The sequence below is a fragment of the Dromaius novaehollandiae genome, chromosome 2 (assembly GCF_036370855.1).
Source record: "Dromaius novaehollandiae isolate bDroNov1 chromosome 2, bDroNov1.hap1, whole genome shotgun sequence".
NCBI classification, from domain to species: domain Eukaryota; kingdom Metazoa; phylum Chordata; class Aves; order Casuariiformes; family Dromaiidae; genus Dromaius; species Dromaius novaehollandiae.
In genome coordinates, this window is record NC_088099.1 from 125177048 (window position 1) to 125321226 (window position 144179).

The 144179-nt window shown below is 40.7% G+C and overlaps 2 protein-coding genes and 1 long non-coding RNA gene across 4 annotated transcripts; 1 reads left to right on the forward strand and 2 right to left on the reverse strand.

The window, feature by feature from the left end:
* Positions 1 to 2073: 2073 nt before the first annotated feature.
* LOC112983512 (uncharacterized) lies at positions 2074 to 10320 on the reverse strand. Of its 2 annotated transcripts, none has more exons than XR_010387933.1 (4): positions 10093 to 10320; positions 9201 to 9292; positions 8137 to 8244; positions 2074 to 7909 (listed from the first exon to the last, which is right to left on the reverse strand). It is a non-coding gene; the product is annotated as an uncharacterized LOC112983512 (long non-coding RNA). The 2 variants fall into 2 exon arrangements; XR_010387934.1 differs by having other exon boundaries at positions 8132 to 8244.
* Positions 10321 to 10464: 144 nt separating this feature from the next.
* On the forward strand, positions 10465 to 14022 carry HEY1 (hes related family bHLH transcription factor with YRPW motif 1). The gene is made up of 5 exons (XM_026100704.2): positions 10465 to 10848; positions 10945 to 11020; positions 11098 to 11181; positions 11312 to 11393; positions 12188 to 14022. The coding sequence occupies exons 1-5, from the start codon at positions 10595 to 10597 to the stop codon at positions 12766 to 12768; spliced, it is 1077 nt and encodes a 358-aa protein (XP_025956489.2). The 5' UTR covers positions 10465 to 10594; the 3' UTR covers positions 12769 to 14022.
* A 25189-nt stretch (positions 14023 to 39211) lies between these two features.
* On the reverse strand, positions 39212 to 80200 carry STMN2 (stathmin 2). The gene is made up of 5 exons (XM_026100701.2): positions 80046 to 80200; positions 53581 to 53676; positions 52755 to 52927; positions 42939 to 43130; positions 39212 to 40305 (listed from the first exon to the last, which is right to left on the reverse strand). Exons 1-5 carry the CDS (start codon positions 80062 to 80064, stop codon positions 40246 to 40248), a joined length of 540 nt encoding a protein of 179 aa, XP_025956486.1. The 5' UTR covers positions 80065 to 80200; the 3' UTR covers positions 39212 to 40245.
* Between the last annotated feature and the right edge of the window lie 63979 nt (positions 80201 to 144179).

A 144179-nucleotide genomic window follows, 5' to 3' on the forward strand; every position in this document is an offset into this window, starting at 1 on the left:
TACTCTAAGAGCCTTCCAAACCCTTAAGAGAGGCAAAGTTTGCCATGAGAGCTAATATCTTTTACTAGACCAGGTGATATAGCTGGGAGAGTGGATAACCTGGGCGCACAAACCTTAGTTCTAAAAATACTGACTGTCCCTGCAAATCCTGCCCCTTGCATTTACTTGGACCATCAGGTCTAAAACAGGACCGTTGCTATTACTACCTTTAAAGAGGGAAATAATTTATCCTTCCCACTGGGGAAACATTTTGATCCTTGAAAGAGGCTCTTTTTACATGGATTTCCTTTGGTAACCAAGTTTAGGCAACCATCTCACTTATCTGGCTGCCTGTTTATCTGTCTGTTGATCAGTCTCTTCCCTGCACAATAATTTCCAAACCTGCTGGTCAACACCCAGCACATTTGACACATGGCAGACTCAAAGAAATTAAATTCCTACAGGTTTTCTAAAAACTCAATGAATGCATAGGAAGAGGGACTTAGCCTTCCCCACACCCACTGGCCATGCCCGATCAGTCAAGCTGGCCAGCATGCCCAAACCTCTGTGCTAGATGCAGCATGCTCTGTGAGCACAGATGTTGGGCCAGTATAAGGATGTGGAATATAACTCCATAGGAAACAAGATTTGATTATTTCTGCCATCTGTAGAGAAGCATCAGTCCATAACTTTTTGTGTGTAACTGTGTATGCTGTACCAGTACACTCACATAAAGAAAGTTGAAACGAGGTCGTTCACTTAATTTGTAGTTCCAAAAGTGGTGGAGGTCTTCAGTGGAACATTTCACAACTACTGTGACCAATGCACCCAGAAGCCTCTCTTTTTGCTGGAATTGCATTGTCCCACTGCAATGGCTGTTGTACGCAACCTTGGCCACGAAGTCTGAGTTAAGCTCCCTCAGGCAGCTAAACCAGTCTCAAATAGGCTTTGCATATCATGACAGAAATCATGAACTGCTCTCCATATTCACTGAGAAAACAGGAAAAAGAACAGAGGGCTTTCAAATGACTCACTGATGGGCTGGGTTTTTTTTGTCCTTGCTGGAGCTTTTTCATTTCTAAATATAAATAATGAGTTGCGAGAACTAAAAAATCATTAACTAGATTAAGTCCTGATGAAGCTTTGTAATTGTTACAGAGCCAGTAATGCACGAAGTTGGTTTGCTAGATTATTTTTCCTTCGGTTCAGGTTACTTGTGCAAAGATGTTGGTGGTCCTAACAAATCCTTAAAAGATATCTGAACACTGCACTCACCACTCCCTGCACTGCAATTTCGCCTGATTAGAAATCTCTCTGGGAGGTCAGTAGTTGGAAGAGTTTGTGATTTGTATTATAAGAGATATAAATAATAATAAATTACAATGTTTAATGCCAGTGGAAGACCACAGGTGCAAAAACCTGCAGACTGTGTAGACTGTTAGTGCCACATTTCTACATCAAAGCCTAGTTTTCCCTTCAGTAACATTGTACCTATTCCCAAGGAGAGGAACGCTTTCCACCAGGAAGAGGAAAGTCTGACATTGCTCAGGACTATTTACTTGTCCTGGTTGTCAAAGATATAAACACAGGGCCAAGTCAAAGCTCATTGAATGGAAATACTGAACGCAAAGATGCACATGATAATGCCCTCAATATTTCCGTAGAATGACTTCCCCACTGGCCGACTGTTTCCTCAGTAAAATAGCTGGTCACGCAGGATGGCTTTGTGGATCTTTCCTGCACTAGCACTTTTCAACGTTCAGAGAGGGTTACCCTGACTCCAAGGCAAGCTGTGCTTTGTGACCCACCAGGGAACCAGAAGAGCTTGCTGGTCGGTGGAGGACTGCACAGTCAGCTACTAGACCGCATCTCTTGCTTCTTTCTAGCTCCTTATCTCACTGAAAGTTAATTTCAAATATTGTCCCAATATTATTTCCCTACCAAAACAATTAGAGCTACCATATGACTGTGAAGTGCTTGCAAATGGCAAAAGTGGTCATGAACAGAAAGCAGGGTGTGCATGACAGTATGAAAAGTGTTGGACCCCATCTCTGAAGCCTTGGAAAGTGTTTCTGTTGGGGGGGGGGGGGGGAAAGCAACCAGTTCTTTTCTGTTGCAGGAAAATTGCCTAGCCTAGCTGGCTTATTAGCCAGCCTGTATCTTCTATAATTCAATATATTTTCCTGTAGCCTGATCTGAGGAGGATGTCATGGGATGGATAACCCAGAAAGGGGGCTCAGCCTTTAAGAAAGAACAGAGTTGGGGGGTGACAACATCCAAGTGTTAACGTGGCACTCAAAGAGATGCCCATTCAAGCTGAACTGACTCAGGGAGGAGTGTTTCACTGTTTCCAAAACCCAGGACAGTTTTTTTCCCCACAGAAAGGACAGAAAAACCCCAAACCAAATAGAGTTAAACTATTTCAACTCTCCTCCCATCCCAACTTAAAAAAACAAAAATGAACAAACAGACAAAAAAACCCAAAGTGTAGAAATACAGGAATTTCCAATAATATGGAAATTTTGATTTTTACCTAGCTGTAATCCCACAGTGATGGGTCAGATTGATAGGCATTACTTTGGGCTTTTCCTTAGGCATCGGTGGAGCTGCGTAGGGAAGCATAGACTGTATTTACTTGCCCTGAGCCTGAATACAATTATTGTCAGCAAACTCTGCTCTCATGAGCTTGTGACTGTTGAGAGGGAAGTAAACGTAGTCTTACACCTTTTCCTGCCTCTGGGTAAGCACCTGGCATTCCCTTTTTCATATGATAGGTTAGGACCTGAATCCCTCCGAGCACGCCTCTGTCTTTGCGGCGCCTGACAGCTATGATAACGCAGGCCCTCCAGCAAGATCGCCCTCAGCAGAAATGAGAAGGGCCCCAACTACGATTTGCCCTAAATGGGGTCATCGATGGCAGGATCCTCCCCTTGGCTGGGGCGCAGCCAGGGCGAGTAACGGGATAAGCCCCGTCCTTCTTTCCTCAGCATGTGAAATCAGAGAATACGGAGGGTCACTCCAGACCAGTGGGACAGGGACTATTAAATGCAAGAGAAGCGTCACCTCGGCTTGCTCGGGGCCTGAGCGAGAGGGCTTGGCATCAGCGAGGGATCCAGCCTGGTGCCTCTATGGGCTGCAGGCGGCAGGTATGATTTGAAGATGGTTTCATGTGCTCAGCACTTGAAAAGCACCCAGGGCTATGGATAAGGCGGTTAAGCTGGAGATCTAAATTAAACAGACCTGAGTCTAAAATCTGATGCATCCACAGGTACTCAGTCCTGCTGTGCGACTTGGCCTTGCTGCCTGACGCTTGCTCTAATAAGCAAATGCCATGACTCGGGTACTTATCTCTCTCTCTCTCTCTCTTTCGCTCTCATTTTGTTCCGCAAGCCATGGCATGAGCTTGCTTTAGCCTTGCCATAAGAAAATGACTCACTTCCTAAGGGCAGGCTAAAATAACCTGAGGATTTTTAAAAATGCTGGTTTTTTATCTTCTTAGACACAATAGAAAGACATTGGGGATTTCTCGGGATAAAAAAGAAAAAAGTTTGTAAAACACAGCTGGGATCTTATTTCCAGCGCTATTTTCTATGACTCTTGTTTCCTTTCAGAAGACAAAATCTGTGCCTCTCCCGTGGCTTGCGCTTGACAATCGGCACTTCTTCTCTCTTCCCTGAGCGGGTAAAGCGGGGTGGGAGGGAGAGGGCCGAAAGTGAAGCGAAGAATTGTTCAGATTGCCCAGATCCCTCCAGGAAGTGATCTTTCTGCTTTTACTCCAGACACACGCCTCCCAGCTAGCCAGCAGCTCTAACTAATTAGCACACGTGATGGGAATAGGAAACAAAGTCACAAACAATAGTAGCGTGGGAACGCAGTGTAAACTGCAATTACATAGACTCCCCCTCCGCCTCCTCTCCTCCTGCCCCCCCCACTCTGGCCTGCTCCAAATAAATAAATAAATAAATAAATAAGAGCGAGCCGTGGACAATGCAGCAGATAAGCGTGGGAGGCAGCGCAAACCATGCTGGGCAAGAGGTGAAGATCAGTGTTTGCTGGCCGAGTAACAGCCAGCTATTATTTTCATTCCATACTTCAAGTATATTGATGCTGCTTCTTTCCCTTTTGTTCAGCGTTGGGGCACAACAGAAAAATGTGTTTGGGGAATTTCAGCACTTGCCAGGTCATGGGGGAGGTCACTCCACTTTTGTTGGGAGAGAGGCAGAAGAAGAAAGAGGGCAATCAAATATCCTCCTTGAGAAAGCTTACAAGCACATGTCTCATGCTGTCAGGGAGTTAGGCTCCAGTGTGACACTTCCAGCTTCTCGTCTTTGTGCCAAGCTGAATATATTTGGTATACGTTATATATGTGAGAAGTGGTCACCACTTCCCCTGCAGACCACAGCTTTAAGACATATTATAAGGGGGCTATTGTGTGGGATTAAACACATTTGTTGTGGTTTAAGCATTAAGAGTGTGTGACTGTTTGCACTTGCTTTAGAGCGCTGTTATTAATACTTACTATCGAGGTGTTCATACGGAGGTCATCATCACAGTCTCTCCGTGCTTAGGTGGTTATGTATTGAGAGCCATGTGCTAGTGATTTGGTTGTGTTACAAGTAAACACAAGGAACTTTTATCACAGCTACATCAATATGAATCAAAAGGAACGCCTCGGTATGCATGGGAAGTTACTATTATAGCTGTTCTGGAATGCTGCTGTGATAGCTTCTGTTCCAGTATAACTGAGATTTTCTGGAATATTTAATCTTTCAGATATAAAATATATAATCTTTCAGATGGGTGCTATTTTGGAAAAAAAAAAGTATTTTTCCTGGAATAATTTTTCTTCTTTAAAAGCAGATGAAGTGAAGGTCACTTTGAGAACAGTGGGTCTGCACAGGGAACCAGTTTGGCACAGCTATGCTGGCCAGCTCTCTGGAGTGTGCAAGTCTTGACTTTTCTGAAATCTGTAGGAATGCTGCAGTTTTAAAGTACTGTGAGCAAGACTGAAATAAGGCATCTCACATGAAAATACCCTCACTCTCAGTGCAGGTCATTGCTATTTTGTGACTGCATTTTGGTGGCACCTTTAAAATGAGCTTTAACCTCAGAATCAATTCATTTATGATCCCTCATGTTTGATTAAAAACCCTCAGAACAGATGCTGATGTACATTTAGATCATTTGAGAAATAAAAGTTTCCTAAACAAAAAACAGGCTCAGTATCTAACTTTGTCTGGTAAAATCAGGCTGGCACTTCTGTTCTGTTGTTTATTTTTATCCTGGTATTCCATAACGTAATGGAAGAGACAACTGATGATGGGATTTGATTTTGATACCTTCCCTGGAGGAGAGAGCTTAGTGCTCTCGGCAGCAATGTTCAAATACTCTGCCTGTATGGGATAACCTCTCACGTCTAAATCAGTCGGGCTTAGTCTTTAATTTTTCTAAAGTAGGGTTATTTTGCCAGGATCTCCAAATTAAAACCTCTAACAAAGTCCTGACTGCTGTGGCAATTAAAAATTCCTGGCACTTTTTCACTCTGGTCACACATCCTAAAGTTCCCCTCACAGCTCATTACTCTGTGTGTGGGGGCGATCGTCGCTTCCTCTAACTCGTCACATCATCTAACTTTTGCCTCAGCGGTGGCTGAGCTGTGTAGGAGACAGGTGTCTAGCAAATGCTGCAGCAAAAATGTGCAATACAAATTATCATCTAAGAGAAACTAAAGAGATGCTTTGCCAGGAGTCAATATGCTCAATATGCCAGATAGGTTGTGCGTGCAAAGGTCATCAAAGCTTACAGTAGCTAGTAGCTTCAAAAGCAATGAAGTTATTACTTTCATTTGCTTTATCCCAAACTGTATTTCTCAACAGCTACAGGATATGTTAAACTTACATTTTTATTTCTGCTTAATGAAATTTAGTTCTAGGAAACTTGCTGACAAAAATGGTTATGTTTCTATTTGCAAGATTGACTAAAGGTTGCCAAAAAGGCAAGTTTTGCCCTTTGAAGAGCAGAAATTTAAATAATAGTTTGCACGATGGAACAGAAAGTCTGAGAGCTGCTTTCCATCCTATTATTCCTTGCAAGAATGAAGGGCACACACATTTTTCTCAAAGCTGTATCTTACTGACAAAGGGAACTCTAAGTAGGCCTGGAACTGTAAACTCTTTGGAGCAGGGACTTCCTCTCCACATGCCACTATACAAAAGGAAGCATATTTGGAACACTACTCTTAGAATATTAATGTTGCAAGATTGCACAGGAAAAATAGCCAGTCAGGTTGTTCCCTGATGGGCTGCTGTCTGCTCTGTTACAACAGAGAACAAGAGCAAGTTTCTGGTAATATTATTGCTCTGTCCAGCTATGGGAAAAGTACTGTACAAACAGAAGAAAGTTGTTCTCGCAAACTGCAGAAGACTTGGCTGAAAAAGTCAGCAATAAGAGAAAGAAAGAAGATGATTTTATTCTGAGATATCAGATGGAAACTGTACTGCATGACATTGAAGAATAAACACAGGGATAAATGAACCACTAAACTACAGTGAAATTTTCACCTTGGTGGGGTGGTGTCTGTAGGTGATACATATCTGAGGCTATTGCCCCCTTTATAATTTGGCAATCTTATAGAGGCTGTCCTGCCACTAACATATTGAGCTGAATTTGTTGTGCAATTTTACACCCAGGATACACTCTTACACACAAAGACATTATGCCATTTTCCTATAATTAAGAGCACAGGTGGCTGCAAATCAAATCATTATTTTCTTCACAACGCCACCCCAGTTTGACCCACTTTTGTATCTACTGTGAGACAGCTGTTAATTAATATGACCTTGACTGATTCCTCCCATGCGATCTTGGCCTCACCCAGTGCACAGGGTAGACTGTGCTTTGGGAATGGAAGAAGGGGTGTCTAGGCAAAGAAGTTGCTGTCTGTAGGAGCCTTGACTGAGAGGAAGGCTTGCATAGAAAGAGAAAAAAGGGTTGGATTGACTGGAAGGGAAACCAGCCCTGGGAAAATGGGATAAAGTAGCCAGTCTGCCTGTTTGCACCTCGATCAGAGGGCTGGTTGAATGAAAGGCAGCCTTGCCCATCAGCAACTTGAATGCTGCGTTCACAGAGTAGCCTTTACTACTCCTATCCTAGGTCTGGATTTGGAGATGAGCTGGAGCCTGATAGGGTACACACATTAAGGCTACATGCATTATTCAGGACCATCCAGAAGAGAAAACTCTCTGCACTGCTGCTGTAATATGCTGACAGTGCTAGTCTTGCTTATTTATAGCTATAAACAAATTTGCAAAAAATGAAACCTGAAACCTGTGCTGCAGCAGAAGCAATTGAGGATTTCTGCTTACGGTAAGGACTTTCATGCAAAACTTCTCCCTCTCCTTGGTCACCTTGGAGACAGAAATGCCCTAACGACCTGGAAATCACTATAGATGCACTTCTCCAAACCTAACTCTGAACTGGGTATGTGGACCTCTGAGATGTACACGTGTGAATTTCCGTGTCCAAATCCTGAGAAAACATCTTTACATTCAATAGCGATAGTGACAGATCATGCAAAAATCCTAAAAGCTCTTCTGTTGTTTCCACTAACTTCTCAAGCACTTCCATGTGATCTGTGATAAACAGTTTTGAGCTGCCAGCAGTACCAACAGTCAACATACTCAGCATGAAGCCAGTAAAGAAAAAGACAAGATCTGGAGCAGTAACTTCTTGCAGAACTGATGCTGTAGCTTGATAAATGCTGTGTGTGTCTGGCAGGGGGTATTAAGGTTTGTGACTGGCTGCAGTGTGAGTGCCAGAGCCACTAGTTGAAGTGGGCAAAGTAACCATAGTAACTGTGCGTTTCTGGGACTTGGGATGACAGGTTGACAGGATTACTCTTCAAAGCACTTGCTCCCTTGGGAGAGAAGACCTAAAGGGAGGGGATGGGAGTTAATTTAGTGCACACACCAGAACAAGGGTCAGCCACGGCAGGTCTCCACTGGAGGGAAGCCCACGGCAGCAATAAACAACTCCTTTGCAGTGTTATTTTGACTAGTATCGAAATCGCCTAAGAAGGCGTAAAACAAAGAAGGGGGAGGTGCACACAAAAACGACACCACCCCCTTCTGAGGGACAGTCGTGACCAACAAACCTTACACATTTCTGAAGTCTCTCCTTCGCTGTGACAGCTTCACCCCCATTCTGCCGTTACTGCCTTTAGCACAGGGGTGGCCAGGCGATGACTACTGCGCCTGCCTGCGGCTCCTGTGTGGTGAAAATAGAAATCCTTGAAATCTGATTTGTGCCAGACCTAGAAATGATGGTGGAGGGGGCAAAGGAGGGCAAACATGTGTGTGTTATGGCAGAAAGGGGTGAGGGGTGCAGCTACGGCATCAAGCATTTGGGTAGATGGCGGGGAGTCTGAGGCACCGGCCACAGTGAGGGGTGGGCACAGACCTGGCCAGAAGATGGTTGTACTGCAGTGTGAAATAGAGAGATGTGACTCTGTGTATGGGGTAGGGGGGAAGGCTGTCATCTTCTAAGGTTCATTGCCTTATTGCTATCAAGGTATCAGGGGGATAGGAAACCAAGCTCTTTTTCCAAGCGCCTTGTTCTCGTGCACTGACATTTTAATTTCCTTGGTGTGCCAGAGGTTACTCTCCTGCCTGCCCTTCTGGCAGCTCAGAGGAACGGCTGACCGACACGTGTGACAGGGTTAGCTCTACATGTTGGTAACTTCTGGCTAACAAAACTGCCCCTTTGGGCCACCGTTCACAATTAGGCCAACTTTGAGGATTGGGCCCTGCCCAGTTTCATGGAAAAAGAACAATAATTTAAAGCTGGTTTTGTTCTCTGTTCTTCCTTGTGCTGGATGGGAAGATTGAGGCAACACATTGGCAAACATTTCTTATCTTACTGCGGCAGCTGATAACCAACTGCAATTGCTTACGTGCAGGCCCATCTACACTCTGCCTGCCTCCTTCTGTAAATCATTTTGGGAAGTCAGTGTCCAGAAAAGATCAGAAAGCATTGCTGGAGGCTGTCTGGCCCCTGTAATCAAGGGAGCTCCACATGAGTGGCAGCATCTGACTCCTCCTGGGACCCACAGTGGTCAGACCTCCACTCATGAGCAATGAATGCTTAATGCCAAGTAACTTCTTTTACAACAGTTTTTTTTCTCCCATAGTATGAAAAAGCAGCCTTTGTTATGCCATACACACCTGGATGGGAGAAGTCAGATGTGCGGTCTGCAAGCCAGAAGGCTTAAATGTCACTGCTCCTTCCATTCCGCTCTTGGTCCTGTAAAGGCAAACTGTGCACACAGAGATGTTTTACAACAAAAATATAAAGGCTAGAAAAGTGGATTTAATAGAACTGCTGACACAAGCTTAATTCTAGCCCCGCAGAATGGATGGATGGATTTATGAAAAGTGTACTGCAGGAATAGGCTATTTCTATCGTCTTCAGTTAGCTGCTTGCAGGTAGCTGCAGGACCGTTCCTATCTGCAGCCCATGGCTGCACAACCTTTAGTCTGGTCTTTGTTCCCATTTCCCTTCCCACTAGAGACACTTGGCAAAAATACGGTAACTCCATGAAGCCTGGAGTGACACTGCACAAGCAGCTTTTATCAAAACACAGGGGAGGCTGGAAGCAGCTATTCCGGGGGCTTGAAAGGGGGAAACCTGGTTCATCAGCTCTGACATTGTGCACATCTTAGCTCCCCTCCACCCTGTCCAACTGCGAAACTTGGAAGAATCGACTTGGAAGAGGAGCCTCAGTTGAAGGGCTTCATTTAAAATGAAAATTTAAGTATTAGGAAACCACCTCACAGAGTACGTCCTTATTTCCTCTGTCCTTTTTTGCCTGCACCCCAGCTTGGGAACACCAGCAGGCTGACGAGGGTCTGCGCTGCGGCAGAGGGCAACACGCACACCCGGGTGCAGAACCTCACCGCATGCGGCGACGCAGCACCCACCTGTCCCGCCACCCCCTCTCCCTTGCCAGCACTGGCACAGCAGAGCGCCTTTGCTTTTGGCTTTCTAAAAATTGTCCCCAAACCTCAGAGCTTAAGTCCTAAGGACTTGGCCCCCCGCAGCGCCTCAGCGATCCACCTGCGGGCAGCCCCAGCGCTGGCTGCCCCCCGCAGCGGCTCGGGAAGCACTGTCGCCGCCGCGCTTCGGCCGTGGGGGCCGCCCGGGAAACGCGAGGCCGCCGGAGGCCGCCCACCCGCCGCCGCGGCCGCCGCGGCCGCCGCGCCGCCCCGCGCCGCCCCGCGCCGCCCCTCCCGCACGCGGCCGCCGCGCCGCTCCGCTTTCCCACGGCCGGCAGCGCACGCGCGCGACGCCGCCTCCCCCCCCCGCCCACAGCGCCCTGCTGCCGCCGCGGGGGCGGGGCCGCGCGGGCGGGCGGGCGGCGGCCGTTGGCTGCGGCCGTTGGGGCGGCGGCCAATGGGGGGCGCGGGGGCCGCGCGTGGCGACGCTGGGCGGTGGGTTTGCGCGGCCGCCCCCGGCCCGCCCCGGCCCGCCCTGCCCGGCGCGGCGCGGCGCGGTCCGGCGCAGCGCGGCCCGGCCCTGCCCGCCCCGCGGCGGGTAAGACTGGCGGCGTGGGAACGCCATGGGGGAGACGGGTGTCGGGCGAGGCGCGGGGCGCGCGGCGGCAGCGGCGGCGGCGGCGGCGGCGGCGGCGGCGGCAGCGGCGGCAGCGGGGCGCGCGCTGGGCGCCCTCCTCCCGCGCGCAGCCCGCCGCCTCCCCAACGGCCGCCCGCGGCCCGCCGCCATGAAGCGGGCGCACCCCGAGTATAGCTCGTCGGACAGCGAGGAGCTGGACGAGGCCGTGGAGGTGGAGAAGGAGAGCGCGGACGAGAATGGGTGAGCGCCGGTGGGCGGGAGCCGCGGGGGGCTGCGCGACGGGAGGGGGCGGCCGTGCGGAGTCCGCGGTGACCGGTGCCCCGCTGCTCCCCGCAGGAACCTCAGTTCGGCGCCGGGCTCCATGTCTCCGGCCACCACCTCGCAGATCCTGGCCAGGAAGAGGCGCCGAGGGGTGAGTGCCTGCTCGCCCGCCCGCCCGCGCCCCCCCCCCCGGCCGCTCGCCCCCCTCACCCCCGCTCTCTGCCCTAGATCATCGAGAAGCGCCGCCGGGATCGCATCAACAACAGCCTATCCGAGCTGAGGCGGCTGGTGCCCAGCGCCTTTGAGAAGCAGGTAGGTCCCGGCGACCCCGCCGGCCGCCTGACCCGTGCTCTGGCACGCAGGGTCCACCTCCGCGCCGGCTCGCTCCTAGCTTCGGCGTTTTTGCCCAAAACGTTTCCCGCTTCCCCTTCTCCCCTGCCAGGGATCAGCCAAGCTGGAAAAAGCCGAGATTCTGCAGATGACCGTTGACCATCTGAAAATGCTGCATACGGCAGGAGGGAAAGGTAAACTTTCCTGTCTGACAGCGGAGTTGGTAGCTCCGTGGTGCTGCTGTTGTTCGAGTGCATTGCCTACCGTTCGGTGTGCTGTGTGCTGTGGTAATTTCTAGAGAAAGTGAATGGAATCTGCGGTATCTTTTGTGAGGAATGTAGGACTTTCTCTTACTACAGGAATCTTACAGCCCGAAGCATTTTATAGCATCGGCTCCAGGTTATTCTAGGGGGGAACGATTACAAGTCTCTACTTCGTAATCAGCACAGTGAAGTGACTTGTATTTGGCAGCTAGGAAGACTTGGAAGTTTTTGTTGTTGTTAATAAATGTATACTTATATAACTCTTTGAAAATTCAGAACAAAAAAGGTAGAAAAAATACAGGATGAAATGAGTAGTGAAGAGAATTGGCGAAATGTGCTTTTGTGAAAAAAAAAAGTTGCCTGTGAAAGTGTCCTCTGATAAGTTATGCTTGTATTTCTAATAAATTTCACTGTGCTGTAGTTTTGCCTGCACAGGGGAAACAGGGAAAGAATGAAAGTACTTTCCTTCGGTGGTAGTGTGCAATTTTAGTTTAAAAATGGCAGTCTGTGACTGGTCTTGGGACTTGCAGCATCGCAGCACAGATATAAAAGAAAAGCCTGTTAGACAAAGAAGAGAAAAAGGAACTTGGCAGCTAATGTATGGTTAGCAAAACTAACCACATCCAAGTGAAATATGCTTATAGGGGAGGGTGAAGCAGGCTACATGTAGATAATGACTAGGAAACAGCATCTTAAGACTCCATTCTTTGTTTTTTTTTTCTTAGGTTATTTTGATGCTCATGCTTTGGCAATGGACTATCGGAGTCTAGGGTTTCGAGAGTGCCTGGCTGAAGTAGCTCGATATCTTAGTATTATTGAAGGTCTGGACGCTTCCGATCCTCTGCGAGTTCGACTTGTGTCTCATCTCAATAATTATGCCTCTCAACGGGAAGCAGCAAGTAGTGTGCCTGGCATTGGACACATTCCTTGGGGCAGTGCCTTTGGACATCACTCCCATATATCTCACCCGTTGCTGCTGCCTCAAAACGCGCATGGTAATACCAGTACCACAGCATCTTCCACAGAACCACATCACCAGAGCAGAATTGCTGCACCACGTGCTGAAACTTCCTCACTCAGAGTGCCCCCAAATGGCAGCGTTGGACCAGTGCTCCCTGTGGTCACGTCTACTTCCAAACTGTCTCCTCCTCTTCTCTCCTCCATGGCATCTCTGTCTGCGTTCCCCTTTTCTTTCGGCTCCTTCCATCTGCTGACCCCTAATGTGCTGAGTCCATCCGCACCAACGCAGTCAGCAAGCCTCGGCAAACCATACAGACCTTGGGGGACTGAGATCGGAGCCTTCTAGGGACGAACTGTCTAGTAAGGGTGGGGAGAGCTACAAACCTAGCTGAGCTGGGTTATGCCACACTTAAAATTGAAATTCTTAATAAACTGGGACAAAGGTACAGTTTCACCTTAACAAAATTTGTCTAAAAACTGTCTCTTTGGGTTTTTTGTTTTCTACATTTTTGTATTAGCGTTTTTTAAAAGAAATAGTTGCTGAAGTTGTCCAAAAATGAAATTACAAAAGTAGATGTTAACACTTGTGTTAGATCTATGCCGAGCATTTAAATTACTTTTGTAAACAGTTTGTTTCAAATGTTCCATTTTGCCTCAGTGCATCAGACCGCCTACTACTGTTAGCAGCAGCTTAGCTTAGTTTTTAATTTTTCCAAGACCACTCTTCTCAGCATTAATAAGCTGTGTTTTTGTTAATATTTTGACCTTGAGATGGTCTATAAGGAATTACTATTTTTGTGAACTGTATTTGAGTCTTACATTTCTGAACAAAGCATTGACAAATCAGACTGACCAGCTTTATCTAAGAGCCCAATTTCTATGTCTTCTGTAGTGGTTTGGTATATTTGGTGGTCTTATTCTAGTCCCTAGTGGATGTCTATTCACATCACAGAATCACTGCACTATTTATTCCACCAAAAGGAGTAGTATGAACAAACTCTAGAAGGGGGAGGGTGCAAAAGCCAAATTATGAGTTACAGTGGTAGTGGGTTTAGTTATTGGGGCTGTGATGGGAAACAAATTGTTACCTGCTGTAGTTTTCCGGCCAGAGCCAGAATATGTGTATTCATTTCTTAGGGCCAGATTCTGCCCTGAAGTATAGTGGAGTAATTATTCTATTACACTGTACACTTGGGTAACTGCAGTCAGACTTCCTCTCTGAGCTTCAAATTTTCCCCTGAAACAAATCATGTTTGTATTTAAAATAGCCAATGTAATGATACAGGGGGAACCTGTTCACTGCGTGACCCCGCTGCTTAACAAATATATCTAACCAATTGATTTTTCTATTGCATTTAACTTTTAGGTGCAGTTCAGTGCCACTCCTCATTTTATAAGGGCTCTGCTGCATTCTTCTGTGTGTGTGTGTGTGTGTGTGTGTATGTGCACGTGCATGTACGTGTACATGTATATTTTGGTTGATTTCATGAGAATCTTATCTGAACAGGTTTATTTAGTGAGTTCCACTGGACTGGGTTTGACTGCTCTTGTATTTGTGTTGTGGCTAAATAAAGGAGAAAGAACAAAGTATTTTAAATAACATGTTTGTCTCATATATGTCAGTGGAGAATTCTATACCTCTAGGTACCCTGGGGGATGCTGAAGAATTGCTACTTAGTCTTTCTGTGGACATACATTTAACTTTGTTTTTTTGATTATTATGGTGTACTTAGCTACAATAGCTGGGTACGTAAAGAGGCACTGTGCCTCAGAATAACCATCAATGGAATGAAAATTTAAGATACATTTTGTGTGTTACTTTTATTTGCCTGGCAGCGTGTGGGCAGAGAGTGAAGAGACCAACATTACTGTTAAAGAAGAGGTTGAAGCTGCGCTGCACATGAATATTCTTCTTGCTTTCTCTTAGTATTAAAAAAAGATCTTCTCTACACATGTGGAGTCCTTTTCTGTCTAAGTCATGGAATCTTTATCTTATCTATAGCTCTGCAGTAGAGTTTTGTACTTAACAGTCCAGTTCCTGTCCTATGTGTTAGTGCAGTATCCGCACGAGGTCTCTGATTAATCTTGTATGTGTTACTGAGTAGCATTACTGGCGTCTTGTATATTTTTTTTCTCAAAACAACAACACGACAGGCAGTACATAGATGGAAGGTTTTCTCCCAGAAGCAGTATGAACAGATGTGTCCTACCTACCTCTACCTGCAGAACTTCAGCGATTTGTCCTGGAAGCACCTCACTTCTTTCCTGTGCATTTCAATTTGCAGGGCACTTGTGATGGTAAATGGCACATCTGTGTCTGGATTTAGCTCTGCCAGAATAGCAGAAAAGTGCTTGGCCCTGTGGGAGAAGAGGGCTTTGTTTAAAGAGGGGCGCTTGGGCCAATTAAGGAGTGGCATTGACGGGAGGCTAAGAGAGGGCTAAGCTTTCTCAGAAGGATTGCCTTGAGGATGGAAAGAGTGGGAGGGCATTCCAGTGTGTAACCGTGTTTTACCTTCCAAGGCTGTAGGGGACCAATGCTAGATATGAAATGCAAAATGTTGTGGCAAATGGAAATACCTATGTGTTACTGAGGAGAGATTATAGAGCATAGTATTTCATGTATACACATGAGAGTCTGTGAAATTCAAGATCCAGTTTCTTTTTCACAGTACACATTGTCTCCTATTTAATTATGCTCTGCCCTGTTCCTAATAGGTTTTTGTACCAAATTAACAACTCCCTACCTAGAAGACTGCTATAGTGCATGCAACTATTCTTCGGATCTTTTAATAAATGGCAATGCTTCTCAGCCTTTTAATGGTTATTTCATTGACATTCAAATGACTTTGCCTCTAAATAGCTGGCTCTTTTGTGTAGGGAGACCCCTATAATTATTTCTGTCCCACTGTCCCAATCTTGAATGAACTTCAGAAACAGAGTGCAATAAAAGTTTAGCTACTGGTATTTGTCTCTATATCCACTGTGGTCTCTTCCAATTACCAATGGTAAAAGTATTAAAGGAAAGTACTAATTTTATTAAACTTTTGCGATAAATCCATATCAGTTTCTAGAGACTCAAAATCTACAGATTGTTATGTTGGAAACAGATGAATGAATTCCAGGAACTCACAAAAGCTAAAAATTTAAAAGGAAAAAGCATGTCCCAGGAACTGAAGCACCAGGGTCAAAGTCCAAGGCTATGTTCCTATTTGTGCTGCTAACTTAGTTAATCATGCTTAGCAATCACTTACTCCATAGCAGTTTTGTCAGCTGTGAAAAGAGATGGCAGTACTTGTTCTCCTTTCAGCAGGAGATAGTGGTAGATGAAAAATTTCTATGTTAATGACAAGTGCTGTTGTTTCTCAAAACTATAGTACAGAAAGATTCTGTCATTTTTCTTTCTCGTAAGATGCTAGGCTTCTTAAGATAGACTGAGAAAGGCAGAATAGGCTCGCTTCTCTAGACAACAGATAGCTGCTGAGCCCAAAATACTTACCTGTTTACCCTATTGCAAAAAAGCAATTACAGGAGCACAAGCTTAGCTGGAGAGATGGTGGAGAAGGAAGGAAATGAATGTTTGACTTGATCCCGTGACCCCCAGCTAGCTTCAAACACTTTGGATGAACAAAATAGTTTGGATGTCCATCCAGAAATCCTCAAGCTGAAGATTTGTGTGGGATGTAAGACGATGTAGTATTTCATGTAAGCGAATATTATCTTCCTTTATGGAGGAAGCTGGGTTTGAGTGCAGTTTAAGAAGCTGGTAAATACTGCGTAAAACCGGATACAAACCTTTGGAAATCCAGTCAGTACATTGGCATAAAGGAATAGCTCATGGAACTGACATTTTTTAACTTTTGGAAAAAAGCTGTCAGTAGTTCTTAGGACAGTTTCTATTCAGTGCTCCTGTCTTACACTAGTAGCATGACACAGTTTATTAGGATCACATTAACAAAAAGAAAAAAGTGAATCCTGGCTATTGCTGTCCTCACTCACACACCAGCAAGTGAGTCTCCAGGTGACAGAAGTCTTCCTAGACTATTACTTGGTGGGGGAAGCCAACCAGGTTTTTCCAAGCAACAAACAAGCCTGTGTGAGCATAGATAAACTGAAACCCTTCTTCTTGTTTTATATTGTGTGCCTATTTACAAGCACTTCTTGACAAAAACTCCCAGTTTGGATCGTAACGTGCTCTCTGTACTGAACTGGAAGGGCTTTTGTGCAACAAAAATGATTTTTACAAAGCCCTTTTCTAAGGCCTTAAATGAAAGGCTGCAGAGATGGATTGTGGTACGTGCTAGGTGACTCAGTACATCGAGGTGCTAATATGTGCATGCATCAACCAGTCCACCTGGCCTTGTACAGCACTGTGTGCTTTGCCTTTAACTGAATGCCTCCCTCTCTCTCCACTTGGCCAGCTTATAAATAAAAATTAGAACTGTCTCTTTCTTCTGGAGCCAGAATACGCAGGCATTGACTCATGCTTGCAATATAGTAGCTTGACTGGAGTAATAAATGCTAAAATGCCAGTGCTGGGTAAGACACAGAAATGTGAAGGTGTCTTTTGGGGAGTTTGAAGAGTTCACTTGGTGATTTCTTTTTTTAAGGAAGTTCTTGGCTATTATATATATGGCGCTCTCTTATTCTATCTAGTCCTATGCATTTTTTTTTCTCTAACAAATTCCATTCAGTAATCTATTAATTCATACAGCATGAAAGACTGGAAGAAATTGCCTTGCTTAGAGCCATGCCCAGACCTTCCCAGCATAGCAGAGCTCATAGACAGAGGTTCTCTTCCAGCTGTGTCTTGATCTTCAATGTATCATGTAACACAACCCCTAACGCATTGGGGGCTTCTCTAAGTGCTCAAAACTTGCTTTGCCTACAGAGCCCTGCTGCTTACAGGACTGCTCTGTGTGCAGAGCCTGAACTGCATTACATCGTTTGGCCCTTTTCAGAGCCTTTTACCGAGCTGGAGAAGCCTCCTGGGGAGGAAGCAGGGAAGAGCTGGAGCCAGGCTTCTGGCACATCTGTGCTCATTGGGGCAGCCTCAGTGCCTGCGGACCTCTGCTCATCACTGTCCTCCCTCCGCACTGGAAAGGCCTCCCAGAGCTTTCCAGGTGGCTTGTACTTCTCCAAGGTGAGCTGTAAAATCTAGACACAGGCAATGGGTTAAATTCTGACTGTATATGCATTTCTCTGTTTTGTGCTGTTTCACAGAAAAAAAAGGATGTTGGAGTAGAAATGTTGGAGGAACAGCTCTGGGGAGAGAATGGCAGAGAGCAGGAAGGAAGGCTAATGTGCGGGATCTCAGGAAAGCTGCAGCTCAGAACTGATGAATGAAGAGTTGCATTGTTTGCATTGCCTGTTGCAAAGATAGGGAAATAACTGATGTAAGATGACAAAATAACCTGCACACAAGTAGTTAAAGGGTTCAGAGTGGGGAAGGTAATATTCTTAATAATTATAGCTTTTCTCAATAAACCAGAATCAGATGAGCAACATGCAAAGACTGAGACATATAATTTAAAACCAGCAAGATGCTGAAACAAATGCATGTGTATGTCTTCATCTAATTTGATGGGTCATGTCACTGAGTAGGGAGGAAACGCTGCTTGAAAGGGCTATTGCTGGCTGCAAGAATGCATCACAGCATGATTTGCTGATTGTATTTGCACAATCCAGTCAAACAGTGTAAGGAGGTCAAAGAATTCAAGCATGGCCTGTGCAGGAGAGAGAGCTTGTGGCCCAGCATGATTGAGAATTTCATACATCATGATAACTGATAGGAGTTCCTAAGGACTGGCAGCCATTTCTGTGAATTGCTCAGCCTTTATCAGTAGCTACCACCTAAGTGCTGGGGCAGCTGCTTGGCTTCTGTATTTTGGTGGGGTGCTTTTGGGCTTGTATTAGTCATCTACATAGGTATGAGGTCCCCACTACTGTGAAGTGAATAAGGCAGGCACACGGTCAAAGTAGCTGGTGAAAGCTAGCTGTTTGAGCGAATACGGAGCCAGCTTCTGAGATGAGGAACATCTGGTAGAAAGAACTCAGAACTACTAACTTCAATATTATACATTTACAATTGATAATGCTGATGACAACTTGGGAATACTGCTGCCCATTACCACCAAGCCCGTCTTCTTCAACCAAGAGGTCATTTCAGAGACTGAATTTCAATATCTGAAGATGAAATGAAAATAAATGTCATTTATCATTGCTCGGTGATGGTTATGTAAAAGTTTGTGAATTTGGATAGTAACTTAAAAATGTACCAAAGGGAATCAAAGCATGTGCTGTAGGAACTCTTCTGCATGTTACACAGCAGTCAGAGCTATTTTTTACTTCATAAGGAAAACATCAATTTGATTGAACAATGTTCCCTGTATAATGTAGATGCCTAACTGTCTGTAGATTGCCCCTTTGAATTTCTCTGGGATTCATTGCGTCTTCTGTTAAGAGGAAATTATCAACAACAAGAGGAAATCCTGTACTAGTACTGAATAGTCCTTATTCTAAAGGTACTTCCCTTCTTGTGGGAATTGTATATAATCAGAACAACACTCCATAAAACAGATGAATTATTTTAGAAGGAGACGGGTCAGCCTTTTATTTAAAAGGTCTGACGTTATTGTACATAAGAAAATCAATTGTTAGAGAGAATGACATTCTTCCCCAAGCTGACTATACTTCACAAAGGTGGGGCAAAGTTTAAGGCATTGGCAACAGGAAGCCCAAGCTCCTTAGAGACTTCCATGTTGTCTGGAGCACACAATGACAAAATTACTTTTTTTCTTCCCCAAAGTAACCCTATGCCTAATAATGATTAAACTTTACCCTGCTCAGGACTTGAGTTGGTGAAGATGAGAATGATGTATGCAACTGTGGGCCAGCAGCAAACATGTTCTAAGTGCGGGGCATTGTGTCAGTTTGCAGCGTGCGGTACAGAACTGACAAGCGGACAGACTTGATCTTTTGAAGATGAATCCTTCCCCTACATTAGCCTTCCAAGATCTGCCCCCTTGTACTTCAGTTCCGACCACACAGACCTTCTCCACCACAAAAACCACTATGAGTTAAACAAGCACCAGTCTAAAGCCAGGGACTAAACAGCCATGTGGCCGCAACTGTGTCCTGAGACTGGGGAAAACAAGCACATAAGAGGAGTAATTGTTGGTCTAAAGCTAAACTGTTGTCCTCCCCAACCTGTTAAATCCTTTCCTCTTTCAAAGGAAAGGTTTGAAAATCGCCCTACTCCCCCTGGCCCCAAACAGCCCAACACTGGGAGATGCTATGATGAATCAGGCATTCATGGAAAAAAGTTCAAGGGAGATTTGTTATGCAACTTTAAAAAATCCTTGGGTTGTTGTTTTAGGCAATGTTTGTCCAATTTTTATCTCTTCACTGAGGAGGTAAGAAGGCTGCCTGCTTCTTCATGGTGTTGACAAGGTTTGCAGGACCCTTCGCAGCCCCCTCGGGCCCAACCTCTGTGATTCTGCAAGTTAGCAAACTGAAGCAAACAGCTAACAAAATTTTGCCTCCCTGCAGCAAAGCAACATCCCAGGTTGAAAGCACAGCTTCAGTGACAGAGCTGGCTGAGAGCCACAGGGGCCCAATACCGGGAATTCCCATGGTCTGCCCCCAGGGATAAAGTTCATAGAATGACGCATCAGGTTTCCGGTTAGAAAAATCCCTGCTTTTCTTTTCTCCCCCCCCCCCTTTTTTTTAATACAGCATTAATATCCTCAGAATGTGCTAGCCAGACTGTCTGACTTTATGCATTCTTTATGGAAAAAGGGAGCAGTAATCCAATTCTTCTTTAGCTCTCATTTTGGCTGTATACTCTCTAATGCAAAAAGAAAAAAAAAGTAGTTAAAAATCTCTTTTTATTCACAGTCCCTATGCTAGGAAGTGCAGCCTTCCTTCCTTATTATTTTCACTGCCTTACATGAGATGATAGACACCTAGTCTGTCTCAAACAGTTGCTGAGAAAGCTGTGGTTCAAGCTTTACATAATGAAATACTTTTTATAGTAGAGTTTGTTGTGAAGCAGCCTGTTAAGCTCAGCTATCTGCATTGCATTAACTTTATATCCCAAAACTCCTGTCAGAAAGGAGATTTTTATGTAATTGCATTTGACACACCCCAGTCAAGGTTCCCTTGCCTTTGATAACTCTGTCTGAAGCCTCTGACTGGAAAAGGCTAGAGAAGAGTCTGCCAGGGGCTAGTGTCACCTCAGATTTAATTTTTTAGTGACAGTGTCTGCTCCTCACTCATCTGTACTGGAAGAGCTGTTGCAACAATGCTGCTAAACCTATGGGATAGTGAAGTGAGCGATGATGGAGTTATATCTGTATATATGCAACTTGTACCCAGCATCCACTCCCACTTTGTTACAAGATTGCAAGGGCTGCTAAATGCACTGCATGCTAGGGGAGCGAGAAGGGCATGGGGGAGAAGATGGAATCCTTTTTATTTTCAAACATGACTCTAAAGAGGAGATTTTTAAATTAATAAGCCTCCTTCTCACTATCCCTTAGGGCTCTTCACAGTCTCATCACTATTACATTTGCCCCTCCAAAGTTACGTGATATCTGCAGGAGATGTTGCACTATGTTTTAGGTAGGGAGACGAGACTCAGAAAGTTGAAAATCAAAATAGCTGGTTGAGATGTTTGGATACTTCTTCTCCTTCTTCTTTTTTTTTTCTCCTCAGGACAGTCTTCAGTAGCATTTCCTGGACTTGAAGCATGGCTGCTCTTGACTTTCTGGAAGCCACAGATGACGTGTACTTCTTGAAACTGGATGGAGGTGGTTCTTGTGTCAGAGTGCTAGGCAATAAGGAATACAGAGTGGCCGCTTTAGAAAATCTTTTCCTAGTCTCCCATAGCACTTATGTAAATGGAAGCAGTAAAAGAATCCAGTTCCCACAGCAGCTTTCAGACCCTTAACTGTTAGACTGTATTTCACACTCCAGAGTCTCCTAACACCTTCACATTTTCAGCAACAAAAAGACCCCTTCACTACCCCCTGATGAAAGAAAGCCCATGGTTGGAATGAAACACAGTTCTTAGGCAAAATTAATATTCCCATGAGATGCATTTTTGTGTGTTTGACTTCACAACTTACCACTGTATTTTTAATACAGTCTTTTGTGTATAATTTACTAGGTCTTAAATAAGTTATTTGATAGCACAACGTTCCTTATGATGCCTTAGATCATCACACATATGTTCTCTCAGTAGGGCTGGAGTTTTGGATTTGCCCCTTAGACTCTTTCAACTCAGAGGGATTAATTGGTGATACATGTAGGTTATCTTATGTGGACCAGAGAAGAGTGGGTCTAGTTCTGCCCAGTGTGTTTAGCTTGCTGTCATTAGAGCAATGCAGAGGGGAGAATCTCAAATGCTGTCACAGGCTTTGGAAAGAATTGCACTATAATGATTGCAGACATTTCTGTATTTTCCTCCAACACTCATTGTTTCCCCTCCAGTCTTCTTTCTCCTGGTTGCTCATCCAAGACTACCCTTCTGCTTGCTGGTCCGCTCACAGTTTCTTCGTGTGATGACTCCTGATCTCACAGAATCACTTTGCCAGCCAGTTCTCATTCCCACCTTGATCCAGCGTCAGGCTTCAGCTTCTGTCCCTTAGGTCCTCGGGAGACCTCTGTGTGCCCTCTCAAGCTCCTATTCAAGTCTCCTTGTATTCTTCACAGTATTCTTGTTTTTTTTCTTTCCCTTACCTTGGATTGCCAATTTTCTTGCTTGACAAGTCTTGTTACAACATCTCACTACCTTCTTGTCATAATCTCACTACTTCCCCTCCTCCCTGCTCTAGGTTTTGTCCTATCCATGTCTGAAGCAGATGCTTTCCTCTATAGCTGCTTCATCCCTTGCATCGCAGCAAGCACAAAAAAAAGGACTGTTTACTCCTGTCTCCAGCCTCAGCCCCACTGTGCCAATAGTAGTCATTGTAGGGGAAGTCCTTGTGGTTGTAGCAGCTAAGCCACTAATAAGGGTCAGAACTCAATGAGGTAGGTACTTGCATAGCTTAGTCACAGTAGGACTGAAACCTGTGTGCTGAGTGTGCAGCCATTAGGACTTTTCATTGACTGGGTCTAGCAAATCTGTTCTGAGCATGCACAAACATCCGTTTTCCAAAAGTTTAGGTCTTACTCAAATGTTGTTAGATTTTCATGTGGGCATCCAAAAGATGCCTTCCAACAAAAGATTGTTCTTTCTTAGATTTCATGCCCTGCTGTAAAGTATTTGTTATTAGATAATTTAAAAGAACAAATCACGAGCTTCTCTCTCCTATTTGTTTGTTTGTTTATTTACATGGACAAACCAATGGATATTCCCTAACTTCATTCATTGAAGTATACTTTTCCAGCAAATAAGAAAAAACATTGGTCTTATTGCAGACTTTATCATGAAATTTTTAGCTGGAAATTTTTAGTTTTGCATTTATAAGCAACTGAAAAGTAGGTGTGCAGAAGAGGAACTGTGGAGCAACCCTGACATCTGAAGGTGTTACCAGCTTGCAACGTCACATACTACACTTTGAGATCGAAGAACTGCACAAACAACATATACAGATCAGTTTCCTTTGCAACGGATGTGCACTGCAAACATTCGTTAGCTTTCCCCCCACATATGCCCATAAGATAAGAACGGAAAATAGTGTTTATTATTTGTGGTATGGTAGTCCTTAGAGGTCCATGCATGAGCTAAGAAACCATCTTTAGCAGCTGCAGAGATCAAAATAGCTGAAATATCACCAAACATATATTTACTAGGGGTTATGGAGAACTATGGGAAGAGAACCATGGGCTTCCCTTCCCTACTTAGCACTCCTTAGTGATAAATGTATGTAGATGTACAGAGACGGTTTCTTTAGGTCATCCAAGCTTTAGTGGTATTATCCAGACAAAGGAAGATGTTTGCTATATATACCAATATGTACAGGAATAGAATCTTTTGGAAGCTATCATTTTGCCCAGAAGGTTGTGACATTTTTGCCAGAGAGCTTGTGGAATATTCATCCTTGAAGATATTCAAAACCTAACTGGATGAGCAGGCCCTGAGCAACTTGCTCTAACTTTGAAGTTACATTCAACTTTGAAATTGGCCCTGCTTTGAGCAGGGAGCTGGATGAGGTGACCTCCAGAAGTCCCTTCGGAACTAAATTATTCTCTGACTCTGTCTTACCCCTGTGGAAGACAGTGTCTTCTCTCTTAAAGGGCCTCAGGATCTCATGAACCCAGTGGGACCTGGTGTCTGCACCATCTGTTGAGGGAGCCAGGCCAAGATGAAAGGACCCTGGAGCACAGGGAATGTGAATTGGGAAGGAGGGACATGGGGTTGAGCTGGGCACAACAGGGTGAGGAATGTGTTTGTTTGAGGAGCTGTGTGTGGGTGGTGGCAGGAGAGGCACAGATGAAATCTCTGTTAGGATGGCACAGATGCGTCGGGCTGGGTCATGGGTCGCATAAGGAAGTGTAAGTTGGGATCCCAGTGGGAAATCCTGTAGTAATAAAAATGTGTAGGAGTCTACAGTTAGAGCGTGGCTTTTGGGAGGAGTTAGAGGCATGGAAAGAAACTAGCTGGGACTGTGGAAGGAGGTCAGTGTTAAGGAAAGGTTGGAGTGTACAGGGAGAAGCCGCTCCTTTCAGTCATCCTCATTTGTCAGAAATGTTGTGGTGGTTAGCAGCCCCATGGGACTGATCAGGAGCTTGGACACGAGAGGTAAGATCACCATGGGCTGGGCTGGGCCCTTATTCACTTTGGGGTTGCCTCTTTCCATGAAGTGAATGTAATCACCTGGGTGAAGAAGCTGGCAATAAAAACTCTTACACAGGTGTCCCAGAATCTGAATTGTCACAGCCACAGCCCTGCTTATTGTCTTCCCTAGGCATGAGCAGTACTGCAGCAGATATATATATATACACACACACACACATATATATACACACATATACATATATACACACATTTTTTTTTTCCTGACTAATTGCTTGTATCCCTTCAGTTGCCTCTTCAGTTCTACTGCCTGATACCAGGAACAATCACGAATGTGTAGCACTAAATAAACAATAAACAGTAAATTCAGCAAGGAATCTGTGCCTTAATATAGCTCAGTTGCCTCAAATGACTAATCTGTACATTGCAGTGATGGCAAGAACCTATTCAAGAAATGAACAAGAAGCCCTTATAACCTTGGGAAAGATGTCTTTTCAGGGTGATATCAGAAAAAAATACATGATCTGGGCAAGAGATCTGTCTGAAGAACTTCAGCAAGGAGAGAGGGACTGAATCTCCTTAGAGCAGAAAGGAAAACTCTTCTCTGGAGAACACACAAAAGTATCAGTTATGTCTCCTTTTAGGAGTGTACGGAGAACACATTCCAGACTAGTGTCTCTGGAACAACTTTGTTTTATGCGCAGGCTTTCACAAGACTGGAAGAGGAAGGCTGTGAGGCAGCAGAGCAGCTGCTTTATTCTGTTGAGTGGCCCATGGGAGCAACATACTACCATTTGGGGGGGGGGGGCAGTGTTGGCTTTACAATAACAATGGAGCTGTCTGGGAAACACTTTTATAAAGTTTTATAAAGGATAGAGACAATAGGCTTCTATAGAAATAACTTTTACAACTCTTTTGATTTAATAGAGAATGAGAGTGCTTCTGTTCCAATAAAGAGCCTATCTGTGGCTTTCTGCAGGTTGGAGCACAGTGTGCATGGAGCTGACTCTGTGTGGTTTTCCTTCCTGTCCCTCCAGAGACATCTAAGGCCAACAAATGTGGCTGGGCCCCATTCTAACATGTAGGGCACCAGGGAAGGAGGATTTCATCAAAAAAAGTACAGTGCAGAGGTCTGGCACAGCACTTAATGATTAAGAGTTTCACCCTGCTGCCTTCACAGAGACAAGATTCATGTTGCAGATTCCTGTGTCTTTTCTTCCTGAGACCTGTGGGATCAAGTATTATGTGGTCAAAATTGCAAAATAATCATCTCAGTGCCACTGAATAGGGAGAGATTCACTACAGAAAAAGATCTAGTATCAGAAAATATCCTGTTGTGAGCTGTGGCCTTTAACCGCCTGTAACTGTCATCTCTGTGGACCAAAAACATAACACTCTTGCAAATTCAAGAGTTATGTTTTTGCTCTGTTGAAATAGTCACTATTAAATTGTTATTAAAAATAGTGTTTGGCAGCCCAGTCTGTAAAGTAAAATGCAGTGGACACACTGAATTGACAAAGTCCTGCAGGCTTACAAGCAAGCACACATAAAGAGTAAGAGCAGTTGCAGCCATCACTGCAAATCCTTCCTCCTGGCCCTGAACTTTCCTTTATAATCTCAGAGGTAACGCAGGCTGTGCATCACGTGCAAGGGATGATGTAAAGTTGCCTTGGAATTTAAAGACACACATACCTCTCAGGTGTCCAGATGAGCAGGCAAGGATCAGCGCTATAATTTTTTTCCTAACAGATGCTTCAATATGCTTCATTGTAGACAGATTTTTGAAGGAATGAGATATGATTCAAACTATGTCCACTACTGGTATCAAAAAAAATGAATCAGGTCATTTTACCTTTTAAGACTGAGTGATGCTACTAGAGTAGAAGCCTGACGGCAAAGCTGGAGGATTTGCATCAGTGATGACTCTCATACCACTAAACTGTCAGAAAGTAAGCCTGTATTTTTGGGAGGGAATGTTTGCCATCTACTTCCCTCTGTTGACTGAGTTACTGAAGTACACTAACCTTGGGTACACTAAAAGCAAGTCTCAAAGACAATATAGGGGAATTGAAAGACAGATAATAGGCCAGACTCTTGGTATTTGTGAGCTGGTGGAGCTTTGCTCAAAATACTGTAACGGCTGAGGACTGGGCCACATTGCTCTTCATTTGAGTAGCTTACTTTATGTAAGGCCATGCTCTCGAAAAGAAGAGACAAGGATATTATGTGCACACATCTTTGCAGGCACTTCTACTTCGTCTTTTTATTTCTAAATAATAACACCCAAATCCAAATTTTTCTTTGCATCAGACTGTCAGTAATCACTTGCATTTGGTATAAAAAAAAGGAGGAAAACAAAGCACAACTACGGTTTTCCTGTTCCAATGTTGTTTTTAAAACAACAGCTTGGTATTAGTCACCACAGCTACCAAATGTGGGCAGCATTTCAGGAAAGCTTTACAAGAGTATTGCTTTCTGTCACCGAAATGTTGATAAACTCATACTGGCTAGAAGACTCTGTTTCCAGTCCTCAAAGAGTGTTACAGAATGTAATGGGTACTGTGGAGAGACATCCTTATTAAACTCCCAGCAGCGCTGGCGTCAAACTTCACAATATCTATCATCCTACCATGCTTTGCCTTGACCACAAAGTATACATTTCCCTCCTTTGGGCAGGGAGAAATGGCAGCAGTGACTCATGTTTGACACTTATGTCATTTGACATGAAACCCTTTTCCACTGGAGACTTACAAGGCCCTGGCTTCCTGTTTCTTTTGTTTTCTCGCTACTTCCCTGGCATCCTCCTGTGTGACAGTATGTTTCAAAACGCTAAAAGAGATGCTCAGCTGGCATAATATGCACACAATTGATTTGCTGCTGACAGAAGGGCATTACCCAAAGGGGCTTCAGCTTTCTGTAAAGCACTCCTCAAATCTGAACAGAGTTATGTTTTCATTGGTTGCCTGAGACACTGCAAAACAGCACGTCTGTGCTCAGAACCAGATTTCATCTGTGACAAAGGCACCCTCACCGCCTTGACACACTCCTTCCTCTGGGCATATGGATCTTTTTAAGGTGTCCCCTGAATTGGTTAAAAGAGTACCATAAGCTCTGCATTGTTTTTTGAGAAGTGAGCTGAAGTGACCCATCATGTGCTGGACACTTTTTCACAGCTGGCGCTGTCCTGAGATGCTACTGCCTTGGAGAGAACCTGGAAATATTGTGGTTCTCTTTAAGAGATTAGTAAATGTCTAAGGCTTTTTGGCAGCAAGATGTGTCCATCTCCCTGTCTGCAAAATATGCTGGCCAGCTACCATGTGAGAGTTGTCAAAAATAGCCGTGGGATTTCCTGAATGTGTCAAGGAATGCTGCAATTCTTTCTTGATGACTCCAGGAAGAGGGTCATTGGCCTTTGATTCCTTTGATCAGCGTCACAAGCTCATGATTTGCCTGGCTCTGCTCAGCAGAAGTATGCATTAGGACTCTGGTTTTAGCTGTCGTCATTAGGCATCATTTATTGTTATCTTTTCTTCAGGCCTGCCCTAGTTCATACAGCTACCAGCAGATTTACTGTTCAAAGTTCAGTCGTTTTTTAACACCAGGACAGATAAGCGTCTTCATTCTTTCAGCTGACACATGGTGCTGTGTTCATTTGGGGTGTTCTGTGTCAGAATCCTAAATAGTCCCAAACGACATGAGATCACTCCTGACTACTTCTACTCCTGGCAGTTTCTTCTGGTTCCATCAAATGTTCAGAGTGACAGGCCACGGGGAGCTCTCCAGAAAACATAAATCATTAAATCTAATGTGCAAAAAGATTCTTTAGGAAAATCATTTCCAGATCTCTCCAAAAGAGCTGATAAAGAAGCTCCACTAAACATGGAGTTTGTATGGATGGATAAAGTATAGATGAATGATCTTTGCCTTCATTTTTTAAAATTCCTAACTACTACATATACACCATATCCTTGACTTTGGGTTTGGCACCTAACATCATGGGAGAAATCAAGTAGGATCCACAGGGCTGTGGCCTGACTTTGTAGCTTGAGGACAGATTGGCTTGTGACTAGGAGTTATCGTAAAGCAGGCAAGCTCTTCAGTGCATTGTTTTTTTCCAACATGGGATCAATGTTGCCTGCACTGAGCATAAAACAAGGAGTTGCTACATGCTGCTACTTAGGTGTATTGCTGTGATGTAGAGTTTGTTATTGTTTGCAAGTCTTGTACCAAATCTAGTATTTCAATGGCTTTATTAATAATACAGCAAGGATTTAGTGGGCTTCATAAACTCATGAGGACTCTAGAAAGAAGGTAGCTTAACCAGAAAATCAATCTGTGTCAGAGAATGGAGACATGCAACTCCTGGACTAAGTCCCATATTGGGTCACAGGTACATTTCCAAATGTCTTTTCTTTCTTTGTAGGAAGCCAAAGACAGTCTTTCTTTTGCTGATATTGTTTCATTGCAGTTTGTTGTCAAATGCAGATATCGTTTGAATGCATGTGATGAATGAATGATTGCCATAGTTCTAGAGCAACAGCAATGTACTTTCCATTTTAGGGGAGATTATGGGTTGCTATCTAGATAAAAAGAGAATTTTATTTGAAGGTCCCTAGTATCACTAGCAATGTGCATTATTTTATTTACTCAGCTGACTCTAAATGTTTTCCCTTTCAACCGTGAGATATTGAATGACCAATTTGGAGACTGGTCCAGCATTTACTGATATGATTGAACAAATTCCTATTGATACCAATGAATGCTCATGTCAGATTCTTTATTAGCCACCCAAAGATCAAATCAATGACCACACCTCTTATGTGTTTTAGGTGCTTTATATTGTCCTTTTTAATAAAAGTTATCATTAATTTTAAGTTGTATTTTCTTAAAGTATGGTCAAAATATGAAGGTTTAAATCTATAACTGAAAATATTTTACTTTGATTGATTTGAGAGTGCTATAACACTGTCAGTTTTCCTTTAGAAAAATAAAAGCTGACATAATATTTCAACACCAAATACTCATTCAGTATTCTCTTAGGGCTGAAAACACAAATGATGAAAACCAATTAAGTGCTAATATAGTACAAAACATTTGCATCAATTATTACCAATGTTTGATTGGAGAATTCCATTTATGTTCAAAATGCCACAGCGATTTCATTATAATCCATATATTCCTCATTTAGCAATCCATGAAAAGGTCCAGGTTTAAGAAGAACAATTGCTATGTAATCAGATAGTGATTAATGGGAAAGAGAAGAAACTTTTCCTTGAGTAATTCTGCAGATCCACATCTGGTTTCTGAGAGACAAAGTTAATTCTTCAAAAAATAAAACACTTGCTCAGTTTGACAACAAGTACTGGATTCTGTACAAGTCCTTGTGTGTGACTTAAACAGGTTTTCACAGGGTAAGCATTGCAATGTTTCAAGAAGCACACGTGAATTGATGAGGTCTAAACACTCAAAATCATGTGTTATATTGTTATTTATGTTGCTTTAAATCCCAAAGTGTAAATCCCAAAGATCTATGCTTGTCATGAAACCCTTTTACCAGGACTTGTGAGTATCATCTTATTTTATGGCACTGTGGACAAAATGCATAACATGGGGTAAAACAGACATATTTTGGAAACTGCCTGCCTTTTCCTTTGTATGCCTTCCCTAATATGGCCATCTTTTCTCAGAAAATATTAAGCAGTTGTAGTAAGGAGTTCTGTCTAAGATGTTCAACAGCACTTCAGAAGTCTGTAGGGTAATATTCTCTTATGACTGCTGTATGAAATGAAGCCCAGTACCACACAGAGGCTCACTCAGAGGACAAGTAGCTTGTATGGGTAACTAGGGCAATTGCCTGGAAGGTCTGGGTCATGAGAGAACCCCATTAAACTAAGTTAGGTAGCATGTGAATCATCCAAAGCGTGGGTGAGAAGATGAAGCTGGAGAAGTCTCAATTTCTGCTTTCAGTTGCCTTGAATTTAATACTGCTTATAGGAACAATATCTGTTCTTGCATTGACTTTGAAAAAGCAGTTTAAAATCTTTAAGTGGTGGCCTGTGTGATTACACCCACCTGAATGCAGAACATTTTCACTGGAACTGCAAACTTATTTAGCTTTCTTTTTGGAGGAGTGGCTGTTTTGTCTTGTCACCTGCCTGCAGTTCATGAGCAGGTCTAGTGTTGCCCCTATGTGGGACTAGCATCTGCTTCTTCTCTGCATGAAGAATCCTCTTTGCTGGTCCCTTGTCCGAGGGTGTATCTCCAGCAGCTTCTTTAGGCAGTTATGTTAAAATAATTTTGTGATTCCCTATAGAGTTGCTAATGCTTCATAGATTGTATTACCTTAGGGACATATCAAACCCAAAGCCTACAGAGACATGCAATTAATAGTTTCTCCAATATCAGGCTGATTGCTGGACTTGCTATTAAAACTGACATATTTGTAATTTCATGGAGTTGTTCCTCAGAGTTAGGTGTAATAAAATATCTGCAATTGCTAACATGGTTACCTTTGTTGATATGTAGAATCTACCTCATGCAATGCAATGAATACCATGAATAATCATAGTGTCACCCACATAGCCATTTGCTTTTTTCTTGATAAAGTCTGTTGCTTCAGCAACTGTGATTTACCTTCCTCTGCAGGCATTTTCTCAGAAATAGTCCTCAGGATAGTAAGACTCAGGAGTCTTACCTAATTCCGAGAAACATGCAGAGTTGTTCTGACTCTCCTCTAGGCATTTTGATATCTCAAATTCAGTCTTTTTCTAAGACCAGCAGTTCAATAAAACTGCAACTGCTCTAGCCACTTGCAGCTGCATTTGCAGCCAGCCCTTGCCTGGACAACTGTAACAAAGATTATTTCATATTTTGTTTCTGTTTGCTTACTTCTAAGCCCATTGTAAATATAGCAAGGAAGTCTTTTGGTGGTCTTTCTTTTGAAGAATACTACTGTCTTCATTGTGACATAAAGATATGAAAGAATGTTTTAATACTTATCACAGGGAGATAATCCGCACAGTGTAAAAGCTTTTTCGTGCTTTCAGTCAGCTATTGCTTACTACTAAAGACTAGTAGAAAAAAAATAAGCCATTGTTAGCACCATAATAATGAATAGATCACTGAACAGAACAAGGAGAAATAACATATTTTCCCATATTGCATAAACCAAGAAAAATTTAGTTTATTTGGATAACTGTTCTGGGATTCAGTGTCAGAATATTTGCATTTGATTTCCACTGCAGAGAGGGAAAGCTTGATACAATATCCAGCAGAAATCAATATACTGCTTAGAAACAAGGTGTGTTTCCTTTTTGATCAGTCATTTTTCATTCACACTCCAGATTTGTAGATCATTCAGTTACTGTTCATTAGGTATGATGGGTACAGGACTTGAAAGCAATGAAATGTATATGGAGCTCTTTGGCAAGCTGAAATACTTAGCTGACTTCTTGGTTTTGTACAGGCTTTAAGTACATTGGGAAACAGTCTGAAATATGGTGGAGAGAAGGCAAGATACAGGCTGTACCAGTTCTCTTTATTCCACTGGGAAGCACTTACCTTTGCTTTACAAACCTCTTGCCTTTCTCTCTTTACTTGGACCATAATTAGAAGGTAAAATAGTACCTGATTGCATGGTGGTTCCCCTGCGTTATAGGACGGGGGAAAGCAGGTGGACTTCCAGCGTGGAAGTGCCCCCCCAAAATGAGAAAAATCTAGTTTCTCCAGGAAAAGGAGTTTCCCAGCTTCCCTGGGAAAGGAGTAGGAAAATGGGAAAATATGTCTTCTGTAATATTCTTTCCACATATTTGATTGATCCAACTAAAGAGGGAGTTATTTTTCGAGAATTAAAACCTAGAAAAAACCTCCAACTTGCCATATAATTGAGGTCAGTGCTCCATGCTTACACAACAGAAGTAGTGTCCCTAGGTGGCCTGTGCTAGCTAGCAGGGTTTCCGTGTGGCCCTAGGCCAGAAGCTTTGAAAATATGAGGTGCCTGTAGATATACATTTTTAGCAAATAAGGAGAGGAGCAGCTCCACCTTTCCAAGACTCCAGACGCAGAGAAGCCTATTCCTTGGAGGAAAGGAAGGGTTACTCTTCAGCCGGTGATTGCCAAGAACTGCAGTTGACTTGTATAGGCCTGTAAGGCACATCTGCACACCTGCACATCTGTTTTGTAATACTGTAAAACATTTCTGTTAAACCAACCCCCTAGAGCTGAGGTTTTTAAACTGGGAATAAATGGAATAATTTGACAACAGATAGACAACCAAATTGTACTTTTGAGAGATGACTCTGCCCTGGTGTCTGAGTGGCGGGTGGCATCCTAGTACAAGGTGGGCAAGTAGGGTTCAGAGAGCTGGGGTTGTTAGTTTGGAGGAAAAGAAAGTCTTTGTCCAGAACATTTCCCTTCTGTGGCAACAGTTTCAAAATTTGCTGTCTGCCCATTTCTTTGAACAAGCTGAGGAGCTGCTTAAAGATATAGCAGATAGCAGACACTGCTACCAGGTGAAAAACAAACAGAGAGAGATATGTTTTCAGCTGCGGAGCTCATAGTCACAGGATGCTATGGATTCCAGAAGCTTACCTAGGCCTCAAAAAGTGATTAGACATATTAATAAAAGAAATAAATCCATCAATGATATTAAACGTCCTAAATAATTCTTGTTCAGGCAGCTTCAGAACTGCATATTGTTGGAGGGTAGAGAAGCATCACGCCATGTGCATGTCTTGTGCTTATACTCTTCCTTGAGCATCCGTGACTGACCACTGACAGAGACAGAGTACTGCGCCAAACGGATCCTTGGTCTGACCCAATGCAGCTGCTCTTATGAGTGACAGTTTAAAAAATGCCAAATTAATCAAACCTGCAAGACACCATTATTGTAGTTGGGTATTTGAGTTTGCTTAATTCAGAGGGAAGCGGAAAAATGAGTTCTTGAAAAGCTTGGAAAATCAGGCAATACATCTATGAACGTTAAACATGCCTCAGCATAGGTGCCAAGTTGTGCAGTCAGCCTGTGTGTCTCTAGTAAACTCTCATAGTGTTCAACGAGTGTAGGTGCATGCAGGCAGCTCCCTGACCCTGCCAGTGACCTGCCAGGCAGAGCAGCTAGTGCTGGCCAAAATTGGGCCTGGGAACCTCATAAAAGTTTAGGTGTTGCAGAGCACTGGGAGAGGAAGTTTGCGTTATCAACTTCTTGTTAAATGATTAAGTATGGTAAGAATGATAGTAGGTGAGTCTTTTATTGCCATCTCCTCCCAGTCCTCCACAATTACATGTCTTTTAAAGAAAAAAGAGTTGTCTGTGGCCTTGACATGGAGAGACTGAGTACCTAGAATAACCATGAAAATAATAGAAAATATGAGGAATAATCACTATAATCTCTATGTTAAAAATTCCAGCTCAATTTGCTGATAAGACATATCAAAGCTGTGGTGGTGATGGACATGTGTTCCTGCCTTCAGCAGTTATAGTAATTCCTTTCAGAGAAAAAATACTAACATTTGCAAACTAGCCCAAGCATTTGATTGTTGTTAGCTTCTGTTCATTTATAAAGCAGGGGAGTAAAAATACACAGAAAAATATCTTTGTTAGTATAATTTCTATACCCAGGTCTAATGTTGAGCTAATGGCAGGCCAGGACACCCAGATAATGCAAAATCCTGATAATATGGCATGAGCTGGGGAGTGCAGGGGCACACACCCACATGGTGCCAGTGCCGAAGAGCTACTCAGCTGGCTCCATAGTGTAGCTCCCGGGTATCCTTATGGTCTGCACAGAGGTGAGGAGGCTGGGCCCATGCATCCCTGTAAGACTTTCCCAAGGCGCCAGGAAGGTTGGGGAGCTCAAAGCAGAAGCAGTGCCCCTGATTTTGCCCTTATCCTCCCTCCCTCAGCTCTGGTGCTGCTGCTCCATTTTCCACTCGTCTCCAGCCAGTAGACAGCCTGCCCCTTTCCTCCCAGACCCTGGGTGATAGTGTTTTTCCTGTCCCCCCAGCTCTGCTGCAGGTAGTGGCTGGGCAGGCAGTGACCCCAATAGACAGACCGAGCTGGGTCCAGGCAGGCTCCCTCCAGCATTAGTAGGGTGTCCTAGCAAGCTGGCACACCAAAACCTGAGCTGGCTTTTCATGGCACATCTAGGGTCTAATGGAAATTGGTATTTCAGGCTCTGGTTGTGTTCTGTGAGCGAACAGCTGTGCTGCTTCCAGACCTGTCCCTGAAGGCAGAAAGCTTGGATTTATCTGGTGCTGTGCCTGAGCTAATGTCTACAGCAAGGATAATCTGCAATCTGGGTAACCTCTTTATAGTTATTTGGGAGCTGTCTATATCCCACTGCACTCCACTGATTTTTCAATGTTTGCAAAGAAGGAAGCATAGAAACACAGGGCAGGAAGGGAGTTTCCAGCTGTCACATCTGGTCTTTCTGCTGTGAGCAACCACACAGTTTATCCTTTCCCAGCCTGCTCCAAATCCAGCTGAAAAGCAGTTTGGTTTTCCTGCTTCCATTCTGCAGGCTGGAGCTCTGTTTCAGGCTCACTGGTGGCTCACAACCAGCTCCTAAATTCCAGCCTAATGGAACAGCTAATTTATGCCCATTTATTCTTATGACCACATTTTCCTTCAGTTTATATACCATTTCCCCAGTGCTGTATTCATAAGGAAATCTAGCCAAAGTAATGAAATTTGCCCAAGGAAAGAGTAATATCTTTTATGCTATATAAATGCAAATCCAGATTTTAGGACAAATGATAGAATATCATTCTTCATGATGCTCTAAAGCAGGGTTCCAGTATAGTGCACAGGCTAACATGCTTTTCCAAATGAAATTTATCATTCACAGTCTCATGTTAAAAAGCAGAGCTTGCCCTCTTCCGGTCACAAGCAGTTGTACATGGGGATTTTGGGGGAGCTGCACAGCATCTTTCTTTTCTGGAAATCATTTGGCCAAAGCCAGGCAGCTTCACTAGGAAGACTTTTTGCAGCAGCTATTTACTGGTACCTGAAGAAAGGAAGGCTGGCATTGCATTGGAGGGGTGAATATTTCCCTAAGTGCTCAAAATATGTGTTCCTACAGGCTTTGCGGAACTAGACATAGTTCCACAGTTGAAGAGAAGCAGAGAGCTCCATTAATGCTCCCACAGGACGATCCAAGCTTAGAAGCTATCAGAGCAACTGCACTGAAGAAGTTTTGAATGTCCAAAGCAGAGGCATTTTACAGCATGCTGGAGAACCCCCTAATCCATTGGGATCCACAGGACACTCTTGTTTCTGCTGCTCACAGAGTTGCCGGTTACATTTATGTATGTAGGCTGGATTTTAGGCTTCTCTGTATTGTCCCCTAGTCCCCCCTATTTGAAGGAAAGGAAGAGTTCAGTGTTTTTGAAGGCTGATAGCTCCAAGCGTGACCATCCTCTCTGCTCTGCTGGGAGGTGAAGCCTACTTTTTAAATGCGAGGATTGTTTCATGGTTCATTTAGCCCCTGATCTGCTAGTGGGTTTTGATGCTAGCTTTTATCGCTGTTCCCTGTATTTCTGAAGTTGCTTTTATCACCTCCTTAGTCTGTCTTCTGAGCTGGCTGCTAGGAATTGTCTGCTGCTTCCTCACCGTGTCTGAAGCTGCATTAATGTAGCTATTCTCACAGTTACAAGAATTTCTGATTATGATGCTGTGATGTTTGCAATTCTGGCCATTCCTTGTTCCACACAAAAAAATCAGCTCCTTTCAGTTTTACAGCTACTCATGATCTTGCTGCTCATATTAGACTGGAGTTAACTCCCAAAATGTCTGGGCTCAGTCTCCAGATTTCAGACCTGCCATCTACATTACATAAGGACCTGGCATAATCATGCAGTGGATTAAATGGATATTCTCCAGAGGGAGATCCTTGCAACGCAGTCCCTAGTGTTTTAGAGATTATGCTCTTTATTAAGACTGACCACTGCATGGCACTATTGCACCAGCATCACTGCGGCAACCAGGCCCCAGACATAGGGAAGATTATCTAAAATTCTCTTATTACTTAGCAATATCCCTTCTACTGTGTGGAGTTCTGCTTTCTTTCACAGCTGAAAGATGCTCGGAATGGGGGATGTGCTGCAAAATGGAAGCAGATCCTGCCTCTGCCTTTGCAATGTTTTTTTCTCTCCACCAAAAGCCTGATGAGAGGATTTGATTAGACATAATGGGATCTGAAAAACACCCAATGACATGGAAAGTGTTCATGCTGCCTGAAGGGCAGGTTTTAAGTGAGATCCCCTAGTTTTGGGTGAAGAGAAAGAAGTATTTCTCTTCTCCATATGGTTTCAGCTGCTGGGAATAAAGCTCTTTCCTATGCAGATCCCAGGGCCCATTCTTCTGAAAGGACTGGTGAGAAGTGAGTGACTTCATGTGCATGTGTGAGTGTGTGTGTGTGTGTGTGTGTGGCACGCTGCTGTACACCAGTAAAGCAGTGCAGAGATAGTTATGTGACATGTTTGGTTTTTGTTCCAGACATTCAAAAAAACATAATTAAATGTGATGATAAAGGGAAAAAAGCCACTGTTTTCAAGTTTTGGACCAATGATAGGTTGAAATCCTAGATTCAAAGCCTCTTGACTTTGGAAATGTTTGGTTTTCAGTCTGAGCATGAATTTTGTGGCTTCAGTACGACCACATGAATTTTGATAGATCTGAAATGTTCCTGTCTGTTTACTCAGCCAGTGTCCTCATGGCAGCCTTGACACATCTAATGGATTAACTAATAGAAAACAGAGCCCTAACCCAGACTTGGAGGTAGTCATGGGACACGCAGAGGTCACAGATCAGAAATGCCTTTCTCAGTGCTCAGCACAGCTCTTGCCTGCAGCTGAGCAATTATAAATTTCTGTGAGATGAGGAGGCATCTGCTCTGTGTCACACGGGCACTCCCAGCTCCATCCTGCTCTGTGGGCAATGTCGCTTAGCCCATGGTAGATGCTCTGCACTGCAGTTTCAGTGTTTCAAAGCTCATGGGATGTAGCTGGGTGCTTAAATCTTCAATTAATCAAGGAAGCGGTCTGATTTTTTCCCCCAAAGTGCTGAATGCTCCACTTCCCTTTAAATTAAAAAATATATTAAGATCTTCCAAATATTACTTTAAAATGGATGTTTTGGATATTCTATAACTTTTCAAAGAGATCTTTATTCTGTAACTCCACATGAGAGACCCGTCGCACAAATGTGTTTTTGTTAGCACAAGCAGGGAGGAGCTGGGAAGTCAGTACTAAGGGCTGGGGTAATAAAAGGAAACTGCCATATTGCAGGCCACCAGAAGGAGATTTCTTTTTGCTATTAAATATTAAATACGCAGTAGGATTTAAAAATAGACTCGTGGAGTATAGTTATACCTTAATAAAATGAACTCTAAACCCACAAACTGTTAAGATATCTAAGTAAATAAAACAGGAGCAGTCATGCTCTGCCACTGGCCTCGAGTGGCCCACACTGTTTTGTTACTCAGTTGCCCATCTGGTGCAGTTTTGGTACGAGTCAAGCAGTACCTCCAGGCAGTGCCCAGGCCCTGTTCTGGGGACAGCAAGTGCCGGGGACCATCCCAGCAGGCACATTGGATGTGGACACGCTCATTTGTGGGGGAAGAGAGGTTGGCCATATGGAGGCAAGCTAGGCTCTCCTGCTGGGCTTCAACACTGGGGTTTGCCCTTGGCTGGTTAGCAGATGTGACCAGTGGGACTAATGGTAACAGGGTTTGCAGCACAGCCAGATCTTGTTAAGTCAGGGGACAGGGGAGAACTAAGTCACTTGCCACTGGGATATGAACACAGAACCCAGGAACCCTCACACTGAAACCCTGGATCTTAAATTAAAATATAAGATTGACTTACATAAGGCCTTTTTTTTTTTTTACTGTGGCTCTGACCAAGATACAAACTTGGAAGAGTTGGCAACATTGGAGCTCATGACATCCAGATGCAAAGTCTGCTATTTGGCTTCCTCTGTCAGGTTTGCTTCTGGTAGTTTTGCCAGACCAACAACAAAACCAAGTTTCCATAACGAGCTGGATTACTCCTATTATAATATAGTACCGAGCTCATCACCCACCTTGCAGCCTTGCACACGGGAGAACTTCTGCTGCTTTTTGACTACTGGCCAAGTCTTCCAGGGACATAACTTGGCTTTGAAATAAAATAGATTGCATGGGTCAAAAGCTGGGTGATGCAGATCTGGAACTTTTGGCCCATGTCTCTGAAAGAACAAGTGACTTCACTTTCATTAGTTTAAATCAGAAAATGAATCCTAGAGGTAATTCTGGATCACCTCTCCAGTTCTGAATGGGGTCAGATCCAATTTCATATCTAAGCACTGAAGCTCAACAGCTTCTGTAGCTATTTTGTATTTTTCAATAAATCCTGTAAGTGAATACCGTTTACCCTGAAAATTAGTGTATTAACAGCCATAATCTTGCTGCAGCTATGATGTTTGAGCCCGGGGCTATGTTACTAATTTTTCTTTCCCCAAATTCCTTTTTTTTCAGTGTTGAATCAGGATTAAGGAGTGTAGGTGTGTGTGTCTAGTTCTTTTTTAATATACTCTGTGCTAGGAGTAACATTTGTAGGCTAAGATTGTATGGTAACGTTTAAAAATAAATGGAGTCTGAGCACTGGAAAATGAATTGTGGGGTCAGTGCTGTATTAGCAGAGAAATAGACTTGACATATTAATAGGTCTTACATAAGTCTAGTTTCCACGCTTTTATGCTTACGGTAGGTTTTCTTCTCAAGTGGGCACATGTCAGAGAAGTAATGGAGTGAGAGAACAGACAAGCCCTTTTTCAGTTCACAGAACCCCAATTCTTTATTAATCACAGCTTGCTCACAATGACATACAGGAAAATAGCACTAATGAAGAGTAGAATATGCAGGCAGCAACCTCCAGGGGAGTAGGGACAACTTCAAAACTGCAGCTATTTTGGGGACGATGTGTTAGGTTTGGTGATACTGTACTTGGCACAAGCACCCTGTCTAGTCATTCCTGCTGCTTCAGCCCTCTTAGCTCTAGATGTCTGTCACTAGGTAGGGTTGGCTAACACTGAAGAGTAAAGGTCATGTCGAATGGAAGTCAGCAGTGTCAAAAAAATGTAACAACTGGCTCACAGGTTCCAGGTGAAATATTCAGTAGCCTTTTGTACCATTACACATGTAATATGGTAGCATCAGATGAGTATCATAGATCATGGCATCTACAGATAAAGCCACTTGATGCTATTATTTGCTCCATCAGTAAGTTTCCAAGTGGTGAATTAAGCTCACTTTACAATTAGCATTTGTATCATTTAGAATTTGTCATAGCTAGATGGTTACAATGTTCCTCCTAAATTCACCTTAAACTGACTTATCACTTACTTTCCTGTCTGTTGCAAAGCAGTATTTGCTGCTTCTCATCTCAAAAGGCAGAAACAACAAGTATTGTATGCGGTGATTTGACCTCCATTTTACAGCTCGCTACAGAAACCTGTAGGGCAAATTGTATTTGGAGAAACTGCGTTTTAAGAGCCTTTTGTCTTGGACAGCTGGATGTGAAGTCACAATACCTGTCACCTAGCTACTGCTTTAACAAAGCTTATTGATGGCAAAGCGCTCTAGGTTATTAGGCAATGGCTGGTCTCTAGCACCATAGGACTACTACTGACCTCGTTGGTGGGTTGGAATGAGAGTTGCAGGGAATGGAGTTAGACGTGAGGTGCTTCAAATGAACCAACCCAGCAAAGTCAACTGAGTGGAAATAGACAACATCAGAAGCCTGTTACAGGACATGTAAGATTATGAAATAACTTGCATAATGCAATACTTGTATTTTTTAACAAAAATGTAAGTATTTACAAAATAAGATCCAAGTTTTTTAAACATCAAGCAAATCATTCTGCAAAGAGACCGCATTGTTTTTGTTTTTATTTTTGTTTCTTTTTTAAAGTTTTTTATTGAGTTCTTGATTTTTTTTTAAACCATGTCATACATTTCCCATACTGATATCGCATGATCCATAATAATATAGGCAGGGGGAGTTTACTAATGGTGGGGATGGGTCACATCCACCATCGCTGTTTTCAGCCAGACAGTTCCACCTGGAGCTCCTTGTTTCTACGGACCTCTGCAGCATGCCTCTCCTGGAAAACATCAAGAAGGCAAAAATCAAACCTTTTTCTCATTCTGTGTTCCCAGGGAGGCTCCTGATGGCAACCCCTTTAAGGTTGTGCATTTCACATTTGTGCAAAAATTTGTCTCACAGCACGACCATCTTTATGGGCTGCAACTCAGGAGTGGTGGCATCCACCAGGCCAGTCCAAGGCATGCTGTGTGCTTACATTGTACTTAAGTTCCAGAGCACACTCTTATACCTGATATAAGCCTTGCACTGGGTTCTCAGCACCTGGAAGAGTTTCCTTTTAAATGACCACACTGAGACCTGGTGCTTGCTGCATGAAATGTGCCATGCTCCCACATTTCTTTTTGACTTCCTAAATGTTACCAAAAAATCAAATATACAGAAGGATGAATGGGCTTTAATTCCTTGTTGCACACTGCATATAGAAGACATGATAGTTACTATGTTATCTGTAGTTTTTAGGAGCCATAATTAAAGGTCACAGAATTTAGTTCCACCCAGATGGATCAATCTGAGTATCTCAAATGTCCCCTTAGATCAAATGATGAGGCTGGCTGTCCTCCTGGTGCCTTCTCCAGCTCTGAGGTAGTAGGGGGGCTGTTGGCAAACTTCAGTGCTAAACCCTTCTGTTCACCTTTAGCCATGTTGTCTTCCCTTTTAAAAAAAAAGTTCATAATTATTTTAGACTTATTTGAGCCACTGTATATTCAGAGACTTCTGTGGAATTGGGCCTGTGGTCAGGAACAACAGCTGTCAAATAAACTCAGGAATGTTCTACTCATGGTGTTTATAAACTGTATTATTTCTGGCAGCTCTTGTGTTTTAGGAGTTTTAGCTTATACTGTTGTTCTTTTCAACTGTCAGACTATCAGACTTTTACCTTCCTTGTGTCTGATCCCTGAAACTACCCCCACCACTGACAACCCAATAGCAAACAAAGTGACTATAAAAGCAAATATCCATCCTAGCAGACTTCAATTTAAGATACTCCCTAGGTATTCATATACATTAGAGGATCTCTTATGGGGATTGCTCAAAAATCCATTGAAAACAACAAGAATCTTTTCATTGCCTGAGTTGGACTGTGGATCACAGAACAAGACAGCTTACTGCATGAACTGAATCTGTAAATCACATTTTTTTATATGATCTGTAATTCTGAGCTCCGGATTTTCTAAGGCTCTTGTTCCTCAGAGCTCCTGTTAACTGCAGTATATAGAAATTACCTTGATACTAGGTGCTTCTAGGCACCAAAACCTGGGTGCATCCATATTTATGGGTCAGTTTTGAAGACCTAGACATAGGTATCGCATTTCATCTTTTCCTTCATATGCAGGGTTGGCTTTTCTGTTTGTGCAAATAGTAGTCATGCAGTTACTAATTTCTGGTCTGTACAAAGGTTCCCAAATATGTTATTATCATCTTTACTCAAAGTGTTCATTGGATTTCATGCAAAGATATACCACCACATTTCCAAGGAAAAGGGACTCAACAGTCTTAATGTTGTTTGCATTGATCTAGTACACAGAGATGCTCCAGCTGTCCTTCCCATTTCCTTTTAGTACATTAAGGATGACTAATCGTCTTTTTCTTTTGTTTTCATAAGCTTTGGGATATGTGCCTGCGAATTAATCTAATGTAAAAATGTCAACTAATTTGGGCACAGTTCTCAAGCTCAAGAATTATCCAGTTTGCGTATTCGCTAGTAATATCATCCTTTGGGAAACTCTTGGTTTTTCCTCCTCTCTGAAAGGATACTTCTGTCTCCACTGAGGAAGGACAGGGGCTTACTGAAAAGATCTCAAAAGGACACCCGTTTTCACTGAAAACAACTGTGAGAGATTTTCTGTCTATGTCTATTTACTAGTATATTAGACAGTCCATTGTTGACAGGAACAAGTAATCATTCCTGCAGAAAGGATTAGAAAGTGTTATCACTGCTAAATCTTTATCCTCAGGTTTCCCTGTCTTGGTTGGAAGGGCTGCTTTGGGGAAGACTACACTCAGTCCTGCACTGTGGTGTTTGGGATTTACCTGTTTCCTAAAGGGAATTCTTCTAGCTGTACCAAAGGTCTCCAAAAGAGAATTTACTCTCTTTTAGTCACACAACTTACAGGGATGTATAAGAAAGCTTCTGATGCATAAGAAAGATTTTTTCCCCTATTTTTCCATCTCTCCCCTCTGAGTAGCGAAGAACTAAACCCACACGACAACTGTTTGATCAGGTCACTGACCTTTCTTAAAAGCCAAAATCTAAACACAAGTGACCTTTAATTTGTTCACAGTGCCTTCTTATAAGCTAGAAAATCAACCTTTTTTTGTTTTTCCTTCTCCTTCTAACACTGGACCTTTGCCTTTGTAACTCTGTGAGAATAAATATGTGGATCTCAGCAGACACAAAAATCCTAGACTAATCTTAAGAGCAGGAGCAGGGAACAGCAGAGTTGGTGATAGTTAGAGAAAAGTTCAGTCTTTCTCAAAAGTGAGTTGTGTTTTAGATAGGCCCCAGAGGCTCTGACTTATAAAAATCCCGCAATCTTGGCAACTGAGAAAAGAGCTACCCCATGACGTCTCTTCAAAATATTGATTAGACTTTCCTCTCTAGTCTGAGGTGAGGAGTGATGGTGCAGTTACCTTTTCTTGGAGACGTTCAATAAGAGCAGCTAAATTAGCTTCACGGTTTTCTTTGATCTGTTCCATTTTCAGTATCAGCTTTTCCTCTGCCATTTTGCTGAAGTTATTGTTCTCCTCCAAAGCCTTTTGAAGCACTTCTCGCTCATGTTCTCTCTTCTCTGCCAGATGTTTCAGCACCTGGGCCTCCTGGGACTGGAAACAGCAAGACATGTGGCTGAAATGAGTGTCTCACAAAACACTCGTGTGGAGCAAAAACCCCCAAAGGGCAACAGTTCACTCAATTTGGAAACTGTATGAAGTTTGCTTTTTTGTTGTTATACGCATTGCTTGGAAAAATCACTTCTGTGTATAAACAAGATTAGTTTCAGTAACAGGGGCTTAGAAGCTCTGGCCGAATGTGGGGCATGTGCCTTAGGCAGCGGCAGCGAAGTGTCTGGAGCGCTTCTGTTAACAAGCAATGCTGTCGTGTGTTATCGCCTTTTGTTGCCTCACTTACTGTGCTAAGTGCAAGCTGCGATCTCTTAGCCATGAGCTTTTTTATTAGTAGCAACAAGGGATTGAGGGCTGAAGGTATGTATGGTGCTAAAAGGGAGGTTTCAGAAACAGAGAGGTGCATTCTTGCCTGGGTTGGATTACCCTTAAAAGTAAGTCATTGAATAGTCAATAAAGGCTTTGACGTCTACAGTTCTGAAAGCTAAACACAAGCTGTTGAGACAATGTTTTTTTCCATGATACTTCTGTTTGGCTTCACCTCACTGATCACAAAAGGAAAAAGGGGTTTTATTCTATAAAAAATATCAACCCCCCCCAATTTTTACTTAAAAGCTTACATTTTGCAAGGAAGATGAAAACAGCACATAGGAATTAAATGCATGCAGCTTATGCACAATACTGTGTTATTCTTCATTCTAAACTTATTATTCAGAAACATAAGCTTTTTATTTATTTCAAATCAAATTACTAACATGAAACCACTAATTCTTGGGGAGAAGCCAAAGAGCTTGCAGTGCGGTGCCCATCCTCCAGGCAAGTCTAGTCAAAAAGATAATATATTTCAGGAGGATTATTTAGAAGTGATAAACAACATGGTATGCTTTTGGATAAAATAAATTAGAGGGAGCGAGAGAAACAGAACAGAAAATGAGGAATAAATATGGCTCTGGGAAGCTATGTGTATATTTCAGTGCAGATCACAACACATTGTTGCCATTGTTATCTGTAAAAATTATTTAGTTTAAGGCCTAAATTAAGGGTTTTAACCAATAATTATGATTTGCAGTAATGAATCTTATTATCTTCTATCTGGGTGGTTTCAAATGCAGTAAAAAGCTTGCGATTCCTTTACGTGAGTGAAAGCTGGCTATGAGGAGAAGACAAACATTTTAGCAAAGGTAAGATACACCTTATACCAAATGCATTAACAAGGCAAGTTAAGGAGATTCTAGAAAAGGCTGCAAAAGCCAAGCAGAATATCTTGCTGCAAGACACTAGAGAAAAATATATGGTGCTTTGAAAGGCTACAATGACTTTCCTGAAATCAGAGGGGAAAGCTATTTTCACAAATCTTGGCCACCTACTTTACTTGCTGTCATCTCTGGTTTGGTTCCAGTTAAGGGCTCAAAGCAACATTTCTCTAACCATGATCCCCAGAGCATTTGCTGATGGGAATGGTTTGCTAAATTGGTTGGTACCTAACAAAGGCTCCTCCTTGTTTTTCCTCCCACTACAGAACATGCTGAATAGGAACAGAGCAAGTATTTTTCAGTTCTTTGTGTTATACAAAATAAGTGTTGTGCAGGCCAAAGGACACTGCAAATGAGAACAGAAAGTCCCCAGATGACCACAGCCAAGAGAAGGGGGAGCTTCACTGGCAGGGAAAGAGAATGAGCCAAAACCAAAGAGAGCTGGGCAAAGAAGAAATATTGTAGACTAAATCAAAAATCATAAAACCAAAAATCATAAAACCCCCATAAAATTAAACAAAACTATCAATAATTTTAATAATTATGCTCATAATAAAATGGGTTATTTTTGAGCAAAATATTTTATTTCAGAAATTTAGCCTTTAACATGTCTTTAAATATTGGCCTACTTCAAAATGCAAAAAAGTCATTTTGAAAGATTTTGTTACTTTGTAAAAATAAAAAATTTAAACATCTTCAGCCTGTTTTACCCTTTTTGAACCAACAAGAGTGGGTCAACTTGACCTGTGCTTGTTAAGTTCTTCCCACAATTCTGCATTTTATATTTAATTTACTATTCAATGGCAATTTTGCATCCACTTTTGGAAAAGTTGTCATCATTAAAATTTATGAATTTTGATATGAATTTTGGGGACTCTTTGATTAAATGATCCCAAAGTAATTTTGGATAATCTAATGATATATTTCCTTTCCTGTTGGGAGTTTGAATAGAAAAGATGATACTAATTGTAATGTCCTTTCCCATGAAAGCTTTCAGGAGTGACCTGTTATTTTGAAAGGCTAACATTTCATGACATTTAAAAATATATATAGTTTGTTATAAAATAAAGCATTTACAGATTTAAACAACAGACATTTCCAGAACATATCCAGGACCAATGGAGATGCCATAATGAAAAATGTTTGCACTGTGCCTAGAAGTAACACTTTGGAAAGGAGCACTGGCTTTCAATGGGAGGTATCAAAATGCCATTGGGATGCTGGGTACTTGCCCATTTCTCTGAATTTGTTTTCTTCCATTCAAACTCTTTGCCTTTTGGACTACTTTTTATTAGCATAAATCCAGGAGAATGGTTAAAAATCAGAGTCCTGTATCATAGTATCACAGTTCTAGAGGCTTCCTTTGGAGACAGCACATTCAGAACTAATTTGGCCACTGGTGAAGAAAATCCACATATTCTGATTCAGTATTTACTGAATGCAAATTGCATTGGCACTAGTAAGAGTTTGAATGAAAGCTAAACCAGGCCTCAGGAGTTGACTGCACACTCCTAATGTGATTTTCTTTTATGGTATGCCTTAAAATGTGTTCCTTTTCCTCAATTAAAGGCACCCAGGATTGGTGCAAAATAGAGAGAGAAAAAAAAAAAAAACCCAAACCCCAGGGTAGAGTCTCATTTAAACTGATGCTCTAAACTCCTCTAATGCCATTGTACACCGGCTGTGTCTGCCTGTATTCCTTGGGCTCAGATCACTTTTGCAGCCCCCTCCTGACATTTTTGGAATAGATTTGACATGTTTTTGTTCTGGATTGTGGAATGATTATCTGTTTCAAACATATTTGGCAAAAGAACCTGGCCACCCTGTCTGTTGGAAGTCTACTACACATCCAGAAATAGCTAAAATGAATGACCCCTGGTTCCTAGTGTAATAAATAGCTTCACTTTGTTGCTTGTGTTAGCTTTTGCTTTTAGCTGCTGTGTTTGGACTCCCAGTCTTGACAAGGCATTCCAGCATAAGCAGGAATGGGATTCCAACTTAAGTAGGAAGTTTTTGTTGCCAAGTTTATTCCCAACATTGTATTGTTCAAATTGCTGGAAATGATATTCTCAACTCCTTAACAGTCTATTTCTAATACACTTGTAAATGGCTCATGATAAATGCCTCTTGTATAGCTATTAATTTTCAACTAAAAGAAATTCATAATTCTGAGAAAATGAGTGAAAAAAGCTGGAAATAGCATGAAAGATAAAAATATTAATAAGGAGGAAAGAGCGGAGAAAGGAGAAAACAATACTCAATGGGGAATAACTTGCAGACTTCTTAAGGGCACAATAATGCAGCTACAGTTGCAGTCTCCAATGTGCAGTGTAGAGGAATAAAAATGTTGTAAGGCATTCCTGATATAGATACTTTTGCTCCTGGAAATGTAAGAATGTGCTAGCAAGATGGCTAATGCAGGGAAACACCTTATGACCTTCATCTCATATTTTTAAAGGATGATGTCCCCCTCCCTGTTTTCAGAGATGCCTGCTTCAAAAGGAAACCTGTATCTCATGATTAGTTGGCCACATGTAGATGCAGACAGCTAAACGCTCACTTTATGAGCAAAATTATCTACGGAAATGGGCTTTGGAGATGTATTGCTTACTTTTTAAGTATTACAGGAAGAAAATCCTACTTGTCTGAGTAAATTTCTCACATTTATCTGTTTCTCTTTGACTTGTACACTCAAATATTGAAATCATTTATGCAGAGATAAAATTAACAGATTAGTCTTAAAGCAAGAAGTGGGCTCAGGCAATTGCTTTTAAACTAGGTATTTCTACTTGAATGCATTCACCTGACTATCTTAGTTATTAGGATGTATGAGCTACACTATCCAGTTATGAGAACTCCACTTTCATAACACAATATTCATTCACTCACTGGATTTTTTTAAATTAAAACATTCAGCAGAAGCTGTGTTAACTTTGGTATGTGTATTTAAAAGATACTATTAATGGACCAGACTGTGAAGATAGGATTAAAGGCTTCTACTGCAATGTAAATGCCAAGGTAAAGCCTAGGTATTAATCAGAAAGAAATGGTGAGTTGAAGCAGTGACATTTTCAGGGGGAAGGAATTGAGGATTTTTTTTTTTTCCAGAAAAAAGCAAAGGAATAGAGTCAAGTTAGATTTCAGTCATGGCACAGGCTTCCTCAAATCTCTTTATTACCACATCCTGTTCCTCCCTGGCATGTACTACTTTTTATATTACGTTAGACCCTATTCTGGCTGATGTGAGGACTCAATGTCCCAGGAAGTGTGCATATACACACTGAGACACAATTCCTCTGCCAAAGCAATGGCAGACAAGAAAAAGAGGGGGACGCTCCTGCTGCACAGGTTTACAGAGCAGAGGAGTGAAATGGTCATTCATCAGGAAAGTGAGCGATGTTTGCAGGCAAAAGCTGAAGGTGAAACGCTAGTTCTGCTGAAACCAGTGGCAGAATATCTTTTGATATCAGTGGCCCAAAGTTGTGGTTGAACTTTGATGATAATCCTTATTTCAGGATCCTTGTTTCAGAAGGAGCTTTTGGTCAGGCCTGTTAAGAATGCAAAGAAGAGTCAAAAAAGTAAACAGGTCACCCACAATGAGAAACAATAAAACTCACTTTGATCAGTTCCTTTCTCTTCCTAAACTGGCACAAAATTGCAGCTCTCAAGGTGTTGACTCACTGGGGTGAACAGGTACGTCGGGCAGATGCAGCAGGTATCACCTGAGCCACCTACCTGATGCTCCCTACATGCTCATGAGGCATTTTTTGATCTGCAGTGGTTTGAAAAGTCAATGTATCTCACAGGATTGGGGTGGTTCATTGATAGCAAAGCATATGGCAGACTGCTAGGAGAAGCTTTGCTAGCTTTCAGAGGTATGTTGTCTCTGCTCCCCTCTCCTAGCATGTGACAAACTTTTTTTCTGTGGGCACATATCCAACAGCCTTATGCTTTTTGCATGAGAAAATGAGAAGTGGCTTGCAGTTTTGGCTAACTACTGTCAATATTAGAGGCAAAGCATATTATATAGAAACACTATGGTGTCAACCAAAATGGAGTAGAAACACATGGTTCTGATGCTCATTTCACAAGTATTGCTGGGATCTTTCCTTAAAGCAGCTGCACTTCATTTTATACTTTCTCTCTGCACAAGCACGGCCAAAGGCTTCCAATAATAGAAAGATTAGTAGGTGGGCAAGAAAGGAGGCAAATGTCTTGGACAGTGCCTGTCCTCCCAGCCTAGTCTGCTCACTTACAAATTTGAAAGGAAACGAAAGAGGGCAGTAGGAATAAGGTGGAAGAACATAGCTTCTTAGTCCTCTGGGGAAGGGAATATTTCATTCCCAGTATATGCCAATACTCCATGCACAGTCCAGTCTATTAAGTTATCTTGGGGGCTTTGCCCTAACAGCAACTATTTAAACTTTCATTATTTTCTAAGCTCTGGATCCTGAATTATTTCAATTTAAAGCACAACAGTCTATTTCACTGAGACTTCCTGCAAAGGTCACCTGTGAATTTTTCTGTTTATAGGTTAATTTTTAAAACAAAATTTTTAGTACAAATACTGAGGGCTTGCCATTTAATTCTGGTTGGCTTCATGCTGTATCAGCTGCTCTAAATTCATAACTGCCTGAACTGAGTTCAGCAATTAATTTAGCAGCCCCGCTCTTGATATTCCTTCCCTAAAAGATTCTGAAGCCAGAATAGACATTCTTTTCCTCACATTTAGGTATTATTTTTTTCTTATTTAGTTATTATTGCACTTTATCTCCCCGTTACACTTCTCTATGCCATAGGAGCAAGAGTATTCACAAGTGCCTCCTGCCGGGCAGGGAGGCACGCGCGGATGGGCAGAGAGTTCAGTGCCGAGGCCACCGACAAGCGTGGCCGTGGTGCTGGCAGACAGCAAGACTGCCCCAGGTGAGCTGACTACCCCGGATAGCCAAGCGAGCCTTGCCCAGGCTGAGTTGCTCCCAGGGTGGGAGCATCTCACAGCATTTCATAATAACGGCATTAAAAGCTCATGTTGCTGTAATCACATAAACAATAGCATGAAAATTAAAAAATATGGTTGTTCTTCAGCATTCTTGGTGGTGATAAGCACTGAGGACTAACCTGATTAAATTTCATCCAAATACAAAGCTGTTAAGAGGATTTAATTACATATAGTTTCTCTCCAGTAATCCAAAAACTAGTAGAAATGTGCATCCCTTTGGAGTTTCATTTTCAGGCTAATAAGTTGAATAAAGGCAATAAAGATATATAATTCAACGTAGGGCTTCTGAAGTCTATGAATCCAGTGTAATAGCTAAATATTCAGGGCCAGTGGGTAGAAATTGATAAATGTTAAATGCTCTTCGAGGAATAAAGTTCTGCTGCTCACAGTGTCACTGCACTCTAATTTCTTAACTGGGAGGGATGACAAAATCTTTCTGATTGTCTACCAAAGTATGAAAATATAGCACACACATGCCTGAAAAATAATGGGATAATAATGACATACTGAAAAGAGGATTGTATAAACGGAAAGGACGAATCTATAACTAGCCAAAATGGGTCTCGCTATGTGGTGCAAAAGAAAAAAACCTATGCATTCATTTTGATCTGAGAGTACGAGGTCACAGGAACTGTTAAGTGAGGTAAAGAAAAAGGTGAACAAATGGAAGGAGCACTGTAGAAGAGCATGAGGAAGTAAACAAGAATGATAAAGAGGAAATAGCATAAGTAGGAGACTGCTAAAGTGCATGTATTGGCATAGATTTTCTCTCAGGAATTTGAAAATTTATTAATGAACACTATCTAATTAGCAGAGCCTAATTCCTAAACAGTGTGAAATCAATTAGTATTTTTTTCAAAAATGGCAATTCTCATCCATTCGTTATACTTGATTTTAATTAGAACTGTGCTGGAAGGACATGATCCAGAATGGTTATGCTTGATAGCTGTGGTGCATAGATGGAAAAGTATGATAACAACTGCCATCCATGCTGGATCTCAGAAAAAATACACCTGATTTGTATAGCAGCAGAAAGTGGAAGGTACTTAGGGAAAATGTAGATGAAGTTGAGCAAATCTACCTGGCCCTTCCCTCGGTATATCTTCCTCATTTCCAGCTGTCATCGTATTTTCTGAGCCAGAGGTTGCATCCATATTATCATTTTCTACAAAGTAGTGCTCCATGAGTTTTGCTATTCTCTTTTTGAAATAATTAATATTGTAGTATCCTCTAAACATTCTGTGACAGCAAATCCAACACCTTGGTTAAACAAATCATGCAAAGGTTTTCCCCCCTCTGTGTTTTAAACTTGCTGTCTCTTTCCACTGAAGAGTGGTGGACTATTTAATTTATCCTCCTAAGGAATTCTATTCCCCTGCTTTTTTTTAACCTTTCTCTGCACTACAGTCTTTCAGACCAAGACTGCAAGGCAACACTTGGGATACAGGAACACCAGGGATTTTATGGGTGATGTAATGAGGTTTTCTGCTTTGTTCTCTGCTCCTTTCCTAGCAATTTCTGCTGCAGTGATGATGTGGAGGATCTTGTCTATCAAAATAACTCAATTAGTTAGTTATATGTTCATTCAAAATGAATATAGTATGAAGGGGGAGAAATGCCAGGCATCTATATTGTTATCACTGATTACCATTAATGATTTTTCTTTAGGAGAAAAGCAAACAATAATGAATGAGACTGAATCAATGAAATGAAATCTCTGGGACATACAGTTCATATTTCCTACTAAGTATATGCATAATATCGGCCTTCTTACTTGCTGCCATTTCATTCTCTCTCCGTTTCTTTACTTAAGTCTTTGTCCTCAGGGCAGAGGCACTTCACATATTCAGAGTCTTTGGGGCATATCATCATTTGGACATGTGAAAGCTCATGTTGCTGGATAGGTACTAGTGCAAATGCATATTCTTTTCATATATGGTCAAGTTCTTTTGCTAAAATGAACGTATGGAAGTAAAACTAAAAGAAGCAATAGTGTTAATGTTTATAAATTAGAAACACAAATTCTTGCACTAGCAAGGCAGCAGGAATAGCAAATATGGCAACGCTTCAGTGTCTCACAGTAATTTAACTGGCCTAGGCAGATTTGCCACAAATTAACATCAACTGAATGCCATAGAAAGGCCTTCCCTGCTCTACCTTTATGCCACAGCACAAGCAAAAATGGGTTAACCAGCACAATGGATTACCACATCTGGAGTTTTCTGTGGCCATTGCAGCCAGCCATGACTTCCCTCAAATGGTGCAATACAGCATAAAAAATTGCCCCATACAGCACCAATTTCAGATTAAAAAAATCAGGCTGGCAATGGTGAGCTTCTTGTCAGCTTTGCCTGTCATCCTCAGACCTATGTGATCTGCAATTTGGTCTTTTATCTTCCGCAAAAAAAAAAAAAAAAAAAAAAAAAAAAAAAAAAAAACCCAAAAGCAAAAAACCAAAAAGCAGTCTGAGCTAGTTCTGACTGAGAACAAATAAAAATTTGTCCCAGAGAATGTTTAGCCGGGGTACAAAGTAAGATCTCTTCAACACATCAATCATGGTGAAAGCCAAACAGCTAATATGGACTTCTGACTGCATGCACCCTGCATTTGCAGGTTTAACACTGTTGTGAAGAAGGTCTAACAACCCTTCCAGGCTCTATGTGAAAAGCTTACAAATTAGGAAATGTGGGTAAGGTGGTAGAGAAGAAAAGACTTACTCTGTAGATAACGCTACAAAGCCAACTTTCAGGACTATCCAGACTGCCCGCTAGAAGTGCCTCCTGTAGCAGCTGTGCTGTGCTCACATCCTTTTTCAGGAGGGTGGTGAATGGTCTGGAGCACTCTGGATTCAAGGCTGATGTGCCCTGTCTCCATACTGCACAAAGCAGACATCGTAGCTGCCTACACATTATGACTGATTTCCACAGACACTACAAGGCATCAGCATCTGGTAGCCTGGACAGTAGCTGTTTGAATCCCATATCCCTCTCTTACTTAGGGTAACTTAGATAACAGAATAGTTGCAGTGATTTTCAGCAACTATTATAGGTGGTCTGAACACAACCATCATGCCCACAGAGTAAGCATGTGTATTTGAACTCCCTTGGGCTTCCTGTCCAAAGCTATTTCTATTTTATGACCCACATTCCCAAACATCACAAGTCAGGCTTGCTGGCAAATTGCTGAAAGAAAACAATTAATTTGTTTCTTTCAACACAATTTTAATTTTTCTCCATTCAGGCACAGTGTGAGTCAGTGATTGCAATGGAAAACATACCAACAGATACGAAACTTGGCTGTTATTGTGTACACTAAGTCGGGCATAATTACGAACATTTTTGTTAGAAAACATACCTTTCTCCTTTCCTCTGCAGCTTCCAGCTTCTTCTGGATCTCCTCAAGAGAGAGTTCTTTCTTCTTTGGAGAGGCTAAAGTTCGCGGTGCTTCTGAGACCGGAGATGGTGGCTTTAGGATCAGTTCGAAGGCCTGGCCGGAGGCACGTTTGTTGATTTGTTTAACTTCCATGTCTGCACAGGAAGGTGAGAAATGGTAAGCCCTGCAATACTTCAGTGGTTTTGAGGAGAGAAGCAGCACAGACAGTAGTTTAGGATCAGAAGTATAGACAAAAGATTTAGCATCTTTGCCTTTGCCAATTTAAATGAAATTGCAGATTATGTGCTGAAAACTGTTCTCAGGAGAGGTACATTCCATTTTATCTGTAACAATTTAATTATATCTTAATCTTATAAAGATAAAAATTTACAGTAGTTTTGGAAACTTAGTGGGGTTCTCTGTCATTCCACACTGCTGGAGAGAAATGACCAAGCTAATTAATGCTTTAAGCACGCTTTCATCTCTTCTTGGTTTCCTTGAGAATTATGTGAGCTGTGAAGACCTGTAATTCTCAAATGGGATGCATTTCTCAGGGTACTAAGAAAGGTACAGCTCAGTAGAGAAGGGCTAGCTATAACAGTTTAGTTAGTTGTTATTAGCAACAAATATCCAGCATCACGTGTAATGCCCAGTCAATAGAAGGTAATAGCCAAAAACAGCAAATGAATTGTTAAATCGGCAAAATATCGATCGACTAACATTAGATGCTGGGAGAGTGAACTGAGTCATTTCCCAGGGTGAGCACATTATCTGACATGCAATGTGATTTCCAGTGAAAGTTACTCACCATCGTACTTATAGATGTTCATGTTGCGAGGTTCAGGGTAAAAACAAGAGCAGATCAGAGAGAGCATGGACAGCTCCTTCATCTTTTCCTTGTAAGCTGAAACAATAGACCTTGTTAGCACATTTCACTTTACCAGTTCCTCCTTAGTGAGCATCTAATTGAGATGACTGGCTAGTGACCAGCAAATCTGCTGTATCATCCACCTGGCAGATTTCTCCGGGATATTTACTTTCAACTATTCCAAACGTGGAGGCTTTATCATCTGACAAATATGAGATGTTCAGTACTGTGGAGACTGCTTCTGATCTCCCATATGACTTCAACTTTGGCTGTAACATACACAGTCCTTTTTAGTTTATAGAAAGTGAATCTGGCTACAGCAAATGTATTTAATATTGGAATAGTGCCATGACCCTACTGTGTCTTGGCAGGTGGAGAGAAGTGAAGCTCTTATAAATTCTGTGATGTTTCCAAATGCAATGGAGAAGAGCTCCAAAAAGATGCCCGTGTGTTGCAGCATAGGCAGATCCTAAAGACATTATCTGTTACAAATGAAAATGTCATCCAGATAATTAACAATAAAGCCAGAAATAAGGACAAATTTATAGCATGCTTAGCAGGATGTACTTAATATGTAGAACTACTTGAGACAAAAAGAGCTTTTCTTTCTGCACTTACTATCCAAAATAATTTACTTCCATATTCATTTCTAGTGTACATCATCTGATACAATAAATACCCTTATGATTTACCTTTACTGTTAGTCTGTAGTCCAGTAATGGCTACAGAGTGCAGTCACAGACTGAGGAGGAGTTGGTGTAGAAATGGTGATACCAATACCTAACCATTATATAATGTTTTGCATTCACTCTTTACAGTTGCTATCATACCAATTCATAACTAGGAAAACAGAAAATTGCTTGTCAGGTCAAAGACAGATCCCAGACTAGAACTAGCTCTCCTGAGTCCTAGTGCAATATCCTAGCCACTGACCACACTGTATAAACCATATATATTTGAGACTGCTCCAGAAACCATCCTGGCACACACAAATCCCTTCTACTACATCGCAGCTACAGAGGAAGACACAAGTTTGCTGCCAGCATGTGAAAACATGGCTTAAAATATAACTGGTTGAAAGCATTGTAATAAACGGATTGGCCCAAATTAATCCTTGATATTACTGAAAGAAAATCAGGACATCCCTTTGATCTTCAGATAGTAGATACATATGACACCATCATTTAGTCTTCCTCACGGCTGCTCTTCTGTCTTTTGATTTTTTCCTACTCAGAAAGACCTGAGGGCGATGAGGGCTTGAGAGCCTTTAGGTGGTATTTGTGTGGTATTTATTTAGGTGGTGTTTAGGTGGTGGTATTTGAGGGATACTTGAATGATACGTCAGTTCAGGACTAGATTTCTAACTGTTAGTGGATGAGCTTTGCATGGGGAGGGGGGCCCTAATCACGGGGCACTAGATAATCCACCCAAAAGACATACAGCTTTACACAAACCATTGGCGGAAGCCAACATCTTAGATCAAGACTGCTTTCAGTGAACTGAGGTTGTCATGGAAGCTTGGAGTTAGCACTTGGACAAGTGCTTCTTTCGATACATAAGTATAAACCTGCACAGAATAACTCAAGAATCCTCTGGAGAGAAAAATGACATCAAACTTATGCCTGTTAATAGTTAAACATATTGGTATCATGAAAAGCATAATCTAAAGTTTGCACCAAAAAAGTCTGATAGCCATTCAGATAATTTCAGGGAGACTTATCAGAAACGTGCCAATCATCGATGCCTTCCATATTCCTGTCAATCACATTTATAAGAACATTTATTCATGTCCCATGAAATGCTCAGTAGATTCACTCCTCAGTGAATAGAAACCTTTGAGAAATTTCCTGAAATTAAAATGGTTAAGGAAGTGTTTCCTGCTCTAAAATTGCCAGATAGTGTTGTTCATTTAGGTCCCCATCCAACAAAGCATTTAACAGCGTGCTTAATTGCAAGTACACAGTCACAGTTGTGTAGATTGTCCTTTGAGGGCTTCTCCAACCAGCTGCCCACACCACCAAATTGCACCCTGTTCAGCAGTCAGGTTGTGTGGTGGGAACATATGGGACCTTGTGGCTTTGTGCACTGGAGGAGAGCTTTGGGATTCTACCCAGAGACAGTTGGACTTGCATGTTCCCTGAGAGGCTGCTGAACATACAGAAAATAGACTTCTGGTTGCATGTTAAGGACAACACCATTGGTGTCACAAGCTGAAAGCTAGACATTCTTGAGAGTTTGAATTCTTCCTACAACTCAACCTTGAGATATCTTTATAGAAAGAGCCTTGGAAAGAGGTGTCCTAGGAATCCTGCCTTTTGGGGCCTTTGTTATTATTTTTTATCTTTGCTTGACATTGAATATTTCTTGTCTTCTAACAGTATATAAAACAATTAGAGAAAGGTGTTTGTTCTCCCAGCTTGTCATCTGCAAAACATGGCTTGAAAAAGATAAGAACATGCTCTGCTTTCTTTCCTGTCAGTACAATAGCTGCACTGAAAGCACGATGGTTGTCCTATTTCATTCTGGCCACTGACAGAGTTAGGGCGACTTTCCATGCTTTACAAGCATTACATTTTATTTTTTCATGGTATTGATTTAGTCTCTATTTGCCCTAGAAAGTTCTTCAACCATAGTTAGAACTTGGCTTGAATACACACGGCACGGCACGTTCTGGAGGCTACTGCAACCCTGGAAACCAAACAGCATGTGGATAATACGGCAAAGCGCAGGAAAGGATTCCTATTCTGCCTCAAGCAGCCATTGTGAGGGTATGTAAAGTACTGTATAACCGCAGTGTTGATAAATACCATTTTGCCATTTGGGGGATTAAGGGCTGAGAGTCTCAAGGGAACTGAAGACCTAGAGACTTCCTCAGGTGTCCAGCATCAGTGTTGTGATCACTTCTCCCCCTTGACTAGATAAAGAACAGCATATTTGGCAGGCTTGCACAACAGGAGCCCTGAACTACTCAGCTGTTGTGTCTTGAACTGCCATACATAAAAATGAAGCAGTATTGTTAGCCCAGTCACAACTAAGTAGGCACCGTAGTAAGAGGTCTAATTAGAGTGACTGGCCAGTGTCACCTAAGAAGTGCATGGCTGAACAGGGAGCTGAGCTGTGGTTCCCGAAAGCCTAAGGAGCTAGCATTGCAACCATGCAAACATGTTTTCTTGGAAGGCAATATTTTTACATTAAGAAAGCATCACTGTTAGGCCAGAAGGCCAACTGCACTACATCTATGCAATATGCACAGGACTCTGGTGCGTAATTGAAATAGGCACAAAAATGATGTCTCTTATAGTGGATCTTTTAAAAACTGGCAAAAAGAATCAGTGATTGCAACAAAGTTTATTTCCCAAATGTGTTACAACTGGTTTGCTAATTATATAGCTCCTTGTGCAGTCATGCTGAGTATGTATCACTGCAAGTTAAATGAAGGAAAATAAATGATGTTAATTGTAATAATACAAAAGCTTTGATAGGCAAATTACCAGGAAAGAACAATGTTGACAGAAGACTGCAAGAGAATCTTCTCAGTCCTACATAACAAGAATTAAATATTTAGATGCATTAAATGCTTTAAAGTCAGGCAGGAACAGAACACAGATTTTTGCTAAAACTAAAAAGGGATTTTCATATTGGTAATTCTTGCAGTTCTGTTGTGAATATCCTGGTATTTACAGATCTTCTTAAATTCTTAAGTTTTGTGATTACTTCAGAACCTCATCTTTTTTTTTTTTTTTTTTTTAAGTAATTTTCTCATATTCATGGTTGCAGAGAAAGGCTTAGAAATGTTATCTAATGCTCCTAAAAGCTTTGATAGCCTTAGAGAAGTAGAATCTCAGACTGGTTTGAAACTCATGAATGCATGAGTGCTTCTAAATGAGACCCAAATGCATCTCCTTAATATCACGATTTTAAGCTGATCTCGCCACTTTCTGAAAAAATCTATCATTATTTTTAATAGCTATGTTTAGACATTGTGAAACCACTCCCTGCTTTGGATGAGCATTTCCATGCTCCTTTGTGGACTCTTGCTGATCCAGGTAGGATTTCCTGGAGGCTTTCAAGAGCACCAATGCTACACATCTGCATTAGCAAGCAGTGAAGCATAGGAGGACAGGATCTGTTGAGGGAAACAGTTCTAAAGATTCAGTTCCCATGCTATATATATTTTATGGGACTTTTCTTTAGACTAATTTGGTCCTGTGAGCTGTACGACTGTTCGTGGTTGGAGCACAGTAGATGCAATACTAGAGCATATCTTCCAATTTCATTACCTCTCAAGCAAACCAGCTTCTGTGCTCTGAGATTGCTCTGCAGTGTGAACCCAAGCATGGTCAGCTGGGAGGTATTGATGATTCACTTCAAAAGCTCTCTCTGACCTCGAATGATGCACTTATCCAGATGCATCCCATACTTCTCCATTAATGAGATAACCAGCCCACTGCTAGCCCTCCAGCTCACTTGCCCATTAAGTGAAGCTGAGAGGGAAGAGTCCTACAGCTGCTATTAATAAAAGTCAGCAACCAGTTATTTGCTGCTGGTAGAAATATGGAGATTAGGGAAAACACTGGTATAACCACCCTGTCTGCCCTCATATGTTATCAAATAGCTATAAGGAATTTTTTACAGAATGCGCTGTAAAATGATAATCTGTCCTGACTGAGGAGCCGTGGGCAATTTGGGTCACATTTTGTTCCTTGGCAAAGCACAGTTAGGACAGATTGCTGTGTCACAGCAGAGACCATTATTCATAATCAAGACTATTTTTAACACACAAAAGCAGAGGGATAAGTATAAATGTCACTTATAATTAACATTTGATGAATGTAAATCTGTTGATTCCTTTTGCCTTACTGAATGCAATCCACAAATAATAAACTGTTATTGTTTTTTGACACTTCGAGTCCCACCTTTAGCTCCTAGCCAACTAGTTGCTTGAGGTTTTGCTCACCTGGAGGGAAAAGAGAAACTGTCACAGTTTGGTGTAGAATGGTGTCAAAATGCAGAATTCATAACACAGCTTAGCCCTATGTTCCCTTGTCAGGGAACTTACTCATGAAATAGTCAGCTTTTCTGAGATGAATTCCAGTTGGTGAACTAAAATCCCACTTTTTTTTTTTTTTTGGATTTGGAAAAGATTTCAGAGGAAGAAATAAAATTAGATGAAGCATGAAATGAAAGACACAGAAGATCTACTACAGCCATCCCTTACATTGATTCCTCAGGGATGTTATTGACAAGTGATTTGTTATGAATATCACTTTGTTAATGCTCCCTTTGAAGCGCTAGAGTTTTTGGTTTGTTAATGCAATGCTTTTAGTCATGAAAAGCCATGTTATTTTGTGAATACCAAAACCCATAATCTGTTGGACAGTACTTTTTTTTGGGGGGGGGGGGGTAATCCATTTCAATAATGTGATGCTTTTTTTTTTCTGTCAAATGAAATAGTGTTATGTGACCATAACTGTTATTCATTCCTAATAGAAGTAAGCCAGCTCAGGCCTATAAAAAGATTGGTCTGGTCTGCATTTGAGTCACATTTTGGTGTTTTCTCAGTCTTTTAGATACAATTCTGATTAATCTCCACTGATTTTTAAAAGATTTTCATTGATTTTAAAATCTTTTTTTAACCATTTTGTCAGTGAAATCTTTGTAAGAAAGCACAAGAAACTAGACTATGGCTTCTAGTCTCACTCTATGAATACTGGAAATAACAGGTAAGGAAGTCTGCAGCCACAGCCAGCATGAGAAGGGGCAGACAAATACTTATTTCCAGCAATAAGATTGTGTAGTTTCTCTATAGCTGGCTAGGTATTTGAAGCAAAATGTATGATGCATGCTGAGAAGGTAGTGAACTAGTGTTACATGGGATTGGGGGAAGAAAACCCCAAGAGGGGGCATGAGAAATAGAGTTCCACATATCATTTAACTTTAGGTATTGCCTTAAAGGTATGAGGCTGGGATTCACTCTAATCAATGCTGGTCATCTAAAACTTAAGACAGCTAGTTTACAGCTGTCATACAGGCTTTCTTTTTAGTCAATGAAGAGCGAAGCACATCCAGGAAGTGAACGGTTCCATTCCAACACAGATGTCTAAGATAAATGAAGTAGGTTGTCTGAAGGGCACTGCATCCCCTGGCATTATCAGAAAACCTATGGAAGTTTACAGGCCTATGGAATTGCCAGCAACGGAGGGAGTGAAGGCAAAAGCCCCTGCAGCGAGTACCTGTTATCCATCACTTACCCTCAGCCATGACTGATGTCTCATTTTGGTAATTCATACAGGTAGAGCTTATTTTATGACTGTGTCTCTGAATGCAAAACACTGTTCTACAGAGTATTCTCTGTGAGCAAGTCTATCTTGCAGCTTCATGTATGTACGTCCTTCTCTGGTTTCCCTGACAAAAATCAGATACTAATGGCTCATGAACTCAAAGTGAAGGCAGTTAGAGATAAGCTGGACAAATCTGCCTCCTTAATGTCCTAGAGTGCTCACCTATAGGTGGCATAGGACCTTAACGTGGGGCCATTCTGTAATGAGCAGCTCTTTAAAATTACACTGATCAGATGCTGCAAAGCATTTTAATAAAGAGAAGAGAATAGGGTTTGGGTCATTCCCCCGGCCTCCAATTCTGTGATATTTCTGCTTCTACAACATAAAAGAAGCAGGTTTGATAAAAAGGAAATAAGAAACAGAGATCAAGGAAGAGAAAATATGAAACATTTTCTAACGTAATTCCAGAAAATGAGAAAGAAAGAAACTGGACAGATCTAATCTGCTTTTGCAGCAATTCAGAGTTTTGAACACTAGTTTAGACATTCATTTCTATAACCTTCATGACTGTTCTGAGATCAGTAAGGCTATCTAGGTTTCAGCAGAAGTATTTGTGATTTTACTGTCTCCAAAGAGAGAGCCTTCTAAAAACCTGCATTTGTGTCATTCATAAAAGCACAGGGGGGCAGTGAAATCCATAAGCATTTTAGCAGAAGTTCCTCAACATGCAAGGAATAACGCAAGTGACAGAGCTGAACCTTCAACTTCCTATTAAGATCATGTCAAATTGTACCAGACTATAAACTTAGCCCTTGCATGCCACTTCTACAGCATCCTTCAGGCGACAGCACAGCATCTGACTGGAGAACCCAGCTGAAGGCATACAAGCAGATGTTTCCTTAGGTAAAGAGTGCCCGATAATGATTTTCTTACATGTGCCTCTGTGTAGATGCAAACACCTGCACATTGTCAACTTGCAGATTGGAGGATGGCACAAGTCTGACTGAGACTTGCCCCCAGATTTTCAGCTTAATCATTAATCATTGCTGTGCATATTTGGACTAAAATGTACTGCTTCATATGGCATTTCTGTGATTTGTACTTAATGTGTGCGGTTGGATATAAATGTCTTTGTTCACTTTATTTTCTGATGTCAAAATGTTAATGTTATGGAAGAGGTGAAGTTACTATTTTACATTATTTTAATTAATATAATTTTGACCGGTGAATCTATGAAAAAAATCATTTATTGAACCTGATTGTTATGGTCACCTGTAACACAAGTTAATGGGACTCTTTTGTTGGGGTAATGCAACTACACTGTCAAAATTAAATTTTAATGGAAGGGGATTTTTTTGAATCTAGAAAAAATACCTTTTCATGGTTACTTTCATGGAACTGCTCCTTTCCCAGCTCTGCAGAAACTAGTCTGTAATGGTAGCAAAGCCACACACTGCTTTATCTCTTCTAAGCCATTCCCTCATGGAGCCATCGCATCACACCAGCATGAAGAAGTCTTGGCAGCTGAGTTCCAGCTGCGGGGAATGTAACGGAGCCTAATGCAGATATGGAGGTCTGTGGGTTTTCTGTAGATTCCTCAAATCCATTTAAATTTCAGGGACCCTTTGCCAGGATGAAAACAAAAATTTCAAAGATCTTTTTTCCTGGAGCAGAAGACCTTCTCCTATAAGGTCTGGACTGCCCTTGCAATTTTTTCAAGAGGATCTCTAAAGAGATTTTTCCCTCCCTATTTCCACATCCCATTTCTCTCCCCATGGTTTTCTTTCCATAGAGCTTTTTCCATAGAAAAGGATGTGAGCTGCTAAAATAGACTATGTAGAAAAATGAGAAGGTGAATAGTGAGGTATGAACTCAAAGGCTTTATTACTAAGACAGATTTATTTCCTGCCAGTTAACTGAAAGAAACTGTTTAGTATAATAATATTTTATAGTGTCTCTCACTAGCATTTCAGGGAAGTTCTACTCCTGTTCTTTGGATGATTTGTCAGGATGCTGATGTTTAGGATGCTGATGCTATGCCTACCTTCATAAGAGGCCACCACAGCCACTGAGTCTTGCACAGAAACACTACGCCATGTGAGTGCGAAACTGGTGTAAGCTGAACAAGCACATCAATAGTTCACAACTCTTTAATACAACCCCATGCTGTAGTCAAAAAAGTCATTCTGCCATCTGCTGTCTCCTGTGTTGTCTGGAGGGACAGAAGACTGTGGGTTTTCAGTTATGGGATGATGTGAACTGAAGAGATGTTCCTGAATTAGAACTGAGTGGAAAAGAAAAAGGAAATAGGCATTAACAGCTGCAGTAGGAGGAAATAACTCTTACTTGCCTCAGCTTGTCTGCTTGAGAGCCCTTGGTTTTATTACATAATCGCACACCAGGAAAACAGTCTTTTTTCGGTTGGCACCATAGCCATCTTAGTTCTCTCAGGTGTTATAGAAAAACGCTCAATTTTACTTTTTGTTTAGGAATACTGCTAGCGCTTATGGTAATATTTGTGTCAGGTCTGATCCTATCATTAGATTCCCTTTTCTCAAGAAAAAGTCTCTATCCCCAGAAGCTATCACTAGGAGTTTTATGTGAATGATTTAAGGATCAAAACCTTAAACTCTGGAACTTTTCAAAAGGAGGACTTGCTTTTCATGATTTAACGTTCACTGTCTGTAATATATTTCCTTCATATCATATGTCTGAATGGTCGTCACATAGGTAAATTCCATCACCAGCACACATAGCCACTAGAATCTTTTACTTCTGGGACAAGTTACATATAAAGTGGCTTAAAAAGCCAGATATTTCACTCTAAAATCTCCTCTGAGATGGCTTTGAAAATCCTCAGTGGTAAGCAGCCCTGAACCAGGATCTCAGTCTCCACATAGGAAAAAGGCAGTATTTTAAGGAACACTAACGTTCATGCATGAAAGCAGAAGGCTTCTTGGTGACTTGCCTCAACTCACTTATATCAATCCTGCTGTACACAGACTTTGTACCACAGGTTATCTTGTCTCAAAGATTTTTGAGATTGGGGCTATCTCCTGTACTAACCTTCCTTAAAAGCAGCTTAGGAGAGTCATTTCAGGACTTCCCAGCAGCAGAAGAAACCCCAAGTTTATGAACTCTTTCCTTAGAAGCAGTTGTGTAGAGCCTAGGAGCTACCAAAGCATACCGCTTCTTGAGTGCAAAGTCGTGGTGCTTGGTCCTGGGTCCGCAGTGGTGGCTGGAGCACCAATGACTTATAAGGGAGGTGGTACTTCTTTGATGTCCATGTAATAGCTAGCAAACAAGTGAGATGTGGCATGGTCTAAGCTATAGCTTAAAACTCACAGGGTGAGTTGTGGAGCCTGCACATGGCCCACATTCTCTGACAGCTCTGACATGGAGATATGAATCACCATAAAGGCCCTGTGACCTACGATTTTCTGCTCCCTAGTGATCCAGGTATTGGAAGGGAAGTGCGATTTTCAGTCCTTGTATTGAATGTGTTGGCTTCCCCTGGAGCATCCAGCAGTCAGAGGCTGGGCTATTGGAGATGACTGCCATCCCCCAGCGCATTCTTAAGGTCATCTCATTATTGTGTTGCAGTAGCATACAGAGATCCAGCTGAGATCTGTACTAAATACTGTACAAAAGCATCAGATGAGAACATCCTGTGCCAAAGAGCTTCCTGTGTAGGTGAAAAAGTCCACAAAGGAATGCTGGGGCTGAAATGACACAGAGAGGTGGAAAAAATTGCTTTAGGTCAAAGACCCAGTCTGTAGGAAAGCCTCATGGAGCACCCAGATCTCCTGACTCCTGCATCAGTGACATACTCCATTAGACCAGGCTGTCTCTGAGAATGGGGCAGACTATATTTGCTAACTGGTAAAATGTCCTATGGAGTGATGATACAAATTCCAGTATCATAAAATAGACAGTAATTGCTTAGCCTATTATGATCAAACAGCATTTTCCCAAGGCATGAAACATGCTTCAGGTTCTGTTGCAGTGCAATAAGACTGTGTTACTAGGGCAGGATGTGACAAAGTTGGCTGTCAGCATTTCTTTGATTTTTTTTTTTTTAAATATCACAGTCTCAGCCATGTGTGTTTGGAACAGCTTTATTTATTTGATTTTTCATAATGATCTCTTCAGAGATTTCCACTGACTTAATTTGTATCACCCTGATCCCTTTATGCAGTTTTGACAAACTCTTCTTGATCTTGCATCATCTGGTCTTGCATCACCCACTGTCTTTGGATGTCATTTTATTCTATGCTGGCTGTGTAATACCGTGCCTGAAGAGTAATGGCATAATCCTGGCATATTGTCAGTCTTGTAATTGACAGATTTCTGTTATTGTTTTATTTCATGTTGACACAGTAGATACTTTCTGGACTTGTACTGATATTTTGATTATGTTATGATACCCCGCCCCAACTTTGGACTTAGATTACAGTCAAACTATTCTAAGAGTCACACTGAAATTCTTAAGAGAACACATTTTAGCAGAATTGCCCACATGTTCTGAAATCAAAAAGTTTTTTTTTTCTGTGTTGGTACAGCATCAGGCAAGGAATGGCTCAAGATGCTTCTGCAAAGAAAGCAATTAAGAAAGACTGAGTAAGGAATCAACCTTTCTCTCTTTCCATACTTCAGGTCCAGAGACTCAACTGTTGTAAAGTGGTGTACCCCAGTCAGTTGAGCAGACCTGCATTGCCTGCAATGCCAGTTTCCATTAATAGAGAGTCTGGTCTCGATAATCTGGACTAGATGATCTCCAGAGGTCCCTTCCAAACTCAACAGTTTCGTGATTCTGTGATTCTGTGGTCCTTGCCATTTTTCTGAGATCAGATATACATGTCTTTTAATAGATCTTTAACTGTAAGTGAGGTATAAAATGTGAAACTTTTTATAATTCATATAGAGGTTGTAACTACAGTTCTTATTAACATACATACTGTGCCACTCCAAAGCATGCATATTCAGATACCCTAGATTTTCTTCCAAGATTTTAAAAATTGTGTTTCGAAGTGATGAGGCCCAAAGCACTATTTAGTCATAACAAGGCCAGAAAATAAGCTATAAATTCAATTGCAAGGTGTATTTGTTTATTTAGGCAAAGATAATGCAGAGGGCAATGAGCTTAGTAAAAATTTGTGTTTATATTATACAGGATAAATGAAATTATAATTTGGAGTAGGGATGGACTCTTTGTCTTTATATTCCAGTAATTAAATGTGTTCCTTGCTTGCTGAGTCATTTCAGTGAGTGCAGAACCTATTGCAATTATTTTCACACCTTAATTACCATAAGAATCCATTTTAGAGACAAGATGTTGCTGTGAGGACTGTAAAAGATACCCCTCAAACTAACCTAGTCACATAGGCTAGAAAACTATTTTATAGTGTCTTAAAGAAATAAAGAGAAGCATTCATATATATGTGTATATGTGTAAGTGTGGTTTTTATATATATATATATATAGATATACAAACCTGTTTTATGCAGCGTAAGTTTGGTGGTTGATTCAGAGCAACCTACATGTATTTAATGTACTTAACCCAAAGCCATACGTGTGTAACTGCATCTTTGTGCTACACAATTACTACAACGAGCTGCCATGACTCCTGACTAAATGTCAAAATGCAAAAGACAATGAACGGAGACAGTTTGAAAAATCCAATTTTCTTCTGTGTTTTGAATAGAATTTTAATTTTGTGAGACATTTTAAACAAAGGATGTCTCATCAGTTTGAATAAAGGCATTAGTTTGCCTTCTGGATACAATTCCAAATGGCATATGTAAATAGAATACTTAAAAATGAAGGGTTCCTATCCTTGCAATAACACAAGCAATGAGATACTGATTATAATTGTGTTAACAATAGTATTTTAAATTGGAATGCCAGAACAAAATAAGCTCTTAGCAGATGACTTCTAAGTCTCTATATAGATTTGCTTGATATTAGAGTTTGTCTGTCAATCTAATTCTTAATTGGGGAGGTATTTCCTTTAAACCCAAACAGGTGTGATAATGAAAGCTCTGTTGCAGATGCCCTGATATTCTGATTTAGAGGTACTTTGTACCATATGGCCTAATTTGCTTTCTTTATAGTAGCAGATGTACAAATTTAAATGTGTTTTTTCAAACTTAAGAGTCTCCATAATTGTGTATGTGGGAGCAAGGGATTGCAGGTATTTAATTACAATATTACAAAGGACTGAATTTCTGAGTTTAGACAAATTTAGACCCTGATTTAAGAAAGTCTATCCATGCAGAAAGCTTATCAAGGGTGTGCTTAGCGTTGGAGGTATTTTTTAGTCCAAAAAATAATCTTTGTAGGTTTTGAATGATTTTGGAAGCACTGCACAGAGTAAGCAAAAATGACAGCAACTCCTAGGTCAACCATATGGATACAATGCAAATTCTGTAAAACTGATCTTTTATTTTGGCAGTATCTCATAATAAGTGGGCAGCAAACTTGCTAGGGAAAAAATCTTTTGGTGCCTCCCCAAACCTAGAAACAGGAGCTACTCTTAGGCATTTCAATGTTCAACATGTTCACAGTGAAAATTATCACAGCATTTAAGATCGTAAGATAATTTTCTGCTAGTCTTCTACATAGTCCCCAAAAGACTAAAAAATGCCTAAGTGAGATTTTGGATGGTAATTTTACTGCGTGGCCACGTGAACCCATAACTGTCAATGATGAAAGATCAAGTCTAAACCTCAGAATAGGAATAGATACATTCAGCATATGCAGGCTGGTTCTGAAAGCTTTTACAAGGGAGAACTCTTTTTCCTCCTGTTTCTTCCACAGCTGCTTTAAAGTGCTCAGATTAGGAAAATGGCCAGGAGCAGAGATGTGTGTGAATGAACAGGAGAGGAGGCTGGGAGCCCTGGTGACTCCATGCTATTTGGTGATGGTGAGGCTACATCTGATGTAATGCATCCCTTTTTGGGACCTGAAGCTGCTGAAGTCCCAGTGGAGAGCTATCAGGCAGGTGAGGGGTCTGGGCACATGGCTTGTGAAGAGTGGCAGAGGGGGCTAGGTTTGTTTAGGTTGGTGAAAGGGAGGCTAGGAGAGGATATACCAACTCCTTGCAATGATCTGAACTGGAGATCAGTGAAATGATGGAGCCAGACTCCTCTTGGTAGTGCCAGGTGAAAGAAGAAGGAAGGGCCATGGATTGTGGCTTGGGTGGTTGTGAAATCAGGCTGGTAGGTTTTCAGAAGTTGGCTAAACAAGGCAACAGCTGACCTAGTCTAGCATTGGTGATAGTCCTGCTTCAAGCGGGAGGCCAGACTAGGTGACCTCTAGATGTCTTTTCAACCAGCTTTTCCCTGATTCAATGCTGAGAGCAACCTTATCTTTGTCTAAATGCCAGTGGGGGAAGGAGGGCTTGCTGGTCACTCATGGTCCCAGCTCCATTCCTCTTCTTTATTCACATCTTTCAGTGCTCATTATTCCATGAAAAATGCATTTTTTATTACTAAACCTCTGCACTATTGTTATCATTCATGATTTGTACGTTAGCTGCAGACTTCTGGTGAGCTCATCCCCAGCATGTCACAGAACCAAATTCCTTGGGTTTCCTTCCTGTCTCTGTCCAGGGACTCATTTAGTGTGCTGCCTTCCCTCCTTCTGGTTTCCTCTGGCTGTGCTACAAGACACCTTGCAGGGGCTAGCTCCAGAGCTGGAGCCCAGGCCATTCAGCTGCTGGACTTCAAGTCTGGTCATCACTTCGTGCCACTTCCCCAGTCATCCCATCTTCTTTTGGAAATGCAGCAGTGCAAGTACCCTTTCAGGTTTGGTAAAAACTGCCCCAGCATTTAAGCATTTAAGTCCCAGCATTGCAGAGCAAGCAATGCACCTTGCAGAATAGCAGGAGGCAATAAAGAAAGGCAACTCAATGGAGATAAAGGTAATCACCATAACCATTCTTGCAAACTGTGACTTTGCCTCACTTGGAAGATTTTGTGTAGCTTGCAAAGTCTAAATGATCATTTCAGTTTTGGAACTATTGCAAGTAAAACAGAAGTCTGATCATCAGCTAGTATTAACTTGTGTAGCACAACAAATCTGGGGTCCCCACAAATTTTGTTACTGAGCAAAACCACAAAAAAACATATTGGAAATAGAGCATGTGGAAATTAATGTGCCTGTTTTAATCAGAACTTGGCACATTTGAAAACACTTATTTAGGCCAATTTTGAGAGCAAATCCAGATCAATATCTGAGAGATGGATTTGATTGAATTGGATAATTTTTGCCTTTTTAGTAAAACTGATTTGGGCAGTGACAGCAGTCAATGATGTGACTCCTGCTGGGTGACAGATGAAATCTTCAGTAACCTTGACTCCTGTTCGGTGACCAGCATTTTCTTATTTGTCATCTTTTCTCACTCTGAGAAAAAATACATGCACTTAATGTGTGCTACAGTAAAGCTTTTCAGCCTGAGCAGCCACTGAGCTGTGGCCATTTATTAGGGTCCCTCTAGAAGCCCATCTAGATGATGTGGTCCATGTCCTGAAGCATTTTATTATCATGAACCTATCCGAACTTCCACTAAAATTAATTGGAATAATTTGCATTTTTTCCTAGTCCTGAAGTTGATTTGATTTATATTATGTTTTACTAACAATCATATTATTCATAGATGAAATTCAAGCCCTGTTGCAAGTCAGCTGAAAAGTTCCCGTGGATTTTGGTGATATTAAATTTTACCCAGTAGACACTTTCTAAGCTGAAATTTTGGAGATATTCTAACATGCATGTTATTCTATGGCTTTCAGATTCTTCTGTATCATTTTTAACTAAAACATCTATACAGTTGTTACTAATTACCTGATTTATGCTCCTACTATTGTATCCTGCCATGACTTTATGCATATATTCAAATATTTGATTGCCTCCATTAAGAAAATAATGGTACCATTCAACAGCATATTGCTAGAATCATGGCAAGGCACAGATTATAAATATTATTGAGTGTTTTAAACAGAAGATATGTGAAATGAATGAGAAAAAGGAAAAATAAAGAATGACAAGCTCTTTGGAACCTTGCTGATGGTGCACACAAATTGGCATATTATTCAGAATTGATTAAATTGGCTGAAAGACAGCAATTGCTGGTGAGATTTTTATTACATTGAAAATATAATAAAACTAGAACAAGGACCACTGGTTAGAGGAAACCACCTGTGGTTTAAGTAGCTTTGCTCATATTTGCATAATAGAAACACATTGATTTTTGAATATGTAAAATAGATGTGTAAATATAACAATTCATGTTGACTTTTAATAATGTGACTGCTTCTCATTAAGGAGCACCTTTCATCATCCACCTCTTTTCTTCATGCTTTATTTCTCTCCTCCATCTTTCTTTTATAGTGTTTTTTCAATTTTGTGATATTTTCCTGGCCTGAAATATTACTGAAGAAATAGACCTCTACAGTTCACTTATTCATTCAGTCAGTCTGTCTGTCAATCTATAACTTATCCATCTATGTGTCTACCTATGTATCTACCTATTTTTCTGCAGTACTGGCCACCACTTACACAGAAGAGTATCTTGATGAATTCAGAGATACTGCCCTGCTGCTAAAATAACCACATGAGGAGTTGATCCCTGCAGACATGCTAGTCTTAGCTGATTTCAATGGGATTCTGGTGTGAGGGTGCTGGGCTCATATAGAATAAAAAAAGATTTTCACTTGCAAGAGCAAGATTTTCGGGACACTGAACATCAGCATGTCCCAGCATCAACAGTCTGTCATTAGAAGTAGAGCAGAACTTCAGCTTGTCTTTTATAACAGATTTATCAAACGTTCAGTATTGGCTTTGCCATCGCATTTTTCAATACAGCCTAAAATTAGCAGGACCTGGTAATATCCAAATGTCAACTTATAATAGCCTGTTCTTTTTTTTTTATTTTGTTGTATAATTTTTTTCCTGTATAAAAATGTCCCTTTTCCTGAATAATCAGATTCTCCATTACTAGTGTAGCTGGCTCTCATAGGACTTTTCAAAATAATGAAAGAGTCGTTTCCTTCCTAAGCTGCTGCTTCTGGAGATTTAAAGAGTAAAAAATGGGTTCAGCAGACACAAATCAGCTTGGGCCTGTTACTATAGACTTACGCTAGTTTAGGATCTAATTTTAGTCGGTGTTCCTAACCTTCACACATTTTAACCACTCAGGTGTGTGCCTGTAAACCACATGGTGAGCCATTGCTATTTTCCATCTAATGCCACTTTTTTTTATGCCATTACTTTGGAAAATATGGGAGTCCTCCTTCCACTGGATATCAATTTGTTAAATTATAAATATTTGGCCTACAATTTTCCTGGCTAGAGGGCTGCCTCTGGCTGAATTTTGGGGAAACCCTTATCAAAAAGTGTTTCATTGTTCCTGGGAAGATGACTAAGGAGAAATATGTCCATACAGTAAAATAAACAATTGCTTATTGGATTTGTTTGAGATGCTCTAGCTCTTTGTGCCAAGAAGTTATTCCTCCTTTGAAAAATCTGCCCATGCCTGGCCAAGGGATATGTCATGGAAAGATCTGATTTCAGTTTTCACCCATGACTAGAGTTTGACAGCCAAATTTTCTGAAGACAGTTTGCACTGGACATGACCTGCTCCATGTGGACTGAGAGCAATGTTTTGACTGCTGCTCCTCGTGGTTGCCGTGGGCCAGAGGAGTGCTAGAAATTAAAAAAAAAAAAAAAAAAAAAAGGAAACAAAGCCCACATCCTGTGGGCTCAGTTCCTCCCCTTTGGTCCTCCAGAAAGTGTGGAAGATTATTGGAGGGAAATGGCTGTATGGCTGTGTGAAGGGACAAGCGTTGAATCTGGCTGGTGGAAAAATTTGACTAACAGCAAATGAATTAAAACAAAGGAAAAATGTTTATGTCAGTCAGGGGATGGAACGACAGAAATTGGATCAAGATTGAGGTTGGCACTGTGACTGAGAGGATAAAGAGATTGGGATAAGAAAACAAGGAAAAGGATACCAAGGAAAGAGACTGGGATTTGAAACCAGCATGCGTGGTGTAGAGCAGAAGGGACACTGTGATTTGGATGATTCGGTTGACTGCAGTTTTTGATGGTGATTTGGTTGTTCAGAGGAAAGTTCAAAGCTGGCAAAGAGAGAAATCTTCTTGATCACTAGCTCAGACCTTCTCCTAAAGTATGAATGGCATTAAAAAATAAGATAATTAGAATGGCAGTTCAGAGCTAGACTGAGGACTATCTTGTCCAGTATCATGTTTCCAGGATACTGCTTTTAATTATTTTAATATAGGAAATTATATCCGTACAACTACGTTAAAATGTATTAAATGTTATTTTTTAAACTTTGTACTGTTGACTGTTCCTGTTTGCTTCTTAAAGTGCCTTGAGTTTTCTGCTAGGGTTCAGTATTTATTCTTGCTGTTGCAAATTTTTACCCTTCTTGACAGTACTGTTTACATCTTCTGTGTAAGAGAGAGCAGGATACCTACAGAGCTGAGAACTGCACAATAGCATTGGCAAAATATACAAACTGATAATTATAGTTTTACAGAGCTGCACCTCTGTCATATTTAAACCTCACTGATGTATTTGCTTTTCAGGCCTCCCATCACTAGAAGAGGAAACTCTTTACACTGTTAATCCAAAGCAGTATGATTGTCTAAGCAAGATCTTTGCCTTCTTCCACTAATGTTTCGCTGAAAAAAAGGGAATACACTTCAAAAGGGAATAACTTGAATCCTCAGTGCAGATTAAAATGAGTATCTTACTATTATTTTTTCTTAAGAAGCCATTATTAATATTTTACTTGCAAAATAATCATGTTTAGAGGCAGAATTTTGCTTCTCCAGTAAGAAGTTACTTGCCTTGAGAATACGTATTTTATTGATAAATATTGAAGATTTAATTTTTTCAGCATCAATGAGTATGGGCTTCCTTCCCATCTACAATATATAATGTTGGAAGCCATCAGACTACAATATTGACAGCATCAAAAAATATCTAAACAACAGAAAAGATATTAGCTTAGAAATAGTCCTTTGTATTACATCTACATAATAAATTGAATAAATGCACAGACGTTATATTGAAGTGACTGGAAACACGACTGCTGAGTAGCATAAATGATTCTTTCTATTCACATGAACAATGTAAGAAACAAATATATCAGAATAGCTAAACGTGCTCTTTAATAAAGGTTAATAAAATGAGTTAGGAAGCAAATTTCACTGCCACAAAATGTCATTGAAAAATGATAGAGCCTGATTCATGCATTCTGTCTTAATTTAGAAGATTTCCCAGGAGGATGAACAGGATTCTCGCAGCTCCATTCAGATAACTGGAGGTCTTGCAGAACTAAAATACTAGTAAACCACCAATTGTAATTTTTGCTACATTTTTGTACACAAAATTATTACATTTTTTGTGCATTTTTGATGTCACTGTGGTCTCTATTGTCTTTTAAAATGGAAAAAATGATAACCCCAATAATAATCTTAGGCAGTTCAGGAGTCTTGCTAATGAATTTAGCAGGAGTCATCCCAGTGAATGCCATAGGGTAAATTGAAACACGGATGCATGAGAAATCTTAGGCCAAAAGGACGATTTATGTTTTCAATAACTTTAGAAAGGATCGAAAACAGAATCAAGATTAAAAGTGATAGCTATGTAGTCACCTAGTGACTACTAAATATAAACATTAAAATAACTTTAGCATATTCTAAGGCAAGTTCTCAGTTTGTAGACTACCATGCTAATCAATAGTATTAAATGCACATCTTATTTTTCTTTTCCTAAAAAGTGCCCTACAGCTTTAGGCAGTAAGTTGCTCTGTCTACTGGGCTGATGATTATGTTCTTTTGCAATTTCTATAGTATCAGAGGACTGTTATGCATTTCTATGCATTATGGAACATAATCTTACATCACACCTCTGATATAAGTATATAGGATTATCCCCATCTTAATGAAGAGAAAGTCAGGACCTAAAATGATTAAGGTACAAATCCAGTAAAGGAGATAGGTGCATAAAATGAGATTTAAGCATATTTCAGGCATCTAATCCAAAATGTGGATCCTGTGAATTCCTGCACAGCTGCAGAGAGGTCATTAAATACCACTTTGTGCTCTCAGATTGGTTGTGCATTCTAGGGTGCTACTTTTTGCACAAACAAGAGTGCCTCAGCCTTGAAAGGCTGAATCCCCTAATACTGGGAACTGGGAATTCTTCCAGCCTGGTCTTCTGAGAAAATCTGTGTAGACTGTTTTCTGGGAGCACATGTAACACACATGGATAAGACACGTTCCTTCATAAGCGCAGTGTCAATCACTGCTTTCTTTCAAAATATACCCGAGGAGAAATGTTAATGGCTGAGTTACTGCTGCCCAACACAACTGTCTATGGTAAGGACCTCTGACTGGAAAATGACATAACTGGGTTCAACCCCTTTCAAAAAAGGAAAGGATTCATGCTGAAGGATACTAACGCCATCCAAAGAGACTTGAGTTCTTTTTTCTCCTCGCAAGACTGTTTTGATTCTTTATCCAATGACCGGAACATGTAAAATACAGTGATAGTCCCATCAGCCAGGTCTTCCTGATTACTAGGTGGGGGTCACTCTTATGTGCTCTCCTATCCAATGAATCTTGGCATCTACCATTAATCTTGGCACCTATCATGCACTGTATAGGTAGAGCAGCATCTATATCTGACTGCAGGTGCCTTAGAGCTTTACTAATGCTATCTTCAGTCACTTTTCTAAATTAAACCACCTACTTGGGGCAAAACCGAAAAGGGGGGGACCCCAAACCAGTAATCCTATTTTGCGAATCACAATCTCATGTGTTAAGGACCAGAATTTCTCTGCGTAATAACTACCACAACAGTGATGGGTTTAGCATATTAGAAAGAATACATGCATTAGAATTTACTTATGAACATCTCAGGTTACAGAGTTATTCCAAAAAAAAAAAAAAAAAAATTCTAAATGTGTTCAGCAAAGCCTACTGTTTCATGTTGATGCTGTGCATCGGTTTAACTGCACATCCTGGCAAAATGATCTTAAATTCACTTAATTTGTTGAATTATGTATTAGCAGACAGGAAAAAGAAAAATGTTATAAGTGGAAGAGAAAATGCAATAATTACAGAGCAGCTTCGTATGCTGGATACTGCTCAGACAAGTGATGTCTTGAACATATTTTGTTCCCAGGGTTCAACATTTTCTGCATTGGGCCTATATTTCAGCTGAGGTCTCCAAATCAAATTTTGATGATTTCGAGAAGTGCTGAGCAACTAGAGGAATAGATAAAGCCTTTGCTGTAGTCATGGATGCACAATAGCTTTCAAGTGGGATCAGCGCTGTTTATAAACTGAAAATAAACCAGCAACAGCTCAGACTGTACTCACAGAACGGCTCACAGTCTAAACATCAGGAAGATTATGTATAGCAGCCGTTCTTTCAAATCAGCTACCAAATTACTGTGGCTCTGCGGGCTAAGGATGGTGCTAAGGCCTGTGGCTGAACTCTGCTGACTCCAGTGAGACGAGACTCTCATCTGCAAAGCTGGTCCCTCTATCATCCATTTTATGGATATTGCAGTAGGAGACATGTTCTCTACATGCCACCTGATGATAGCAAGTTTTTATTTATAAAGGTGACTTATAGGGGCAGTTAATAGCATTTTTGACAGTAGTCACTGCAGAGGTAACTAGTCACTGCTGATTCATGGTGTGATATTTGCTTCTCCTTGAAGTATTGCTCAGAGCTACTGAAAGTGCCAGGATAAAAAATTCTGAAGCCTAATAATATAAGTAGAAAGACAAATGTCTTCAATATATATAAAGCCTAGGGAGTATATTCTGTAAAAAGACTTGTCGGCAGATTTCATTTCCAGCTGTGCTGTTGTCCACTGGTCAATCACAGGGCTAGGCACCACCTTCTATCCCTTACATTCAAATGGTGGAGCTCTTGCTAATTTGCCGTATAATCTTTGGCAAGTCTTTTACTGAGTTAATTTTCCAGTTAAATCAATAATTTGGAGTGATGCCATTTTAGGATGCCTAGTTTAAGACACCTAGGGCTTGATTTTCTCAGGAGTGCTGAACATTCTTGTCCCTTTTGACTGTGAACTAATCAGGTACTTAAATTAGATCTACATGAAAATGCTGCATGGGTCAAGTATTGCCCAGATCTACCTGTCCTGGAAACCCTCTGATCTCTGTGTTTTAGACTATTTAATAATGCCTACTTCTCATAGAGGGCTGATAGGTGAATTAATTAGTTAATTTTTGCACAGCCTTTGAAGGCTAAAATGCTACCTATATATATTGCTGAATACACTTGTCTAGTCTCTCAGCTGTAACCAGTTCTTTAATTTAATGGTATTAGTTTGAAAGTGGAGAATAGGGATCAGTTTATCATTTCCATTTTTAAAGAAAATGAATATAAATTTCACCTGAGAGAAATTTAACCATGTTGTAGCATGATTACTTATATATTTATAATAAAACGTGTGCACAATGTAATCTAGAGAAATGTACTATTACAGTGCAAATACCAAAGAAATAATAAAAATCCAGAAATTAATTAACTATTTAAGGGAAAAGCTGGCAAAAACAATGTGAAGGAATTAAAAAAAATACATCATTAACTATAGAAGCCTTTAATCTAGATACAACTTGTACTGGGACAAAGAGGCGATGGAGGTACATATGGGACAACATTTCAGAAGTGTAAAGGCTGTTGAATTTTATGTTTATTTCCTCAGAGAATTATGGGATCTCTTCGATAAGATGACGTTCTAATCTCCTGCCAATCTTTTACCCAATTCAGGGGGGTAAATAAAGAATTGCTTTGAGGCAATATAAATCCTGAATTCTTGATAGTAGGAAGAGTAATCTACTTTTTAAAAACAGAAGAAAAATATTAAAAAGTGTTAACCTTCAGTTCTCTACTGATTTATACTTGCCAGCAACTTTATACCACCTTTGTGATCAAAATTCTCAAAGATTCAGTCTGAGAAACACACTAACTGAAATGTTTCCTCTGCGAGACCTTGACAATATTTGGAATCACAGAGTGTCTGCTAAATCACACTTCTGCTAACACTATGAGATAATAAACTCTATTTTCCCTATTAATTCCCATCTTAAAGTAATTGCCTATTGGTCTATTCAAATATGTAATTTTCTGACAGTTGAAAATAATTCAAGGCCGACTTGTGCTCATTTATTTATAAAAGGGGGAAAAACAGGTTAAAAACTTCAGCTATGAACTGCATAATACTGAACAGGGGCATATTTAGTCCAAATTCAGCCTGGCACTTAACCATATGTCTATCTGGAAGCCTGTAACTCCCATTGATGTCCAGGTGACTACTCATGTGCTTAAAGATAAATACTTGTCCAAAGGTACAGGCAGACTGGAGGTGAAATGCTTACGCCTTTGCAGTAGAAAAGCCTTAGTTATTAAAATAATTGAACCAGTCAAACTCAATGACCATACCAATATTTATGATTTTACATATATGTTCACATACTAGATAAAACAGTAATACCAAAGTCGGTTAATGGGCACACTGAACAGTGAAGTTACATCTATCAAGATAAGTGTCTAGATCTGAGCATAGCAAAAACACAAATGATACAAGAAAAATTCTGAAGCACTTTTTACAAGGATTTAATCAGTCTTACTGATATGCCAATGAGGCAATGTGTGGCTGACTGAATTCCTGTATCATCATAATCCCACCCATTTATCGCCTCACGGTTCCCGACTAGCTCAGGAGTGTCTCAACTAAACCACTTCCTTAATGCATTATTCACACATCTCCCATGTTTCTATTAGATAAATTCCTATTAAATAAACAAGAGCCATAATCAGGACTGAGATTTTGGTGTATGATAAGTATGTTTGAAGATGTTTTCATAATAAATGTTCTCTAAATTAAACACCACAAGGAAACAGCAGCATCACTGACTGCTTCACCCTCAAGCTGCCAGGTACACATCTTAAGAAAGACTGGATATGTGCATGGCCTATTAAGTCTGTAGTGACCTCAACTGCAAAAGCAGTTGATTTAAAGTCCTTCTAACAAATACCTGCCTCGTAGGAAGTATTAGGTGTGAATGAGCCTATCCATAAAATGTAGATTTCACTTGGAAGAAAGTGTCAAGGGGAGGAGGCAATTAAATTAACTTCCTTATGTTCCTGTTTTATGAGATTTTTTAAATAAGACTCATTTAAAGACATGTATGTGCATGTGTGTGCTTAGTGTGAACTTGTGCATACACTAAACAGAAAGAAAAGCCTCTTGGTTGTTCAGGGTGTCTTGAGCCCCAGAAGTTCTTGCATCTGGTGAAATTCCTTTGTAAGCCAAAGGAGATTTCCTTGAAAAGGAGGTTTTATTTAGCAGCATATAAAAGAAAATGAGGCTCAATTTTGCTTTCTATTAAAGAATATGAGCACATATTCATCACAGTATTTAGCATCTACCTAACTTGAGCTATATGAAGAGTTCTGTCCAAAACCAGTGGGATTGTCCACATGCTCCAAGTCAGACACTTGCTTAAGTGCCTTGCTGGCCCTGGGCCAGACCATGATGGTGGGCCTGCTCAAGCTGATTAATTTTTTTCTATTGACCCCAGTGGCTGCTGGATCTAGCCTTTACTGGTGCTCTGCAAAATACAGGGCACGACAGGGGAAAAAAATCAGGCACTGTTTAGTTCTCGCAGCGGTCTGTTGGGTAAAGCTTCAATATAGGTTCAAAAAAAAAAAGTAGATTATTTAGCAGAAACTGGAAGTGTATATGACTGAGATTGCATCTATTTTTCTACAAAAAAAAGTTTATTTCTTTCTTTGAAAATACTCTTGAAATAGAGATAAACCTAATATAAATTAATGTAAGTGGTTTATTTTGATATGCTGTCTAGAGCTCAAATTTCTCTAAAAATAGCTACAATAAAGAACAATCAATTTTAAAGAAATGGTGAAGAGAGCCCTTAATATTTGTAAATTTAAAGAGAGAAGATGCTTTTAAATAACATGGCTTTCCTTTTTAATTGAATAATATTTTAATGAATATTTTTAGAAACCTGGGCTATTGTTTTCTATTACTTGTGTATGTAGCTCGTTAACCAGGAATTAATAGGCAGGCTGGAGAGATACAGTCAACTGGTCTCTGGGCAAATCTAATGATTTCAGCCATCTCTCCTGCCGCAGAAACCTTTATATTTGTGTGCTGTGAGATCATTAATCGAAGGCTGAAGAGCCCTTTCTTCCCTACCGACAGAATTCCTAACAGGGCCTTCTGCAGTGGTAAGTCTCCGGCTGACTACAAATTATCAATACTGATTACCAGATTGCTGCAGTGGGGAGGGGATGGCGTGCTCGGCACTGCAGGGCTGGCCAGACTCCCACAGCCCTTGTCTCCCGCCTCTATTTGCATATACAGCTGTCTCATGCCTTTTTCCCAGGGGTGCCACAACCAGGTTAAAATGCTTTCAAGTCTCATCGATTATATCTCAGAAGTGGAACATCAGCATCCAAATAAATAAATGTATACTGCAACCATGAGAGCCACGCCAGAAGGATTTAGCATAACTTTGTGCAACGTGATTAAGGGAGGCAAAGGAGCCTGCACGGAATGTGAAATTGAACGTGAATTTGTTTCTTGCGGAAGGGCAATAATCGTGCTGGATCTCTCCATCATTATTTTGTGTGATTTGGGCGTCCATGAGTGACTGTGAAAACCTGAATTTGAATGCGTCAGGTGTAGTTCCTGCCTAATTTCAAATATATATCTATATACCTGTATATCAGTATATCAGTATATCTGTATAGATATCCAAAAGTAATACGGCATGAGGTTTCAGTCCTTTTACTGGTCCGACCCCGCGGTGGTTCCGTTTCTCTCCTCCACACCCCGCACTGCAATTGCTGCTCCTCCGCCCATCCCGGCAGCCGCCCTGAGACAAAGGGGCAGGAGCCGGGGGGGGCCTCGCCGCCCGCGCTGGGGCCGGGGCCGGGGCTGGGGCTGGGGCGCCGCCGCGCCGCCGCCAGCCTCCCGCGGCGGGGAGGGACCCCAGGGCTGCCCGGGGCCCCGGCTGCTCCCCACGGCCCGGGGCCGCTCCTGCTGCCGCCCCCCGCCGCCTCCCCTCGCCTCGCCCCGGGGCGGAGCGGCGCGGCGCGCAGTGGGGCGGGGGGCTCCGCGCAGCGCAGGGTGCGGCTCCCGGCGTTGGGGGGAGAGGGGGGGCTCCGCTTGCAGCCCGAGAGCACACAAAATGCAAGCAGCGCTGGAAGCTGCCCACTGGGAGGCAAAACAAGGGTGGGGTCGTCCAGAAAACCCCGGCTCTGGGCGGTGCAGTGACCTACCTCCCCCCTCCCCGGCCAGACTGCAGGTGCGGGAGCGGCTCCGGCTCTGCGTCTCCTCTGCAGCCCCTCGCCCCGGCGCTGGGCGCGGTCGGCCCGCAGTGCGGGCAGCGGCAGGTGCGCGCTGCGCTGCGCCCTGCCGCGCTGCGCCCCGCCGAGCCGCCCCGGCCCCGCGAGCCCCCCGCGCCCCCGGCCGCCGCCCCCGGCCGCCGCCCCCGGCCGCTCGCCCGCCCGCGCCGCCGCCGAGCTCCTCGGTTTCGCTTCGCGATGCCTTTTCTCCCTCCCGCTCGTCTTCTCCTCGCCCCGCGTCCCGCATTTCGTTTCGGAAATAAAGGGACGTGCTGTCCCCGGCGAACGGGGGCAATCGGGGCTGCAGAGGGCATATTTGTAGGGGGTTAACTTTTTGGTTGGTTTCTTTTCTTTTTTTTTTTCCTTTTAGTGCCATAATACATATATTAATCATTAAAATAATAATAATGAAAATCAAAATTATTCTGTGCTCACGTGCCGAGCTCACCCATCAGTAAATATTTAATCTGATCGCAGGTTAGGACGCTAAAAGAGCCCCGGGGTCCCACCTCCCTCCCCTTTTCGATCAAAGAAATTAAAGAAAAAATACGTTTAGCGTTGTCTTGATTTTTCTAAACTTTAGGGCCACTGAAAAGAGCACCCCGTGTAGATAGTGATCCTAGGAAATGGTGGCTGTTGCACTGGCTGAAGAAAAGAGATGGAGTTTCTTACCCATTGCTGTTTTAGCCATGGTGGGATGTGCAGACTCTCAGAGGTGGTGAAGGCAAAGGGGTCCAGCTACAGCAGTGGAGAGAGGGAGAGAAGACTGAATAAGGCACTGAGTCAGCAGAGTGGGGCTGTGCAAGAGAAGGAGCAAGAGGCAGGAGCCCATGAATAATTATCACTCCTCTACCCAAGCAGATTGGCTCTAGAGGTCCCCTGACATGACTCCTGCAGAGCCAGAATCTCTGGGCATTAAATATTGATCCACCAATGGTGCTGGAGTACAAAGTGCCAGAATGCAGTTTGAAATGGAAATCAGTCCTTGAATGCCGCTCCCCCCCCCCGGTTTAGCTTTAATAGTACATTCCATGTCAAATGTTTTATGTCTTACATGAAAAAGCCTATTGGCGTTGAAGGCTCTGCTGTTGCTACCTGTAAAACATGCACGAATTCATTTTAACACATTTTATTCCACAGACAGGACAAAAGAAAAGACCGGTGCAAAGGGTTTTCTAAACCATTCCAGTAAAAGAGCTGCTTATATTATTTTGCCTCTGCATCCCATTTCCTACAAATGTATGCAAACACTGTAAACAATTGCTTTATGCTGCATGTTTTTGCATTTCAGTATTTATTTTGGAATCCCCAGCCCTAATCTTGGACAATTTGTACTGTGACAAAACCTGGGGAATGACAGCTGGACCTGCTCACACTAATGAAGGGTTCTGAAAAATGAAAAGCAGGATAAATGCTATTGTTGCAATAGCTGCTTCCCTATGTACTATGAAAAAGAGTTACTGGGAAGTTGGCTAGCCTGGTTTAGTTGATAAAGAGCGCAGAATGTGACCTAGTAGGATTATTACATGAAAGGGGCTGGAGACATTTTAAGGATTTCCCTTCTATCCCTGGCAAGAGGAAAGCCAGTGATATGACTGACCACTAAACAGATGTGGGTGGTTGTCTGAAATTCTTGTTAGACCCATGGCAGCGATGGGACCTATTTGTAAATCTCCTTGTGTTGGAAGCAGTTCCTGGCCAAGTGGAGACAGTATCCAAGACTGTGGTGCGCAAAGAGGCTTGACACTATCCTTACACTACCATGTCATCCATCCACTGTCCAATTAGAGCTCGTTTGCCTCTCCTGGAGAAAAACAGCCTTATTGTCAAAAGCTTGCAGTGATAACAAGCTCCTGTGCTGCTGGCAGAGATACGAACACAGGGTGAATTTTCAGGTTGGAATATGGAGGACATAACTCGTGCGGTTATTTCATGGTGTAGTGGATGGAGTGAGAAAAACAGCAGAGTACAGCAGTCTCCAGGGTGCTCTTCCAGAGCAGACAGGGCATAGTGGTGCCTTCAGTGGTGCCATTTGCAGTTGTGTAGGCAGTGAGCCATCACTAACGGTGTGCCCTTTCCCAGAACAGTAAACTGGGGATTATTCTTTCCTAGCTTCCTTGAGGTCTTTAAACAGCATCTCCTAGCAAAGCAGGGCCCAGAGAGTGAGTCTTTTGAATGACTATTGATCTTTTCTGACTTGCAGAGAACTAGATTTTTTCTTTAAGTGAGAAAACAGCAAAGTCTGGGAATGGGCTGGAGGAGGGAAACATCTCTAAATTGTACAACGTGCATAGAGAGAGGTGTGTGATTCACCAGTGTGTGAGTGTTGCAGCAGGGGGATGCTGAGATGGCTCCTTGCTGAGGCAGCTTTAGCTCATTGGCCTGTGGCGCGAGGGAGGGTGAGGCAACTTTGCTGGGATGCAGGATGCGATCTGCCTTCCTGGAATGTCCTCCCCTCACGAAGAGCAGGAAAGCTGTCCCCAGGGGCCCTTAGGCCTTTTGGGGTGAAACACTGCTGGGCCAGAAGTTGTGTAGCTTATGGGGGAGAGTGAGGGGAGAGGAGGGATCCTGGCAGAGGCGGCCGGGTACAGCGTGCCTTGGCCCGGCGCGGCGGCCGGCGGGGCGGCGGCCGGCGGGCGCTGTCCGTGGTGCTGGAGAGGCGGCGGTGCGGCCGCAGCGGTGCCTCGGCCGCGGGCGGCAGGCAGGAAGGGGCAGGAGGGCAGGCAGGGAGCAGGCAGGGAGGAAGCAAGCTGGGAGAAGAAGGCGGGGGGGGGGGGGGGGAAGGAAAAAAAAGCAGGCTGGGAAGGAGCAAGAAGGGAGGGGGCAGGGAGGCAGCAGGCGGGCAGGGAGGCTGGAATGGGGCAGGGAGGCAGGCAGGAAGCTGGGAGGCAGGCAGGGAGGGGGCAGGGAGGGAAGGAGCGGGCAAAGAGGGGGCAGAGATGGGGCAGGGAGGGGGCAGGGAGGCAGGGAGCAGGCAGAGAAGGATCAGGCAGGGATGGGGCAGGGAGGAAGCAGGCAGGGAGGGAAGGAGCAGGCAGAGGAGGAGCAGGCAAGGAGGGGGGGCAGGGAAGCAGGGAGCAGGCAGGCGGTGCAGCCCGGGGCGTGGTGCGCGGCGCGACCCCCTTTCCCCTCCCCCCTCCCCCCCACCGCGAGCTCTGCGCCAGCGCAGCGCGGCAGCCGCAGCGCGGAGCGGGTGATCGGCTGCGGGTCCCGGCCCCGCCCGGCCCCGCCGCCTTCCCGGCACGGAGCGGCAGCGGTCCCGGCCCCGGCCCCGGCCCCCCGCCCCGCCCCACCGGGCCTGGCCGGCCCCCGCCGCACCGCGGCGCGGCTCTGCGGAGCGCGGCTGCCGGGGCGGGCCGGGGCTGCGCTGCCATGATGCATCTTGGCTCGCTCCGCTTCCCATCCCCCCCCGGCGGCGCCCAGCACGCCCAACGGGCCGCAAACCAGCCCTGGCATCTGCTTTTTAAATTTAATTCTGTTTTTCCTCTCCTCCAAGTTAAACCTGCCCCCAGCAGTGAAGAGCTGCGCGGTCCCCGTCGGCGAAGGGTTCCCACGGCCCCTGCAGTGAGCAGCTCAATTTAGCCTTTCTTGTAAGTCACCGCCACAGTGACAATAGCATTTCCACCGCCCCCCGCCGGTGCCGCCTCTGTTGCCATGCGGTCTGGGAGCGGCTTTTCTGCCGAGCCTACCCCCGGTGCTCCGGGCCGGGCCAGCGACACCACTGCCCGCCCCGCAGCCCCTTCCCAGGGGGCCGGTGCTGTGCTGCAGCCCGTTGCCTGAGCAAATGTCAGGCCGAGAAGGGGGAGCTCGGCTGTCCCTCCAAAGAGGGGGCACCAGGCGTCGGAGGGGGTTTCTTTACCAAGAAAGTGGTGCAAGAAATTACATGGCAATCACTGTCATGTCAAACTCTTGGCAAGACCGTTATATACATGAGCAGTTATTAGACACTTCATATACCATTTCTAATCCACAGCCCTTTTTTATGTTGTGTTTCACAAGAATTTTAGAGGAGAATACAATTAAGCTCCAGTATATCCCAGCAAAGCTAGGACTTGTTTTCTTTCCCAGTCTGGGCCAGCTCCTGGTTGACATTAAAATGTATCTGCAACCCAGCCTACCTCCAGGTTTGTGGATGTACTAGCTGTAAGGATTGCTGCTGAGCACAGCAGCAATCCTTATCTTCCTCTAAATGGCAGTGGGTTATAATGGGGGCCTTTATCCCACTTTTATTATTCACTTCTTCTGTGGCCTTGGTCAAATCATTGAGAAATCTTCTTTGTTTTCTCTATTTGTTAGAAAGAATCTTAAGTTTTACCCCTTGGAGACACAGGAGAGAATGAAGTGATCCTGGAAAGCTAAATGTTTCTGCAGCACTTTGAAGAGTATTGTTGCTAGGTAAGAAAACCCCAAAGACAAACAAACAAACAGACAAAAAACCCTACACTGGCACTGTGGCACTGAACTCACATAAATGGCAGAGATGGGAGTAGGTTATGAATCTCTTGCTCTTTGCCTGTGCTTTTTGCCTCTCTGCCATGTCACCTGCAAGGCTGTGCAGACTTGTTGGGTTTACTTAAATAACTTGAGAAATTAGACTTGTTCCAATTGACTTTTTGGAAACTTGTTTACACTCCAGTAGCCTTTGTCATTAGGAAATGTAATGGACCTTATTTAGCGCAGCCATTTTTTTTCTTTCGTCACTCCTACTTCTTCTTCAAGCCTCCCCAAGCAATTTATCTTTGTGTCTATGCAATTTTAGAAAATTAATTGGTAATTAATTCATTATTAGCTTGTTTTCATACCTACTACATTCATTCCATTACCCAAACAGATGATAAAAAATATTCATATTCTACAATCAAGTTCTCAAAAATGAGAGAATGGTGCCTGTACAACCTTATTTACTCCTTTCTATGCATATGTCATGATACATTTTTTAATGATATGCTTACCTGCTGTTTTTCCATCAGATTCTCCCTATATCTGCAACAAGATGAATGATGTTCACTTGGCAAGCACAATTTGATATTTTATTTTAATTCTGTTCCCATAAAACAGAATCTGGACACAGGCTTCTGTGTCCTTGAAAGCAGGGGGACAACAGAGATTTTTGGCAGGAATCTTTGCCAGAATATTTTTTCTAACATAGGTAAAATGATCTTTTGTATAGCCTTATTCTTGACAACAGCTAAGTATAGATGAGAAAAAATGAGCACAGTTTGTGCTTCTGTAAGCACTAAACCCAACATCTTCTAATGTGAAATTTAGAGAGGAAAGAATATCACACATATGTATGCGTGATTTTGTAATTTTTGTAATTTTTTGACTTTTTATAACTTTCGTATCTTTTTGAAACTTCCTGTAGAATGCTACAGGTGTTATATCAAGCAGATAAAAAGATTAGCTGCATACTGACAGATACATAAGGTGTAAAGAATGAGCACTTATATCTGAACCATGATCACTGTTTTCTTCTTGAATTATATTTTTCTTATCCCTTCTTTTACTTGTGTAAAATATAAAGTGGCAATGTGCTTTTACATTTCTACTAACATTTCTTCACTTCAGAAATTGTGCTTTTTGCTGGGTATAGACTATCTAAACATAATCTTACTAAAGCTAGATAAGTAGCTAGAAAATGCCGCAAATATTGTCAACCTTAGTAATTTCAGCTGCTGTTCGTTCCACATGTTGGAGTACTGTAGCTTTAGTGCTAACCCAGTTTCATGCAGGCTTTTGTACTTGCACTACTGCACACAGTGTTCCCTTCAGCAGCATTCAGGATCCCAGTAGGGAAGCTGAATAATGGTATTATGGTATTTGCAGATATTTTTTTTCCTAGAAATCTGTAAGCAATGGCTTAATACTAACATGGGGATTGTACACAGTCTATCCCCAAATGCCTTTGTCCATGAGATGTGAGCTATAGCTGTGCCAAGCTGCATAATGGGAGTGACTTGGTTGCATCCAGATTGTGTCCTGGGCTGCAAATATGTGAAACCACACAGGACTTTATGACAGGAGATGAGGGAAATTGAGATGGAAGTCAGTTGTGTGATTCTGAAGGAGACAGAGCAGGTTCATAAGAACTGTTGTGCTGGATCAGACCAAGAGCCATCTAGCCAGTAGCCCTTAAGTTGTATATCCTCCCCTTCTAAGGCCCGACCAGATGACAGGATCTTCTTGTAAATAACATTCTTGCCTTGGCCAAACTGGTCCTCAACACTCTGAAAAGGAGGCAGCTTGAAGCACAATCTCACTGCCTGTGGGCCTGTTTCTGTTCCCTCATCCTGTGCCACCTCCAGGCAGAGCACCTGGGCAGCATCCCCAAGCACTTTCAGAGAAGTGCTGATAGAAGTGCTGCTAGAGGTGTTCAGCTTGGTTCCCACTCTGACTCACTTTTTTTACATTTTTAATCCTTTGACTCTCCCTTGTCCTCTTGTCTCCACTTGTTATATGCATATGCATTTGTTTTCTCTGGATTTCTTTTGCTTTGTTCCCCAGTTCACAGAAAAAGTCTTAGTTTTTTTTTAGGGAACAGCTGACACCCGTCCTTGAAACAGGAAACCCCAAAGAGACAGCAGCCTTAAATATATGCCTATGAGGAGTAATAGTGGGCAAGCATATGTGATAGACCTCCCTTTATTCTCCCAGCTTTCAAGTGTTTTCAGTTTAGGGCTTTCCTGAGCTGATGTAGTTTCTACATTAGTAATCCTCTAGTAGTCCTGACTCTCCATATTCCCAATAGCTGTAAGTGAATGGTTGGGGGAGGCTAAGGGTGGAACAAGCACATAGGATACTTCCCCTTGGTATCGCTCCAGCCACTGACGATTTTCAAGAGATTCTTAAGCGTGATAGTGTTTTCCTATTCCGTAACCCTTGACAGACCTTTCTTCTAAGTACTTGTGCAATGTCCTTGAACCCATGTAACCTTTTAGCTTCTACAACGTCCTGTGCCAGTAAATTCCAGAGACCACCTCCTTACTGTGTAAAGAACTATCTTCTTTTGCTTGTTTTAAGCATGTCACCTACTAAAACCTATTATGTTTATCTCTAGATGTGGGATGCTATGTAGGCTTTCAATCCTAGCATCCATAGGCACCTTTATTCTTTAAAGTAAAAGGTAAAGGAGAGAAGAATATAACTTCCAATTCTCCTTTCAAAATGGGAGGAGATTCAAATATCCCTATGGACAAACAAGTGATGCAGAAGGAGTTAGATGACACAGATGGGTAACAGTGCTGTCCATTGCACCTCAGAGGCTCACAGTAGAAAAAAAAAGTGCCAGTACTCAGCAGACCTAAATCACAAGTCAGTCCAAGATCAGGAGGTCTTGTCTGAAAGTCTCCAGGAAGTCTTTTCCTTTCAAAACGAACATACTGGCATGTTTCTTATTTGGTTTCTAGCCTGCAGCCTTTCTGAACAGCAAAATGCCATCTGTAACAGGAAGTAGACATAACTGAGTATTCTGAAAAGTGCCTAATTCACTTTGTTCTGTCTCGCTTATTATTTGCAGTGGCATGTAGATAATTATTTTAACCTTCTTTTGTTGTGTTTGTTCTTCTCTGAGTTGACTAAATTTTCTGTGACTATGCTTGTCGGTTATCAGTTTCATTATGGCTTTTGGCTCACATTCCTTGGTGAAGACCAACAACTGGATGCTTCCAGCATATTATAAACTGTTTTTATCTATCTAATCATTTGCATGCTCATATATATGCATTTTGGGACATAAGTGATCTGTTATTGCTGGCTCTCAAACAAGGATCCAGTTATCAGGCTCATCATCTATTCTTCTTGAAACTAAAATTTTTCTTGACCTACTGGGTGATTTATCACAGTAAAGATAACAGATGAGGATAAAGTAAAAATATGCTAAGGATAGACAAAATAGATTTTGAAGATATTAGTTGCATTTGGATGAAATTCACGCATACTGGGAAAAAGTAGCAGAAAACTACTTTGTGAATGAAGTGTAGGAAAAATTTTCTATTTCTAGTCTTGCTCTTAACCCATTAAAAGTTTGCAGGGAATTTAATTTAACAACTATTTTTGCTCACAGCTTTGCCAGACTTCATTAACGTCATCTGACATTTTCAGTGTCGCATGCCTTCTGATTATTGTTTGGGTTTAAAAAGGATCAGCTGAGATGTTTTAACTATTCTGAGGATAGACCTTTTGCAATATAACAATGCTTTGATCATTCTGGTGATTTTTTTCTTGGAAATGTTGTACCATGCCTTATTCTGCAACAAATACCTGAAATCTGGTGGGCAATAGTTTTGGTATCTGAGAGAGATGCCCTGTCTTTTCACCACAAAAATCCACTTAAATTTGACCTAAAAGATCTTAGTAGGTGACATGCTTAAAACAAGCAAAAGAAGATAGTTCTTTACACCATAAGGAGGTGGTGTGTGGAATTTACTGCCACAGGATGTTGTGGAAGCTAAAAGGTTACATGGATTCAAGGACACTGCACAAGTACTTAGAATAAAGGTCTGTCAAGGGTAACTGAATAAGAAAACCATATTAGAATGAAAAAATATATTTTCTGCATTTTAAAGAGACAATTGCTAAAATCTTAACAGCTAAAAACCTCTCAAGTTTTTATCCTCACTGAGCATGCTTTATTTGTATAACAGTATCTGAGTCATCTCTTGGGGCTGAGAGCTGGTCAAGGAAATAGGAAATGGGAAGGATTAAATGCTAATTATGGAGAACACAAAGACAGGATAAAAAGTGGAATAATGACAGAAGGCCAGTGCTGCCTGGACAAAGACTCTGAGGTGAAGAAGCCTTTGGGAGCACGGGTAGTTAGGGTCTCAGATGCTGATCAGAGAAAGAGCAAGGTTTTGAGACAGGGCCTGGCGTTTGTTGAAGAGATGAAGGACAAGGATTTGTGGCATAATATGGGGAGATGGTTGCTTGGCAACCTTAATTCAGTCCCCTTATGATACATGTGTGATCACATATTGTTTTTATGCAGGATGTCTGGCTCAAGTGTTGTGCAGGCAGGACTTGCTCTGGGAATGTATGGGGGCTGTGCAGGAAGGATGAGTGTTGCCTGCATGATTCCTGCCTCATTTATTGCATGAGCTGGAAGGTTATTAATAAATGAGGCAAGGGAAAGTAAAGGAAGGTTCGGTGATCAAAATAATGCACTGTTGCATAGAACTTTTCGTGTCTACTGCTAATATAGCCACTTAAATTAGAACAGTTTTACAACCTCTATGTGTGGAACCTCTTGTCTTATTGTTTGTAATTGTTTAAATTTTAATTACCACCTTTAGAATCCTAAATCCAATTTGCTCACCACTAACACCTGCAGCTGATGCCATGACCACTATACTTGAAATATTGTTAAATACTTTTAAATCATAGCTATGATATCACAGACAGGACATCTAAAATCAGTGAATACCTCTGTCCTTAATCTCTCTGTGCCTCTGCTCTCTATATTTTAGATGGCAATACTAGCGTTTTCTCACCACTGTGGATTTTTGTGAAGCTAAATTAATTTACATTTGTGCAGCACTCAGATATTGAAGCGATGAGCACCACAGAGAAGCCCTGGAGGTAATTAATAATTCTGCTGTCATAACAGGGATTGAATAATGGACAGTAAACAAAGCATGGGCCACACAATGAATTATGAGGTGAAACCAAAATATTGATTAGCTGTTTGGTGAATGAAACAGTGGTTCTCTGCAAAAGTAGTGATTAAAGGTTATGTCAAAATGCATAGGTGCAAGAGGTTATTGTCAACCCTGCACAGAAATGATTTCCAGTAGGGGGATTAAACAATATATTAGTGTCCCATGTGCCTTTTCCTGTCTCTTGGGCAGGATTGTTTGTTTTGGCTGATATAGAGTTTCAGGTTTATAATGAGTTCTTTAGTGGCTGTACTCCTATTCTGAAGAAGAAAGGTCTTTACCTCTGTAAAGGTACTCTGTACCAAAGTACACTTTGTCCTGACAGTAGAGGCTGATGGACTTTTTTGAGGTTGTTAATTCTTGTAGGAATCTGCCCCACAGTATGTCCTATGCAGACTGCCTCCAAGTAGTATGCTGGGGTACACTAAGGGTAGATATTGCTTAGGTAGAGCTTGAATTGATGCCATGGAAGATAGTGGCAAAATATTAGCAGCTTGTGGCTGGTCAGAGATTAAATGAACCTCCTTAATGCTACCAAGGAATGGGTAGCTTTCCCATTCCAAAATGGGAATTTCCTTAATGCAAGGAAAAGGATATTATAGTAAGAGGTTGTGCAGGGAGCTACTGGCTCAGTAGCTCATGGCAAAAAATTGTTCAAAGAGAATAAAGAATCATTTTCCTTTGTATTGAAGATCTGGGGTTATTTTTGATAGCTGATACACTCAAAGTGGCTTTTGATAGTGATTATTTGTGGTCACTTTCAGTATGGAACCCACATTTGGATCATATAAAATTTCTGTCCATGCTTTTTGGTTCAGCTCTGAACTAGGAATAGCCTGTGTACTACTTGAGCTCCAGCTCTGTGATGTGGGGGGTGGTTCTGCTTACTGGCATACATCGATTGTGTCCCTTTCCTTCCTTCCTTCCTTCCTTCCTTCATTCCCTCCTTTTTCTTTTCTTTTCTCCTCTTCCCTTCCCTTTCCTTCCCTTCTCTTCCCTTCTCTTTTCCCTTGCCTTGCCTTGCCTTCCCTTTCCCTTTCCCTTTCCCTTTCCCATTCCTTTTTTCTTCTTTCCATATGCATCTCTGCAGGGGCTGTAGAAGGCATCCCATGTCAAGAAGTGCCATCCTCAGTTTTTGCCCTCTAGTATAACAGACCTCCATGTTTGTAACATGGAGCAGGTGGTAGAAGATCAATGTTACCAGCAGCCTATACTATATATGCTTTTTGCTTTGCATAGCTGTTTCCTTTTTTAAGTCTGGAGTTTGAATGTAATCACTATGTCCAGAAGGAATGAATCTGCACCAGTAAATCACTAGGCAAAGAAGTAAAAAGGAGTCTTATTAAACCACAGAACTTGAAAAGACCGTGAGCTATTATTCATATGAGCTAATTCAACGGCCAATTAAAACAGTAACTCACTTTTATCTTTTCTACGGCTGAAAAATTCCTGTCTGACTTCTGATTTTCTATTCAGTCAAATAATATTAGATTCAAGTCATGTAAGAGCTCTGACTTTAGTCAGAAAATGAAAAAAAGAGCAAAAGCGGCCTTCCTTTGTCAGTGACTCCATGGTACATAGTTGTTGTAACAATCAAATATGGAAAACCATATTAGATTAAAACTTAGGTTCAGCACCTGAATGGGACAGGCTAGGAGTGGATTTTAATACTGGTTTGGAAACTTATGTTTGTTGTATGAAATTCAAATTTGAAGAGAGGGTTTTTGGAACAGGCTTCTTGTGTTCCTCCAGAGATGTTGGCAGATAGAGAAATCTGGATGGATCATAGTGTTGGTAGCGTACAGAATACAAATTCACTCAAAACATGAAAGTTATTTTATCTAAAGCATGAAAATGGGAAATGGTTTAGAGAAAGAAATGAGGAAATTTGCGAAACAAATGAGACTGTAAGCTAGAGAATAAAACACTCCTTTACCAGGGTAGGCATTCAAGCTGGAATCTGCACTGGCAGATGAATATGTACTGCTACTGCTAGCATCAGTTATATTCTGTGGAGTATTATGGGATATCCGTTTCCAAAGGCCATTAACTTTTAGAGTTAATTTAATTTTAGAATTAGAGATACTTTCTTACCCAGAATTTCAGAACTTAGGACACCATGTTCATTCTGCCTTTAAGAATATTGATGAATTCCAGTGGAAAATCCATCTGCTAAACCAAGACATTTTGCTGTCCTTGGTACTCTAACACGTTTCTAAGTGTAAGTAACATTCTGGTGCTGATTGAAGCTGATGCAACCAAGACTATAACTTCATCTCTTTTTTTAGGCTGTTGCATTAAAGTATTGTAATGCATATCTTACATGAGATCATGCAATATGGGGAGGGCACTACAAATGTAACTATGATTTTCAGGATGTTAAATTTAAACTCTTGGATTTACAGATTGAACAGTTAGGCAAGGATCAAATTCTATTCTTATATGATATAGATCTCCTGAAATTGCTTATTAGATGCCTGGTTAGCAGTGAATTTCTGGTAACAGGATTGACTGAGCCAGAAAACTTTGAGTTCCTGTAGCTGAAATTCTTGCTCTACTGACCTTTCTACCTTTACAGAATTTAAGGACAGAACAGAATATTAAATCATAAAGTCTATTTCTTTCATGAATTGAGCAAATACCTCAGAGTTACTCTTACATTCAAACAGCTGCTTGGCCAAATGACTCATATTTCTGTGAATATATTTTCTAGAAAAGGATCTAGTGTTCACCTGAAGGCACTGAGAAATGGAAAATCTGCTCATCTTTGTGAAAAAAATGATGTCTACTTTCTAATTGGAATTTTTCTGCTTTCTGATTACATCTTCTGGTTCTCTCTTTCCACTTTAATTTCTAGTCACTTCTTCATCCTTTTTCTGAAAAATCCGAGATGATCTGCCCCTCAAGTTTCTTGCTTTAAGGCGTTATCTTCAGCTTGAGCTTTATGGCTTGTCTTAGTCCATTTCTGTCCTTTTTTAACATCTTTTTAAAAAATGGATAGTAGAAAGGATCATATTACCATAATATTATCTCATCAAGAGGCAGACATTGCTTTTGCTCATTTATTTTCTTTAGATATGTTCAAAAATTGTATTAGTTCTTCTTGTCATAACATAGGTGCTTAAGAGTTCATGCCATTTCTGCACTGTAACCTTCAGATCCAGTTCAGACTCATTGATTTCCGGGTTATGGTTCTCTGTTGTATTAGCACAGCCTACCTATTTGCAGATGTACGCCTTCATATTTGACCATATTAAAATTGAGGTTGGTGTTATTTGTAAAATATAATAAATATAATTATCCACGTCCACAACAGAGGTTCCAGTGTTCTACAGTAACCGCCTCCATTACTGATAAATGATTTAAAGTTAACTAGTAAAAGAAATGAACCAAGTATTCTTTTCTGTCTAACAAACAGTGCTGTTTCATCAAGATTCAGATCCTACAATTTATATATCATATAAGTAGCTTTATATTCATATGTAGACAAGCAGAAGATACCTCGAGTTGAAGAGAAACACTATCAGCCTTCATGAGGATAAGCACTCCCCTCAGTAGGCCAGTGCATGAACATGAAAACATTTGAATGTGGAGATGTTTGCAGAGAACTGGAGCATAATGTTATCATCCTGCTAAGCACTGTGTTTAGTTGTGTGAACGGTTCCATTAACCAGACCTACTGAAGGTTTAGCAAATGCTCCAATCAATAGAGTATCATCAATTCATAAATTTTCAAGACTGGAAAGGAATATTACTTTCTCCTAGCCATTCTGAGAATCATTATTTATGAAGTCACAATTTTTCTTAGCATTTGCATATTTGCTAGCATCAGTTTAATAGTTCCACTTAGATAACTGACAAATGCCGATTCATATTTGGTTTAAAGTAGATCCTTTTATGGGAATCTGCCCAGAAAGCTCCTCCTTGGATAAAGATGCTCGAGTCTGAATTTTTTTCTGCAGTGTCTCTGGTTAATCAGCCTTTAAATACATGGATCAATATGGATCAATGAAGTATTCCTGTATTGCCAAAACAATTCTACTTCCAGTCATTGGGCCCCAACTTGCAATCCTTCCTCTGGTAATAGATTTTACAAATGGAAGAAATTCAATCATCTGAGAGGGTGATGAGAATCCTGAGCAGTGGAAGGAATGCAGCGTAAGTCACTTCTGAGAAGCCATGCATCTCACTGCTAAAAAGGAATAATTTCAGAAGTAAATAAGGCACAATTTGGAGACCTGAAATTTTTAATTCACTAATGCATTTAAATTGACATTATTAAACAGTGATAATGGCAGGAGTGATTCTAAAGTGAGAACTGCCAGCTAAAAGTGTGCAAAATTTTAGTGGGTTTGAACTAACATAGAACAGCTCATGCCCATTTTTATCTCAGAGGTCAAATGTCTCACTACTGTGGCAGTAGTATAATAGTTTTTCCTGTGTCTAAGGGATTTCTGGGAGCTAAGAATTTGGTTTGAATATCCCATGAAGAAGAAAAGACTGTAGTATAAAATTAGTTTTTTAACATTAAAATGGTTTAGTTACTTGGAAACTTAAATTGTGATGAAGAACAACATTACTATAATAGTAATACAGCAAAAAAAAAAAAAATTTTCCTGATGTGCCAAGGTTAACAAGATTTTATGCCAATTTTACAGTTATGGAAACTGAGGCCAGGTGGTAAAGTGACTTTTGAAAGGCCACAGCTAAACAGTCAGAGTGTTTCTCTAAGAAATGCTTCCTCAGGAATCTGGGAGGTCAATTAAATCTTTATTTCTATATTTAGTAAGTATCAGTCTTCTAATGTGGTTTAATTTAATCCAAAGGAATCCAGTTTGCATGCTCCCAGACTTCTGTGTGGTTTGAAAAAAGCACAGTAGGCTGGAATGATTGGGAGGTTCACTTTAAAATTGAAATTCTGACCCAAACAAAACAGGCCTAGTATCAAACGACTTTGCTTAGAGAGTATCATAATTATGTAGGATTGAAGTCTGGTAAAGGACTCAGGATGAAGTCTTGCCTACTTGAAATCAATAGTAAGATGCCCCATTGCTAAGGGGCTACCTAGTAGGAATGAGAAGATATTTTACTTTGCTGCATAGAAATGATATATTGTATCCTGTTCATATTCACATTTAAGAACTGTTGAAAAATTTGAGAGAGTGAGGGAAAAAAACTGTTAAAATGATTCATAAGGTGTAAAAAAATATCCCATGAGATATAAAGAAATTGGCGTGTTAGTGAATTAAAAAGAAGATTCAGAGGTGACTTCATTACAATGTGTGAATATATTCACGATAGGAAAATCCTGAGTACTAAAGAAGCAATGGCTGGAAGCTGGCGTCAGCCAAATTCGAATTAGAAATTCTGTACCCATTTTTAACAGAGCGAGTGATTAATCATTGAAATACATAACGAAGGGAAGAGATGGATTCCCCATCTCTCATTTTCAAATTAAGACTGGATGTCATTCTGGAAGATGTACTTAAATCAAACACAAAGTTATTGAGCTCAGTACAAAGGTAACGGACTGTGATAAGCAGATCGGAGTAGGTGATCACAAATGGCACTTCTGGATTTAAATGCTGTGACTCTGTGAGACCATGTCTCTGCTGAGAGCTGGGTGAGCAGCTGGTGTTTTTTGAGTGGTTCAGAAATTGTAGCACTTGTAAAATGCAGGTTAGCCAGACCGACTGGCTAGACTATTATTATCCAGGTGTATGGAGTATTCTCGAAGAGAATGACTTCGGGATAATCCTGGTAAGATTAACTAGTCCAATCCAATAACTAATGAAGCTATTGAGATTTAATTGATTTTAATTTATCTTAGATCAGGTTACACAGCATTTTGTTGATTAACACAGTATAAAAACTTCCATACCAACTCAAATCAAAAATCCATGTAGTTCTCTGACTTGTTTCTGATATAAGCCAGCATTCTTATAGTATAAGAAAAGAGCATGTATGGAGTAGGATCAAAGAGATATAGGATAATTCAGGTGGGAAGGGACTTCAGGAGGTCTTTTGCTGCTCAAAGCAGGGCCAGGCTCTGAGGACAGACCAGGTTGCTCAAGACTTTCTCACTTCCAGCAATCGCTGGTTGAGAGATTTCTTGACCAGCAGCTGGAATACTGTGCTTAATGTCCTATCCTCCATGAATTTGCCTCAATATATTTACTGTTTATTATTTATATTGTTGATTAATATATTTATTGTTGATTGCCCCAAGATCTAGTGATAATTCTACAATTTCATAATACACTGTGCAAAAAGCTCTATTTTTCTTTACCTTAAACCTGCTCTTTACCCGCTGCTTGTACTGTGAGAAATGAGTAATTGTTTTCTTCTCCCTTTTTCCACATTTTACTAAATATCGAGCATTGCTCTCTTCTTTTAGCCTGGTGATAAATTGTGATAAAATGTATCTTTGTGTTCTTACCACTTTCATACATGAGGTTAAAATGTGATGTTGATGACATTAAAAATAATGGAACAAACACGTTATTCCTAAAGGTCTTAGTTATAATGAGTTTTGGCTTCACTCAATAAAAAACCTCCTACAAAGTAGAGCCTATGCAAGACTGAGTAAGCTGTGGAAAATCAATTTTCCATGGCTGCTTTGGCCTTGTGCAAAAGCTTAGTGGTTTTTATAGTGAACCAAGCCTTTTGTTTTATGATTTGTTCCACTTATAAATTGTGAGGGTTGAGCTACCAATTTACAAAGGATAAACAAATCTTGTGTGACAGTTTAATCACCTAATTAATATCTAAGTCAAAAGTTTTATTGTATTGTGTTGCATTTGTGGATTTTGCACATTAACACCTGATCATGAACATGTAGTAAAACATATCATGAAGTTATCAAATGTCAAAACCCATGGCACAGCTTAAAACTATAATTTTTACAATGAAGTGATATTTGAATAATTGTCACATTGTAAAACTGCAGCTCTGCAGAGGCTAATGGAAAACCACATTTCAGTATAGTTCCTGAGGACTGCTCCCAATGCATTAATTAGTAAAATTACCATTACCTTTGTGGGTGTGATATTGGGTCCAGTTTCTTGGAATAACAATCTGGTTCTGCTATATAGACTCACATGCCATAAATCCTCTGCATGTTAGGGTGCCTACTTTCAAGCCAAAGTATTGCACAATGCAAGCTTGGTTTCAGTCCTGCAGGCTGCTGATATAATTACAAAGCAGTGAGCATGTATTATTTGCTGAGCATGAGTGAAGCCATGACTCTGCACTCTGCAGAAGAATTGGAAACACAGACAGCCTGAACAGGGAAGAAGGAAAGACCTGGCTATAGAGTAATTCATTCACTGCAAGTGCTGAGAAAACTTGCCAGCTCTCAGAGCTTGATTTGATCCCCAGTAGCAAATGGCAGTAGAGGCCTTCTTGGCCAAAACTTGAGGAGCTGATCTCTGAAGAATTTTGGCTTAGAAATATTTTGGCAGCAGCATCCCAAATGGCTAGCTCTGGATGCTTTAAGATAGGTGCTAGGCTCAGCTTTCACAGATCTGCCATGTTTTTTTTCCTCATCTTATTGAATTAGGTATAATTAATTGTCATGCTCAGAAGCTCCACTGGTTTTTCAGTGGAGTTTTTTAAAGTCTGTTTGTTGACTCCCTGGTTGACATAACTGTAAAGCCATATATGACAATTCCAACCAGCTGCAGTTAGCAGACCATAATTCCATAGATTTACTCTAGATTTATAGCAAAGATTATAATTTTACAGCAGTATTTTACTTTTAGGTTACAGCATTATGCCGTTGATGTTGTGAAATACCCTGGTTTCTAAAACTGAAAGCTTGCCTAACTTCAGCTTTTATTAACAGCAGGTATCAGCTTTCCTGAAAGCTTCTCTCAAGTTTGTGAGACTTTGGGGTCCACATCTGAAGGTCTTTGCTTGGTGTCAGTGCAAACCCAAATGAAAATTAATATCCTCCCCTGAGTACTGCTTTGAAATTTGGCGTTTTTCTGAAGCCTCCCAGCAGCTACAAACCAATGGTCATGTACTTGGGAAATTCCGTAGTGTGAAAGCAATGGGAATGCCAAACAGCCAGGTAATAGTAATGGGAGCCACCCAGGATCTTCATGGCCTTGGGTGCGGGGTATGACACCTTTCAGAAGAGTTAGGAGCAATCTGTGTTTTTCAAAATTAGGCGTTCAGGTGCCAGTCCTACTCCCATTAGTGCAATGCTAAAGCCTGCTCCTCTGTGACTCATTCTGTAGTATGTCTCTGTTAGAGTATCATTTGTGCATGACAGAGAGAGTGAAATAGAGAAAAAGGACTGTAAGGCTGAAAGGATCAAGATCGTAAGGCTGAAAATGTCTGCTTTTATGCTTTAATATCCCTAGATCTGTATTCAACTACTCTTCTTGTGGGATAAAACCACATTGCATCTTATATAGCCTTAACAATGAAGTAAAATCCGGACATTTGATTCAATTAGTTCTTTGTCTCAGGTGGTTCTGAATTTAAGATGGAATAATATGATATGTGTTTATGCAATTATTTTCCAGATTTTGTCCCTGAGATTGTCAGCAAATTTGTTCATCCCTCCCACAAAGCAATGATTGCTGTAGTGCTGTCAGAGATCACAGAAATAATTGTGGGCCTGTTACCGTGGTGTGCCCTGCTTCAGCTGCTAGAGTAATAAGCACAATTCAAGTGAACTATTATGTAAATGTCCTTGAGGGGACATCAAGTGGTGAAAACATCAACAGCTGTGAGGACAGGACCTACTTTAAAAAAAAAAAATAATAATAAGGTTGACTAATCCACTGAGCTTCCTGAGGAGAAAGAAAAGAAATGACTTCAGGGTAGTTTACATGGGGAACTGAAGTCTGATAATGGGGCTTTCATTTTAGCAGATCCAGGTGACAACAGTAGAGATCTGAAGTTGAAAGAAGATGATTTCAGCTGTAAGGATGGTTTATGTTTTTAACCATGGAGGATATTAATCGCCTGAATTACTTCTCAAAATATGTTGTGGTTTTACCATCACTAGCATTTCTACAGGTTAATGTTTTCTCAGAGATAAGTTCTTACTGAAACAGAAATTAATTCAGGAAGCACCTACGGTTATAGAGAAGATTATGTTAATTTATTGCAGCAGTCCCTGCATGCCTTATAATCGCTGAATCTCTCACATATTTTATCACAAAAGCCACAAAGCCACAATGACGTTACGTGTATTGATTCAAATATGGTTGCTCTATGCACTGCCATAACATAGGCATGGGTACCTCACTTAGTTCAAACCGATCCCGTACAGCAGGACATTTCTATGTGCTCCTTAGGTAGATCAACAATAATTATTGTTTTCTATGTAGCACTTACTAGTGCTGGGGTTCCTCCACATTCTTTCTCTTCCCTTTTGCCAGTTTCCTCATCTACCAGCTGTGTCTGATCAAGAGGAAACTGCAGAGGCACCAGTGCAGGTGGAGGGGGAGAAGGAGGACAAGGAGATTCCATCATGTGGTGGGGAATTTCTCTCCTTTCTGCTGTAATGAACAGATGCACAACTCCTCCGCCTTCTCCAGTTCCCCATGGCAGGTCTCCACCTGGCGTGGCTGGGATTGAGCTTTGAATAGTCCGGTGTTGGAACAGAAGTCAGGAGCTGAAGGTCAAAAGTCCCTCTAACCTCCCCTCCTCCTTGACCCATCCATGGCGGTGAGGATTCTGTATTATTGCTTAAATGGTACAGAAATACTTGTGCTGTTCTGTACCGCAGCACAGTAACAGAACTGAGTCTCTTTAAGACACTGGAATACATATAAAATAATTATAATTTTAATAATTTCCCACATATTATCTGAATCTACTTTAGTGATTATCTGGTGTGTGCATATGAAACACTTTATGTGTTCTGTCTAGCAGAAAGAATTGCAACGTGGTGCATCAAACCTCCAATTTTGGAAGGATCCAAAGAAGATTTTATTTTAGCTTAAAAGCCAGGATGGAAAGCTCTGATCTGTAATCTCTGCTGCCATTTGTTCATATTGGCAGAATAATAACTCATAAATCCTAAGGGTCCTTGAATTTTGTTTTGTTGCAAAACATATGGGATTAAAAATGTATTAATGTAATCTAGGCTGCACTGCAAGATCTAGCAAATATCTGGGCATTTGTTTATTTAAATTTGTTTATTCAGCATGCTGAAAAGTACATCCTGTAAATGAACAGGGATCAAATGAAAACTTATATCCAGTAATTCATGCTGTTTTGGGAAGACCATATTTGGGAATTTTTAATTCCAAGAAAAAAAACATCGAATCTTCTGGTAAGATATAAAGAAGATAATTCTGCACAATCAGGATGGTGAAACACGGGAATAGATTACCTAGAGAAGTTGTGGAATTTCCATTCTTGAGATATTCAAATCTGGGGCCTTGGACAAGGCCCTGAGCAACCTGAGCTAAACTAGAAGCTGGCCTGCTCTGAGCATCAGGGGGTTGGCCTAGATGACCTACAGCAATCCCTTCCAACCTAAATTATTGTATGATTCTATAAGAAACTTAGAGGAGAGAGATACTCCTTGTTTTAGAGCTACGGAATTATGACTAAGTTTCCTACTAACAACTCTGCTTTGTGTTTTTTTTTCCAGTGTCTGCATCATAGAGTACATAAATGCAGGAAATAGCCCTTTAGAGAGTTCTATTGTTTTCTCTCATACAGTTTTACATGAGAAATGAGCATAGAGAGCCATAATAAAAGAACTGCTCATTACTGATGACAGCCCTGGCACAGCATACCATACATGCATATCCATAGTGGGAAGCTCTCTGACAAGGAGCGTGTCATTCCTTACCTTACTGGTATGTAACTCATTGTATAGAGATCACTGCTCAGCTAAAGCATCTGCTGCTTTTTCTTTTGATAAGATACATCCATCAGTTCTAGTTGCTAGTAAACATTGTAGTCACAAAGTATAATATCATACATCAAATTTAGGGGCTTCAGTTTTTTCCATATAGAGCAGAAATGGTAAGGCCTCACTGCCCATATGTTCAACCTTCAGCTAAAAAGATAACATAATAACAGTGATTGAATGTTCAGCCTATTTAAATTAGTGACAGAAATGAGAGATGTGCATTAGTCCACAATTGGCTTGATGGTACCCAGCAGACTATTCTTCCAAGTTCCCTTTCATCTGACATGATTGCTTTCTCTTTTCTCTTCTGCTGGGACTCACCTCCAGACCTGCTGGGTTTAGAATTAGTCCCATTAGTCTATTATTTTCCCTTTCAGCAATGACAGTCTCTTTAAAACAGGTCCCTTTTATAGAGATTTTAAAGGTTTGCTGTGGCTTTCACTGAAGCCTGACAATTACTAAACCATCAGTAAATTAGCCCTGTTTCTCTTCAAGACAGTGTGCCTTTCTCAGGATTTTTCCTTGCCTCCAAGGTCTTTCAAGAATGACTTCTCTTGCTCCATTTTCCCCACCCAAACCCCTTCAGGCATACTGGTTGTTTGTCATCACTGTAAATGTAACTGTACTATCAGTGCAAATGTTTCATAGGCCCTCACAGCACACATAAGAATGTCTCTTCTCACTTGTGAGACCTTTGCGACATGGGATCTTTTGCTGAAATCACAAAGTGCAGTGTAAATAAATGTTGTAACGTGGGTTTTAATAGTAATAAGATTATAACTGCAAAACAAAACCATTTTGGCAACGGAGGGATTGAGGAAAAGGTGGGGTCCTGAATATGCCATTGTCGTCAAATCTTTCTCAGACAGTTTGTAGCTCATCACGTGAGCTGGATATTTTTATCTTGGTTTCTGTTCGCATTTTCCTGTTTATTAAATCCTCCCTTTATTCTGTTAGTGGACTTAGTCTTTTCCATTAATTTAGCATGGTGTCCCTTATTCCATTTTGGAGACTTCGTTATGTAATCTGAGAAAAATGTTTTGCAGACCACTTTCAAGCTTGGTTTGAAACATTTTCAAGGGCTTATCAAAAATTTGTTTTTATGATTATTTTTTTCCCCCCATTTGATGTGGACAATAGTATAATTTCAGATGTGCAACTCAGTTCCTTTCCTCACCCGCTCAGCCTCTACGTTCTGTTGCTCTCCTAATGCTGCAAGGGAAGCCTGGTTTTGTAGAAAGCATCCGTGTGGTGCTGCTAGAAGGTAGGAGGTCGGGAAACTTGCTGATGTAAAATCAAACAGTGTTGCCCTCATTCAGACCCTTACCCATTGTTGCTCTACTGAAGACCATGATCTCTGTAGTTTAATCAATAAGTATCTCTGTAGAAGGACCTGGGGATTAGCCTTCATGTATACTTGTACAGACCAACGAGTAAAAGTTAATTTATCATAGCTACATAGGAAAACAGGAGGAAAAATGCTAAATTTTTCCAAAACAACATAGAAAACTCACAAATTGTAAAACCTTCTTGGGTCTTTGTCCATTGGCAAGCAGGGAGGTGACAGACATTAGCTTTTTCTTGGAGATATGGAGACATGTATGCAGCTGTGAGTGTCGGGAAGCTGCAACTTATAATTGTAGCTTTACTATTAAATCACTTGTGATCTTGTTCCATTCATTTCTATTTTCTGTCTCGGATTCATTTTTGATTATGAGATGGAATTAATAAAACTCACAGAAATGTTGTGAGGATTAATTAGGGAATGTTGACTAAACACTGGCTATTTACCATGTGGACTGATAAAAAGACGTGCCATTTTTTCACATTAATAGTAGAAGTAAATGAACTTCCCAGATGAAAAACTTATGGTAATTTTCAAATATTAGTCAATGGGAAATATGGATAACCATAAAATCTTAAATGCTTTTCTGAAGAACTGTTAAAGTGGAGGCTTTGGCTATAGTGAAATTATTTAACTTTAAAATAACTTAATCTTATATTTTAAAACAAATAACTCTTGCTACTGCTGGTAGGCTGTGAGGCACCATTCAGGTCATCTATTCATTACTCCTGATGGAACAAGAGAATGCACATATAAAAATAGTCTTCTTTGTCATACCTGAAATGAAAATTTCCAACAAACTGATCATAGGGGATTGGGGTTGTCAGTGGGCAGAAAATTATCAGTGTTTGCAGGAAACCAGTTCCCCAACTGAGTGAGAAAAACACAGCTGCTTTACTTTAACTATAAAAATAAAATTATTATATCAGTGAAAACGAAGACTTGGAGAGCTTTTTTTTTTTTTTCCAAGAACACCTGATTTCATAGGAGAAAGGTGCCTGGGAAGTGAGGAAAGAGAGGTTTGTTGCCAATTGCAGTCACATTTTTATGGTTTTGTTCTCTTGGCTTTTTTATTTGTGCCCACTGAGGACTGTGATTCTTTGCTTAAGAAATGGTGTGATATGCTAATAGCTTTCCATCCTATAAAGCATCTTATGTCTTTTATGTGGATCATCTTCTGATTCAGAGGAATTGAGAACAATAATTAATTTGATCATTAGATAAACAACTGTATATTTTCAACTGAAGTTTGATACTGTCTTGTACTAAGCAAGTTTTGGATCCCCCCTTTTGATGTCTCCGTAAGTTCTACAAAACCCCAGAATAAAGGAGACCATTTCTAAAATTAAAAGTTATTGTATTATTTTTAATGGTCTTTTAGGTCTGTCTGTAAGCAAAAAATTCACCACTGAATCTCATTAGACATAATCCATCTTCCTGTGCATCCTTTTTGTAAATTAATCTTGTCAATCTTTCTCCTAATTTTTAACATGTGATCCATTTGCTAATAGGATCCATTTCCTAAATAATTTTATATCGCCCACCCCATCTGTGCAATCCTGTCCTCCGTACTTCATGACAGGTAACATATTTCATGATAACAGCTCAAGTGGGAGACTGCTATGAAAGCACTGAGAACAACATCCTATTTGGAGTTGTAATGGAAATTACAATAGAAGTCACTCATAGAAATTGCCTGTAGAACACTTTGCATTTGCACTTGTATATACAATATGAATTGACTGAATTCATTGTAATGAATATTCAGTGGCTTTGAAATCTGATTGAAAGACAACTCAGACATTTATGTGAGGCACCTGAAGGACTCTAACGCTTTCTGTTCCGCTTGACACACGAGCTGTCCCAACATTACAAGTACCATGATTTAGAGGGAGCAAGGTCCGTGCAGTGAAACACTACTGAAGTCCAATGGCCACACTGAACACACGTCAGTTTTTACTTTGCTCTAGCTCGTATCTGCTTCTGTGCACTGAAGTTATGTTTCTGATAGCAGAACAATAGTTAAATTGATTCAGGTGCTCTCAGAGAGCATACCTTCATGTTCAGTTTCATCAGAAAGAATTCAGTTCTTCTCCAAAATCCTTCTGTGGTGCAAGCCAAAGGGAGGGAAGTGGGGATACCAAGAAATTTGCTTCAGAAGCACACTCCCAAACTAAAATGCTAAGGCAGGTGCACCATTTCAGGCCTATCACCACTTGCAAGGGAGACTATCATGCAGAGAGGGTGTACAGCATGGGGTGAGTGTCACACTGAGGGATTTTTGTTCCTCAGTAGTCCTGCGTTGTTGTCATTGCTTCTGACCAATTCCTTGTTACTCTCTGTCCCTGCTGGTGCCTTGTCCAGCCACATCTCTGTCAGAGGATATAGAAGCCCTCATGCAGTACAAATGGATATTTGTTCAATTATGAGGGTTTTCTGATCTCTCCTGCTTCCTACCATACAGGATGTAGTTCCTAATAGTTTTCTCCAGGGGCTGGGCTGGGTTAAGTAGGATATATTGCAGAGATCTTCAGGACTTGGCAGGACTTTTTAGTGTGGGTGCAGGATTGTGTGAATGCAGATATTTTGCTTGCAGCCTGGGCTTCCATGCTGCCAGATACTTGAGGAAAACAGCAATAGTAAATGGGCACATCCCTATCAGTAGGGCTCATTGTTACAGTATCTGTGTCTCTTTTAATAACATTTTCTAAAACTGTTAAATGTCAGGATGTTGAATCTTGTATGGTGAGGTTCACACTGTTGGCATAAGTTCCTGGACTAGCCATCTGGGGTGAAATTCCAACCCCAATGAGAATTTTGCAATTTAAATGGAAAGAAAAGTTCAACTCTGGCATATTATTCTCAATTTTCCTGCTTATATTATCACTTAAGCTAAGGAAAAAAGTAGTGAAAACCAGTATAGATCTCTTCTGGTGATGTTTGTACCAACTTTAACTTTATCTTGTAAATAACTATACTAACTGTGCTGAAAGGCAAAAACAGGCCCTTTCTTATTCTGCAATACGTTAAGGTGCTCTGGATGACAATCCCTCTTCTCTTTGCCTCTGCTCCCACCCCAAACCCCAACCAGTGGAATATGTCTGGTATAGGAGAGAACAAACTGAACTGTGGCAGTTAGAGGCATGTACTGAAAGATCAGGACCAATTAAGGATCTACAACTAGTCAGTGAGGGGTGGAGTGAGTGTGTGTCCCAACTAAAGGATGATATAAGTAGATGCTGCCTTCCTTTTATCTTTATCTCAAATTGTGGGAACTGTGGTTTTTAGCTTTTTGAGGTCTGTAGCACGTCTGTGTAAATAATTTTTTCTAAGTTCACTCGAGTTGAAAAAATGGAAGTGTGTGGGAAGGAACAGGTAATTTCAGGTCATTCTGAACTGACAACATTTTAAGGTGTTTTTGGTTAAACAAACAAACAAACATAAAACAGAGAAGGTCAAACAGGTCTAATGGAACATTTCAGCAAGGGATTTAGTTTTTAGCTCTTTTTAAACCCCTTTTTGAATGCTAGAAAAGGAAAATATTGTTTTGACATGAGAAGTCTAAATGAGCCCTTTCGGAAAGGTTGAGGAAAATGCGTTTGGAGAGATAAAATTATTTGTCACGTATAACTTTAATGTGCAAATCACTTCACGGTCCCTCATAAAAATCTATTATTAATAGTTTCTCTTTCCCTCCATTTTTCTTCCTTTACTCCCCAATCCCAGATATTGTTATAATTGGCAGCTGTCATAATTGTTTAAGCCTCTGTTGAAGGCTGTCAGAACTACAAGCTTAAAATTCATTTAAAATAATTTAGTCACATTAGACAAATAGAGCTTGTTCATCAGTTTACTGCATTAGTATCTTAATAGATTTAGAATATAATAAGGGATAGAATAGTAAGGTAATAAAGGCTGTGATGGCAATTGAAGGCCGCTGAAAATCTTGCAGTAAGGTTATGTTTAAATAGCTTTGGGTCTAACTCAGAATATTTGCATGTTTAGTGTGATTACCCCTCAGATCTGCTCCAGTAGATAAACTCCAAGGAAAATGTATTGGAAAGAGCTCCACAGATGAATTAGATGGAGGAACACCTAATCTCTGAATCCTGCTAAGACATAAGTGTATGTTAAGGTTGGGTGTTGAGTAACTCAGTATTTTTGACACTTCAACGATTCTAGCCAGAGACAGCCAGGCAACTAGAGAATTTTTCAGATAGAAAATTAAGGACCCGGTGGTGCAGTTTTCAGCCTCTGCTCAACAGACCCTGAGGAATGCCTGCATTGTTCCTAGGGGTCTTGAAAAGAAACACGTTCACAGTGGCCATACAACAAGCCACACAGTCACCTTTATGATATTCACTGAAAAATAGCTCTGCAAACTGAACAAGACAAAATCTGTTGCCTCAGGAAATTTGGGTCCTTGTGTCATTAGGTGACAGCTGAGTGCAGTTCAGCTCTTTCCATTTTCCACTTTGCACACAGTAAAAAATGGGACAATGTAAGGTTTGGTCCAAAAGAGAGCTAGGCAATCATGTCCTTTTCAGAGATTTTCTTACACCAGTTCCCATTTGTAAAACAGAGATAATACATTGACCAGAGTAAAGCTTTTACCCAAGACACGTATAAACTGAGAAGTTTGCTTGCTGTGGTTGAGTTCTGGGTATGTAGACATTAGTTTTGTGATTTATTTGTTTATTTAGTTTTTTGGTTTTATTTGCTTAGTGCAATGGTAAGCTGGTATAATAACAAATAATACAGACATGGTGATGTAAGTACAGTTTTAAGTGATAAAAAATAAAAGCTGAGGTTATTTTTTTACCAGTGGGGTGACAGAGAAGACAGTGAATGCAGATATCACAGCCCAGATTGTGTTTTCTGCAATGACTGTTTGAAGGGTACTGCACTAACAAAAACTGACAGGCAGTTATTAGGCAGACAGAATCTCTTCCATCTTCAGTCAAACTCAAATCAGATCAAACTCAGCCATTTTCTCATTCTGAGAAGCCCCCCCAAACTGCCTCTTTAAAAGAACATTCCCAGGTACTTTCTACTTTTCTTTAAGAGCAAAAATAAAAATAGAGGACACTGAGTTATTTCTGGGTTGTCTGAACCCTTCCCCCCCACATCACCTAATATGCTGAAAACAAGGGAAGTCTTGTTTTCTTATAGTCTGCCAGAAGAAAGCAACTGTGGTAAATTGGAAGAGCACTTGGTAAATGTCCTGACTCCATCATTATCCTTGGAAAAGAGTGTTACTAACCTCCAGTCTAAACCCTCATCTTGTTTTCTTTGAAATGAAAGGTAAAAAATCCCTTTGGATTCAGAGTGGCAGCATTAGGCTTAATAGCTGGTGAGTGCTAGGAGAAGTACTATCAGGTTGTCTTGAGGACTGCCCATCTGCCTGGTAAACAATAAAATATGAATTATCACAATTCTCTATGGAGTATGAATTTCCAAGACTTTGACCAAATAGCACCATTTTTTTTCCCCACCATTTATTCTGGCATGTGTGAGTTTCCTATTTTGGTGCATAATGGTGGAAAAAAGATGAAAATGTTCTTGAACAGTGAGAATCAGAGATGTTCTTAGTAGCCCTCCCTAGGTATTAGTCCATTTGTTTTACATATGAATGAGTCTAATCACCCCTGGAATGACTTCTTGATGCGTATTACTATTTTGCGTCAGGAAGGGAAAAAAAGTATAAATAAAACTCCCAAAGGTAGAGAAAGGCTCATCATTTGAACTGAATAATGAAGGAAGAAGTGCTGTGGACAAGGAAGAAAACAACAAAGCACCCAAAAGAATATTAAATAAGAGGTTATGACATGACAAAACATAAAACTTTTGCATTTCATTATTCATCACTGACTGTTATGGAAATGCATGCGGTGGCTCCATTGTGATGAGGTTAATCCTCGACCCATTCTTCAGACATTCACCATCTGCATGGCTTCCATTAACCTCATCTTTTTAGCTCAGTTTCAAGTGCTTCTGTACTCTATCCAAATGAAAAAAGAAAAAAAAAGTAGAGAGAGGAAAAAAAAGGTCCTAGTGTAATGTAACATCACAGTAGCATGTTACCAGACAAGCGTGTATACAGGACCTGAGATCTGCTGATCTGGTAGTGTGTCTGAGCTTTCCGGTGATATGGTGGGAAGGAATGAAAATGATGTTATATGAAATCAATTTTTGATTAATTTCTTTGCTATATTGTCTCCTGGCTTCCTGGCCAAATACCTATTTATACCTGGAGAGGTATAGTGGAAAACCAGAAGGTAAGCACCATCAATTTTGGTATGCATATTTTTCCCTGACTACCTCTGCTAGAAGGACTGGCCTCCCACTACCACTGACTCCAAGGACCCCACCCATAAGCAAGTCACAGACATTTCTACTAAGGTCTTGGTAGTATGGATATTTTGCTGAATTTGGGCCTTTTAAGAACATGCTTTATCTTAAGCAGAATTCACATACGTGTCGACATGCTAGAATGCTTTTTTGAATCATTAAGAAAGGAAAGGGGTACTGCATGAAAATGAATTGCAGTTGCAAATATCACAATGATAACCCCCCCAAAGGAATCTATCCTAGGCTTTAGTCTATGCTTTTGTTACTAGTCTGTTATTACTATTTGTCAAATAGAAGACTCCACATATCATCACCTTTCTAGCCTTTGAGACACTGTATTACATAGCTGTTTGTATAAATACTTGTTAATTTTTACTAGGAATATTCTAAATACGTCTTATGGGAGCAATGGCATTTTCCAAATGCTTTTGAAATACTTATACCCTTTATGTCCAATGCATACTATAGCACACTGGTGGAGGTTACACATGAGACTTTGTGAAAAATGTCAAGTTAGTAGAAATTAGTCAAAATCTTGCTCCAATAGGAGATTCTGAAATTTCAGAAATTTGTCCTGACCCTGAATTAAGATGAAAAATCAACAACTTGGAACTCTTGCCAAACTGAATATTCTGAAAAAAACCTTGTTCTAATTATCCATAGCTTTTGACAATCCTGCATATAATGGAAAAGTTGTATTGGTAAAGTTGAAATGAAATATTTTAGTAATTTCATTAGAAAATATCAAGACTGTGGGAAGATTCCTGCAGTTTGCTTCTGCTGAGACCTAGAAACCTATGGCAGACTCTAAAAGTTGTGGTTAAAATATAGTTGGTTTCAGTTAAAAATGGGAACATTGTTTTGGTAAATTAGATGGCAATTTTTGGTGCTGTAGTGTGATGTACTAGATTATGCCAGTGACTAGTGGTAGGATCTTAGTGGTCCAGAGTGTACTTGCATGCTTAAAACCTGGTCTTAATCATTAATTTGTGAATATTATATGAGCATTTGTGCCTGTAAGAATGTAATATCCCTGTATTTCTTATTTTTCCCAGAAGTGCTGCCTGAAAAAGAAGACAGAGCATGGGAGAATTAAATGATAATATCAGAAACTGAAAATTCATGTAATACTATGAAGTATTTCCTACAAATGAACCTATAAATAAGTGTGGCTACCAGGGAAATACTACAGGAGGAAGATATTATAGCAGGGAGTTAGAGAAATATCGCCAGTTACTTTGAGTGGGTACCTTCTATTTACAGACTGGTTGAGTGTATATGGTGCATTAGCTTACTGAAACGTATTTATTTTTGTATTGCTTGTTGACTAGCACTTGTCACAGATGTGGGTACGATGACTGCTCAAATTTCTATTCATAAGAGGGATTTGAGGCTCAAAAGAATCCCAAATCTGAACAACTCCCTCAAAAACCATCTGTGTATCAGCATAAGCGTCTTTCTTAGTGAAATCCCTGGGTGCATCAGAGCTGCGGTACTGGGAGTGCTGCTGACAATCCCACAGCTGTGAGGGGTGGTGATTCACTCAGGAGCATGCTTCCAGCAGGCTGTGATCACGGGTCTGGGTGGATGCTCTCCTTCGGCATCATGACAACACTCTGTGTCAGAAAAGAAGAGCACATGGCCAGTACATTTTTTATGGATAGAAAATTACCATAGCTCAGTTACTGACTGGCTGTTGTCTAAACATGATCTTTGGCATTGTGAAACAATCGCACTGATCGTTTTTTGGAGCCGTTTATTATCTCCAGAACTCTAGTCCTTGGACTTAGTTATCCTAATATGCAACTTTTCTGATGTTCATAATGTAAATGAGCAGAATTAGCCATCTAACATTGTCTTTGTTTTAATTCAGGAACTGGCAGAACTCTGTCCTCCAATGACTCAGTCTTCTGGGAGCTGCATGTGCTGCATGCTGGCAGCATGTGGTGTGGAGACAGCAACCCACTGGTTCATCCCAGGATGTCTCAGTCCTGCTGCTTTTCCAGTTGTTGGCTTTACTGCTGATGAGGTCGTGGAAATTACCAGATCAAAGCTGAGATTTAGGCATTTTGAGTGTATTTTAAAGAGTCTGAAATTTGATTCATCTTTGCAGTGTACTACATTATACCCAAGTATCTATAATTTTTATAAATGCTGGTTTTATGTAACAGTAACATTACACAGGTACCTATATATACCTGGCATAGCTACCATTAGTTGTTGGAAGTACAAGGAAACTGTTGCCCAAGACAATGATCCCCAATGCAAACCTGCTTTGAATCCTCCTTAGCTTCACTGTTATTAGCTAGGAATAGCTTGAAAATATACAGGCAGTTAGTGGAAGTAGAGGGTTGGTGGTTTATAGTTATCCATGTGTGGCTGTAAGCCAGGGAAAAGTGAGAGAAGGATGGGATTGGACAGTCCCTTTGGGCTGCTGCACTTACTGAAAGTTGGATTCAGAGGAAATTGTTTACCCTTTTTTCTTTTCACAGTGTTAGTGAAATAAGACTTTCTCTCTCCCTCTGTTGTGTGTATGTGACAACACACACACACACCATCAACATCTCTCTCAGTAGCAGCTTGAGAAGCACCTAAATACCAGCTAACTCTTCAGCCTGTGGGAAACGTTATATATAACTTAACATTTAGAGCACTGCATGAGAGGAGTGGAAAAATTGTAATTTTCTTGTGAAGGGAACATTTAAAGAAATCAAAGAGCCAAAATTCTTTCAAGAGAGTTTCTGGATGTCTGCACATATGATCAGCTAATGACTCAATTTCTACAGAGTGATATATCAAAACAAGCAGTGCACCGCATAGCACAGTCCATCTATAAGTAAGGCACGAGCAAGAAAATGGCAGTTAGCAGTGACACAGAAACATATTAATAGATAGTATAAATCGTTAGACCCATTTAGAAATGAAGAAACTAAGCTTTCAAGTACGCTAATGGAACTCAGTCTTTTTTTTCCTTATTTTCCTCTAAGTGTAAGCGTGGTTCATAAACATAGTTGAAGGCCTGAAGGGGCAGTCAGCACCTACATCCAAAATGAATGGTGGTCCTTCTAAAGCTGCTGGGCTGTTCTTGAGTTTCCAGAAGAAACCTGTTTCTCTGGCCATAGTTAGGACTCTTGTCCAGTAGAAAGCAAACTGGGGTTCCAGTATGAGCTTCATGGACTGCTTTCATTTAGTGACTATTTGACATTATGTCTGTAAACAGTGGGTTCTTTGTCTTGGCCTTGGAGCAAAATTGCCTGCTGAAGAAGATTTAGACTTGAGGACCCTGAATAAAGTGAGCCACCTCCTACCAGCACCTCAGATGGTTTGCAAACCATCCCTGCAGCGTGGTAGGATTTGGAAGTGACTCAGCATTGTCTCGGTGGGGTTCTAGTAGCTCCTGCCAGTTTTCACTAATCCCAACATTTAGCTCTCATCACACTTTGTAGGCAGAACCTTGGCTAACTAGTGAAGGCTGCCGAGGCACCTGTGGGGAATAAATCCACAGTGCAGAGCATAAGCAACTCGACTAAAACTCGACATGAAACAGTCACTAAAACCCACACTAGAGGCAGGACTCCTGACATGCCAGTGTTTTGTCTTAACTACATGACTGTTTTTACTTCTTTTTAAAATAATACATCCTTAATGACAGTCTTTGACAAATTGATGCAAAAACAACATTTAGATCACAGGAAATTTTAAAACACTAAGGACCTGACAATCAGTCATATTTTCTTTCATTAACTACGAAATACATTGTAATGAGAAGAGTCTTTCCAAAAGCCTGTGAAATTGGGCAGGAGAAAATTTTGTTTCTAACATGCACTAGGTGCGATCAACTTTGTGCTGTGCTGAGTAGAGGTGCAAAGGGATGCCTACATGAAGTCAGCTCAGTCACAGACACTCTGACTCTTATGCTAGCAGTGTAATAATAACAGGAATTAAATTTGAATGGTAAGCCAAAGCTAGTCCAAGAAAGCTATTCTGAATTCTGTGAGCAAAGACTATAAAAGTCTAGGTTAAAGCAAAGCAGATTTTGTGGGTTTTGGAACACACAATAGATATATAAAAAACTCTGTAAGGCCTTTAATATTTGCCATTTCAGCCTCACTAGGCCGTAACATAAATGGAAAGGCTTGTCCTGGCAAAGCACACTTGCTGAATCATATAGCAAAGTGTCCCCTGAATGCAGTAATGTAACTGAAATTCTCATTAAGAGTCTTGAAGAAAGAATTTCAAGAAAACTGTGCAGCGATACTCTGACCTTCCAGCTTTCTCCATTGCTTCAGAAATGGTAATGACCCAGTTTCTCCATCATGCATCTTAAAAAGATAGATCAAAGCTTATATTATTTTCTCCAGCAGTAAATATGCTTACAGCCTCCACCACCTTAAAATGGGTTGTGACCCTTGTGTTTGCTATGTTGGTAGAGGTGCGGCTTGTCAGTCTTGTAGGTTTTATCAAACCAAAGGACAAATCTCACGTTTGTTCATTGACAAAGACTTTCAGGAATTGGACTTTTTTCTGGCTCACTATCAGCAAAAATTTTCCTGCTAAACTTAGAATCAAACGATGTTTTCAGATGGATTGGATGGTATTGCTTATCTGTGAAAGTGAAAAGTGATACGTTTTGCTTACGGCTGTCATCAAATTTAAAGAGAAGTAGGATGCCTTATATCTTCTATGAAATCTGATTGTTCTAGGTTCCAGTCTTTGATTCTTTGGCTTTTTACGCTCCAACTGTTAAAAGAACAAAAACAGTTTTGAAGCTTTACTGCAAAATACGTCTGAAGCTAATCCCTGGCAAAGTTTCATGTTGCCTCAATGACTGCTAACTTAGGTTGCTACCAGAAAGAACATTTCTGGAGGTGGGCACTGCTGTTGCAAAAAGCTCTTCTGCATGTGTGCATGAAGTGTCTGTTAGAGCATAGCAGCTGAAATGCATTAGAGGGTTTGGTCACTAAATACTCTTCTAGTTTTCATAGGTTTGCCTTTCTTAGCTACTCATATATGGCACGTTAGCAATGGTAAATGTAACAGAAGCAGACTTTGTATGTAAAGAGTTCAGCTACTAGTTGCAAGAGGCTAATTTTAGATGTCTACCTGCCTGCACGTGAATGGAATTTTTCACTATATTCTTCTGCCGTGAGTACACTGAATCTGTCGGGGACATTAGTATCCTAGTGAAAAGAAGACTTACAGTTAGAGGGTGACTACACAGTCTAGTGTAAACGTTATATATGGCTGAAATTCCTTCTACCCGTAGTCTTTGCCACTGTACCGTGCTATTGAAGGATGGTAGTGGTATGTGTGCAGGGCATTTGGTTGAAGATATTTGTCAATTGGCATATACAGCCAAATAAAACCCTGAGACATGTATGTTATATATCTGGCAGGATCTTTAGCTCTGTATTCCACTTAGGTATGGTACCCTCTGTTGATAGATGTATTTATGCCAGCAGACCTGCCCACTTTTGATCAAGCTACACATAATTCTGTATACTTAGGCACTCACTACTCAAACTGTCTGTGTGCCAGCATAAATCCTTCTTGTGTCATGGTGAGTTTCTCAATTATTTGAATTTATTTTTGCTGCTCTACCCCAACTTAATTAATTTTGCAGAGTTATGAAATACTTTGTGCAGTGGCTGTAAATAGATTAATTTGCATCTGATTTAAATACAGAGAGGAAACTATATACAATCTCTCCATATGAAATCTCTGTTACTCTTGATTGAGCAGACATAAGACTGTAGTTTCATTGGTTGTTTTGTACTTTTTCATAGTCCTGTCTCCTACAAAAAACAACATGCTTCTTTTTATTTTTTATTTCCATGTACTTATCAGAGAGTCACAGGTTAAAGATGCAGCATGGACCTTAATATATGACTATAGGACAGTGTCAGTCTCCCTGGCATCTCAACACTTAAGATGCTTCTCCTGTGGCCAGCTTCAGTGCTGCATGAGGTGGCCTGTATTTCTAAATACGATGCAGTCAAAACTCCCCACATCAGCAACAACGGAATTTTAAGGAGAATTGACTGTCTCCTGGCTCTGCTCCCTAATGCTGACCATATAAGCAAGGAGCAGATGAGGATTATCAAATTAGACTTTTGACCACAGTGAAGCAGAAACAAGAAACTGTAGAACTGAGATTGTGGGAAGGAACTAACGGGGAGTATAGTGGAGGAGTGAAAACATGGGTGATGACGTGGATGAGGGCTGGAAGAGTAGTGGGCCAAAGAGCCAAAGCTATACAGATGTGGTTGAAATATCAGTTATGAAGAAGGGGCCTGGAGCACCAAGTGGCTCCCCAAAACAGGGTCTCTCTTCTGTAGTGGTTCCTAAGTGTGATGGATTTTTTATTTTTGTCTCTATAATGTAAAAGACATTCTGCAAAAAATAGTCACTCAGAAGCTATGACAGGTCCAGACAGTGACTTCAATTTTGACTGAGGCTCAGTGAAAAGGGGTGGAAATACAAATGACAATAATGGCAACAAGAAATACAGCTGATGACACAGGCTCAGATCTACTGACTTCTCAGTAGGGGCAAAGTGACAGGAAGACAGGTGGAGGTCCATGAATAAACATCCTTGAGATGCCAGGGGAACAATAAGAAGATTGCTACTGGTGATGGCTTTTAGGTGTCTGCTGAGGTGTTTAGAGCTGTGAATCGGTTGTCAGATAGGTCACCACTCATGCAGGTGTTGTTAAATTATACTGTGTGTTATCCTGACATATGAACAGCAAAACTAAGCTATATCCTGAGTTTGATTCCACGAAGAAATGTTTGCTGATTGATGCACTAACTGTGTATCATGCCTGATGAAAGAGGTGTCTGCTATTCTAAATAGCATCAAGCTCTTTATATGCCAAGGATGTCAACCTATCATGCACAGACTGACGAGTAGGTAGAGTGTTTTAGTCAGATATCAGAAGACATGTTAAAGTACTTTTTAATTAGACCACAACCATTGGGATCATCTATAGGCACCTCCTCTCTTTGCCCAGGAGGCAGCAACAACGTTGCACGGCCTGCAGGGCTGTATGACCTGCAGCCAGCAAGTATATTTGGGTTGTAAGACTGGGGCAAAGACAAAGAAGAAAGACCTACTGTATTTCAGTATTTAAGAGAAATTGCCAGCTGACCTTGGCTGTAGAAGAATGATGGTATAGTCAAAGAACAGGTGACAGAATTCCAGCTAAAACACAAAGTTGAAGTATCACAGGCAGGTTTGGAGTCGAAGGTAGTTACAAAACGACGAGAATCCATGTGAAATACTTTGAAATAGAGCTGGCAGAGCTAGAGGTGCATGAAATAATTTTGCATTGGGAGGGAGAAAAAGCAAGGCTTTTAAATAAGACTTTATCTCTGTAAACCCAAGCTGAGGCTAATCACACAGGACATCAGAGGAAGTGCAAATGGGAAATCAAAGGACAGTACAACACTATAAGCCTTTAGATTATGTTGTACAGAAGTTAAGGGATGTGCTCTCTCAAGGATGAAGCAGACACATTCGTTATCACTTCAAGACACTTCCTAAAAAAAAAAAAGAATGTCCTTGAATTAAGGTCAAACCCCAGAGAAACTGCTAGTCAAAAACAAGAGCTGAACAAGATGTGGAAATAAGAAATAAGAAAAGAAACCCATATCCTGGGGGAAAGACAGGTAATGATATCCCAAACACAAATTGCTTACTGGGAGGTAAGTGTTGCTCCAGATCTGATGCAAATTTGATCAAGTGTTTTATATTTGCTAATTTGCGATGGTTGTTTCTGCACTATTTTTTAAATCCCTCTGACCAGAACAGTGAAGGTGGAGTGGTAGGGAATCTGGCCTTCCCACACCTGTGGGTTCAGAATAGTGTAATCTGATCAGTGGAATACATAGAGAAACAGCATTTGATTTCTCTGTCCCCATTAAGAAAGTCTAACGACATATACGAAGAACACTGTGATTTTCAGTGAACAATGGGAAGATCTACTGCATGTGATCATTTCTTTTTTTTATTATTTGGAATTTGTTTAGGAAGAAACATTGAGAGCAACGTCTGGCTAGTGTGTGCAGATTATAAGTGAGTTTTGTCTTTTGGGCTTCTTTTAGGCAAGAGACATATAAAACACATGATGAAATAACATCCAAATGCAGACAGATTATCACATGTGGAGAATGAAGACAAATGTATGCATTTTTGTGTTTGGCTAGCTATATTAGGCAGTTTGTATCTAGGTTCTTGGAAGTGATATCACCACTTCCAGAATACAGAAAGACAACAGAACCACTGCCCATGGTGCCAGATTTTCCAAGCCACTTGCTCTCCAGACAGATGCCTCCAGCAAAGTGAAGGAACTGCATTAAAATGATATGATGTTAAGTACACCTTTAAATGTAATAGTAGCCCTAAGCAGAAATTTATCAGCATGAAAGAAAGCATATTCAGACACTGGGAGGGAGTCCTAGCCAGCTGGTGGGAAATAACAAGCCTGACTCAGTATTTGCTAAGCAATTACTCCTCTGTTGATGGATACTACATACCCCATTATTCTGGATAAAGGGTCCTAATTATAAATTGCTACAATTGTACCTTGTTTTACAGCTCTTTTCCTTTGTATTTAAACATGGCCTTGGAAAGAAATAAACACAGATTTCTTTTCCTCACAAGGAGAAGCCTCATCATGTTTTTGGGATGTGGAGGAAAGTTGGGATAAAAGATTAGGAAACCTGCAATAACACTCATAATACCTCTGGGGGATCTGGCCATTGCTTGGTCTGTCCCCTGAGAAGCACTGCTGACTTAAATAGTCCCTCCAGGCAGGGCAAGGCAAGCTCTGGCCTGAAGTGCAAAAGGAGCTTTGGGAGAAGGAGAAAGTGGGCATCTCCTAGAAGCTGGCCGAGGACAAGAAGCAACGCAGACAGTGACGGCTGGGCAAATACAAGATGCAGCCTCCTGAGAGAGATAGCCTAAGGAAGACAACCAGAGATGCCTGTCCAGAAGGCTAAGTGGGTGGAGCTATGTGCAATACTAAAAAAAAGTTGCAATAGTAGCGTGGAGCATCAGCTGAGTCCCACAGAAATGGTTCTGGCATTCTCAGCTGGTCTCCTTTCACAGGGAACCCTCTAAAGTTGATGTTACTTAGGTGAAAGAGGACAGTAATCTCTCTGCCTGCTCTGGACTCACTGGAAGGTAGATGCTCAAATATTGTCACTGAGCCTTTGTGTGAGCCTGGGTGGGCCTGATTTTCAAACAGGCTCGTTCAGTCCCAGCTGTGACCAAGGTGTGAATACAGACAGATTAAAAATTTGGCCTTAACAGGTAATATATTTACAAAGCTAAAATCAGTCTCTGCCTTGGGCACTAGAATAACAACATTGTTCATAGCAGGTATCAGTAAGTGTCACAGAGAAAGGTAAAGGCACTAGATTAACCTAGCTGGTAAAAGAGAATATCTGGTGCCTTGAGGAACGAAAAAGAGACAAACTGGACATTGACTGAAACTACATTTGCCCTGGAATGTGATGGATAATGGGAAGAAGTGATAAAAGGAGAGGTTACGGCAAAGCACAATAAGTAACTGCTGCAAAGCAGCAGAAGTGCTATTCTTTTAAAAAAATCTGCTGCCTCATGTCTCAGCCTCCATCAGTGTCAGTGCTATTTGTAGGGTAAAATTTACAGTGGATACTGCCAGGCTTAATGTTAATCTGCATGACTCAGCTTCACAGGGTCCTGCCTTTGTAATGCTGCTAGAAGCACTAGATGCGGGTTTTGATCAATGCAGAGTTAAAGGTGCTTTGAAATCTAGCACACATTTTTGCTAGTAAACCAACTGGCTTAGAAAGAGAGGTCATTTAACCACAAATCAGCAGTTTTCTTGCATCTGCTTTCTATTTGCTATTTCTTAATTCCCTTACTCCCCATTCCTCCTTTTGCCTTGCACAGCTCCCACTCTGTCATTTATTTCAATTTTTTCTGCAGAGGCAGCTTTGATTGCAAGTATACTAGTGCCTGGGACTCTCACTGTGCTTATTTGTTTCTAGGTTCAGATCACCAAGTTTTAGCATCTCAGAGATATAGATTTTCTGTCTGAAATGAGGGTATGGCATCTTCTACAGACTCTATTGGGATATATTTCTACCTCTTGGCTGTACATTCAGAGTTAAAATGAATAAATATCACAACCTACTTTCTTCTTCTTTGAATTTAGTTTCAAAGGCTAAGTATTTAAGCCGATGGGCAATATAGTTTTCCTTATCTTTCTGCATAACAATCGTTATCATTTTGCTGTGGAAGGCGGCACAGAAAACTGGTTACACTCTACACTTTTGTAAGTTATATAACACTCCCTTTCACAAATACGCTTGATGCAGCCAAATTAACCTGTCAGGGAATTAGGTGTTCCTCTTGGAAGAAAATAAATTATGGGATCAGAACTGGACCTTTATGGTGCAATTCTGCAAAGGAGAAACAGATCTGGCAATCTCCAGGGCATTTTTATAAACTGCAACGTCCACCTTCATTTCTCCCCTGTATTTTATTCCAGGTGATATCATTCAGCTACATTTTCTTCTACTAAAGTCCTCCTGGGCTTCTGGGACAGCAGTCCATTTCCCATGCAATTTACATGAAAATTAACCTTTCTCGTAGTCCCTGATCCACACAGGCAGAAATAACATAGTTTGCACATGGCTCAGTGACTAAAGGCTCTTGAGCAAACCCTGGAAGAAACTCAGTAAAACCTAATTTACCATACTTTCTATAACAGTGGATCATTTCTTAAAGCTGTTCTCCTGCAAGGTACTGCTGGACTGAGTCAGCATGCATTTAGAAGATTTTAAGAAACGCCAGCTGCGCATTTAGAAAACTTTCATTTGATACAAAAATAATAAAAACTGTTAGGAAAGCAGGAAAATGTGAAAGGAAACCTAGAGGCGTAATCAATATCTGTATGAGAGACAACAATGTCTATTAGCGGGTAGCAGTTACCTGAGGGATCATGCTTGCCTATTTGCTTTCCCCCTGTGAGCAGGGTGTGAAATGGATAGTGTCCCTCCAGGTTGGCAAAACCATCATTTTGATTTTCCTGACAGAAAATAGCATCTATTTTTTCCTAGCAGAAAATGAAATTTCCCCTAGAAAATTCTGATGCTGTTGCATAGGTGGTTTTCCATGTCAGAATATCTCTCTGAAACCACATTCCCCACAGTTTTTAATAATCTAGACAAATTCTTCGATGAATTTGTCTTTACTCTTTTTTTTTTTAAGTTAGTATGCTGCTTTGGCAATGCAGTTGCTCTCCAGGTAGCTTGGGGAACAATGAGTGATCATAGGTTTGCTGTCTTGGGTGCTGCCAGATTATTCTGAGGATAAGACACATGATTTAAAGATGCTTTTGGTCTCTTTTTGGTTGTTGTTTTGGAGAATTTTCCAACAGTTCACAGGGAAGAACCAATGCTTTTTCAGCTCTGGGTAAAGCCTGAAGGTGTCAGATGAGGGGAGGCTATAATGATCTAGCCCTCACTTCTACATGTGGCAGCACTTGTTCTCAGTGGTACAAGAGCTCGGCTAAATCAAGGCTATCTTTTAGTAACTTCATAAGTTTTTCATATCTCAGCTACTAGAGCTGTAGTCCTCTCTTCTTTAGACTTGGTCCCGTCCAGCTAGCAAAACCCATTTATGTTCTTTGAGAGGCTCTACTTGTTAACTAGCAACTTTCCTCCCTTAAATCATGGGTGACAGCAGCTCTCTAGCAGGCATTTACCCAGTGCATTTTAGGCCCAATTTCACTTTGTTATATCGGATGTTTCAGAGCTGTATGGTGTTGAAGGTCTATTTAGGGGGAGCTGTTAAGAGGAGGTTCCTCTCCCTGTTACAGTGCTGGAGCCATGTGAGCACCAGTGGCACTGGACCATGTGCTGGCCACTGCTCTGCATTATACTGGTGGATAGTGTTTCATCATCTGAGTGGAGGTTGACAGTTGGACATTATCCTCCCTTCACAATGTGAGGGAAGCTTTGCAAAAAGGCAGTGTATTCAAATCTGAAAACTACAATGAAACAAAGCATGAATATTGGTTTACACCACTGACAATGATGAAAGTCATAGTTACAGCTAGAATCTTAAATTTTGCTTTGTGCTCAGAGGAGTCCTCAGAATTTCTGATCTGAAATTCCCAGTCATAAAACACAGCAAAACTGAATGACAATGTCAATGAGGTATGACATCATGGTCTTAACTTTGAAACTGTTTAATTTTCACAATTAAGTTTAAATCAGAGTCTTGATATCATTTAAGTAGAGGTTTTAAAAATATTTATAGTGTCATGCACAGCCTTTATATTTAACAGTGTTGTGCTCAATGGACCTCAAAATTAATTAAAGATCATCATTCATCTAAATTATTTCAGACAACCTCTCTTGCTACTTACTCTCTTTGAATCTTTAAATATTAATTTTTGTCAAGACAAATTGTTGTGAAGTCTGAATTTATTAATAAGGAAGATCCTCTCAACCATCTGTGAACTACTTTGAGGCAAATATTTCACTGTCCTCTAGAAAATCTAAACTGTGCCATGCTTTGGGTTGTACAGACGTTTCCAATACTCTGTCAAACAATTCCATCAGGCTGCGGGTGACAGATGACCTCATTTGCTTTTGCTAATTGACTGGCGCTTGGATTTCCCCTGGCTTTGGCAGGGAAAGTATCTGGTAAGGATTCATGGAAAGAATAAACCTCACATTGCTAATATCAGCAGTTCTGCTAAGAGACAGAGGGAGAAAGAGAGGGATTTTCCCACAGTTTCTGTAACTGGAACTGGGCAGTGAAAACACAAGCAATATTACTTATCTCTCTGATTACAGTGATGGATAGCGCTAGACAGAACTTTTTCTTCTCTAGTCTAACCGAAGTCCATGCTTCCCTTACCTCTTTCTTCCCAGAATTTAGTTTTTCTTCAGGAATAGCATTCTTACTCTGTCTGATGAGAAGTCCAGTGGACTCTATTAATACTGCTGCCACTGTCATTTCGTAAATGGTTAAAAGAGAATTCAGAAAAAAAAAGTGTTTATGCATGTTCTTGAACTTTAGCTGGAAATAGAGTATAGAGACTGTTTTCTAGCTAGGATCTCCTGTGCGTAGTTATCAAGAATGCTGCTAGATATTCAAATAACTATTTGTGCTTGATATGAAACCAGAGGACAGACTTGCATCATCTAGCTTTGGCTTCTGAGGCATTAATTTTAGGAATACAGTCACCGTTTTCTAATTGAAATGAGAAAGAGACATTCACAAAGGCTTATTCTGCACCTATCTCTAATCACTGACTGTGGCAGCAGCTTAATGTTACCAGAATTCTAATTTAATTTTAAGTGAGGAGGGCTGAACCTGGTCTGCATCTGAAGCACTGGTGAAGAATGAAGCTGGCTTGCTAAGCTCCTCCACACCAAGGATTGCGAATGCTGACTTATCGTCTTCCAGCTTCCCAGAAAGCAAAACTCGCTATACCAAGAGTATCAGTCACTGGGAAGACATTCACAGTCCTACAATACTAAGTGTAAATCAAGATACTGTTTTTGGTCCCTAAGACAGCCATACAGTGGGACTCAGGTACCATTTCTCACCACAGATATCAGCTTTCTCATGACTTACCTTCCTCAGGAGTTATGAGATCATTTCTGAAAGGGAATTTCAGGGGAGAAGGAGCTATTAACTGGCTCAGGGCTGTGGACATTAACACGGAGTCGTTTGATGGCACCTTCTGACAGAGGTGAGGTAAAATCCACTTTTGTGTTGGTTTCCCATAGTTGCAACCCATTGAACAATGTCTGAGGAAAAGGAGTCAGAGATATTTTTTTTAAAAAAACCCCAAACAGGATAACACATAAAGACTTTGGTACTCATATACTCTGATATTTAGTATAAAAGTTGAGTTAAAGATCTCCAGAAATTTGTGTGCATGATATTATACTCTTCTGAATACAGGCAACAGGTGTAAAATATAGATCCAATCATTAAGACTGAAATATGTACATCGATTAAAAATGCCTCCTCTGTAAATGTTATCAGTGTATACTGATCTGCAATAATTTAATTGCACATTGGCACTGATTCACACACTTTTCAGCTAGTTTGCTTAGTTTACTCTGGCACCACATTATAATTTCCCTTTCTTCTGGATGGTTAACATGTATAGAAAATCACTACTGACCAGAACCAAAGTTCCTTGATTTCAATGGAAATACTGTCCTGGACTTGATGAGTCCCTATGGCTGTGATTCTCAACACAGACAACTTTGCTGTGCTACGTGAACTCCACATGAAACATTTTTTATTAATTACTGTGCTCAGGGGAACCTCTGGCAGCATGGTAGCAGTGTCTGCAGAAAGAGAAAGATGATTTCATCTTTTGTGGAAATGTTGCCTTCATGGCATGGGTTTTTATGTGTTGTTTCTGCCTATTACATGTAATAAAGGCACTTCTGACAGAAAAAGGGTTTTAGTCACTGGAGTTATCACTGTGACAGTTTCTTTTGGTACTAAATTTTAAGATACAGAAATAAAATCATAATACCTAGACACATAGATTAGGGTAAGGTTTGGGGGAAAAATAATTACAGCATGTATGCCTTGTGGCATTTGCATTGTTAGTAATATTTAAAAGCAGTTTTCTCATATGCATTTAGAGTAAAATATGTGTTTGACTACAAGGCTCAAAATTGTTTTCATCTTCTTTTCATTTCTCTTTGACTACTCTGTCACATCTGACTCTTGCCATTGGAATTATATTCATGCTACATACTGAGGAGGCAGAAGTTTCCTGGTGAGTGGAATGCTGAATGTGAGCAATACCGGTGTGCTTCTGTCCTTTATCAGTGTGGACCGGCTAGTGAAGCTGGAAACATATTCACTGTTGCTGACATTTTGTCAAAGAGAGAATACAGTTGGAAATATTATTTTTAAGCAAATAATTTATATTATTCGAAAGTAGTTTCTTTAGATTCTTTAATTGCATTCTTGCTTTTTGGAAACAGAGTTAAATCCAACATGTGTCTTCCATCTCTGCACTCACTCGATTTCTTCTCCTAGGTAAATGATTCCTTGCACAAGAAGGCAGTGCAAGCAAGATCTGTCATTAAAAAATCTGATGCTCATTGCTTGCTGAGCTTTTCAGTCGTACTGTGCCAATGTCACACAAACTGTGTTAATGTTTGTCCTCATATATAGCTTGATCAGATAGGCAGGCTGTTGCTTCAGCTACAGATAAGTAGGTGTAGGCAGCCCTCTGAGATGCCTGAATATGTCCTAAGACACTTAGGAAGAACAGATGTGCTGAGCAATGCTGTTATTCACCTCTATAAGTCTTTGTGGACTGCCCCCTTGGTCCGGCTTAAGCTACCTAGAAGTATGAAGCTAGAAGCTTCCCAGGATGCTGTCTGGTTCCTCACATACAACTCTCCTAAATGCAAAGCCAAAAGGTTAATGACTTGCATGTTTTAACATTTAACTGGCATACAGGTAATTAACAATTGTAGGTGGCATTTCTCAAGGATCTCAGAGTGCATTTCAGCCATTGTGTGTAAAGACAAATAGAGTCTCGAGAGGAAAAATCAGATGCTGAGTAAATGCGAGAGGCATGACTGGAACCCAGAAGGCCTCACACACACAGAGGTATATGCACACACACATATGCACGCACACGCACATATACATAAATGAACTTGAATTTTGAATTCACTTTCTCTAGAATATGCAGGATATGAAATTTGTCTTGATGCTGCTCAATACATGTGTTTTTGTTTACTCCCTCTTCACATGTTGCTCAACTTTTAACTCCAAAAATATTTTTCTTATGGCTCCTAGTTTACCAGCTGTATTCTCAGAAGCAGTGGAAATCTATCAGTCTCACTATGAACTTTTCACTGCATTATTTCTTGTGACACATTTTGAGGTGTTAGGAAAATAAACGTCTGAAAGAACCTTGATACCTCTGTGTGTTTTTGCATTGTCCCATGCTTTGTCAAATTGCTTTGAAGAGACACAGTGTGCATTTTAAAATTATCCTTACTAGCAATATTTGATTTTTAAGGATTGCAGAAAATGGGAATAATGAAAGACCTGTTCAGAATGTGCTGGGAGGTCAGAGAGTGAAAACTGCCAAGCACGGGCAGTTCTGAGAGATGAAAAACTTAGAGGTTTTTACTGCTAGAAAAGACGACATTTATTCTCATAGTGATCTATGCTTTGTATCTGGAAAACTTTATAATGAAAATAATATACTGCAGGAGAAATCTTGTATGCTTCTCAGCACAATGTGCAGTTACAACGATCAGGTAAAATAGAGCTGCTGATGCAGTGAATAACTTGCTTTGAGTTTCATTTCAAGGTACAGATGACAATGTAACTTTTCTATGAGACTCAGATGATGTACAAGAGTTCAAATTTTTTATTTCCTTTTGTCATACTGAAAGTCATATAATAAATCGTTACACAGGGGAGAATCAATGTATGGGTAATTTTACCTATTTTGTTACCTCAACCCAACAGGTCAGACTTATGCAACCTTCCAGATTTGGTATAGGAATTCAGATGGATGTTTCTGAAAAATCCCTTCTCTGCTCTCATCTTTAATGCTGTCAGCCAACCCACTGACATGTGTTTAAGATCAGCTTTAGGCATTCAAATAACCTCAGAGAACACACTTCTTTTCACAAGATAAAAGATATTAATGAGAGACCTGACAGGGTACTGAGTAAATTCTGGGTTTTCCACTTAGAAGTGTGTACCTGACACTTGTCCACACTTGTTTAGTACATTTGCAGGCAAGGTCTGGGTCCTGCTTTCAGGCTGCAAGGCTGGCTAGAGAGCTTTTGGGGATCCTTCCTCTCTTTTTTATTTGACAGTCTTTATGCTAGAAATCTTTCCTGGCACACAACTCCATCTTCTCTTTTACCAACCTAATCTTTCTATTCCTTTCCATATCTTTGTTTATAAAAGAAATTTCTCTCTTACACTTTACATTATCCCAATATATTTTGGTCTGTCTTCTTCAAGTGTATTTACATCTCTATAACCCAGTTGGTTGATTCTTTAAACTTTTATCTCATCATGCTTTCCTATCTTTTACATTGCTGGAGCTTGCATCCAGTCCAGTTGTCCCTACACACATAACTTCTGGTTTCTAAAACCATCTCAATAAAATCACCAACCTGGAAAATTTTTGGGAAATCCATGCCAGAAGTCATCTCTATTAAAGGGCTAAGTAAAAGACCTAGTAGGGTGCTATTGATCTACTGATATTTTTTCCACTATTAACAAGTAATGTTAATTCTTGCAAATAATCCGGAGATCACCTGCATTTCAAAATAAGTTGTTATTATTATGGAGTGATATTCTCATAAAAAGCCTTGGAATTCCTTAGATTACAGGTAGCTGATGAGCCATTTGATGTCTTCTACTCCTCATTTAAGGATACCTATGTCAGTAGCAACAAAACTAGAAAACTGAGTTGAAAGTAGGAAGAGAGAAATCAGATATTGTGAAACAATTCCTACCAGTGAAGCCTATGGAGCAGTGGAAGAGTCTCTCAAAGGAAGTGCTGTTGCTTTATTTGTAAACCAAATTAGATATATACTCCAGAATAAAACAGAAAGGAATAGTTGTAAGCTACATGTTAAATCTTTTGAGAATAGATATCGATCCATTGGAAAAGATTTAGGTTAGTTCAGGCTTTAAGAATAAAGATTTAAAGACAAGGAGTAATGTCTGCAAGCAGTATAAACTCATGAATTTTCATTGGGTTAAGTGGAAATACGGAAATATATACCAAAGTAGATTTGATCCTACGTGCTACCCAGAGCATATTCCCTATTCACGGAATGCCCTCTAAAGGAAAAATGTATTACATAATCTTATTTGATAATTTACATTCACCTTTCAGAAGATGCTGGGGAATTATTAGCCTTTGACAGACTTCTTTCGGCTTTCATAATTAGCAGAAATGGAGCTCGTTAAAATTGAATTTATCCTTTGGACCATGCATAATTTTAAGACTTTTTCTATAACCTCATAAACCAACAAAAGAAACTAGGCACTGAATTTTCAAAGAATGGTGCAGTGCTTTAGTCAACTCCTAGTGAAGGTGTTAAGACTATGAAACCGACCTGTATGAAAAGAAAATTCATAGCTTTTAGATCTCCTTTGAAAAGTTGACCTTCTTTTCCCAGCATCTGAAAATAGCATTTAAGCATAGGGAATTGCTGAACAGGGAGATAGAGAGCAGGGTTTGTGGTATTATTTAAATTATTACCCATAAATATTTTGTTAGATTAAAAGCATCCTCAGCATGAAGAAAATAGCACTCTGTTGTGAAAGTAAAATAAAGGTATAATGCAGTTCTGCAGCTATTCAGAGGAATGACAGGGGTCAGTGCCTTATCAACAGTGCTCATTGATGCAGGCAAATGGAATAAAAGTCAGTAAACTGCTGATGAAATGAGGTTTGGTGGACTGTCTACTCCATTCCATGCTGGACTGGTCTCTACCATAGATTACCCTCCACTCTGTCCAGTTTAGTTTTAAATAATGGGACTCTTGACACTTTTCTTGTTGCATTTACAGAAGTAATAGCTTCATCTTTCTGTTCACTTGGCAAGGTAAAACATATTTAAGTGGAAAAAGCAATTCTGATGGCAGACCAGTGTTTGTCTGAATTGCACATGTAGTTCATTAAAGCAGCAGTCACTGATGAAAGTTTGGTAATTTGTAAAGGTAACTGCAAATTGTTCTGGATTCTTGATGGAAGACTGAACAGAACCATTGTGCAAGGAATTTGATGAAACTACAGCACATCATGATTAGAGTATTGGATGTAGTAGACATAGGAAATTACTTGTCCTTACTCATTGACAAATATGTTATTTCCATCACACAGCAATCATGGAGGAACTCTGAAAAAAAATGAAGCAGAACTCAAGATCTCTGTTAGAAATTATCTGAAGTTAACCAAGTCTAAGAAATCCTTATAGAAAAATCCCACTGAATACAAGAAAAATAATCTTTCTACATTTTAGGGATACTTTGAGTTAATAAATAGATATATCAGAGTTTAATAAATTGCTAGCTATTTTATAGAATTTTATAGCCTGCTTAAGGCAGATCAGAGGTGGAATTTTCTGGTCCATTAAAAATACTTTAAGCCTGTCCCCCCACCCCAAGGGAGCAGGGCCCCGGGGGCAGCCGGGGCAGCTGCAGCCCCGGGGGCATTGGGCATCGCTGCAGGGCCGGGCCAGGTTGAGCTGAGGCTGGGCCAGGCGGGCGCCTGCAGGTCGGGTCCGGGATCAGCGGGGCCCTGACAGTAGACTACTGTGACTTTTGCCTTCTGTTGTTCCCTCTAACGTGCGTGTTATATCTGTCTTGGCAGAGTCAACTTCACATCCATGTGCCAAAATGCAGCACACGCAGGCGCTGCCTCAGTGAAGCTCTCCTGATTTAAGCTGATTTTGTTTGTTGCCAGTCCTACAAGTTTAAGTGTGAACATAGGTAAGGTAGCTGTAACAACTCTAAATGAGAATGAAGGCGGCTTCATCTTGGCAAGAAAAGCAACCAAAAGGAAGGTTGCAGAAGTGTGCGTTAAGGCAGTCCATCCCTATGGTAACAGATCTTTTTAGCAGCTAAGTTGGTGAATGACCGCAAAACGGCCTCAACAGGCTGGTAGGTCAGTGCAACTAGAAATAAAGGCCTAGATGCCTTACCGTGTTGGAAAGTGCTGTAGGTGTTTAGGATGCTGCTTTCGCTGTCCTCTCCCACAGCCCCTTGTCACTGTGGCTCTCCAAGGCGGATGGAGCACTTCCCCACCGTGGGGGTGGCTGTTTCAGAGAGGTTTGAAAGGGAGTCTCAGGTGTCATAAGGAAGACTAGCCACTCCTGAATGAATAAGAAGGCTTTGAAAGGAGGAAGTGACTGTTACTGTGGCAGATTAGCTAATATTTGCTGGGCAGTTGGAAGGTATAAAGGACTTTAAAATGTTTCTATTTAATCATTATTTCTATCAGTTGCTATCAAAGCCTAAGTAGTGTACGTGGTGGGCTTTAGCACGAAGTGGTGCATTAGAGAGAGAGAGATTTCCCTCTCCTTCTGGGGTAGGTTTGGGGCATTTTCATTTCAGTCCAGTCAGACAAAGCCTTAAGTTATGCCATAACATCAGGAGGACTGTTTAGATTCTTAAATGCTATGGGAAAGGTCCAGAGGGCCAAAAATCTTATCAGAAGCAACCTTTTGTTGCAGTAGAAAAGACTTTCAGGGCTTACATAGGCCATGCACAGAGTCACCAGACAGGGCTGGATGTCATCCACAGAAAGAGACAGAAAGCTCAGCACAATTCACCAGTCACGCATTTTTCTCTAGCTCTTATTGCGATGCAACTTCACAGCAGAAGCACCCGCAGGCCAGCTCCCTTCTCAGCATCGTGCTCTGCCAGGCCTTCCTCCATGTGGAGCACAACTCGTTGAGCCAGTCTGCAAAAAGTCTGATTACTCAAATAAAGCTATTACCTTTTTTTCAGGGTGTCCTTCTTTTCCGCCTGGGGTTTCCAGCACAAGGTGCTTTCAGTTGCAGAGGCAAAAAAGGACAGCCTGCATGCGCAAGCACCACGTGCCTGTGGGATGTGCCAAATGGCATTGATGCTGAGCCAAGATATCAAAAGACTTAGGAAAGTACATCATCTGCTGTGTCCGCTTAGGGAGAGCCGGGGAGATTATGACTTGTTACTTAGAAATTGACACAAAGAAAGTCGGAGCATTTGGGCTAGCATTTTTCAAATTAATCTTTTTATCACTTTTTTTCAGTTCAGAGTAAATCTATTTAAGGATCCCTGCTGGTTTCAAAGCAGAAAAGAGAAAGGTTTTTAATTAGAGCTGTACAGTTCATGTACCTAATGAATCAATAGTAATTGAATATAGTGGAAGCTTCTTCAAGGCACACTCATCGAGTGTAGTAAATCCTTCCTTTAACAGGTTTAATTCCACGCCAAATGATCCTTAAAGATGATTCTCCATCATATATTGGCCAGAATGTATGTTTTTCTTCATGTATTCTCTCAATGAGTTCCCCCAGGCACTAAGTGCTATAGATATGTCCAATGGTAGCAATTATAGCTGTTTTTTTGAAGATGTGGGTATTGGAACATTGTCAATGAATACACGTCCTAAAATTTTTAGAGTTTCTGTATGTAATTTTAGAACATGTTGCTGAAAGAGTTGTGCCTACAGACCAATGAAAATGGTCTATACATTTTTATTCAGTTTATTTTATTTTAATTTAAAAATTGATACCAATTTAAATATTGTGTCCTAAGATAAGTGTCTTCAAAAACTGCATGGACAAGTTCTGAAGGTCCAGTTCTGCATCTATACCTGAAAACTTTCCTTTGAAGGGGCAGCTGTTGAAGACTTCCTTAGAGAAGAACCTTCTCCAAAACCTTTGCACTGTAAACAGATTTCTTGATCCGGAGAAGTTTGCTCTGTTATGAATCTCCCTTTTTCTCTAAAAAGGTGTGATTGGCCTAATGTTGAGACTCGTGCTCATTTAGTGAAAACCTCTCCTTCTGATGTTTCATCTCCACTAGCAGCTCTCAATGATGTACCTGCATGGTTCATATAGTGAAACACTTGGATCAGCCTGTGCTCAACCCATTCAGTCCCGCTTCATGCAGTCAGCTGGGATAGAGAGGCCTGTGTCAGAAGAGCTCAGCAGATGATGGAATATTACTGTGATTCCTCCAGCAATTCAGTTTGTTCAGGATTTCACCGATGCCTACATGATTTCTGCCTTGTGCAAACCAAGGGGTTGTTTTACCTTATTTCTGAGTTTTATGTGGGGTCTTTTCATTATAGATAAAGGTAAATAGGCCTCTCAAATGGGCACTTTGGCTATGACAGTCAGAAGGGAGCTCACATGTACAGTCCTCCAAACCACAGTGTGCTTCGGTTGTATGTCCTAAGATACATCACCTACTGTGCAGAGGTTCAGCTCTTATCAAATACAGGGTAAAGTTCCTCATTCTAGCAAGAGCCAAGCACAAGGCCATTTTCCTCAAAAAGGACTACTTTTGCAAGACTTAAAGTGGAAATCATAGGGAAATTTAAGCTTTGATATTTTGAAAATTCTCCAGCCTTCATTTTTATGAAGAAAATGCAACATGAAGGCATGCCAAGCCTATAAAACCACAAAACTTACATATGATACATGTATATAATACATGGCAATTACATTGCCATATTTATACTATATTCATTTTATAATAAACATATTTTAGATAATAAATAGATACAAATATATTCAGTCACATGATTTTCTAATTACTGTCCTCATTTTCAAGGGCCTGTGTGCTGCGTCTAGAATGTTCATAGCAATCAACACTGAGAAGGCCTTTCTTAAGAAACAAAACAAAACAGCTACAGAGCAAATTTTGAACGAAGTAACTCGAAAATATGAAATTAAAAAAAGCTTTTTTAGCAAAATTGTTTCATACAAAGTCTAACGTATTGACTAGCTAAGATCTGTTATGTCCTGCCAGAAGTTAGATCCCAGTTTAAACATATCTTTAATCCTTTTTTTTTCCTTTTTCAAGAGTTCCCTTTCTAGAGCTCATCAATAGGCATTATATATTTAGGAAATTAAACTGAGCAGCTTTGTATTAAATATAGGATACCTTCAAATATTTTATGTATCAGAAGAGTTTTGATAAGGAATCTAACAATGCTTAACACATCTGTGTGAAAAACAGGGAGCTCAGTTATGCTTATTGGAACCTGTTTTATTATTACCAGAGAATGCTGGTGCCGGTAGCACCTGAATGTCTCTTCTAAAGGTGATTCCTGGAAAGTGATGAGGAACAGGCAAGCAATTCAAAAACATAACTTTTGAATGCTCTTTTCTGGCTTGATAGCCAAGGTTATAATGTGCTCTTCATGCTTTGGCTGTAAGGATCCATGCTGGATAGCCATCCTTATAGCCAGAAGGCATATTCCAGCACTCCTTTCTTGATGTAGCAATTTTTTTCTATTAGAGTTAGGGTAAATATAATGGAAAATGCTGGCTCTGCTGAGGAAAAAACAAACTCTCACTAATTTGAGTTTGTTTGTCCAATGATTTTATCTCTCCAAAAGTTGATATAATAGTGGATAGAATAGAGTGGTGATATAATAGAGTGGATATAATAGTGCTTACATGCCTCAAAAGAACATTACGTGATGTGACAAGCTAATTAATTAACTTTTGTAGTATACACAGTGGTTCTGTCAATTCTTAAATTTCACATGTGTAGGTCAAAAATCAGATCAATAGATAAATCAACTGATGCATGTAGGGAAAAGCAATTCTTACCGAACATAAAAATGTTTTGTTCTGAGAGACTATTACCACTCAGGTATGGGACCTTGGGGAGATTATAGATGTAGCATGAAAATGTCATCTCAGTGCTCAGCAGCAGTCAGAAAAATAAACAAATGTTCAGAAAAATTAGGAAAGGAATAAAGGAGAAAACAAAAGACATCATTATGGCAACAAATACCTTTGTGGTCTGCCCATACCTTGACAGTTGTGGTTGATTCCAGTCTTCCCATCTTGTAAAAGATGTTTTTAAAGATTTTTTTTAAAAGATGTTTTTTACATCTACCTGTTTTAGTTCAGATCAGGCATGTGGTTTTGAAATAAAACTTCAAATCACCCTCACTTACTGTACTTCGGTTCAGAACACAGAATAGTCTTGGAGCACCTGAACTGGGTTCCATTTGAATGAAACAAAACCAGAGCACATCCTGGACCATGCCTAATGCAATCCAGCTGTTAATGGGTATATAGTTCACAAGACCAGATTTATGCTACCTGGAGGCTGATAAGTGTGGATATCAGGGACTCTGCATCAATAGCTGTGCTTTAGAAATGCATTCCTATTAGGTACTTGGATGCACAAGCTAGAGTGGATTAGGACACTTCAGCCTGAAAAAGAGGTGATTTAGGGCTTATGAGAGAGGTCAACGCAATTCTGAGTGGCACAGTGATGAATTCTAGGGATCAACTGACTGTTGTATTTTTCGGATACAGATTCCAGAGAATTAGCTATGTAGCTCATGAGACTCAGCTTCCAGACAAAGAAAAGAAGGTGATTCTTCATGCAACATGTAGTGGATCTGTGGAACTCCTTGCCAAATGATGCTCTGTATGGAAGAAGCATAGATGGGTTTGAAGGCAGACTGGACAAGTATTTGGAAGAGAGTTCTACTGATATTTACTAAATGGGCTACTAATCGTGTCAGGTTCAGGAAGTCTCCCTTTCTGAAAATGTCTACACCCTGGGATAGCATTAGGATGAGAGCAATTGTAAGTGTTCCCTTTCCTTTCTCTTCGCTGCATGTCTATTTGTGACCACTGCAGACAGACTGCTGACCGAGGTAGGCTCTTGCCCTGAGCCAGTGTGACCGTTCTTGTGTTATATTATTTTCCTATATATTATTTTTTAAGATATGCATTAAAAATGATCTTTGAATAGACAGTTAGACTTAAATTTTACTTTGGTGGCTTTTGCTGGCCATCTGTATACTAGAAATTTCCCTCAGAAGCCCCTGCATGTTAAATTAGAATGAGTCTTTCTAAACTAGAAGCTTTAAATGAGACAATTAAATTATTTTAAGCATCATAGGCTACCTATGCTCTAAATGACTGCAACAATAAAGGGTATTCATTTGAAGCAGCCACAATTTCCTGTTGATATTTTATGTTCATTTGATTTAAGCTTTATCATTGCAGCACTGCATAATTTTATGGGTGTATAGAAAAACTGGCTGTGTTAAATGTACAGTTGGAAAGGAGGAAGGGAGAAACTTGAGAGACTCCAGGCCTTCTTAGTCTTGGCATTTATGTCATTTATGGCAAAAAGAGCATTTTTTCTTATTTATGTGAAAGTCTGTGTATAGCAAGGAAATAAATCTACCTCTGGGTTGAACAAGACAATTTTAACAATAAACAGCAACACTACATTTGACGTTTATGACACAAGGAATACTATGTCTGATTGCGGTGATAGAAGATATGAAACATTCCCCTTAGAGAGATGGTATAGCTAGGTGATGCGTGCCAAAGCCATAAAAAGATCGTCAAACTCAGAGTCAGATAAAGAGTTTAGATTGCTGAATTAAAGCTTTGTGTTTTAGGAAGAAAAAGCAGCTTTTATGATCTAACAGTCAGAAATGGTCAGGATCACATTTTTCTCTTTTGCCCAGAGTGTAACGCTTCCAGCTACACTGTTTTCCCAACTGCTGTTCTTGGGGGGGGGTTGGTTATTGAAGGGCAGCAGCTCCCAGTGAAAGAGGCCTGTCCTTGGCACCTCCTTTGGTGATGGTGGGGCATGTGGTCTCCTGGCTGGCTGGCATAGCCTTCCTTGGGCATGGAATGGGATTAGAATTGCAGCCTGGGGTGGCAAGGCTGCAGAGAATACTTTTTATTACAGCTGAATTAATAAACTAACCAATAACAGTGAATATTTAATGTGAGCCAGGCAAGCCTTATGAGTCAACACTTCATGGTATTACAAGATGCATTTTCTTAACAGTTAAGGCCCTTGAATTCCTGTAACTATACTCTGCTGGTAATGATTTCAGACTCTGGGATGGCACGATGTGAATGTGCAGTTATGTCAGGCATCAGGTCATATGGTCGCCAGGAAGCACTCTGGCTCCCAAGCACTCTTGTGGCTTGAACTGTGCTTAATTGGAGAACAAAGTAGCATGAGAGAAGTAAAAGCTGGCAAAAAATACCATTCCTTCACCCTGGCTCGGGATGCTGAAAAGACTTGCCATTTAGGAGATATGTAATCATTAAGAGATATGTAATATGCTTCTTAAAGAAAGATCATCTGTAACTTATTTTTAGGTGCAATTTAACTTACAGTGGGAATAGCATTTATATAGATACCGGTTATCAGCACAGTGCAGTTGTCAGCTTTAAAACTCGCAGTGAGGAGAGAGACAGAGCATTGTAGGGGTGACTTAAAGAGAGCTCAGCCTCAAGAGGTTTGTATATTCCTGCTGTTTAAGTTTATCTTTTGATTGTGATACAAATAACCTCCTCACCAGTATCCTGCTCATGTAGCTGTAAACACTTGCTTTGCTCTAGAAAAAAGCTTTGCCATACTTATCAATGCACAAGCTACCATGCACCTGGTGTTTTTAGTAAGAAAAATGACTTCACGATGCAAATAGGAACGTAATTTCAGAGGTTATTTTGTTGTTCTCATTGTACCTCATGTGTAAGCAAGAGGGAGTGCACACACACACTGTAACGTAGGCAACCAGAAAGGAGAAAACTGCTAAAGTGCCAGAAATGCCAGGGAACTGCACCTGTGCAAAAACAGTGAAGGAGAAATCAAGATTAGGAAACATTTCCATTTCCCCTAGAAATTTTTAAATTGAGATACGGTTTTAGACTGAGATGCCTAACCATCGACTCCACTTTCAAAGGGTTCGATTTTTATGTGATTTTCCCTTCTCACATGACAATACTTCTCCTTTGGTTAGGGGATGTTTCCCTCCCAGAAAGGAGAAGAAAGGGTTAAGACCCTACCAGCACATCACAGATTCCTCCTCTCAAAGCCTGGGGTAATGTATGGGAAGGTCGCTAAGATTGGCATTTTTGTATTTTAATCCTCCTCCATTAAATTCTAATGACCGGTTGCTAAACGATGTCATGCATTTCCTGCTCCTTTTATGGGGAGCTGTTTTATAAAGCAGCAGCTTGGAAGCATGCAGGAAGCAGTCATCTCTGGAATTGATTGCATTTCTGATAGAGCACTTTTGTACTGTATCCCTGGAGAAACTCCGCAGGTCCTAATGGCTTATGTTATCCTTGTAGCTGCAGCATAATAATTTACAGAAGTACAGTAAAGATGGAAACAAGATCTACCAGCTTTAAACCTTCTGCTAGACCCAGTTTCTTTTTTTTTTTTCTTAAGCAAAGCAGATCATTATTATTAGTGAAGGGGAGTGAAGGGCTGTGTACAATATAATGAAACTCTCTGGCTCTGAAAACAGCTGATGTTTATAAATTGCTTGGGCATCTGAGTCTGAACAGCAAGAAACATGTCCAATTTGATCAAGTGATGTGAAAAGGCCAGTTGAACAAAAGCGATATTTGCATACATTGGCACGGTGGTAATGATCGTGTCACTTCTGTCTATCACATGGATTCATTAGAAAAGGGTGCGAGCCATTAAACTTTGATATTCAGCACAGATAAGAAAGGAACAGACAAACGATGAAGGAAACAAAGGCTGGCCACACACTGCTCAATACTGTGAGGATTTGATTATACAGACAGAGCAGCAGCCACTTTCTTGGCTGACTGTGCAGTACAAGGGGATGCTTCCCTTTATTTTTTTTCATAACTCTGTCCTCAGTCAAATATTGGTTAGCAATGTGTGACTCTTACATGCTTCTTTCCTGGAAAATTGCTTTCCTTGGTTTCTGATAGAAATCAGCAAGACAGTCCCCTGAGTGAACTCTTCCTGATGTGCCAGATTTAGTGAGTGCCTGGGTGTGCGGAAAGCATGGAGAAAAAAGCTTCTGAGACTTATAAAACACATGGTGCTTGCAGTGGTTTCTGTTTTCCTATTTGCAGGTGTGTGGATCCTGAAAAATATGAACACACAGAGTGGTGGTTTTAACTCTTTCTTTCTGCAAATGCCTGGAATTTTAGCATGGAACTAAGGGCCTATGTCAAATAGTAATTTGTGCTCAGTTATTCTGCTACCATCAGGCTATCACAAGCAATATTGTAAAACTGTTTGGACTGGTATTAGCCTGAGCAGATTTCCCATGACACACTCATGCAATAGCTCAGACCAGTTATTCCTCAGTACTCTGGTAATTTGGTTATTCACTGAACCACCTTGGCACCAAAATTGCCTAGAAGTTGTACTGCTGCATCTAGGGAAGGGCAATAATCCTTAAAATGTATCGCCACGTGTACCTCTGGCTCCCACTATAACTTTAGCAAGGTCACTTACCTATTTCAACTTGCCCATTTATGAAATGCTGATAATACAATGTCGTTATGTGCCATGGAGGTTAATAAATTAGTATTTACAAAGCAGCTGGAGATTTCTAATAAAAGGTTCTGCAATAACAATGCCTGAGGAGACTGCAAAGTCTTGCCACTGAAGTCCATAATGGTTACCCTGAGAGAAGACTGGTCTTGAAAATGCTGAGGCAGAAAACAGTGAAGGAGGGGGTCTTATGCTCGTAAAAGTGAAAAAAATGTGGAGATAACACCCTCATCGATAGAAGCCTTTTTCTGCTTTCCTTTCTTGAGCAAGTCCATTGGTTTCAAAATGTATCTTGTAGGAATAAGACATCACTCATCCTGAGCATGAGTGGCAGAGTAGAGGAATCTAGCCTGCTCTTTTTCCTAAAATTACAAAAATAAGCACATAATAGGAATGGCAGAAGGGGATATGCAGTATATGATTAATGGAAACCTAATATAGTTGATCTGATTTTCACTAATGATGTCACTTGTCATAACGATGCACATTTAAATTAATGAGAAGAGTTAAAAACCAAATACAGCTAGTTTATGTTGTGATTCCTCAATTTTTAAATATGTTCTCCCAAGCCCTGGATTTGGGCAGCAGTGAAAAAGGTACAAGGCAGTTTTTACCTTTTGAATGAGATGATTTGAAAATTCACATACATGATAATATACTGTGTTTTGTTTGATGTTTTGCTTCTTGCAGTGAACACTGGGCTAAGAAGTTGAAGGCCTGAGGAAAGATGAGCTTGAAATTTCTTATTGTCCTTTTTGTCTGGTGTTCCTTCTTGGATGCTTTTGGGTATATTGAATTTTGACAACTTATAGAGCCAGATAATCAAATGATAGGCTAGGGGCAAGTGGCAACACTAGGAGAAGACACGGAAAGAGCAGAAGACATGGAAAGAGAGGTAGGAACCTCAGAAGCACAGCTGAACATCATCTCTGAAAGTGGTAGTGTGAGGATGTCTTTCAACTGTACAAAGAATATGAGTGATAATGATGAATTCTTTTCTCTATATTGAAAAAAATAAAGTATTTTCTTGAAAAACGCTCTAAACCAAGACCAACTTTTTGGTAATGCTTGTATTCAAGAAAGGAATGATATTGAAAAACACCCTATTCATGCGCCACTACTTTTGGTTATAAGACAGCCTGAGATTTTGGTTGTAAAACAATCAGAGAGAGACCACATGGCTTTTGGTTTTGAACTAATTTTTTACTCATGGAATGTTTTCATGCAGGGAACACTCCATCCTGGAGAAACACATCACTTTTTCAATGTTCTTTTTTTCTATTTACAAATGTACAGATGCTGAAAAATATAAACAGATAGAGTGGTGGGGTTTTTTATTTGTTCTTTCTGCAGATGCTTGAAATTTTAACATGGAACTAAGGGTCTGTGCCAAATAGTAATTTGCGCTGCTCTTGTATCTCTGGGCTGTTAGGAAAATCAAACTGATCACCTTCCCTTACATTTGGATGAAATTAGGCTCTTTTCTGTGAATGGCAGGAGAGAGGAATTGCCACTATTAATATATCTATTTTCCCAGCATCAATTAGACAGGTCTTTTATCATCTTCTTCAGCAAAAGGGCAATATGATGCTTGTGAGGACCATGGAATAGAGCAGTAAGATATTTCTCATGTGAAAGCCAAAGAAAAATGTTGTCTAGCCTTTTGCCCATGGAAAGCAGAGAGGTGACAACCTTTCCCAGGGTCTTTCCTTTCCTTCTCCCTCCTGGATGGGGGAAGGACTTTATGAGTTGCTGAGAGGTGCTAAGAAGGAATAGCTGAGTTAAGAGTAGACTGATTAATGCTCCCTTATTTCCAAAAGGTCTAGTCTTTAGCGGAATAATGATTATTTGCTTAGCTTGCACCTGTCAGTAACAGACCCCCAAGGAATGTCTCTAGATGCAATCTCCAGCAGCTATTATTTGACTGAACTCACAAGTCTGAATGCAGTTCATCTTTGGCAATTTTTATAATCCAGTGTTACCCACCACTATTGTAACAATCCAGGAATATATTTCCAATTATTCTTAAGCTAATTTCTGCTCTTGAATATTTATTTTAGATCACATTTAATATTTAAAATGGGGTCTCTAATCCAAAAGTCTTTCCGTGCCCAAAAAGAGAGGAAGCATCCCTAAGGAAATGGAAGCATTAGGGTCATGCAGTAAGATATTTGACAAGATGGTCACAGAGAAGCAAAGTGACATATTGTTTAGTGAAATGCCTCTGCAGCAACCCCATCCCTTCGGATAGTGGAAGATTATACAGCAACATACCCTCAGCAATATAGGGTGCAGCCAGCATGCCAGATGAGGCCTCAAAATTCTTGTGGAGATTCACACATTCAGGGCCCAAGAGAACATGTTGATCAGGATATGTTGGGCAAAGAGCTTCATGTATTAATAGCTATTCCGTAAACACAATATCTGCTTGATCTATATTCTCTATCTTTTAGAAAGAGTTCCATTTTAATTTATAGACTAAGAAAGAAGCAACTCAATGTTTAAGTAGCTGTTAAAAATGCGCCATAATTTTTCTAGTTCTCATCTATCCAGAATCTATTTCTACCCTTGGGATCTCATGGTGAGTTTGTTTGGCTAGATTAAAGAGTAGTCTGTCATCAGAAATCTCTTCTCATTTGAATATTTGTAGACCACAAGCAAGTTGTCTTGTCTTATGAATAAACTAAACAGAACAACCCTTTGAAGTCTTCCAGTATGAGGCACCTTTTCAAAATTTGTAACAGATTTTTGGCAGTACTGCTGGTACTACTGGTATAAAACTAGTAGTCTCACTTATGTTATATACAAAGGAAATACTCTCTGAAATACCTATTTCTACACACACATTTCTATCTACTCTCCTAGTTCAGGCAGTACCCAGATGTGGCTAGTTTAACTGATTATATATTGGGACTCCCAGATCCTTATTATTGTCACTGCATTTATGAATTCTGTTGCTAAACCTACCCTCTTTGTTCATAAATGTATGACCTTCCATCTGGCTGCATTAAAATGCAGTGTTAGTAGACAGTTTGTTGCCTGCATTTTTCAAAAGATAAATCCTAATGGCCTGTCACTCTTTAAGTGTGAATACTATGCCTAGTATGCTGTGAAAGAAGGCTCTGTTCTGAATGTATTTTGATTTGGATTATTCATTCTCTGCACCCAAGTTCTCCTTGCAATTTTAGGTCTCCGACCTAACACTATCTAAACTACGTAAACAGCCATCTAACACTATGGCAGAGTGGTCCTCTGTTTTGCCCCAGCTCTATACCATGTTGGTAGTAGCTGTTTCCTGGATATCTTCTGTCTACTCACCACTTGGCTGAATCTGCTATAACCAGTGCCCTATTACTAGAGTCAACTGGAAAGAAGAGGAACAGACTAGAAATCAGACCATTTCCTGGAATGGGGAAAAAAAAGTTTGTACTTTATTTTACTATTGTTGCTACAACCTTTGGTGCTCATTCACCAGTTTTCTCTTCCCAATTTTATATCAACAGCATCAAACAGTCAAGACCTCTTGTTATTCCGCTTACTGCTGAAGCAGCTACAACTCTGGAGTCTCTTGACATTTTTGCAACTAAAACTTGAGATGTAATTTTTTATTAACATGTTTTTGCATATAGTATAGTGTATTCCAAACACATTAATTTTTCAACATGTCGGCTCCTTTGAGTTTAGCATGAATTTTAGATACATTTTCCTATTGTAAATAATGTATCCATTAAACTGTATGTTTAACATTGCTCAGTTTCCTGTTAGTATTTATCCTGCAGTAATCTTCAGCAACAGAATTGTGTAAGGTTCTGTTTATTATTTGGTGCTCATTTATTATTAACCTAAGATTTGACACACTCCAAGATTTTATTTATTTTTTTATTCTGACACATAAGTGAGTTAGAAGAACTGATAGACTCTCCAGTTTAGATGAAACTAGTTGTATGTATTTTTTTTCTACAGAGTAGTGAGTTTTTCTAAATACGCTATCTGTTTAAAGAAGATTAGAACATGCATTAGCTTATTTAGCTTATTTATGGTGAGCATTAAAAAGAAATTGTTGTGACCTTTTGTGCTATATCTGATTTACAGACATATCATTATAACATCAATTAAAATTATATTTCAAGTTTGAAAAGGTGAGAGAAACATAAGACAAGTCACAGCATAAAAACTTTTATGTTCTACTGGCATAAACTGCTGAATATTTTTTTAAAAGCCTTGTAATACATAAGAGAATAATTGGTATCTTTTTCATGCTATCTGACTCAGAGGGCAACAAATCACAGAAAAGTATCAATCAGTTTTAGTGTGTGTATAAAATTCCCATACTTTTCTTGCATCAGAATTCTTGCTAGGGAAATGATATTTCTAACGATTATCCCAAATGTTGTTGATAAAAGTAATCTGAGCTCCTAAATTTGAATCCAATGACCATTGATACTCTCAGTGAAATTAAAACAGATGAAAATGCCTAGATAACAAATGATAACATTAGGCTGCTATTGGGAGTGGGTACTCCGGATCTCGAATGCTGTCAGATACAACTTCATTATTGACACTGTACCCTGCTCAGTATATTTTCTCTGACATAAAGATCTTCTGTTATTTCAGACTGGTTTTATTCTCCTGCTGCTTCATTCTGACTGTCTTATTATTCATTCATATAGATAATAACCATTTACCAACCATTCCTGCATAGCCTTACAGTCTTTCAGTCTTTAACCAAAGCTGTCATCTGCTTAAATTCCCTAACTTGAACATACTTATCTCTTCCGGTTTGTTTGACTTTTTGAAATAATAGCGTCAGATCTGAAAAGCTTTCCATCTATCTAGTAGCTGATATCTGGTAATATACACAGAGAGAAAATCTATAAATTGGTGGCTGGAAAGGAAAATCAGAGCAGTAAATTTAGATCAATTCATGGTTTACATTCTTGGAAATGTTTTTAGCGTTTAGCAGCTTTTAAACTGATGCACAAACAGTTACTGAAACAAAGGCAAAGGAAGACCTGTTCACAGTTAAATATAGTAGCAGTACTCAGCAATATGTATGCCCACATGACTTTTCACTAATCAGTTTTACTTTGAAACAATCATGGAATTACTAGCTGAGGTCATGTAAATCATGAATACTGCAAATACCAAGAGATACCTGTGAATGGAGTAGACAGATAATAAAAGTAAAATTCTGAGACCTTTGGAGTCCACCAAAGTCTGACAACAATTCCTATGCACCTGGGGTTTCTTCCCTACATACACCAGCTAAATTAAAATCTGACAAGTAGAAATATACCCACTGCATGATCAAACAAGAAAGCTTTGCAGGTGCAAAATGCCCAGCATGGATTGTGTCCACCCCTCTGTGAGCGAAGCAGTAAGCTTTCCCTCTCACTCGCGGTGCAGCCCCCATCAGAGGGAACCTGCAAAATGATCAGTTCTTGTTCTTCCCCAAGGACCAGCATGCTGTGAAAATTGAACAGCTCTAGTAATAAGGTACAGCTCGATGGAAGTAGGGGCATCAGAATATAAATCAAAGTATTCTGGCATCAATCAATAGAAAAGATCTAAGAAACCAGAGAGGAAAACAGTTCTTTAAAGCTTCCCTAGGCTTTCTGGTGTAGTTCTAGCAGGGCAGGCATGAACACATACACACTTCCACCCCCCTACCCCCCCCCCCACATACCCATGCTATCATGCACATGTGCACAGACTTTCTCTCCCAGCCTAAATCTGATCTGGAATTTGAAATGTGACAACCACCTTGCACCACAGGAAGGATGTCTGTACACCATTGATACTACCAGTGGTGGGAGTGAGGAGAAGGAGAATGACACTGGCACTGGAAACACCACGTACTGTATCCTCATGGTTACTCTCATAATCCCAGCAATGTTAGCCTGTCTCCATAGCAGGATTTGATTATGCAGGAGCCCAAGATCACCCTGTGCATGATCACACTTCTCAGTCTGAACATAAAGCAATGAGGAAAATAAAACTTTAAAGGCCTGATTCTCTTCCTCTATCAGTTTTAAGGAGTAAACATATATTAAGCAAGTATTACTCTGCTGTGATAATGAATGGGCTTTCATGTGTACTGTTATGCAGGTTAAATTTAGTAACTGGTTCAGAAGCATTTAAACAAGTGTCATGCCTGGAATAGGATGCTTTGATTCCATCTGAGATCCCTCAGGGTATCCCAGCTGAGCCCAAGCCACCAGCTGATGGGGAAATAAGTCTACTGCAGGTCTAACCACGTCTGCCTTCCCCATTTGGTTGTCTTGGATATCCAGGGCCACCTTAAATGATGCTAAATGCTTAAGTTTAGAAAACTGAATTTTGCCCTGGGACTGCAGTTTCTGTATTTTCACTGTCATGTTATGACACTATAATATTTTATGTGTATCAGTAGCCAAATTATAGTGTGAGGTTTGATAACTTTTCCTGCCTCTATAGTCATCACTGTGAGGACAAATTCTTGAACACTGTGAAGACACATCTGGTGGCATCCATATGAGAACACTGATGGACAGATACCCCTTGTAGATGTTAAATAGGGTGATTTCTATAGCTTGTATGCTATAACATTATTAGCTCATATAATTCTGACAAATTCGCTTCATGTCTGCTAAGGAGTCAGTCACTCTGTTCTTTGGAAATCACTGTGTTAACAGCAAACAGGTAAACAATACTGTTTTTTCCATGTGTTTGTCCATCACCACCTGTCTGTTAGCCTCTTCATTAACTCCTACTCCAGAAAGTGATGATTTGATATTCTGTAGAACATCACATGTTTTTCCCCTGTAACAGCAAGAATGCAGTTTGATGCATGCTCTTCAGTGTACTGAGGCAGGTCTGTGATGTCACCCAGCTTTTCCTGATTTGACCCCAAGCTCGTCGAATTACTATTGCATGTCAACATTGAGACTTCATAACAATTTAATCACAAAAGTTATAAAACATTGTTGCTTATTTCAGATCAAACACAGCTTGAGAATACATGGCATCTGTAATATTTTTACTTTAATCTTTTACTTTTTATGTGGTATATGCTTTAAGCAGAACTTCCTAAACTACAATTAATAGTGGTTTCAGTTCCTGCGTTCACAGACTTGTTCATTGTTATTTAAGAAAATAAAATAGAAGATCTCATTTTAGGAGATTGATGCTCTCTAAATCTGCAAGGGCCTTATGTGGAATGAAACAGAGGTTTCCAGAAGAAATGGGAAACTAGACAGCTTTGATACATTTTAATATATGAAATGGAAAAATTAAGAGCGTATTTCTGTGTAATGAAGACAATCAACAGTAAGGGTTAGGGACAGCTGAACTAGGGTTGCTATTGCATTTAGCCAGGTTTAACAGGATATTTAGGCTATAGGCATCTGCCCTTGTCTGGCTTATGATACAGGGACAGGTGTTTTCCTCTCTGAGCTTCTGCTTCCCAGTCTTTAAAATGGGTATAATGGTGCTGGCTGCCTTGGTGGGAACAGAGTCTTCGAACTATTGTTACAGGACTCTTTGGGGCACTTAAAATCATGCTGATGCATGAAAGGCAGCATTGTTTGATGGAAGCAATTATGTTTTTTGTGTCAAGATGAGCGCCAGCTTCTAAGCCAACAAACTGTTGAGTAGGAGTGCAAGGCAGGATACTATGAAAAGGGGATGCTGCAGAACTAAGCTGGCCAGAATCAGCTTTTTCTCTTCCTGGCCTGCTTTCCGGCTTGACTTTCCTCCACCCTGGCACAGTGGACAGCTTATCAAAAGATCAAGCAGGGACTTGATTATAATGTCAAAGTGTCCTCCTGGAGCAAAAATATTAAAGGGTCTCTGTGTGGACAGTACAAGAATCAGTGGCTGTAAGTCAAAACCTCAGAAACTGAAATGAAAAATAGCATGCACATTCAAATTGAATGTGAATGGCTTTTGGGAAGATACGCTTGTGCTACACTCAAATTATTGCACTCAGAATGGAGATAATTGAACGAAAATCTTTGGCCTCTGTTAGAAAGATGCTCTAATGGTTTCTTTAGCTTTAACATGGGAAGTTATGGCAACAAATGACTACAGTAATAAGACTCTTTCCCTTCATTAAACATAGTAGCTGCTGTTGAAGAATCTGTCACTGGCTTCTTCCCCTGAAAGCCTGTGCTGCAGAAACTTAGCTCTGCAATCAAGGCAGGTTGCCCGGTGTCTGGCTGAATGAGCAGCCTTATTTGCTACACGTGAAGGTGGTAGTGATGGTAGTGATCAAGGGCAGAGTTAAGGTTATTTGTACATCCCTACTTCTTTAAAATATCACACTTTCAGTGCTGTGAAAACCATTGATGTGGCTTGATTTCTCAACATTTTTTAAGTCAAATAACAATGACAGCTTGCTTTCTGCTCTGGGTTTTTATTTTTACTAAATTCACAATAATGAATCTTCTGTTTTAGTTTTGAGTTTACAGTTCATGCTCCTGAAGAACAAAACATGGAGC

Excerpts from the sequence above, each read along its gene's own strand:
- HEY1 (XM_026100704.2), top strand. The coding sequence starts at position 10,595 with ATGGGGGAGACGGGTGTCGGGCGAGGCGCGGGGCGCGCGGCGGCAGCG. Across the intron at positions 10,849-10,944 it reads GAGAGCGCGGACGAGAATGG|GAACCTCAGTTCGGCGCCGG; the intron begins GTGAGCGCCGGT and ends TGCTCCCCGCAG. Across the intron at positions 11,394-12,187 it reads GCATACGGCAGGAGGGAAAG|GTTATTTTGATGCTCATGCT; the intron begins GTAAACTTTCCT and ends TTTTTTTCTTAG.
- STMN2 (XM_026100701.2), bottom strand. Across the intron at positions 52,928-53,580 it reads GAACATCTATAAGTACGATG|ACATGGAAGTTAAACAAATC; the intron begins GTGAGTAACTTT and ends CTTCCTGTGCAG. Across the intron at positions 43,131-52,754 it reads CTGCAGAGGAAAGGAGAAAG|TCCCAGGAGGCCCAGGTGCT; the intron begins GTATGTTTTCTA and ends TGCTGTTTCCAG.